The sequence below is a fragment of the Protopterus annectens genome, chromosome 2.part0, assembly GCF_019279795.1.
Source record: "Protopterus annectens isolate FY-2018-M chromosome 2.part0, PAN1.0, whole genome shotgun sequence".
Taxonomy (NCBI): Eukaryota; Metazoa; Chordata; order Ceratodontiformes; family Protopteridae; genus Protopterus; species Protopterus annectens.
In genome coordinates this window covers 1,586,978,431-1,587,122,609 of record NC_056728.1, presented here as the reverse complement: position 1 = coordinate 1,587,122,609, position 144,179 = coordinate 1,586,978,431, and positions in this window count along the sequence as shown.

Sequence of the window (144,179 nt, the reverse complement as noted above, 5' to 3'; positions counted from 1 at the left end):
TTCCTTTCTTTTTAACGGGTAGGTGGGAAAGTGCCATTGTATTATTTTAACTTCATTACCCTTCATTTTTGTCTTAGTTTTTATAGGTGCATGGTCGGAAATAGTTATGACATGTGTAGAAACCCTCTATTAAATGTGTATGTTCCTGTGAAATATAATTTCTGTCTAGTCTAGTACAGTTACTGTACCTCAGGGAATATGTTATTTCTGCCCGAATTCCTACTACTTAATTGAAATCTTCGATACCAAATATTTTCATAAATTTCTACAGAAATCTACCCTCTTTTGTTATATTTTCCCTTCTAGCCCTCCCTGATGCAGCCTTACTTCTGCTAATCAAATTCCAGTCCCCAGATATAAGTAATATTCCATGCTGAAAGCTGATAATTCCTGACAAGATTTTCTTAAGCTCCCTAAGAGCACTTTTTGGTGTGGTATAAGTATATGCTAGTGTAATCCTCCTCATTGCCAATAACCCCTTACTACCACAAATCTACCATTGTTGTCTTTTTTCTATCACTATTGGAGATCCTAAAGCAGATAGTGTAATTACTCCCCTTTTCCTTTCTCCATGATGTTCTACTGAATATACACCCTGAAATCCTTTCTTTGTCAAATTCACATCCTCATTCCTTTCCAAATGTGTCTCCTGCAACAATGTTTTTGCGCTCTGCATTTCGTAATATAATTCAGAACTCTTTCTTTTTTGTCCTATAAAACTATTTACATTCCACAATAATATCAGTAGCATAGCTATTATTATAAAAAGCTATTGTTCCACCTGTTATATATGACAATTTTTTTCTTGCATGCACACACAATTTGGCCGGCTGATATTTTGTACAGTTGTTTCTTCTCATCTCCATTTGAACCTATGTCACATTTTTCAAGAATTTTGCTTTAATGGTTACCCTCAAACAAACAGCTACATTTACAGAACACCCCCATCCCCTGTTAACGTAGAACAAACACACACAGTTATGTACATCTTCAAAAATGAAGTCTAACTCTCCAGATAGGAACAATTGCCCCAAATCGACAGCTGTACCCACAAGCATTACCTAATCTAAAACTAAGGTTACCCATTCTAAAGCACATGCTACACCCTGCTTCCTACTTAGACCAGTTGCTATTTATTCTTTTACTATCTCTATTCCCTTCCCAGATGTGAAAAATAGCTTGTGTGCTTTCAAAAAACATTGACTTTTAGCATCAAGAAAAGGTGCGCTGGCTATCTTTAAATTAAACTAAATTGTACACTGTTCTGTTAAATGCATTAAAGTATTAAGGCTGCTAGGAAGGCTGCTATCTCTTGTTCACTTCTCATAATTTCAAACTTTATTTTTCATTGAAATGCTTGCCATTTTACCTTTAAATGTTGGATTTCCCTCAGCAAAAAATGGTCAGAACTGTCAGAATTAATTGATTGCAGCTGCAGACAGCTTGTCTCCATTAAAAGTATCTTTGTCAATTTCAGTCAGAACACGATTTAGACTTGCCTTCGGCTGCAGACTTCTTGACTCCTATTGAATTTGCTAATGGGAAAAAAAAAGCTAATATCTGTGTTAATGTAAGGAACTTGTCATTTTCATGGCTTTTATTTTGTCTTATTTTTCAAGCTTACTTGTTTATAGCTTAAGCCAAGAGCATTATTACGGATATTCACCTTTGTAAAACTAAAAGAAAATATCTTAATTTATTAATAATATAATCAGTGCACTTTTACACCCCTTCCCTTTCCCAGCAGCTCAAAATTACTGCATACTCACAATAAACCTGTTTTTGTCAACCCTTTCTACTCTTATTATGTAAAGCCAACTGAAAAGGTAATTCTTTAGTTTAGCATATTTAACACATACAGCAGTAATTGAAAAGTTTCCCCTCACATTTAAAATGCCACCAACTACACCCTACATAAAACTGCTTTACCATGTATAACATGCAGTTTATCTCATTACATGTTGTATACAGTTACTAATAAGAACAACATTGTTTTACTTAGAATTTTTCCCCTTTCAGAGTCATTCTAAATGTTAATGACATATTGTGGGGTGTATACTTTACAGTCAACAAAAGTCCAGTCTTTCTCAGCCACTTTTTCTTGCAAAGACATATTTCACAGATGTGGTAGATGATTTATCGTCTCCAACTTATTCACCAAGTTTAGTGTTGCTTGCCTTCTTCCTACTCAACTCCATCTCCCAATACCAGGCTCTCGTTCAAGTCAGAGGTAATCCTGATTCTTCAAGTCAACATCTATGTTTTTTTTTCTATCTCTCAAGCATTTTCCTTTGGAGCATTGGAAATGTTTCACTGGCCAAGTCTTTTTCTATCACCTTTATTATCAGAAGAATTAGAAGCAGAGTACCCTTCAGCTTTCTGGTTCACTTCTTGTTGGATACATTTTTTTTATTTCAGACTTAGCCTGTTCTGCATCCAAAAATATATTCAATCCTTCAGGGAAAAAATATTCTATAGACTGCTTATTAGAGCACCTTGAATCTCAAACCTGCCTCTCAATATTCCCTGATTGCTGGAATAAATTTACTTCTCTCTTATCTGGGGTACACTGTATAATCATTTTTCACAAACACTCTGCTATATTCAGTTTTTCATACTTTTCCCTTCTGCCACAGTTTTGAATGGATCAGCTATTTGTGCAGTTATGATTGCATCTTTATACAGGTCTTGGTTGCTTTCTCATGGTCAGGTTTGGAGCATACACTCAATGTGCCGTTTTAAAGAACAAATCCAGCTGTGGAATACTAGTTCAGTTGCTAATTTATGCTACATCCAGGTTCTCTTGCATACCAGAAAATCTCAGGTATTCCCCTACATGCTCCTTCTTCTAACTACCATTTTTTGAAACAACTCTTGAGAATTCTCATACTAAGCAAGCATTTTCTTCATTTCACTTTTTGATTTCTTCTGATTTCTGTTAATCTGAATAGCTAGTTAAGGATTCTTCTATTTTTCCAGTCTTTTGTTATGTGAGTTGATATACTCCTTCAATGTTTCATTTATTTTAATCACCTCTTGAGTGCAATTGATTTATTTATTTTTGTCTAAATTACTGGAATCCATATCTTGTATCAAAGCTGAAGCTTGAACTGCTTTTTGCTGAACAGCTACAGGGATCTTCACAGGCAGTGCTTTCTTTTGACTTTTTTTCTGGTTGATTTTCTTTTAGGTTCTCTAAAGTTCTTCTTCTTTGCTGGCATCCAGGTAGTGTACTTACTAGCCAGTAACAGAATTTTACTCAAGCTGACATTATTACTGGCTGTTGTTTCTCAGTTTCTATTTGCACCCTGGGAGAGATGAAATTAAGCTGTTGCTCAGTGTGCAACCATGAAGGAAGTCCCAAAGAGAAAAATTGTTGGCCCTATTTTTTGTTTTGAAAATGGAGATGGTTTATAGGTTCATAGGTGAATACTAAGTTAAATGCCCCGAAGAGCCATTTTAAGCCTGGTCAGTAACACCAGGTCATAATCAAGCCCTTTACCTTCTCTCCATGACACAAAGACCTTTATCATTATCCACAGAGAAAAACATATTGGGACGAGCTCCATGCCGTGACATGCTTGAGGTATGTCTGGTATCCAGCCATTCCCCTCAACCCTACACACTGTGTGAGCTTGCTTTCATCTATCTGGCTCTTGAGCAGTCCTCAGCCTCAGTATGGGCATGAGAGAGGGGCCTTAACTTCTGAAATGAGATGCATCCTAGTGTTCTTCCAACTCTTCTGTCTTCAGCAGATCATCTGAAGCATAGGGTGGTTTCAGGGACCAATCCCTAAAGTCATCTGTTTGTGGATCGGGGTACTTGGGGGATGGGAGTCTGTTCCAGGGACCATCTTTCAGGATCCCATAGACCTGTAGACCTTCAAGCAGGGAGGATCCATCTGGTCTTCTCATTCAAACACTGACATCCCTAGGCCTGGAATCTTACAGAGGTTTGTTGTCTGATGGGATTGTGAGTCACCAATACAGGAATCCAGCACTGGTGAATTTGGCTGAAGTTAGCATAATATTCAGTGCATGCATCTCCTGACTTATTCTTATCATTGGCTGGCACTTGATTTAACTCAGGCTGCTGCCTCCTGATGACTAGCACTGATTTGTCAAACACTTGCCCCCACACAAGCTCATGCATTTGTATAATGAGGATCATGACTCTGCCTTGCCGTCTGAGTCTTAGGAGATTTCAGCGAATATTGATGCCACTAGCTAAGAAGTTGAGATCCCTCATCAAAAGCTCTAAAGCCAGCTATGAAGACAGAATTGCGGCAGACACTAAAAACAACCACAAAACCTTCTATAGTTATATCAAGAATCTCCATGGCAATACCCAGGTTTGCTCTGAGTTGCTGAACAATAGCCAACGGATATTGCCAACATACTGGCTGACAGATTCAGTGCCAACTTTACCCCTCTCTCTCCCCCTAAAGGATCAATCACAATACCGGAGAAATGCCAGACACCCAGCATTACTGCAGTACAGGTTAAAACTACATTGTCCAAGGCCAAGAATACAGCTTCCATGGGACCCAACAATATCCCTGGATGAGTTCTGCATGAACTACAAAGTGAACTGACACCACATCTGTGTGCAGTGTTCAGTTACAGCCTCACCTCAGGCTTTGTCCCTACCGAATGGCGCACTGCTACAGTCATCCCTCTCCATAAAGGGGGAGCGACTGCTGACCCTTGGAATTATCGCCCCATTAGCCTGACGAGTCTGATATGTAAGGCTATGGAGCGCATCATAATGGACCTAATCAACAAGGATATAGGGAATCTCCAAACGCTAGACACCACTCAATTTGGTTTTGTGAAAGGTAGATCATGCCTGCTCAAGCCCGGTTGTCTTCTTTGAGTCAGTCACCAGAGCTGTGGATGAGGGCAAGGCAAGTTCATACAGCCTACCTTGATCTGGCCAAGGCCTTTGATACCATTTCCCACTCAAGAATTATTGATAAACTCACCAAACCAGGCATCAACCCCTATATCACTAGGTGGGTTGCCAATTGGCTCACAGCTAGAACCCACAGTGTGAAAGTAGCAGACTCCAAGTCAGACTGTCGACCAGTCACAAGTGGAGTCCCACAGGGATCGGTCCTGGGTCTTCTCCTGTTTGGCATCTACTTCTCATAAGTCCAGACCAACGCAGAGGGACTCTGACTGACCAAGTCCACAGATGACTGCAAGCTGGGAGCCATTATTAACTCCCCAAGTGATGTAGACATCCTACAGAAAGGCCTCACTGAGACCAATGACTGGTGTCGAAACCATGGCCTTAAGCTTAATGCCAAAAAATGCGTCGTCATCCCCTTTGGAGAAAAACTCGGTTTGCACTAATTACCACATTGAATGGAGCCCACTGAACACAGAAGGCATTATAAGAGCTCTGCGGACACAGGTTGACAGCAACCTCTCCTTTGACCACCACATTGCCACTGTGGTCAGAAAGTCCTTCTATGTGGCACATCTCATTACCAAGGGTTTGCATGCAGAAGAAAGAGGTCATCATCTCTCTCTACTCTTCCCTTATTAGGTCAGTCATTGAGTATAATGTCCCTTTGGCATGTACCTCACTAGATACGTGCAACAGCTGGAAAGGCCACAAAAGTACCTCATGTAGAGGATCCTAGGCCTTAAACACATGTCCTACACGGACAGACTCAAAAAACTCCAGCTATTCTCTGTCTCATATTGTCTACTAAGAGGCGATGTCTGCTTGACTTATGAAGTCTTGCTAGAAATGCTACATCTAAAGAAATCCCAGTCCTTCCGCACCACACACAGTGGTCTCACCTTCGATAACCACATCGCCACAACAGTCAAGAAATTCTTTTGTGTGTCACACCTCATCACTAAGGGCTTTTCATCCAGAAAAAAGGAGGTCATTGTCCCACTGTACTCATCCCTCATTAGACCCATTATAGAATACAATGCCCCATTTGGTATGTACCTGTCTAGGCATCTGCAACAACTGGAAAGGCTGCAGAAATACCTCACAAAAAGAATCACAGGCCTAAAACAGATGCCCTATGCTGACAGTCTAAAAAAACTCCACCTGTACTCTGTCGCATATCATCTACTCAGAGGCGATCTCTGCTTAACATACAAGGCCATGTCAAATCCAGAGCTGTTGGACATGCTACCCTTAAAGAAATCCCAATCCATCAGAGACACATGCTCCAGGCATCTAATCCTTGTCATCACAATGAACAAAACATGCTGGAGGGATAGGTTCCTGGCCCAGAGACTCCCCAGGCTCTGGAATAGACTGCCCATACATGTCATGCAGAGCACCTCTTTGGCCCTCTTCAGAAGGAACCTTGATGATTGGATGGGAGATAGGAAATTCACCCCGGGGATCACGTCAGTTTCCCTGCTAGACAGGGGTCCAGGGAAGTAAATACTGTGGGAAGAAATAGCCGGCGAATTGTTATGGCTAGGCTTGTGTAAGCCCTAGGGCCGATAGCCTAGTACCAACCTATGAACACACTCCAGAGACCTCAACCTCATTACCACAATCAACAGAACATGCTGGAGGGACAGGTTCATAACCCAGAGACTGCCCATGCTCTGGAATAGACTTCCCATACATGTCAAGCAGAGCACCTCACTGGCCCTCTTCAAGAGAAATCTTGGTGAGTGGATGGGAAATAGAAAGTTCACCCCAGGGATCACTCTAGTGGTTCTACTTGATAGAGGCACTGGGAACTAACATCAGGTGGCATGATGCCAGGGCAATTCTATGGGCTAGGCTTGTAAAGGCTCCAGGGCCATTAGCCTAGTACACAACTATGAACCTATGCACCTACAGTTTGACAACCTCTCCCTTTTGAATCACCAATGGATTTAACCCCCTTCTTCAGAGAGTAGAAGTGCAAGCTACATGTGTGAGTAAGTGTGTATTTTATATACACACACACACACGGTCTGTGTATGTTTATGTCGGTGTATAAAATTTGTAGGCAACGTATATCTTTTAATGTCTATCAGCTAGCTACAGGAAGTTGCATGTCACATGGTACACTTGCTTTGTAGAGTGTTCATTCTTAAATAAAGAGCCTGTGGAGATTAGATGATATTTACAGTGCTTAATGATCCTTACACTACAGATCACCTAGCAACTATTCTGAGGTCACAGTAGAGCATACAAAGGATTCTTTTCTCACATAAGACTTTGCCTAATGGGCAAGAGCAGACAGGGCTTCTACCTGCTGTCTTACACACAGTAGCAGCCACTCTCATGTTATTAATTTGAATGTGTTCTTTGATTCTATGACTAATTGCAAGACATGACTGAGCAGGAAATACATTTTAGTGCCAGCACAACACAGGGCCTTGCAGTGACCTTTCATGTGCCAGATCCATTTCATTACAGAAGTCTTCTTGTGCCTGGAATCCATAACACCTTTCTCTTGTTTCTCACTTGAAGCTTATAGGCTGTCTGCAATTAATTATTTGCTCATCCTCCTGTCAACTTGCTTTTCAATGTATTTAAACTTTGTCTTGGAAGGCATTGTTATCAGCAGCCATTTAGGCAGTTGTTTGCTGTAATCCTTACTTGGCCTTTCAAAAGGGGTTAGTATTCCTATAGACTAAATGACATTTGTTTCCAAAAGTGGTTTTCAAGTTGTCTCTAATTCAGCCCAGGCATCTTTATGTTGTCTTTCTTGAGATGGAATCCAAAGATGAGAAAGCCTTCCATACCCTTGATTGGTTTTACCTGAAGAAGGTACATGAGATCAGGAAGATGGATTGGCTTTTAGTCTGTTTTACTGAAGTTAAGGAGGGGAGGAGCTATCTATCTTCCTTATTCTAAGGGATTGAAAACTGCATTGTCTATTAGCATTGTGCAGCTAATCTGTCTTGGGGCAGCACCGTCCAAGGAGAGAGGCTACTTCCAGCAGCTGTTATAACTATGTTTCCATTGCAGACATTTGTGACACTTTGTGTTCATTGAATACCTTTTCCAGTCATTATTGTTTCAACTAAGATTCCCAAAATCAAGCCTCCTTTACACTTTAGTACGTCAGGACTCCACGTTCTATTTGATATCATTTTGGGGCTATCAGATTTTTTCTTTCCTGTGTTTTTTTTATTTTACTTGACATTTTTCTCAGTTTTGACCCCTCAAAATGAAATAATAGATATGTGAGTACTTGCCATTTGATTTTCAGTAATACCCCCAGCAGTGGATATCAACTACTGGTTGTTACCTATTGCAGGGGGCACTCTCAAAGGGTATTTGATATAACAAGTTATCATATATGTATTATTTCCTGCCCTTTGTCCCCAGTCTCACCATTTCCCTACCGCTACAGAAGCTCATCTGTAGCACTCTTGCCTTTGGTACAGAAGGCTGTGGGCTGTATTCTCACACAAGATAGTTAGATTATTTGGGTGTGGATTGGCATAATGGTTAAAGTGTTCACCTTAAAGGCACAAGGTACAGGGTTTGATTCTGACCACTCTTTTTGATCCTTTAATTAGGTTTGTAATAGTCTGCAGATAGATTAACTAGAGCTTACCTGTGAACCTATAAATTATACACAAATAAATACAAGTTCTTTTAAAAAAGGAGGTATTTATAAAACTGCTCAGCTGGCATTTCTGCTGTCAAAGTTTCTCCATCACTCATCTCCATGGCTTTATTCTGCCTTTTGATTTTTCCTGAACTGCTTTCTTTCATCTTCAGCTGTTCATAGTGTTTGGTCATACTGAAATGTATATATACTAATATTCATTTCTTGTCATTAATAATATATGTAGCACAGTAGTAGTTTTTATGAATAGCTTTATTGTAAGGTAAAATCCATTAATATTGTGTTTCCTGTGCTGCCTAATTTTCTGCATTATAGCTGATTGCACAAACACACAGCTGGATGCTCAAAAATGGTCCTTCTCTGTCATTTATGTTAGTTACCATGCTTGGTAAATTTTAAAGTTAAACATAAGCAAGCATGCCCATCAAAAATAATTTTAGAAGAAAGTATAAGGAGATTTCTTACCCGACTACAAGCTTTGCTATAATACTAGTATATTTTAAGGTTGCTCAGTTTTATTCAGAAAGGGATTGTAATATCGTTGAATGGAACACATCAGCACCAACCCTTTACAGTTCTGTGCATCCCCAAAGCAGTTAAGTGACACCTGGCAGCACATTATCAGATGTCAGCAATACATTTGCCATATGAGTACACCTTGCTATGAACAGATCTTGTTTATAATTCAGTTCTACACAATCAAGTGATATTCAGTTGTGCGATAATACATAAATGGTTACAATCTCATGATAACAGAGATAAGTTTTTTCAGGGCATTGCCTTTGCCCCAAGGTACAGAAAGTCTAGGGTTGATGATATTCATCCTTGAAACACAGAGGACATAAACTCTTATTTATTTATTTTATTTTACATTTGTTGACTGGGCTAGTCTAGCTGGATACATATCCTTTTTCAGTAGAGGCCCAGGGAGATAAGCTCCAAGTTAAGTAAAATTACATAAAAACAGTAGTTAAAAATACAATAGATAAAAACAAGTCTACAATAGTTAAAATTTCAATACTTAAAAAGCATATTTATATGAATTACTACACGAGAGGATTAATATTTGGATAGAGAAAAGATATAAAAAATAAGATTTATGTTTAAGAAATAAGTATAGAGGCACAGGAAAACTTTATAATTGGCAAAAGTACAGGAGAAAACAAGGGTTCAGAGTTATTGAGTCATATGGGGTAGAAAGAAGAAAGATTGAAGGAAATAGATGAAAGAAGAAAGAACAAACAAAGCACTAGATAGTGTACAGGTGACTTCTGAGGAGTTTAGTTACAAAGAAGTCATAGCAGGGAAGATAGGGGTAGTGCAAGGGGAACTATGGTTCAGTCTGGTTTTGAACAGGGACAGAGCCAGAGTAGTTGCTGGTGTTCTTTTAGGTGTTTCTTGAAGAGAAATGTTGATGAGAGAGATGTGAGTGTAATAGGAAGGTTATTCCAAATTTTGCCCACAATATTGGTAAATAGTGAGTCCCCCGCTTTATTGTTAGATTTGACATTAGAAATTAGTAGTTTGTTTGCAGAGCGAAGTGTTGAAAGATTTTTATAAGGGGTGATCAGGTTAGTGAGGATTGGGAAGTTATTTGGGTGATGAAGAATTTTTGTGTGATAACAAGTTGATAATACAATAGTTGGTTTTGTAGCTCTGACCATCCTAGTTGTTTGAAGTTGTGGCAGTGGGGGGTTCTGAAAGGGTTCCCTGTGGCAAATCTGGCTATGTTGTTATAGCTAGTTTCCAGTTTGTTTATGTTGTATTTTGATAGGTTGGTGTATATAGCAGAAGCATAGAAAAGGGTAGAGATGAGGTGAGTTTGGGCAATAGAGGTTCTCACTCGTGGTGTGAGGTAGGGTCTGAGTCTATACAGGGAGCCTAGTTTTTTATTGACAGTTTGGATGGTGTTATTGATATGGTTGTCATAGCTAAGTTTATTATCTATGGTTATGCCCAGGAGACGTGTGTTAGTATCTGGGGTAATCGTAGTTCCATCGTTGGAGGTAATTGTAAAGTTGATTTCTGGTGATTTTTGGGTGGGAGAGAAAAGCAGTAATTTGTTTTTTTTGGGGATTTAGGAGGAGGCAGTGGTGGGTAAACCATGTTTCTACAGTATTAAATACTGTTTGAGTCAAGGTCTGAAGAGAGGTTGATGACTTAGCTGTACAGATTAAAGTTGAGTCATCGGCGTATTGTATGCAGGTGGCTTTAGGAAAAAGAGTGTTGAGATTATTAGTAAAAATGGAGAATAAAAGAGGGCCTAGAATAGAGCCTTGAGGGACTCCAATGTTTATGGGAATAGGTGAGGAGCGATTGTTGTCCCAGAGTACTGCTTGTTGTCTATTTTCTAGATAGGATGTAAACCAACTTATTGTTTGTGGGTCAAGAGATTGGGCTTTTAGCTCACTGATTAATAAGTCATGGTTAACCATATCAAAGGCTTTTGATAGGTCAATGAATAGTGCAGAAGATAGGGAGTTATTATTTCGATTCCTGTTTATACAGTCAGTGAAGGTTAGCAATGCGGTAGTTGTGCCATGAAAGGGTCTGAAGCCATGCTGGCAGTTGGCCAGTAGATTATTTTGGAGCAGATGTTGAAGTAGTTGGTGGTGAACACATTTTTCCATAATTTTGGCCAGTGGGGAGAGTAGTGCAATTGGTCGGAAATTAGAGATATCAGTGGATTTGCCTCCTTTATGTAATGGGATGATGTGAGAGACTTTCCATATGGATGGGATGTTACTTTCTGTGATTGTTCTGTTAATAAGGATGGATATTGGGTATGCAATGGCTTTGGCTGCTATTTGGAGGTATTCGGGTGGTAAGTGGTCTGCAGAAGGGGTACAGGGTTTGAGCTTTTGAAGAAGTTTGCAGATATAGGATGTTGGTACGGGTTGTATATGGAAGGAGGGCACTGAGCTGCTAGTGTTTTGGAAAGGGGTGAGGGGGGTGTGAGGTAGTGTCTTTGCAAGAGTTATGATAGTTTCTGTGAAGTACTTGTTGAAGGCATCAGCTATTAGTAGGGGATTGTTGTTGGGAATAGAGGAAGGGGCTGGCGTTTTGGCATGTCCTGGTTGGAGAAGTTTATTAATGCCTGACCAGAACTTTTGAGGGTTTTTTGGGTGAGATTGTTGAAGGTGGTGATAAAATTTCTTTTTGTCTAGGATAATGTCTCTTTTCGTTGCATTTCTTAGTTGTTCATATAGTAACTGGTCTGCAGAGCTCTTAGTGGCTCTCCATTTGGCCCATATTCTGTTCCTAAGGAATATTTTTTCTTTGGTTTGATGTTCTACATCTCACATTGCTGCAGTCATAATGGGGTAGGTCCGTCCTCGTCGGCGAATACGAATACCAAAGTATTAGCGTCAGTACCAGTATTAAAGCGCCATGACCGGCGTCATATCCATGGTGGTATAAAGCGCATGACCGACGCCATATCCTCAGTCTTTCTGTGAATAATTGTATTTAAACAGATACATTACCACTCTTTGTATTCCTTGTTTGTGCACCATTAAACATAGGTTATGGAATCTGTAGATCCAGCCGAGGTTTCAGCTGAGTCTCAGGGGCAAGATGTGCCTCTCAGGGAGTCAGGTCAGGCTGAGGGGCCTCTCAGGTTGCTGTACTCCCTTCTTGCCTAAGGTGGTTAGGCCTTCTCCTTCTGTCTCTAAGGGGTCAGGCCTGGTTTGCCTTCCTCTGGTGTCAGTCCTGGTTCTGCAGGTTCTGTACCTAAAAAACACATGCCTAAAATGGCAGAAGATTTGATTTCTTTAATCAGGGGTTCTATGCCCCCTCCAGATGAGACTTCGGCTGAAGACATTCAGGATTTTCCTCCTTATTCTGATTCAGACGCAGAGGATTCCAGTCCTTCTGCTTCTCCTCCAGAGGATTTTTCTTTTTCAGAAACCCTGCATTCTATGAGGGAGCATTTTAAATGGGAAGGTCAGGATTTCTCAGATTCCTTAGGAATTTTGTTTTACCACAAGCTATACCTCCTGTTTTGAATGTTGTTCAGGATGTTTTCTCTGAGGCTTCCTAATCCAGACTTAAACCAGATAGGTATTACAGAGTGCCAGAGGCTCATAAATATCTGTATAAGAGCCCAAGGGCTGACCCAAAAAACTTTAGCCAGGACCTAAGGGGTGTCAGGGGGCTTGTGTAAAAAATCCAGTTCCTATGGATAAAGATTCTAGAGCTTTGGATAGGTGGGGTAAAAGTGTATACCTCTTCCACTCTAGCAATGAGGGCTTTGAATTGCCAGTTTCATATGTTGAAGTACCAGAATTTTCTCCTTACTCAGTTAAGATCTAAGGTAGATGCTTTGGCAGAGGGCATAGAGTGTAAGGAATTACAGGATTTGGTTCATGCCTCTGATCAGGTGGGTAAGCAATCTTTGCAGTGTGGTTAGGATCAGAACTTGTCAGAGCATGTTAAAGCTCAATTTTGGATGCTCCTCTGCAGTCTGAAGTTTTGTTTGGTTCTCCTGTGGAGTCTGTCTTAAAGAAAATGGAAGACAAAGCTAAATCTATGCAGACTGTTAAGGGTGCAGCCCCCTATGTTTAGCAGAAACATCTTCAGCTGCCAGATCCTTCCTGTCTGGCAGCTCCTCTGGGAGGAAAGTTGGCACTCTTCAGGCAAAACTGGCTTTTAGTCACCCAGGACAAATGGGTGTTGGACATTATAGACCGAGCAGCAAAGGGTAGAGGCTCACAAACAGATTTCTTTACTTCTTCAAATGGGGCTATACAGCAGGTCCCTCTGTCAGAGGTTTCTGTACCAAAGAAAGGAAACACTTGGAGGCCAATTTTGGATTTATTTATCCTCAACAAAATTCAAAATGTTGACGTTGCAACAACTTCTGCCTCTGTTGGGCAAAGATCACTGGATGGTAACCTCTGATCTCAAAGAGGCTTAGCTTTATGTTCTTCTTCAGTTGCCAGCCAGATTCATTCCTGCGCGGGGCTGGACTTTTACATTATCAGTTCTCTCTGCATTGCCTTTGGCTTATCTACTGAGGGTGTTCACAAAGGTTCTGGCTCCGTGATAGCCTTCTTAAGGTTGAGAGGAATACAAATTTATCCTTATTTGGATTCTTGCTCAAGACAAAAAAGCTACTTCACCATCTACAGTATGTTATGGCAGTGTTAAGGTGCCTAAGGTATTAAACAAAGTCCAGTCTAGTACCCTCTCAGGAAATGTGGTGTGAGACTGAATACAGCCTCCCAGATGGCTTTGACAAGCAAAGGAATCTTACACTTTACTTCGTCCAGGCTGACTGCAAGGACAGTCCTTCAAGCTTTGGGGTTCATGGCATCTTGTATTCTGGTGCTTCCCAATGCCAAAACATACATGAGGAAGCTACAATGGTATCTCAAAAGTGTATGGACCACTGCCACGATCTGGACACTGTCATTCAGATAATACCTTGCATTCAAAAGGAATTTTTGTGGTGGGCTCAGGAATGTCACCTAAACAAGGACTCTCCTGTGACCGACCCCAGGAGAGTAGTCAGATCTTAACGACAGATGCTCAGAGAAGGCTTGGGGAGCACACCTCAATGGAAAATGGGTTCAAGACACGTGGCCTGCCAGACTTCAACATTTACATATCAACTTGAAGGAGATGTTAGCAGTCCAATTTGCATTGATGGCTTTCAGGATCTACTTCACCCAGGACAAGTGTTGATTCAAACAGACAACACAACTGTCATGTGGTACATCAACAAAACCCATTCATACCCTCTTTGCAGGCAAGCTATGATTTTTGGGAGACTGCTCTCAGTTTGCCTCTCACTTTTCAGCAAGGGTTTCTGCAGGAGCACAGAACTCCTTAGCAGATGTTTTGAGCAGACAGATGGTGGATCCCAGTGGAAGTTGGATCCTCATGTATTCGACAGTTGACAGTGATATGGGGACTCCAGACATAGATCTGTTCGCTTCTCCACTAAATTTCCAGTTGCCAAAGTTTTGCACAAGGATGTTTCATCCAACAGCTTGGAAAGTGGATGCTCTATCATTCAGTTGGAGCAATGCCTTTCCTCCTCTGCCTCTCCTTCCCAAGGTGCTCTTGAAGGTCAGACAAGACAAGCCCTCCATGATTCTAATAGCTCCAGATTGGCCTCGACAGCACTGGTACCCTCTGCTGAGGAGTTTAGCGGGGAGCCTCCTTGGCGCCTTCAATTCCACACCTTTTGTCTCAGGCAGGCAATCATTTCCTCAATGTCAGGATTCAGTCCCTGCATCTAACAGCCTGGCATATTCTGTTCTAGACCCTGGAGGGTCGCAGCTTCCTCAACAAGTTTTAAATGTCATTTTGGAGGCCAGAAGGCCTAGTACAAGGAAAGTTTATGCTGATAAATGGAGGAGATTTTTTATTTGGAGCAAAGCAAAGAGCTTTGATGTTTCCAGGCCTAACTTGACTGTTTCTCTTCAATATCTTACAGAATTATTAGACAAAGGTTTGTCTTTCTCCTCTGTAAAAGTTCATGCTGCAGCCATTTCTGCTCACTATGACTGTGATCCACCATTATTCTCTCATCCTTTGTTCAAGCAATTCCTTAGAGGGGCAAAGAACATAAGACCCGCTCCTACTCCTTCCTGGGATCTCAATTTTGTATTGGAAAAACTTACTTTACCTCCTTTTGAACCTGCAGCTACATCTGAGTTAAAGTTTTTGTCTTGGAAGACTGCTTTTTGTTGGCCATTACGCCTGCTAGAAGGGTATCTGAATTACAGGCTCTAATGGCAGTTGAACCCTTTCTGATTTTTCATAAGGGACAGGGTATCTCGCGGTACTAACCTACTTTTATGCCTAAAGTGGTTTCAAATGTGGCCTTGAACCAATCTATTCATTTGCCTACTTTTATGCTGATCCCCAAAATAAAGGGGAGAAAATTTTGCACACTTTGGATATTCACAGGCAGTTGCGTTATTATTTGAGCAGGACTAAAGGGTTCAGACAGTCTCAACAGTTATTTGTTTCTTTTGCTTTGGGCTTTCGGGGGAAACCTGTTTCAAAACAAACTATTTCTAAGTGGATTGGCCATTGTATTGCTTTTTGTTATTCTCATCATGGTAAGGAGATTCCGGCTGGAATCAGACCTCATTCCACTAGGGCTGCTGCCACTTCTACTGCTTTTTAAGGGTGTAGCTACTAAAGATATTTTGGAAGCAGCTACTTGGAGTTCAGTGCACACCTTTTCTAAACATTACCATCTCCTCTTTATTCCAAATCTAGGGCTGGGTTTGCCACTGCAGTCTTACAGGGCATGTTAGCAGCTCCCAATGCTTTATGATTTTGCCAAACCTCCTTTACCTTTGCTTTGGGATTCTACCCACAGGTTATGACTGCAGCAATGTGAGATGAAGAACATAGTACAGTTTTGTACCTACCATAAATGTAGATGTTCAAGATCCACATTGCTTGTCCCAACATTACCTCCCTCCTTCCCTCTGTAGTTTGGAGTGGTTGTATGGTTTGGGTTGTAAATATTGTTTGTACATGGGTTTTGGAGGTTTTCTGTTTTTGGCTATGGCCTTTCTTTTAGGGCCTTCTGACATCTGGGGCAAGAAAGACTGAGGATATCAGATCTGAGCGACCATGACCGACGCCAGCCTAATACTTTGGTATTGAGGACAGCGGACTACCCACAGGTTATGACTGCAGCAATGTGGATCTTTGAACATCTACATTTATGGTAGGTACAAAACTGTACTTTTTGTGAGCCATGGGGCTGGCTTGCTCCTAACTCGGGAAGAGCGCAGGGGGGCGTGGAGATCTAGGATTTCTAGGAATTTAGTATTAAAGTAGGAAACTGCTTCATCTAGTTTGAGTAGTTTCAGTGGTGACCAGTCACAGGCGTTAAGTTCACTTTGAAAGCATTCTGCTTTAAAGTGCTTCTTTGAGCGATAGGATTTAAAAGTATTATTTTTAGGACTATGAGGCTTTTGCTTTGTTATATAAATTAGAACATGGTCACTAATGTCATCTGGTAGTGTTCCTGTTGTATAGGTTCCAGGATGACCGTTTATAAGGATCCAGTCAAGGATGGTTTCTTTATTATTAGGTTTATGAATTCTAGTGGGGGAGTTCATTATTTGAGAGAAGCCATGAAGATTAATATGGGTGGAAGGATTGGGGGAGTTACAAGTAGTCCAGGTGATATTAAAATCTCCAGGTACAATTGTTTCTTGGGGTAGAAGGGTGGAGAGACTACTAAGAATGTTTTCAAGAGTGTTAATGTTGTTTCCTGGAGGAATATAGGTACAAATAATATAAATGGATTTAGATTTATTAAGTTGGAGTTTGATGGACAGGGTTTCTGCATTATTGATAGAGGGTGGTAACACATTAAAGGTTGAGAGTAATAGTTCAGATTTATATAGTATAGCTACACCTCCACCTTTCTTGGAAGTGCGGTCACATCTAAGGATGCTATATCCAGGTGGGGTTATTTCTAGATCCTGTGTAGAAGGTTTAAGCCAGGTTTCTGTAAGGCAAAGGATATCAAATGCATGTATGTGTAAAAGAGCATGCAATTGACTGAGTTTGTTGTTAATGCTGCGGATATTGAGTTGCGCTATTCTGAGAGAGTTCACTAATTGTATAGGGTTAGAGAAAACCTTAGTAGTTTGTTTTTGTGGGATGTTGTTGATATGTGAATTTGGGCCAGGATTTGGATGGATATCACCATGAGATAGAAGTTTTGTGGGATGTTTTAGTATAGTTCTTATATACTTAGAGTATTTGAGTGAGGTATTCTTACTGTAGATGTAGGTGACATGGGAAGATCTATGAAATCTAGGGAGTAGGTAGATTGATGATGAGGTTATGTTGCTATGAGAGAGAGAGCTTGGGTGTCTGGTAGGTTGAGTTTGATAGTGGGGAGGTATGTTATAAGTTAGGGAGACATGTTTGTAGAAGGTTAGAGCATAGGGTAATGCTAAGAAGATTAGTGTAGAAGTAATAAGAAGATATTTATTCCAGTTTGGATTGTGAAAGAAGATCATTTTAGTTAATAGGGTAGAGAGGTTATGTAGAATGTTTGATAAAGTAAAAACTGTGGGATATGGAATGACAGAATAGATAGGGGGTCACTAAAGGGGGAGGTAGCTGAGGGTATAGAGGTAGAGTCCACTGATTATTGTATTCCTGCAGTATGGAGGGGTTGATTAAGTATAGAGCTTGCAAGGGGAAGGGTAGATAATTGATGGTTTGTGATGATAGGTTGAGGAGTATAGTGGGTGTGGCTAAGGATGTGTAAATGTAGCAGCACTGGGGGTGGGTGGGAATTGGGGGTAGGGTAGGGGAGCCTAGTGAGCCCGTAGGGCGAACGGAGCGGGCTAGAGCAAGTAGAGGCAGAGTGAGCAGAGACAATCAGTGAGCAGCAGAACCCCAGGGAGAGGTAGCGAAGCAGGTAAGTAGCTGCTAGAAGAGCAGATAAGGAGTAGGACAGAGAGGAGGGGGGAACTATGGAGCATTATATTTTATAGTAGGTAGGAGAAGAGGAAAGTACAGCCTAGAGACAGAAGAAGAGGTAGAAGGGGGAGAAGTCAGGCTACTGGGCAAGGGATGAGAGGGGGCAGAAAAAAAAGATCATCTGTGAGCAGAGACTAAGAGAGAATAAGGGGAGTAAGGGCACGACGCCTAGAGTACACTGCCACCTAGTGGGCAGAAAAGAAGTGGTAGCAGGTAGCCAGGTAAAGAATCAGCTGGTGGGAAGGATAAGGTAGGTAGCGAGGGGTAAATCTTTCAGGAGACTAAAATCGGGGGTAGGCGACTGGCTGCTGGTTTTCCTGATCCAGAGGCTAAATTACTTTATAAAGTGTAATTACAATATGAATTAAGCAGATTAGCCTTCAAAATGGGTCAATTGTAAAACATACTTAGTAAGTTCAGTACAGTCAGGTGGGAGCACAGGGCAGCAGAGATAGAGGATGGTCCAGTTAGGCAAGGCTTGAGGTGGTTCAGGGGTCCTTAGGAGCCAGGCAGGTCCCTTAATGCAAGGTTGTAGAGAGATTGCTAGGAAGGAAAAAAGGTAAGAAGAAGGGATATTTAAAAAAAAAAAGTGATACAGCTTCAAAAAGAAGAACCTTAAGTGTACAGATACAGTGAGGGGGTATTTCACAGTTCTACAAGTCTGTAAAAAATGCTAATTATACATTTCTAACTGAATTGCTCTAAGACAAGGTTTAGTACTTCATCCTAGCAACATAACAGAATCTAAAACCTGTTAAAGTATATTAAAGCAAAGTTAACAATTACTAATCTGCAATTGCCTTTAAAAAAAGACAATTCCTCACAGGGGTTGTATTACAAAAGTAAATGTTTGCCAGGGAAGTTCACCAGTTCCGAGGCAGGAAGCAGCTGCTTTGTATGTGGTCTTAATTCCCAGGGAGTATTGGCATACAACAACATATACACTAATTTCTTATTTCACAATTAAAAATATGCCAGGGAAATTCACAAAGTTGTGAGATAGGTAGCAGCTACTTGGTATGCAGGTATTATCTCCCATGGAGCGTTGGCATAAACACACATAGACCCCATAGATGGTATTTAAGGAGTAGTCTTATCTACTACAGCACTGACATAGCTACAGGAGGGAAGACTGTTGGGCTGTTAGAAAGTTGTATCAAGCTTTCCCACATTTAGTGGCCCTTATCTAGAGATGTATGAGTAAAGAATAATTAGAAATACAGGGAAATACAACTAAAAAACACCTACCCCTGCCCTTTTTAATTTAGGAGAAGAGGTTATGCAGTTGGTTTTAAAGAGCTTGTTAGAGCCGGGATGATCGTTTTACGATCTGCGCAATGCCGACCACGTGGGAGGAACCACAGGCGAAGTAGCTGCTAGCATTAAACACCATTCCAGATAAAATGGACACAGAAATGTAATAATTATCACTAACTAAACTGTTAGATTGAGAGCGATATGCCATAAATGCTAAGCGATACAACCGTTAGGAAGCCATAAAAAAAAGGTTACTTTTGCTGCTAGCGGTTCTACATATAAGCTAGTCAGGACACAGAATATACTACCATTTCTTAATTGAAGGCAAGTAACATAGTGAGACAATTGTACGAAGAGTGTGGAAAATCTTGCCCTCACAAAACATTTTATTTGATATTTTAAATCCATGTTGAACACCTTTTCCTTGCACATGACTTTCAGTATATTGGCTTATGGGGCATTGTGCAGGAACCTTTATTCTTTGTCATCATGGTAGAATAGAGAAATGTATTTTATTTCACTGCTGATCACTATGGTATCTGTAGGCCTGCTGGAGAGGGAATTTAGTTTGTCTGACTTCTCTTTCCAGGGTTGGACATAATTTTTTATTTATTTATTTTACATTTGTTGACCGGGTTGGTCTGGCTGAGCCAAAGGCTCATTTTCAGCAGAGACCCGGGGAGAAAAGCTCCTTATTTTTGATATAGTATTACATAAAAACATTTGTTACAGAGTTATTTGAAATTAACATCCAGAGTATAAAGAAACATACATATGCGTAGATTCATAGTAAAAAACATTATAAGGTTTAGTAGACATTTTTAAACAATTTAATTTATACATTTGGTGGATATAAGTTTCATATGTTAAGGTAGGTGATAGTAAGAGACTGAGGGAGGGAGGGGAAAGAAGAGGAGAGTAATGGGGGAGGGAGGGGGGAGTAGAGAGAGGAGAAGTAGATGTTAAAAGATAGGGAATATTCATGGTGGATGACTATAGTGGCAGTACCAGTTTTCCATAAGATATTTTTGCACAGCAGTTTTGAAGTGTTTGGGATGATCAAGTGATCTGATTTCTAGGGATAGTTGGTTCCAAGAAGTTGCAGGGTTATAGTTGTAGAGTAAGCATACCATTTTGGTCTTTGGTTTACGAATCAGTAGTAAGTCTTTGTCAGAGCTATGTAATGGCCTTGCAGGGGTGTATTTTGTTATAATAGTGATAAGGTTGGGGCAGTAGTTAGACTGATATAAGAGAGAATGGATGATCTTAAGTTGATGCATTTTTAAAAGATGGGGGAATTCTAGCCAGTTAAGTTGCTTTAAAGAATCACAATGGTGAGATTTGTAGGGTAGATTGGTAGCGAATCTGGCAACCTTATTGTAGGTGGCTTCTAGTTTGGTGAGAAGAGATGAGTTTAGATTGGTAAGTAGGTGGCAGGTATAAAGGAGAGTGAGTATTAGAAAAGTATAAGAAAGGGTTTGTCTAGCTCTGTCAGTTAAGTATTTCTTGTTTCGATAAAGGTGTCCAAGTTTCTGATGGGTAGTTTTAATACAGCTGGTTACATGTAAATCAAACTTTAGCTGGTCATCTATGGTTACTCCTAGTAATCTAGTGAATGGTTCAGGTTTTATAATGGTATTGTTACTGGATTGTATTACAAATGAGGATTTAAGATTGGTTAGGTTTTTGGGAAGAAAGAGAAGGAGTTTGGTTTTCTTGGGGTTGAGTATTAATTTGTTGTTACTAAGCCATGTCTCTATGGTATTGAAGGAAGCCTGCGTAGTAGAGAATAGGTCTAAAGGATTATGAGCAATGGTGATCACTGTGGAGTCATCAGCATATTGTACAAGTGTTGATTGGGGACAGGAGGTGTGTAATAGATTGGTGAAGATATTGAAAAGTAATGGGCCAAGGATAGAGCCTTGGGGTACAACCATTTGTACGGTAAGAGGAGGGGACAAGGCTGAGAGCCATTTGACTGATTGCTGTTGGTTGGCGAGATAACTGGAGAACCAAGAGATAATAGAAGAGGAGAAATTGAGTTGGGTTAGTTTGTCTAAGAGAAGGGGGTGGGAGACAGTGTCAAAGGTTTTGGAGAGGTCCAGAAAGAGACATGTTACAAGTTTGAGTCCCTAGCAAGAGATATGGTATTGGTGAAGGATATTAAAGCAGTGGTTGTACTATGTTTGGGGCGGAACCCATGCTGTGTTGATGTTAGAAGGTTTTCTGCAAGAAGGTATTGCATAACTTGTGTATACATTTTTCTAAGATTTTTGAGAGGGCAGACAGTATAGCAGTTGGTCTAAAGTTGGTTATATCTGAGGATTTACCCCCTTTGTGAATGGGTAATGTATAGAATTTTTCCATATTGTAGGAACATAAGATTCAGATATGGAGCAGTTTACCAGTATGGATACTGGGTAGGCAAGGGGTTCAGAGGCAATCTGTAGGAAATTTGAGGGGAGGTTATCTGCTTATGGTGAGCAGGACTTTAGTTTGGAGAGTAGAGATTTTATGTAGCTCCTAGAGACTGTTTTGAGGGAAAAGTAGATTGGAGGGTTTGGATGGGGGAGGGGCTTGTGGCTGCTTATGTTATTGTTATTGGGGAGGGAATTAATTATGATGGTAATTGTGTCAATGAAATGAGTATTAAACTTGGAGGCTATTAGTTCAGGGGAGTCTTGTGGGGTAGGGATTAGGAGGGAAGGGGTTTCCAGGGTGTAATATTTGATTAATGGATCTCTAGAATTTTTTGGGATTGGATTTGAGGGTAGAGGGAGGGTTATTATAGAAGTTCTTTTTGTCTTGTTGTACAAGTTTATGAATTTTGTTCCTGAGTTCTTTATAGGTCTGGAGAATGGAGGGGGGTCTTAGTTTTAGACCATAATTTCCAGATTCTATCTCGGTTTTTCATAAGGGTTTGGGTTGTTTTAGATAGCCAGGGGGCTGTTTTGGATTTGACTCTGACTGTGCAGAGAGGAGCATGAGAGTTTAGGATGTCAAGGAAGATGGTGTTGAAAGAGAGGACAGCATCATCGAGGGGGAGGGTCTTTAGATGTGACCAGTTGATTTTAGTGTGTGTGTATAAAAAGGTGTTAGGGCAGAAGGTTTTATGTTTGCGAGTAGTAATATACTTGTGAGGTTTGTTAAAAAGGGGTGAGTATCTAGTTACTGTGACAGGGCAGTGTTCACTGAGAACATTAGGGAGTGTCTGGGGATTATGGTAGTTTTGTGGATGGGAGACTAGGACCTAATCCAGGAGGGAGGTGGAGGTGTGAGATTTAATGATATAGGTAGGAGCAGTGATTAATTGTTTGAACCCGTACAAGTTAATAGTAGATGGTGAATTTGGCATCTGGAGAGAGAGACAGTCAATGTTTACATCACCTAATATGATGGTTTCTTTATTTAAGGTCTGTGATATATAGGATAAGATGTCTTCGAGTATACTAGTGTTATCTCTTGGGGGGATGTAGATGGCTACTATAGTTATGGTGGCAAAGTTGTTGAGTTTGAAGTTTGCTAGTAAGAGTTCGGCTGTTGAAAAGGATGGGAGGGGGCTTTCAAGGCTAGTTAGGGTGAGGAGGTCAGAGTAGAGGATGGCTACACCTCCACCTTTTTTCTTTTGACGATCTTGTCGAAGGATGTTATATCCAGGAGGAATGATTTTGCTGTCTTGAATATGGGGTTTTAACCAGGTCTCTGTTAGGGAGACTATGTCTGGTTTTTCAATAGCTACCCAGGCATGGAAATCGTATGTTTTATTAACAATACTCCTGAGAGTAAAGCCATTGCAGAGTTGATGACAGATGGAGACCTTTCTGGGCATGGTTAGTAGCAAACGTTGGTGATTGAAATTAGCTTGTCAACTCAAGTAGTTATATAGACTTGACTAGATGTACAGGTTTGAGAACACAGCAAAGCTGTTTCAAGACATTGCATGCAGGGAGTGGATTGCTGGCTACCGAGTGATGTAGGAAAAATAAATTCCTTGCCATTACAATAACAACTGAGGAAGGGCCGTGAAATTCAGCTGCAGTTGTCAAGTAGTTTCTTATGCTTTGTTACTGCCTTTGATAAGCTATAGTAGGAATGCTTTGTTGTGCACTTTTAGACTCTGCCACCAGACATGGGATGCTTAGTTTGCTATAAGACATTATAATAAACATTGGTATGGGCTTTGGGATTCCATGAGCTGATTTTCCTTTTAGGTTCATAGGTGTGTACTAGGCTAATGACCCTGGGGTTACTACAAGCCTAGCAATAGGATTACCCTGGTATAGTGCCACTTGACCTTACTTCTCACAGCCTCTGTCGAGTAGAGCCACTGGAGTTATCCCTGGGGTGAATTTTCTGTTTCCCATCCACTCATCAAGATTTCTCTTGAAGAGGGTTAGTGAGGTGCTCTGCTTGACATATATGGGAAGTCTGTTCCATAGCATGGGCATTCTCTGGATTATGAACCTGTCCCTCCAGCATGTTCTGTTAATTGTGGTAATGAGGTTGAGGTCTCTGGAGCGTGTGGTGCGGAGGGACTGGGATTTCTTTAGATGTAGCATTTCTAACAGAGCTAGGTCAGACAAGGCTGTGTAAGTCAATCAGAGATCGCCTCTAAGTAGGCAATATGCGACAGAGAATAGTTGGAGTTTTTTGAGTCTGTCCATATAGGGCAAGTGTTTAAGGCCTAGGATCCTCTTTGTGAGGTACTTTTGCGGCCTCTCCAGTTGTTCCAGGTGCCTAGTGAGGTACATGCCAAATGGGGTATTGTACTTGATGGTTGGCCTAATGAGGGAAGAGTAGAGGGAGACCATGACCTCTTTCTTCCTGGATGCAAAACCCTTAGTAATGAGATGTTCCACACAGAAGGACTTTCTGACCACAGTGGCAATGTGTTGATCAAAAGAGAGGTTGCTGTCAACCTGTGTTCCTAGATTTCTTATAATGCCTTCTGTGTTCAGTGGACTACTGTCAATGTGGTAATTCATGGGAACCAGGTTTTTCCCAAAGGGGATGACGACACATTTTTTGGCATTGAGCTTAAGGCCATGGTTCTGACACCAGTCGTCGGTCTCAGTGAGGCCATTATGTAGGATGTCAACATCACTTGAGAAGTTAATAATAGCTCCCAACTTGCAATCATCTGCAAATTTTGTCAGCCAGAGTCGCTTCGTGTTGGCCTGGACTTCAGAGAAGTAGATACCAAACAGGAGAGGACCCAGAACTGAACCCTGTGGGACTCCACTCATGACTAGTCGGCAGTCTGACTTGGAATCAGCTACTTTCAGACTGTGGGTTCTATCTGTGAGCCAGTTTGCAACCCAACTAGTGATATAGGGGTTGATGCCAAGCTTAGTGACTTTTTCTATGATTCCTGAGTGGGGAATGGTATCAAAAGCCTTGGCCAGATCAAGGTAGGCTGTATGAACCACCTTGCCTTCATCCACAGCTCTGGTGACTGACTCAAAGAAGTCGAGGAAGTTGAGAAGGCTTGATGTATCCTTCACAAAACCAAACTGTGTGGGATCCAGAGTTTGGAGATTCCCTATACCCTTGTTTATTAGGTCCATGATGATTTGTTCCATAGCTTTGCATATCAGACTCGTTAGGCTAATGGGGTGATAGTTCCCAGGGTCTGTAGTCTCTCCTCCTTTATGGAGAGGGATGACTGTAGCAGTGTGCCATTCGGTAGGGACAAAGCCTGAGGTGAGGCTGTGATTGAACAGAGCACACAAGTGAGGTGCCAGTTCACTCTGTAGTTCATGTAGAACACAACCAGGGATATTGTCAGGTCCCATAGAAGCTGTATTCTTGGCCTTGGACAGTGCTGTTTTAACCTGTGCAGCAGTAATACTGGGTGCCTGGCAATCTACTAGTATTGTCATTGGTCCTCTGGGGGGTGTAAAGTTGGTACTGAATCTGTTGGCCAGTATACTGGCAATATCTGTTGGCTCGGCAGTAGCTCAGAGCAAATCTTTTGAAAAGCATTTAAGTTTGTCTGTTGTTGCAGCTAGAATGCAGCAGCTTCATTCAGGCTACCTATGTCATCATTTCTACTTCTACCTTAAATTATTTAATGCTATCTTTGAACTCTTAGCACTGTCTTTACTCACTTGCACTTCATATTAGAGCATAAGATCCATTTATCATTTATTCTTCTGTAACTGTAATCCTGCATCCTAAAAAGCAGCTCAGCTCCTTTAGCCCCTTCTGATTTTAATTCTATTGTCTTCTCAAAAAAAAAAAAAGAAATCTTTATGTATTTATACAACTTTTTATAGCCATTGCTAACATTTAAACACTTCTTTCTACTGACATTTTGTATACAAATCTGTCTTTGTCAAGAATTATGTAATCAGTTGTTTTTGGTTGCACCCTTAGTGTGTTCTCATGAAACAGAATGATGAATTTTGTTTCTAATTACTTCCTGTCCGCCTGTAATTTTAGTATTCTTTTAAACTCTGCTCTTGGTGTGTTTTAAAATGAAGGGACTATATTGTACACTTCCTCCATCATTTATGTAATCGTTCCATAAAATATGGTATTGCTTGACATCTAAAATGATGTCCCAGTGAAGTCACTCCCCACAAAAAAAGTGATGCATCTCTAAAACCAATGCAGGTTTCACATCAAGTGATATGCAACCAGGGGGGGCATTATTCAGGTAACTGTGGAGATGTTTTGTGCCTTTAGATGTGAACAATGAAGGCATTTCAAGTTGAAGCTCTAACTGAACCTGTCACTGGCTAATGTGGACATCCACATCACTGTGAACACCTACTGTGTTCAGTCCATGCATATGAGTGATGTCTGGCTCAAACACCAAGTTTAATGGGTGCAGTGTCATGCACCTGCAAGCACAAGGCAGCCGTCAAACCACAATTGCCCCTCCTCCAAAGATGGCAGAGCTGATGTCAAGTATTTTCTGCTCACTCCTACCTTCATCTGCCAAGCTCTTTTAGTGTCGAAGTCACTATTAAACTCAGAGTTTCTAAGTCATAGTCAGGAGTTAATCACTCTGTTCTACAGAGCTAGGCTAAAACTGTAGTCTTTTCTCTACTGGCAGGTAGACTAACACACACCTACTGTAGCCTTCCCTTACAATCTAATGATGACTGTAGACTTAAAATGCCCAAAAACAAGCTACAGTGCAGTGAATTTTCCCATTCAGTACTAGATCCAATACTGAGGGTTTAATTTTCCTTCCACGCTAAGATGCCATACAAATTGCAGGATTAGCAGAAACAATGACTAGACTTCCTTAAAGATCTATCGATCTTCACAGACCCTGAAATAATCAGATAAATCCTCCACATCTTAACTTAACCCTGTTCTCCTTATAACCTTTCCTTACCCATCTAGACAGCTTAACTTATTTTCATTGGGAATTGTCAGGGTGCATTGTAATGTATAGTATCCAGCTGCATTGTCTAGATCAGTCATACATTGTCTCTTTTATTTGAAATTTGCTTACAACCTTCTTTCATCATATTGCCTACTCTGTCCACTACTTTTTATGACAGAAAAACTTAAAACATGAACTAGGATCCTGTGTTAGATAGCTGATCTCTGTTCCTATTGTAAAATGTAGCAATGGCAACTGTCAACTTTCTGCTTCTGTTGGATATATGGAATGAGTCTAAAAATGGTGCATTGTGATCAGTTCTCTAACCCAGGTAACAAATAAATATATAGTCAAATAAGAGCTAAACCTCAACTGGAAACTGAGAATGTTCTTCGTGTTTCACTGTTGCAGTCATCACACTTGGGTTATCTGCCAGCAGGTAGCCCTCAGTCGGCCCGAATACCAGAGACTTAGTATTTCTGCATCGCTTGCTGTCACTCCAGGACTGATGTCAGGTCGTCAGGGGTATAAAAACAGGCAGCCGATGCCATTACATCAGTCTTTCTTGCCGAGGAGCCTGAAGCGGAAGCAGTTCGCACGAGTGCCGGTCGGCCGCTACCTGAGTTTTCGTTTCCGAAATTGAATCATCCTAAAGTCTTCTAAAGTTAAGTACCCTATTGGGGATCCTTTTTTCTTGCTCTAACTGATGTCAGAAAAAGTTAACAATTGTCTCACCTGTGGAAAGCAAATACCACACCGAGATTTCCATTCTTACTCAGTCACCTGTTTAGGCCCAGACTACGACGTACCTCGCTGTCGGTTTTGTGCTTTGTTCAACGGCCAAACTATTCATCGTCAGGCCCTTATTGTAGCTAAATATTTTTGTTCTTGATCTCCATATTCCGAAATGGCTTCAGTAAGCCAGACCATTACCGATCTTCCAAAAAAATGCAAGGATGAAGACAGAGACAGACCACACAGGTCCAAAACTGCCGATGACACTTCCTATAAGCTAGTCACCAGTTCACCAGTAGTCAGTGAGGCGCTTTTGCAGCCCCTGATGCCCGCTTCAGTGGATTCGCAGGACACTACCGAGACCCGTTCGGAGTCCGGTATGCCGCGAGACTCTTCTTTGACTATGGAACCTGCGGATGTCTCTACCTTGGATGAATCTGGAGCCTCTGTGCAGGCACCGGCTTCTGAGGAAGTTCTTCGCATTACTGATTTTCGACAGAAACTGATGACTTCTTTTGCATCTTCAGTTCTTTCTAAAACCACTGAGTTTCTAAGGCCAAGAGTACGAGCTACGCCTAAAAACCTGACAACCCAAACTCAAGCGTCTGCTTCCTTGCCACAATCTCAAATGCTTAAAATGGCAGAAGACCTGATCATGCTGATTAGGGGAAGCCAGCCTTCCCCTGCTAAAAGAAAGAGAGACCTGTCCCCAGCAGCTTTAACTGACCAAGGGTCCGACGACTTGAAGACATGCCTTTATCTGCCTATGAGGATTCAAATGTAGAGGAATCCATTCCTTCTGCTTCCCCTACAGAGGATTTTTCTTTTGGTGAAACCCTACATACCTTGAGAGAGCATTTCCACTGGAAATGTCAGGATTATCCTTAGTCCAGAAAGAGACTCAGGGAATTTTTAGATTTACCACAGCACAGACCCTTAGCTATCCATCCTGTTCTGGATGTTGTGGATGATGTCTTTATGGAATCCAGTTTAACTCCTGATACTTTACCCCCTGCTCCAAGGAAACCAGACGGGTACTATAGAGTCCCTGACTCTTACAAATTTCTTTTCAAAAATCCTACTGCTGATCCAGAGGTCATCTCCCAAGGACCTAAAGGAATAAAAGCAACTACAGCTAAGAATCCCACCCCTTCAGATAGGGATTCCCGAGCTTTAGACAGATGGGGTAAAAAAGTATACACCTTTGCAACTCTCGCCATTACATCATTGAATTGTCAGTTCCACATGCTGAAATACCAGCAACATACTAAGGAAGTTATTAAGCAAAAATTATCTACCTTTCCTGACTGTGCAGAAAATAAAGAATTACAGGAGCTTATGCATTCTGCAAGCCAAGTCAGCAAACATACCCTGCAATGTGGGTTTGATGCCCCAGAAGCATCTTGCAGGGCAGCAGTCACAGGTTCTGTACTTAGAAGGCATGCTTGGCTTAAGGAGCAGACCTTGCCAGACCATGTCAAATCAAAATTACTGGACGCTCCTTTAAACACGGACAATCTGTTTGGCACCAAAGCAGAAGAGGTTGTAAAAAGATGGAAGAAAAGGCTGTCTGTGCAGACAGTCAAAGATTTTGCAAGTGCAGCCTCCAGGATTCAGTAGGCATTGCCCCTCGAAACATTGGTCCTTTCCAGTCCCCTCAAGGCCATCTCAAACTAGACCCAGGGGAAAGAGACCCTCCCAGATTACAGTCTCTGGGTATGCAGAGATCTAAGCAATGGAGTACCTCCACTTCTAAAACAGGGAGTGTTAAGCCACCCCCTTACAGAAAGAATTCACAATGACTTCTCAGCTCCACTCCTCATCTCTGCCCAATTGCTAATGCCCCTTGAAGGAAAACTTGCCCAACATACAAAAAACTGGACCTCCATCACCAACAATCAGTGGGTCTTCAACATAGTATCCCAGGAGTACAAATTCTATTTCCACACGCTGCCAACCCCAAAATGGTTCCCAGACCTTCCTCCAAACCAGTGGGCAGAGGCACAAAACCAAGTTCAATCCCTGCTCTCCATAAGGGCAATTCAGCCTGTTCCTGCAGAACAGGTTGGCCAAGGTTTTTATTCCAGACTTTTCCTGGTACCCAGAAAAGAGGGCACCTATTGCCCAATCTTAGATCTATCCATTCTAAACACCTTCCTGGTGGTACCAAAATTCAAAATGCTCACCCTACAGCAGCTTCTCCGTATGATGACCAAAGATGCCTGGTTAGCCACCCTAGACCTAAAGGAAACCTATCTGCACATCCCTGTCAGGGACTCATGCAGGAAATATCTACATTTTAGGGCAAGATCTATGTATTATCAGTTCTCTGCACTTCCCTTTGGCTTATCTGCTCCTAGAGTCTTCACAAAATGCCTGGCTCCAGCCATTGCCTATTGCAGACAGAGAAAATTTCAAATTTAACCTTACACGGACAACTGCCTGACTCAGGCAGACAGTCAAGAAAAGGTGTTGCAGCACCTGACATTTATAAAGGACCTACTAACCTCCCTGGGGTACACTATCAACTAAAAGAAATCAAAACTAGTCCCCAGTAAAAAAATTGTATTCCTGGGAGCAAGCTTGGACACAGCATCCCAGATGGCATTCCTTACTCCAGAAAAACAAGCCTATCTGATAGGCTGCTTTGCTCAAATGGCCACCAGAACCCAGCTATCCGCAAGAAAAATCCTGCAGGCTCTAGGGTTCGTCGCCTCCTGCGTTCTACTAATTCCATATGCCAGACTGCATATGAGGAAACTTCAGTGGTACTTAAAAAGCCTTTGGTGCCAATATTCTCAGGACCTGGAAACTATCATACCTTGTCTCAGGACAGAGTTTCTTTGGTGGGCAGCAGCATGCAACCACAACAAGGGACTTTCCTTTACACAACCCCACGCCGCCCAGACCATAACCACCGATGCATCAGACTATGCCTGGGGTGCACATCTGGTCGGCAGATGCATTCAGGGCCACTGGAGCCCAAACCAAATTCATCTGCACATCAACCAAAAAGAGATGCTAGCTGTTCAGCACGCTCTGACAGCTTTCAGATCCCTATCACCAGGGCCCCTTTTAACAAAAACTGATAACACCACAGTGATGTGGTACATCAACAAGCCACTTTTATCCCCTCTGCAGGCTAGCAAGGGTAACCCACTCTTATCCCCTCTGCAGGCTAGCCATGAGCCTGTGGAACACGACCTTGGCTATGGAGATTCACCTGCAAGCTCAATTCCTGCCAGGCAAACAAAACTCTCTGGCAGATGACTTAAGCAGACATTTCCTAGACCCACACAATTGGCAATTAGACCTCAACACCTTCAGCCTCCTAACCCAGAAATGTGGTACCCCGAAGGTGGACCTTTTTGCCTCCCCCTACAATCATCAGCTCAGCAAATTCTGCACCAGGGTACCTCACACAGCAAGGCCTGGAAAGTAGAAGCCCTATCCTTCCAATGGGTAGACCTCTCAGTCTATGCATTTCCCCCCTCTGCCTCTTCTTACAAGAGTACTACTCAAGATAACTCAGGAAGAACCAAAGACAATCCTGATTGCCCCAGACTGGCCACACCAATACTGGTACCCACTACTGCGCAGTCTGTCATCATTGCCACCATGGCACCTACCCCAGATCCCAACCCTCCTCACTCAGCAGGAGGGACAGATCTTGCATCCACAACTGCAGACTCTGAACCTTGCAGCCTGGCTTATTCCTTGAATTCTCCTCCAGTGGCCAGCCTAAGCAATCAGGTGCTGGATGTCATTCATGAAGCCAGAAGACCCAGTACAAGGAAATCCTGTGCTGATAAGTGGAAAAGGTATTGTTCTTGGGTTCACTCTAAAGGAGCGGATACAGTACAGCCCTCCTTACCTCTCATCCTGGATTACCTAGTAGACCTACTCCACAGAGGCCTATCCTTCTCTTCCGTTAAGATCCATGCCTCTGCCATCTCTGCTCATTACAGCACTGAGCCACCACTCTTCTCTCACCCTCTCATCAAACAGTTCTTGAGAGGGGCTAACAACTTAAAGCCACCAAGAAGAGCCCCCACCCCTGCTTGGGACCTTAACTTTGTGCTGGAAAAGCTCACACTACCCCCCTTTGAGCCTGCAGCATCAGCAGAGTTAACATTCCTCTCTTGGAAAACAGCCTTGCTTCTGGCCATCACTTCAGCTAGAATAGTGTCAGAGCTACAAGCACTTATGGCCGTGGAACCCTTCATTATTTTTCATGCTGACAGGGTCTCCCTCAGGACTAACCCTGGTGTCCAGTGTGACTCTCAACCAGTCTATCCATTTGCCCACCTTTTTCCCTAATCCTCAAAATAAGAGGGAAAGGATCCTACACTCTTTAGACATGCACAAACAGCTCAGATTCTACCTTGATAGGAGTAAGCCCTTCAGGAAATCTGACCAGTTACTAGTCAGATTTGCACCAGGGGCAGAGGGCAAGGCCATATCAAAACAGACCATCTCCAAATGGATAGCACACTATCCATTTCTGTTACAAACACGATGGGAAATGCGTTTATATCACGCTATCGAAAGATGAAAATAGCGAACGCTATTTCATCGAACCTACAATATCTAAACCACATAATATCGAACATTTAGAATAGCAAATTTTTTCCTTGGGAAAAAAATTGCTATTCCGAAACACATACACACAGCACAAGCACACCTAAAAAACATCAATCCACACACATACACTTATAATCCTACAACTAACCCTACACTAAACTGTACATACACTACTATCTATCCACTTACCTTAACCCAAACTCTAACCCTAAGGTCCATCACTGTCGTACACTCACTCAACCCGCCCATAACCCTAACTCACCTAACCTGCTCCCTAACCCTAATGACCACACAGTCGCACACTTACCTGAACCTGACCCATAACTTTCCACCACAGTGCTGAAAATAGTGAAGCCACAGAGCCGGCCAACCAAATTCTTTCCCTAGGAAAGAATTTGGTGTTCTGTGGCTTCGCTATTTTTAGTGTTCGTTCAAAACAGGTCAATATTAGAACATTCAAAGTTTTAAAACTTTGATGTTCTGATATAGACCCATGGGAAACCACCCCCTCAGGGGGTCAGAATGCATTCCACCAGGGCAACTTCACCCTCTACAGCTTTTCACATAGGAGTCCCTACCAGGGACATTCTGGAAGCTGCTACTTGGAGCTCTGTTCACAATTTCACCAAGCATTACCACCTGCCTATCTTTTCCAAATCCAGGGCGGGTTTTGCAACAGCAGTCCTGCAGGGCATACTAGCCAGCCTCAACTCTTCTTGACTGCCTCCACCCATTGTTCATTTTGGGAATCAACCCAAGTGTGATGACTGCAACAGTGTAACACGAAGAACATAGTACAGTTTGTGTGTATTCACGGTTGCAGTCCTGGTTTCCCACCCTCCAATCCCCTTGTCTCTCTCTCTCTCTTTCTCTATTTGTCTTACTCACCCCTTACAGGGCTATTGGTATTTACTTTTTACTGGTGGTGTTTTTTTCCACCATAACTTAGCTCCCTATTTGGGGACTCCTGACATTTGGAGCAAGAAAAACTGATGTAATGGTGTCGGCTGCCTGTTTTTATACCCCTGATGACCTGACGTCAGTCCTGGAGTGACAGCAACCGATGCAGTAATACTAAGTCTCTGGTATTCGGGCTGACTGAGGGCTACCTGCTGGCAGATAACCCAAGTGTGATGACTGCAACAGTGAATACACTCGAACATCTAAATTTATGGTAGCCGTGAAGAAGCCCTTTAAGAAGTCAATAAAAACTACACATTGCACCTGTCATTATAATGTTACCTTATCAGTACATGTAGTATATCTCGCTTGTCTTACCAAACGTTTTGAGATCCTCTGTTTTTAGTAAATACTCTTGCATTTATGGCTTTTACTCTGTAACCAAGATAATAGCTATAATAGTTATAATTACTTATTCATTCAGCTTTTGTTTATGGTATACTATTCTAACGTGTCAGCAGTCTTGACACTGTGGGACTGCTCAAACTGTTGTATAAGGCATGTTGATTAGATATTCTTTTTTCTTTGAATAACTCATGGAAAACCTGTTACATATTCTTCCTTGTATTATTTAGCCATTATCTTTATACTGCTTTGATTCAGATATAGATGCACTGTAAATCTTCTGGTTTACTGAATCTTGATGGTTTGCATGCATGATGCACAATTCTACAGTGAATAGCATGGGTCTATATTACAATGTCGAACTCACAGGATTTCGAACGTTGTAATATCGAACCATGAAGTTCGAAACCCAATAATTACGAAAACGGAACAGCAATTTTTTTCCCAAAGAAAAAAAATAGCTGTTCCGTTACAAAAAAAAAAAAAAAAACACACTTTAACTGTGCCCCCCACACCCCCCTTACTTAAATATAGCAACTCTGAGATCGGACCACGGTGGAGGAAATAGCAAAGCCCAGAAAACGGCCCACCGATTTTTTTTCCCTGGGGAAAAAAATTGGTGTGCCGTGGCTTTGCTATTTTTGTTTTTCGGACATTTGGGTTCGATATTACAACATTCGGACTCCTGTGAGTTTGACGTTGTAATAAAGACCCTTGTAAGTTTATCTGCTCTATAAATAGCTGTATAACTTTTACTGTGTGGTTCACTGTTGCAATCATTACTTCAGGGAACTGTGCCACAGGCTAAGATCCAACTTCCAGACAGACTTTCAGATTTTAAGCACCCTTTCCCCATGGATGGGCTGATGTGAACTTTTACCTTAAGTATTTCCATGTACCTGGTAAAAAGGCTGGCTGATAAGAAGGTCTGTGTCTCAGCAAACCTGGCTTTTAGACCCTCTTTTTCTGGATCCAGATCTTTAAGTACCTGGAATATGACCTCAAGCAGCTGTTGAAAAGCTGTGGGGAGTTCAAGACCAGGCCAGGAAGACTGCTTTGCTCCAGTGAGTGTAGGTCTCCAGAGTGAATGTAGGTCTCTAGACTTGTGCTGTGAAATATGGGTATGATGTGATTGCTGCAGCATTCAAGTCTGCTGATAGTGGGTCATTCCTTAGAAGGCACCCTTGTCCCTATCCAAACATGTAAGTACAGTTGCACATTACAGCCATGGATAGAGAGCCACTGTGCGGACTTGAGGCATGCATTGTGTTTAAGAAGTTGGAGTAAAAAAATGACCCTGTGATGCAAAGGGGTAAAAAACCCTTACTGTACCCCAGATGACCCACTTTTGACTAGCATCATGGTTACTGAAGTTGGGGGGTGGGGTTCTACATGGAGAAAGATGGAAGTGATTGGCCAGCATCACCTCTCCTAGTGTTAAGAGCCTGGCAATCTCTCTGCTGCAAGAGAAGTACCACTTGGTCAAGAGGTTGTGCATGCATAGAAGTGTACATGTACCTTCCAAAGGCAGCAAATGTGGAGCTTAGACTGGTGGGGTATAGGGGACACTCCACTGTCAGCAGTATGAGGCTGCCTGGTGTCCTCTCCACAATGGCCACAGATGTAAGTTGGACTGAGCCCAAGGGAGGTTAAAGCAGGTTCTGTAGTCCAGTAAACCAGGTGAACAAGGATAAGAGCTGGTAGCAGGTAATGGCCAGATTTGAGGAAGACGAGTAAAAAAAAAACAGAAGTTGGAGGACAAGAGGAAGGCTGTGGACCCTGTCAAACATATGTTCCATTCTCCACTTCCTAATGCCATGGGAACTTCTCAAAATAAGCTCCTGAAGACAAGGTAAAGGGAAACAACCAAATGATCGAGAGACTTTGCAGAAAATAATGTGACAGTAAGATAACAGAGAAGGACAGGGTAACCAGGGAGCAGCTGTTACTACAGCAGCCTCCTCTCTCTCACTCTCTTTCCCCCAAAACTCCATCACAACCCACCTTCACGTCTACCCCCTCCTCCACCCATGCCTTGCCCTCAGATAGACTAATCAGTAACATGCCTTCAATTACAGCAGACCATAACCTTGGGCCAGTGGTCCTGAGTATCTCATAGAATCTCAAAACAGGGTATTCTACACATACTTCCAGAAGCATCTGCTCAAGCCCATTCTAATAGAAATATTAGACTATGGAGTCCTGTAAAGGATACCCCCAAAAGCAAGTGACCAAGGTTTTGTATTCTAGACAGTGTCTTGTTCCAAGAAAGCAAAGTCAGTGGGCACCCATTCTAGACCTGACAGATTAATCATGTTCTTGAAATTACCTTAAGAAAAATGCTGACCCTTCAACCACTGCTTCCTATGCTAAGCCCCAGGCTTTATTGGTTACTTTAGTCTTTAGAGATGCTTACCTACAAACAGGCAATGCCCGGGTCAAGGACGAGATCTGTATTTTAGTCTGTCCTTAAGTCAAATTTGTGTGCAAGTCGAAACACGTACATATGTTTGTTATTAAATGTCACGTAGTCAAATGCTTGCCTTATTGTAGTATTTATTTTACTTTTTTTGCATAGAAAACACTTTAGAAACACTTTCAAATAAAAAAATCTTAAACATAATACTATATACTGTAGTAATGACAATAATAACAATACTGCAAGTACAGTGTAGTAACACAACAGCAACTATGTTCACACACTGCAGTACAGTAATATACGTACTTTAAAAACATTAAAGAAACCGTTCTTAAAACAGTTCAAAAGGGAAAAAAGAAAAAGGATAACAATTGCTGTAAAGGTTAACATTCATTTGTGAATTAACATTATGATAACTTTATTCATTGAATGATGCAGAAGATGATGGACTTGTTGGAGAGAGTAGGCAGTCAGGGTTTGATTCTGCTGCTGGAGAGAGGTTGTTTACTTCTGGAGTCAATTTATTGAAGTAGGCATCAAGGGAGGTTTGTACAGAGCTTTTCTTTTTCTCATCATAAATGGCCTTATAGCAGTGAGACAGAAGGATTCATCTAATTCTTTTATCGAAAACCTTTTTGATTTTGGAGGTTCTAGGTGCCTGTTTTCTTCCTCAGTTGCTATTGTCTGCTCCAGTTTCATAAGGTCTTCATTGGTCAGTTCTTTGCCATGGGAATCAAGTAACTCCGACATCCATGTCAGTGATGTCTAACTGCAGTTAATTACCAATATCAACTACAGCTTGCTTGGCTTCAACAATGTCATAATCTGTAGAAGCCTGTAAAGCAGATGCAAATTGTGGGCATAATTTGTTCCGCACTCCTTTCGTATTTGACTGCTTCACTCCATCCCAAGAATATGCAATGTTTTTGATGGTATCATAGATGTAATAATTCTTCCAGAGCTCCCTTAAGGTCATTGCATTATGTTGGGTAGCCCTGACTAATCAATAGGCCTTAAATGAGGCTATTACTCCCTGATCCAGTGGCTGAAATAGTGATGTGGTGTTGGGGGGTAAAAATACGACCTTTACATTGGTGTCTAAGTCATCTAAACTGTTTGGGTGTCCAGGTGCATTGTCAAGTAGAACCAGAATTTTGATAGGAATGTTTTTGGCCAAGCAATACCTTTGAACAGCAAGAACAAAATGGTTCAAGAACTAATCTTCAAAGACGGCAGTTGTAACCCAAGCCTTTGCATTTGCCTTCCAAATAACAGGAAGAGATGCCTTAATGACATGCTGTAGTGCCCTTGGATTTAAGGAGTGATACACAAACAAGAGCTCCAAATTAAAATCACCGTAAGCGTTACCCCCAAACAATAACGTTCACCTATATTTTGCTGTCATATGCCCTGCTGCACTTTTTTCTTTTTTGAAATGTAGGTCCTTTTAGGCATTTTCTTCCAAAATAAACCAGTCTCAAATACATCAAATATTTGTTTTAGCAAATAACCTCCCTCTTCAATAATTTTTTTCAACATTTTATGAAAATCCCTTGCACCCCTTACATCTGCACTTGCTGCTTCACCTTGAGTTTTAATGTTATGTAAATTAGCCCTCATTTTAAAGTGATGGAACCAGACCCTACTTGCTAAAAACTGTTCGTCACACCCACCTGCACTTGCAGATTGAGCAGCTTTTAAATGCTTGAAAAGTATTGAGACTTTTCTTGTACTAATGAAAGGCTAATGGGGATATTCCTCTGATTTTGGTCTTCGATCCAAATTAGCAATAGTCTTTCCATCTCAAGAATTAAACCACTGCATTGCTTTGTAATAATCATAGCTTTCATCAGGGCATGGTCTTTCACGATTCATTATTCTTGCTTTGTCTTTTAAAATTGTTCTGATCGTTGACCGGCTATATCCTAATACCTTTCCAATGGCAGATGGTGCTTCAACTCTCTCACATCTCTTTATTATGTCCACTTTATTTTCCAGAGTGATTGCTTTCCTTTTCTTGGGCCCATCACCAACACATGCATCGCACTTGCGTTTTGGAGGCATGTGTCGTGAAATCACCAACCCGGAAGTTTACAAAAGTGTCTGGTAGCAGTATAGTAGAGTACTAAAGTTGAGCTACACAGGATACACGTACAGTACAGTACTGGAGTCTGCAGCCAGACACTTCTCAGGTCTGATTGGTCGATACTTCCACTGTGTACATCTAATTAGCATTTCAATTCAGCTGATATAGAGCAGTGTTTTTCATACATTCCCTTGCTTTATACGAATAGTACATAAAAGGGCAATATAGTACAGTACAGTAGAACGTTAAAAAAAAAAATGTTAAGCTTACCTCTTTTTAAGCCTCACTTCACATTTCTGTACTACAGGCATCACCCACAAATGTTTTCCACTCTTTCCTGAACTTTCAGACCTCTGCCAGACCTCCTACTGTCACCTAGACCCTAGTGAGTTGCAATATTATTTGCCCATTCTACTGTACAGTACAGTAACTGCTTCAGTACCGTGTACTGTACAAGCCAGCAGTCTTGACCAATCAGATCGCCAACACAGCAATCTCTTAACCAGTCGGATCTCTTGTTCTCCAGGAATACGGAAGTAAATGCTCTAACAAGATGTGCGAGCAGCTTCACAAACGGGGAGAAGGAAAGTACAACAGAATTCTTTATTTTAAGGTAAGATTTTTGCAGCTTTACAGATTTTTATTTATTTCCATGTTATTTCTGAAATTGTAACAGCCCGCTCATATCTGTGGTTGTCCACATGTCGGATGTCTGTAACCCAGGAACTACCTGTACTCCAATTGCCAGAAGTCACATACAGTAGTTAAGGTTTGAGGCAGGGGGCCCACATTATCTCCTTGCCCTTTGATTTAGCTACTACACCAATAGTATTAACCAAATGCGTGACCCTAGCATGTTGTAGAACCAGATTTGTTGGAGGCCACAGTTTGAATACTGAATTCTGTGAGGAATAACTTTCTTTTGTGACAGAGTCCATAGAACTTGTCAGTAGAAGTGCATTGCTTTATCTGTTCCCTTACAGGTCAGTAATCTATCTGTATAGGACTACTGGTCTCCACATAAAAGGCCCCTTCACAAAGAAAGTAAGAGCAGTTGCAAGAACTCTAGAGAAAAGCCAGGAAAGTTTGCAGTCAGGCTGTCTTTAGATCACTGAGGACTATACCTCAGTGATGTAGTATATTAATTAGCTGAAATGGACACGGTTCTACTAGCTTTGCAGGGAAACAGTGCTAATCCAGCTATGGGAATCCATTTTAACTTGGTTCTGGAGGCAACTGCTTTTACAGAGGATCAGAATCTGCAGTAGATTCCATTAGTAGATAGATGTTATTGGCTCATAAATGACAAATGAATCTTATTTGCAAGTGTTCAAGTTTTTTTTCCCTACCTCATCACACAGATGCTTAAAAACTGGGTGCTTTCTCATTCCTTGGAATCATGAATTAATATAGCAGCCCCCCCCAGTATTTATTTATTCCAAAAGTTCTTCTGAAAGCAAAACTAAGCAAGGTGCTTCTGAGTTTAGTAGCTCTGTTTTGTCCAAGATAAGCATGGTTTTCTCTGCTCATGAGCAGAACATATCAACCTCTTCAGCTTTCTCTGGACATGGCATTGTTGACAGCAAAGAATTTTTTTATCCTGCTTTGAAGATGTCGGCCTCTTAGTTTGGAGGATAGGGTGTTTATTCTTAACAACATGATCAGCAGCAGCAGCCTCCCTTTTCTACATGAAGGCAAAACACCATACCTAACACGCTAGTAATAGGAGACTCTATAGTAAGGCACACGGATGTTCCACTCACCAGGCTGAACAAGGAGAAGGTTATTGTCAGCTGCCTGTCGGGTGCTCGGATCCGCCACATAACACAAGCACTTAGGTCACTCCAGAACAAGTACAAGTATAACGCTGTCATTGTACATGTTGGTGTGAATGATCTAAGACGTACCTCCCTGGACTACATGAAAAGAGACATTGAGGAGCTCTCTGATCATGTAGCCCAAGCTGGTATGACCCTGACCTTGAGTAGCATACTACCTTCACCTAGAATGATACCACAATACAAAGACAAAATGAGCAATTTCAACAATTGGCTAAGCTTCTGGTGTCATTCTAAGGGGATCCAGTGTCTGTCTGCCTGGGATGACTTGATAGACAAGCCTCGCTGTTTTGCCAGAGATGGGTTGCACCTGTCACACCTAGGTTTTCGAATACTGGCCAAGGCTCTTGCCCTCCCCATAGTGCCTTTTTTAGGCAAGGCTCAAAGGACAAACCAACCACCGTAACCAGTACAGGTAACCAAAAACTAAGGGTAATGCTACTCAACGCCAGAAGTCTCAACCTGAAAATGCACACACTCGAGCCTCTCCTCAGCATGGAGAAATTCAATGTTTGTGCAGTGACGGAAACCTGGTTCAAGGCTCAAGAGAGCACCACAGCACTGCCAGGTTACAATTCATATCATGCCTTCTGGCCTCAGTTTCCGGATCGCAGTACAAAGGGCGGAGGTGTATCCATATTCATCAAGGATACCCATATCTCCAGGTTATTAGCACAGCATGATGCCCCAGAGATCATCCATGCGCAACTATCAGCAGGCAAAACCACATTTCAAGTCGTAGCCGGTTATAGATCACCCACCATGTCCCAAGATGCTCACTCTGCATTCCTTGAGACATTGGAAAATATAAAGGTCCTACCCGACACCATAATCTTGGGTGATTTCAACTACCCTGGCATAGACTGGGTGAACTACCAATGTTCCAACTCCTATGCTCAGCGATTCATAGAATTTATAAATTCAAATGCCCTTGAACAACTAGTATGTTCCCCCACTAGAGGGGACAACATATTGGATTTAATCATCACAAATATGGGCGCCCACTGTACCACACCCGTTATCACTCCCTCCTTGGTCAGATCCGACCACAAACTGATAACCCTGGACATCCTCACCCCTCCACCTCCCCCAGTCAAAAAAAACATAGTCAAAAACCTTTCCAAAGCAAACTTCAAACTACTTGCATCCGAAGTGGAAAGCTTCACTATTCCCTTGCAGAAGGATAATGATATCCAGGATGCGGAATCCTACACCAAGGCACTCTATATGCATCTTCAGGATTGCATGGACCATGCTGTCCCAAAAAAAAACAAGACTCCTTCCTCAAGCAAGAAGAAACCAGTCTGGTGGACCACAGCCATAAGCAAACTTTACAATAAAAGGAGGAGACTTATACAAAAAAAGGCCAAATCTCAAGTAGAAAAATCATCCCTGATCAGCATTAGTAAGAAATTGAGGGCCCTCATCAAGTCAACTAAAGCTAATTTTGAAAAGAAAGTTGCCAAGGATGCCAAGGATAACCATAAGGCCTTCTGTGGCTATGTCAAAAACCTAAATGGCAACGCTGAGGTCTGTTCTGAGCTAGTACAAAATGGAACAAAATACACTGACCCTTCTGACATTGCCAACATCTTGGCAGACAGGTTCAGTGCAAATTTCTCCCCCCCCTCACCACCTACAGGGCCTATTACCATTCCAGGGGATTGTGTAAGTCCAATTATTACTGATACATTGGTTAACAAGGCTCTATCTAAAGCTAAAAACACTGCCTCCATGGGACCAGATGGTGTCCCAGGCTGTCTCATACGCGAGCTCCAAAAGGAATTAACCCCGCATCTTAATACCCTGTTCAGTCTCAACCTCTCCACAGGATATGTGCCCAGAGAATGGCGCACGGCAACGGTGGTCCCGCTACACAAGGGTGGGGCCACAGCTGACACTGGGAACTACCGACCAATAAGCCTGACCAGTCTGATCTGTAAGGCTATGGAGTGAATCATTATGGAACTCATAAATGGAGAGATTGGGAACCTCCAGTCGCTGGACCCCACACAGTTCGGCTTCGTCAAGGGCAGATCATGCCTCCTGAACCTGGTGGATTTCTTTGAGACAGTTACCCAGGCTATAGATAAGGGAAAGGAGGTACACATGGCTTACCTTGACCTTGCTAAAGCATTTAACACCATTCCCCATTCGGGTATTATTGATAAGCTCACCAGCCTGGGCATAAACCCTTACGTCACAAGATGGATCGCAAACTGGCTCTCAGACAGATCCCATAAAGTAAGAGTAGTGGGATCTATGTCCGAATCCAGACCAGTAACGAGTGGTGTGCCTCAGGGCTCTGTCCTGGGGCCCCTCCTGTTTGGCATATACTTCTCAGAAGTACAGGCAAGCATGGAAGGGCTGTGGCTGATTAAGTTTGCAGACGACTGCAGACTGGGTGCTATAATGGAGTCTCCGGCCGACATGGAGATCCTCCAGAAGGGCTTAAATGAGACTGCTGCATGGTGTCAAAGCCATGGTCTCAAGCTAAATGCAAAAAAATGTGTAGTAATCCCCTTTGGAAAAAACAGAGTACCCGCAAACTACAACATAGGATGTAATCCCCTGAAATCTGAAGAAGAAATAAGGAATCTAGGGACCCAAGTAGATAGCCAGCTTCCCTTTGATAACCATGTTGCCAGAGTGGTTAGAAAATCCTTCTTTGTGACCCATCTGATCATGAAAGGGTTTGCATCAAGATCTAAGGATGTAATGGTGCCCCTCTACTCTACTCGACTAGTATTGGATATAGGAGTGAAATAAATGAGTTGAAACAAAAACTTTTGGATAGATCATACAGACTGGAAGAAATAGATGCAGGCTTACAGGATATAGATATTATGAGAGAAAATGTAGCATACCCATATTTTGCGGATAGAAGGAATTTTAGGGATATGGATACTGAAATTGCTGCAAACCATATGGTGAATGAAGTAAAGGTATCCATATACCATACACAAGATGTAAAAGGCATAAAAGATGCATATAGGAAGTATTGGGATATATTAACCACAGATTCTAGTATATCAGATATAGCAGGCAGTTACCCTAAGTTTCTATATAAAAATAAATGTGGTCCTAACAGGGTGGGAAATGAAAATCAATACATTAAAGCTGGAACAACTAAACCATGTAATAAATGCAGATACTGTTCATTGATTAATGAAACAGATATATTTATACATCCCACCACACAACAATGTTATACATTTCCTATACAAGCTACATGTAATACGACCCACGTGGTCTATCTTGCGACATGTACAAGCTGTTCTGCATTTTACATGGGCAAGACAGATCGGAGATTGAGGGACCGAATGAGAGAACATGTATATAATATAAGAATAAAATCTTGCAATAATGCACTCTCTAAACATGTACATGAAACATCTACAGAACACATGTTAAAGTTTATGGTTATTCAAATTAATAATGTTACCGTTAGACGTGGGGATATATCAAATAAAATGGAACAGAATGAGATGAAATGAATAATTAGATTTAGAGCTGATCAGCCGCCTGGGCTAAATGATAGAGTCCCTATCAAACCAGTGTTAAAGGCTAGGAAGTTGTGACAACTGGAAGTATTTATTTATTTGAAAATGGATAATGTTTACTGTGGTTTTACTGGTTGCTATAGCTACTAGATGCTCATACATATATTTTATACTTATGTGCGTTCATATACATTCTGTTTTTAGAAATGTTTTATATACAATTATATATGTGAAATGAAATATATACAAATGGAATTTAGGATTTTTTACATATACATATATATACATTTTTTGTATATGTTTTTTATATAAGTATTTATATATACACATTTTTATATATTTATTTTTAAAACCTTCAGGGATAAGAATAAAATAATAATAACTTTTATATGTTTTATTTAGGTGTTTATAGCGCTTAATATATTCATGTATAAGATAGATACATTATAGAAATGTGTATGAATGTATTAATTGAATTAATTGATATATACAGGATGTGACATCAAAATGAGGGGGAGTAGAATATGTATATAAAGAGCTCGCACTTGTTGAATGTTATTGGCCTGAGGAAGCCTACGGGTGAAAGCGCTAGCCTATTTTATTCATGTTAATAAAGCCATCGTGATTATTTGAAACTGCTTGATTATGTGTATTTGTACTGTGGATTAAGCATCTGGATCATTTTGGTGAAGTGAAACTTTGGTTTGGTGAAGCAAACTATCCGTGGACACTTATACTTTTGAAGTGAAAAGTGTTATAGTATTGAGCTGAAAAGCGTTTGGTATATCAGTTCTTCAGAGATGATATTACAATCTACTGATATACATACATCTATGCAAGAACTTGCTGCCTGCTCCAGCACACTCCCGATTTTTGTTTTTGGTTTCTTATATCAGAATTACCCAGGGAGTGGCTTTCACGGTGTGGTGGTAATATTTTTATTAATTTATATTTTTGTTGTTTTCTACCACACTGTGATTATGGCAGAATCATCTATAATTCCTATCGAACTGCCTTATAAACCGGAAGCCCAGCAAACCAACAAAACAAGATTTGAAAATGCAGTAACTGGAGAGATCAATCCCTTATTAACATATGATGTCATTTCCGATGCCGCGGGTGATGGCGCGACCGAAGCGGACTACAAAGGATTATCTACACTTTTGAACCAAATGGAACTTGACTTTGTAAAATTGAAACGACTTCAACTGCAGCGACAGCACTTTGAAGTCTGTATACACCGGAAGATCGTTCCAAGGGGTCTACGCATATTAAAAATGCCGACAACAGGTACTCTATATCCAGACCTACTATATATGTGGCAACAAATTAACTTAGAAACAAGCATTAGATATATGGAGCTGTTGAATGTTTATTTCTTACCACAAGAAGTAGCTCTGAGAGAGCGGGTGAAAGAGCAACAATTATATTTATATAAGTTGTATCCCAGTCACGTGTTAGACAATTTAATTGAAAAATTGCTGGATAATGTTTATCTATATGAAAAGAAGTTATTGGAACAGAAGGAGAACAAAATTTAAAGAGATACTCAAGACTTTAAAAAAGGCCATGTCTTCACTTGGCCGAGAGCCAGTAATGATAATGGCCAGAGAAATGGGAAAGAGACTGAGAAGGCTAATATGTCTGATAAATTGACTGATATTACAACTAAAAGTGCACCTGAATGCAGTATTCACTGTAATGACATAGTTAGTAAGAATGTGGAAATAGCACAGTCAAATAAGAATAAGAGGGTAGTGGTCACAACAGCAATGGTATATAACCATAATGAAGATGAAATTTCCTTGTTGTCATAGGATGTTATAGAAAACAATGATGGTGAAATTGTAAAAGAAAATGATTTGAGTACCCACATAGATGACATAGGTGAAGGTATTATTGAAACATCTACCAAGAGTAAGACCACTAATAGCCCCCATGACATCACTAGAACCAGTAGTTATAATCACAAAGCCCCTTACCCTATTGTGGATCATTGGAGGGTAGGGGGGGGGGGAGACCGATCCACAAGCAGGGGGCGACAGGAAAAGAGAGCAGCGGACCTACAGCATGTAGGTCCAACGCTGAAGAAGATGTGGCAAGGGACCAAAAATCTTTAATATGGAATATATCAGATAGACAGCTATCAAGTGAGGAGTGTTACATCTTGGAGAAAGGACTTGCATTTATTCCATCTAGTAAGAGTGATATCACAGAGAACATAGTAGATTTAAAAATGTTCACGCGTAGTTTACAACTCAAACTAGATTTTGGAAAGATAACATCAGATAGGCATCCGTTTAGAAAACCTAGTACATATACACCTACTTTACATCCACTGATTGATGCATTTTCCAAACCAGTAGAACAGGAATTATATGAACATGAGAAAAGAAATAAGAATAAAAAGTGGTATGGAAATTTAAAACCTAAGCAAAGAGAAGCACTTAGAACCCTAAGGAATGATCCTAGTATAATGATTAGACCAGCCGATAAGGGCGGACCAATAGTTGTAATGGATATGAAGAAATACATTACAAGTATGAGTGATATGTTTAATAATGAACAATTTTATAGGAAGATTAATTCAAATGAAGTAGATAAAGTTATAGAACGGGTAATGATGATATTAGATGGATTATACAAACAAGGTAAGATAAATGAGGAACTATATAGATATTTTTCAGTTGAAAATCCAACTATCCCCTGTATACAAGGAGTTCCCAAAATTCATAAACACCCTACGAGAACCCCCCCATGCGACCAATAGTGGCGGGTAGAGGATGGGTAATGGAAGCCATCTCCCTGTATTTAGAGTCTCTTCTGAGACCAGTAGTCGACAAACGCACTCCTATATTGAGGGACAAGAAACAGTCCTTGGTGATGTTATATGATGAAACTTCAAAAACTCATGAAAATGAAAGTAATTGGTTGGTTACGTTAGATGTTCAGTCCCTCTTCACTATGATACCCAATAAAGAGGGAATAGAATGCATTCGCAGATGCTTGTACAGGGATAAGACTTATACACATGCTCATATTGAAGTAATGTGTGATTTGATGGAAATAGTTCTATATAATAATGTTTTTACATTTAATGGCCAGGCATATATACAAAAAGATGGCGTAGCTATGGGCACTTCTTGTGCCAATAGCTACGCCAATCTGGTAATGGCAGATTGGGAAGAGAAATGTCTATTTGAAATGATAGAATGTAAAGAGAAAGTTCAATTCTATACACGATTCGTGGATGATCTCGTCCTTATTTGGAAAACTGAACAGATAGAACTTTATGACTTTCTAGAAAAGGTAAATTCAATTACACAATACTTAAAGTTTACGATGGCAGCATCTAGAGAAATAATATCTTATCTAGATGTATATGTGGAGAGGTTATCTAATGGGCTCCTTAATACGGGTGTATATAGAAAGAATTGCTATAGGAACTCATTTTTACATAGAACTAGTATGCACCCGAAATTTATTTTCACAAATATAGTTAAAGGTCAAGCAATGAGGGCCTCACGATTGAACTCAACTAGTATTGGATATAGGAGTGAAATAAATGAGTTGAAACAAAAACTTTTGGATAGATCATACAGACCGGAAGAAATAGATGCAGGCTTACAGGATATAGATATTATGAGAGAAAATGTAGCATACCCATATTTTGCGGATAGAAGGAATTTTAGGGATATGGATACTGAAATTGCTGCAAACCATATGGTGAATGAAGTAAAGGTATCCATGTACCATACACAAGATGTAAAAGGCATAAAAGATGCATATAGGAAGTATTGGGATATATTAACCACAGATTCTAGTATATCAGATATAGCAGGCAGTTACCCTAAGTTTCTATATAAAAATAAATTGAGCTTATACAGGATGTTATGTGGCCCTAACAGGGTGGGAAATGAAAATCAATACATTAAAGCTGGAACAACTAAACCATGTAATAAATGCAGATACTGTTCATTGATTAATGAAACAGCTATATTTATACATCCCACCACACAACAATGTTATACATTTCCTATACAAGCTACATGTAATACGACCCACGTGGTCTATCTTGCGACATGTACAACCTGTTCTGCATTTTACGTGGGCAAGACAGATCGGAGATTGAGGGACCAAATGAGAGAACATGTATATAATATAAGAATAAAATCTTGCAATAATGCACTCTCTAAACATGTACATGAAACATCTACAGAACACGTTTATGTTTATGGTTATTCAAATTAATAATGTTACCGTTAGACATGGGGCTATATCAAATAAAACAGAACAGAATGAGATGAAATGGATAATTAGATTTAGAGCTGATCAGCTGCCTGGGCTAAATGATAAGAGTCCCTATCAAACCAGTGTTAAAGGCTAGGAAGTTGTGACAACTGGAAGTATTTATTTATTTGAAAATGGATAATGTTTACTGTGGTTTTACTGGTTGCTATAGATACTAGATGCTCATACATATATTTTATACTTATGTGCGTTCATATACATTCTGTTTTTAGAAATGTTTCATATACAATTATGTATATGAAATGAAATATATACAAATGGAATTCAGGATTTTTTACATATACATATATATACATTTTTTGTATATGTTTTTTATATAAGTATTTATATATACACATTTTTATATATTCATTTTTATATATTTATTTTTAAAACCTTCAGGGATAAGAATAAAATAATAACAACTTTTATATGTTTTATTTAGGTGTTTATAATGCTTAATATATTCATGTATAAGATAGCTACATTATAGAAATGTGTATGAATGTATTAATTGAATTAATTGATATATACAGGATGTGACATCAAAATGAGGGGGAGTAGAATATGTATATAAAGAGCTCGCACTTGTTGAATGTTATTGGCCTGAGGAAGCCTATGGGTGAAAGCGCTAGCCTATTTTATTCATGTTAATAAAGCCATCGTGATTATTTGAAACTGCTTGGTTATGTGTATTTGTACTGTGGATTAAGCATCTGGATCGTTTTGGTGAAGTGAAACTTTGGTTTGGTGAAGCAAACTATCCGTGGACACTTATACTTTTGAAGTGAAAAGTGTTATAGTATTGAGCTGAAAAGCGTTTGGTATATCAGTTCTTCAGAGACGATATTACAATCTACTGATATACATACATCTATGCAAGAACTTGCTGCCTGCTCCAGCACACTCCTGATTTTTGTTTTTGGTTACAGTTAATTTATAGTTTGAGTTCCATTTTCTAGTAATTGTTTTTTTGGCATCCACTGGAATTAAACTTAACAAGGCCTATGTCTAGGCAGTTCAGATCCTGTGTCCCAGCCTAAAATAATTATTTCCTTTGTTATACCCATTTGCTTGCCTAGTATTTCTGACAGAATAGAGAATTTTAAAATCTGCCAACTCATTACACTCCCAAAATAAATGTTAGTTATCTTTTTCTTCCCCATCACACCTCCAACATCTGCCATCTTCCTGAGGAAAAATTCTTTGATATCTGTTTGGGGTATAAAAATACCTATGCAAAAAATCCTAAACTGTATGGACTTTGTTGCATACTTGAGAGACATACGTATGTTCTCCCATTGTTCCCTTGTAAATTGTTTAACCTTCTCTGATTGATTCTTAAAGTTATTGTACAGTATCTTATATACCCTACTAATTATCCTTTTTTAACAGCAGCTCCTGTTGTCCCTACTAATTATCCTTTTTTAACAGCAGTTTCCACTCTGAGTTCAGCTGAAAACTAAAAGCAGAGCAGGTGTTTCACTTAAGATTCCATTATACATACTCTGATATCAATTCCTGGTAGGGAAGGCAGTCTGTAGCATGCAGTTCAAATGTCTTCTTGGCCTCATCCCATTCTATTACCTTTACTCGCTCTAGTAATTTGCTCACAATACCTTCATTCCTTTGCCAGTTTTCTCCAGTAAATTCCAGCCGCCTTTCGCCTGTTCTCTGTTCCACTACTTGCGGTCATCCCTTTTGGCAAATTGTCCATTCTCCATTCTTATATTGACTTCGTTCTTAGAATGCCATGTGCTGCTTTATGAATATAATATTCTGTATGGCCGTTATTATTCTCATTAATGTTATTCATCCAAAATTCCACTCACTCCTTATTTCTTGAATGTCCTTCCTACTTCATCATCATCATTTCCACTTTGAATTATATAAGAACCTTGATTATGTAGCTCTTAAATAGCCTTCATATCAGGTAATCCCAAACCACCTTGTTTTATTGAAGGGATCAACGTATCACACTTAATTATTGCCCTCTTCTTACTCTCAGAAAAATTCCTTCTTCCTTATTACTTTGTGAATCCCCCCTCAACTTCATCATTATCCCTTTCCACTCTGAATTGTAACTTTCTGCTTTTGTTATGCATATGAAACTTAACTGTGTAGCTGTAAAATATCACTTCAAATTAAGTAATTGTAAACCATCTTGTTCTATTGGAAGGACCAACTTATCCCACTTGACTCTTGCTCTATTCCCCTCCCAGATAAATTCCTTCAACTCTGAAATTTATGCCCACAACTTCTCTTCTGGTTGATAAAAGTATGCCTGACCTATACATTAAACTAAAGGGACTAAAAACATTTTCACTGCTTGTATCTTAATATCCATATCCACAAACAAGAGCTTTCAGTTTCTCACGTTTTATATTGGGTATTGTTTAATCTCTACCCACATATCCTTAGCTGGCACAGCAGAAACCTTTTTTAATCCTCACTTCTATATACTTCATCTTTTTATGTCATCATAAATATTGGTGTTTGCTGAACCAATTCATGTGTGGATAACTTATGGCTTTACCTTTTATCTTCATTAATTTTGTATACCGAAGAGACTTGAACTGAGTTCCTATTACTTTGTCGAATTCCTGAAACTTCGAAGCTGAGACCATCAAACTCAGATGTTCAATGTTCCAGGAATTTGAACATAAAAAAAAATTAAAAACCCTAACAGGTATCTAACTATTGCAAGAAGAAGATTTCCCTTTACCGCACTGTAGTGCGATCTCGGAGTTGGTATATTTAAAGAGCAGGGGGTGTGGGGGGTGTAGGGGGGCTTGCAATAGTTTATTTTTGTTTTGTTTCTTTTTTTTTTTTACATTATCAAAGTTCTGCAACTTCGAACATAAGATTTTGACCTTATGGTGTTCAAAGTTGCAGAACTTTGATAAAGTAATAGGAACCCCTTGAACTTGTCTCAAAATGTTCCACAACACTGACATATCCTTTTCTAGATTTATCAGGTACAAAATAATATCATTTGCAAATAAAGACAACTATTCTAAATTACCATGCCAAATTATATCCTTAATAGTGCCTCTAAATATAAAGAAAATAACAAAGGGGAAAGAGGACACTATTTCCTGGTTCCTCTGTGCTGAAAAAAAAATCAAAGAGGAACCCTCCCATTTTAATTCTTGCCTCAAATACTTCATATATCCTCTTAATTAACCTGATTATTGTAAAAGGCGATGTAAATGCTTCCATTGCCCTACTCATAAAATCCCAGCTTACTCTGTCATATGCTTTCTCTGCATCAAGACCCACCAGCACCAGTGATGTTTTCTTAGACTCTGTTTCCTTCTTGTTCTGTTAATTTTTTTTCAGATGTTTGCCTCCACTCCAGAAAATCACATTAAGCCATATCTTACAATATTGGCAACACTTTATAATCATGGTTTAAAATTTAAATGGGTCTATATAAAAGCTGGGTCTGACAAGTCTTTACCGTCTTTAGCTGTTACAGCCACCATAGCTTTCTTCCAAAATGTTAATGCTTCCCTGACTTTTAAAATATGTTTGTCACTTTCTTCCTTCCTGACTCCTAAACTTCCACAAGAATACCATCTGTTCCTGGAGACTCCTATAGAGTGATTATACATCATTGTCTTTTGTCTGATCTCCTCCTGTCTTAACTTTTAATTGTTGAGGCTCATTTACCTCTAACCTTGGCATAATTAAGTCTTCCATAAATACTTACATCTGTGCTCTTTCTTGATTTCCACATTTCTCTGCTTTATACAAATTCTCATAAAATTTTGGAAATATATCTAATACATGTACAGGAACTGTAGTTATTTTTTTCTTTTGTATAGGCTTCTCAAGTTTGATGACAATATTTTCCACTTTCTGCTGCCTAAGTCATTGTGCTAAATGTTTTTGAGTTTTGGAGTTATTATCAAAAACTAGTTACATAGCAGCAGTCTTTCTAAACTCATGCATATTATCCAGTTACTCCCTTATTTTCCCTAGCACTCTGCAGATATGCCTTTTCATGTTCTGTGAGATTCTCCATATTCTGCAGTACATTAATCTTTGTCAACCTCTCTAAATAATTGTATTACTTCTTGACCATATCTTTTACTGGGTCTTTTATTTCTACCATTTTTAAACTCCATTTTCATTTTATCCCACTCACGATCTATAACTTCTGAAGAAATGTCTGTCTTCCATAATACCTCTTGAATCATTTCCATCACCGATTCCTTAAAATTCCTGTCTTTTTAACAGGTAGGTGGGAAAGTGCCACTGTCTCATTTTTATTTCATTACCTTAAATTTTAACTTAGCTTTTATTAGTGCATAATATGAAATAGTTACTGGATGTGTGTCGAAGCTTTCAGTTAAATGTGCATGATCCTGTGAAGTATAATTTCTGTCTAATCTAGCCCAGTTGTCATACCTAGGGGATTAATATGTAAATTCTCACAAAGTTCCTACTACTGAATTTACATCTTTTATGCCAAATATTTTCTTACATTTCTTCAGTAATCTACCCTCTTTTTTTATATTTCCCTTCTAGGACCTCCAGATAAATCCTCGTTATTGCAAATCAAGTTCCACCCTCCACCTCTAAGTAGTATTCCCTGCTGAAAGCTGATTGTTTCCTCCCAAAATTTTCTTAAGCGCCATAATACCAGTTTTTAATAAAATATAAGTACATGCTAACGTAACCTTCTTTCCTTCTAATAGCCTCTTAGTAATACAAATCTCTACAGTTATTATCTTTTTTCCTTTCCTGTCACTGTTGGAACTCCTATAGCAATTAGTATAATTATTCCCATTTTCTCCTGCAGCCTTGCTATTTGCACTCTGCATTTATTAATATAACTGAGTTACTGTTTCCTTTTTATCTATACACGTAAGGCTGTTTACATTCCAAAGTAATGTTAATAGTGCAACTATTATGATAAGAAATTATTGTTCCCACTTATTATACATGACAATTTTTTGAATGTGTATTTCCAACTTATGTGTTAGATGCACCCACTAATCTTTGTCAGGTTAATCTTTTAGGTTCTAGGCTATCTGCCCAAAGGCATTTATAAGCCTAGCTGGAATGTGTTGGCTTTTGCCACCCCCTTAGATTAGTTCCCTGTGCCTTTGTCCAGCAGAGCCACTGAAGTGATCCCCGGAGTAAACTTTCTGTTTCCCATCCACTCATCAAGGTTTCTGTTGGAGTGCTAGTGAGGAGCTCTTCCCTCCAGCACGTCCTATTTATTGTTGTGGTGAGGTTTAGATCCCTAGAGCGTGAGGCTCAAGGGGATATGATTTTCTTTAGGTGGAGCATGTCCATCAATTCTGGGTTGGACATGGCCTTGTATGTCAGGCAGAGATCACCTCTGAGTAGGTGGTATGAAACCGAGTACAGCTGGAGTTTCTTCAGTCGAGTTGCATAGGGCATCTGATGTGAGGCCAGTGATCCTCTTAGTGAGGTACTTCTGTGGTCTTTCCAGCTGTGCAGGTGTCTTGTAAGGTACATCCCAAATGGGACGTTGTACTCTATGATAGGTCTGATGAGTGATGCGTAGAGGGGACACAATGACCTCTTTTGATCTGGATGCAAACCCTTTTGTGATTAGGTGGGCCACATAGAAGGATTTTCTAACCACTTTGGCAATGTGATTATCAAAGGAGAGATTACTATCTACTTGGAACCACCAGATCCCTTATTACGTCTTCCGTATTTAGGGGGCTACCACCTATGTGGTAGTTTGTGGGTACTTTGTTTTTTCCAAAGGGGATGACTATGCACTTTTTGGCATTTAGCTTGAGGCCATGATTTCGACACCAGGCATCTGTCTCAGTGAGACCATTTTGGAGGATGTCTGTGTCAGCCGGAGAGACTGTTATAGCCCCTAGTTTGCAGTCGTCTGCGAACTTGGTCAGCCATCATCCTCCTGTGCTTGCCTGTACCTCTGAAAAGTATATGCCGAACAGGAGGGGTCCGAGTACTGAACCCTGGGGAACACCACTTGTAACCAGTTTAGAGTCAGACCTAGCTCCCGCAACTCTTACCATGTGGGTTCTGTCCGTGAGCCAGTTGGCAACCCATCTCGTGACATAGGGGTTTATGTTCAGGCTGGTGAGCTTGTCTATAATACCAGAATGGGGAATGGTGTCGAAGGCCTTTGTGAGGTCTAGGTAGGCTGTGTGGACCACCTTTCCCTCATCTATAGCCTTGGTAACTGTCTCAAAGAAGTCCACCAGGTTTAGGAGGCATGATCTGCCCTTAAAGCCGAACTGGGTAGGGTCCAGTGTTTGGAGGTTCCCAATGTCTCTGTTAATGAGATCCATGATGATGCGCTGCATAGCCTTGCAGACCAAGCTAGTCAGGCTTATAGGGCGATAGTTCCTGGGGTCTGTTGTGGCACCACCTTTGTGGAGTGGAATAACCATTGTTGTGCACCACTCTATGGGCATGTAGCCTGTGGAGAGGCTGAGTTTGAGCAGTGTGTTTAGGTGAGGGGTTAGTTCATCTTTGAGCTCATGTAGCACGCAGCCTGGGATACCATCCGGTCCCATTGATGCTGTGATTTGGCTTTGGAGAGGGCTGTTTTAACCTGAGTGTCTGTGATTTCAGGGGCACTACATTCTTCTAGTATGGTTATGGGCCCTTTTGGGGGTGATGGGGGGGGTGAAGTTTGCACTAAACTTGTCTGTCAGGATGTTGGCGATATCAGTCGATTCAGTGTATTTTGTGCCATTCTGCACTAACTGTGAGCAGATCTGAGAATTACCCCTTAGATTCTTGACATAGCTAAAGAATGCCTTGTGGTTATCTTTGGAGTCCTTGGCAATTTTTCTTTCGGAGCTAGCCTTGGATGATTTTATGAGGGATCGTAGTTTCTTGCTGATACTGATCAGGGATGTCTTCCCTTCTTGGGATTTTACTCTTTTCTGTACTAGTTTCCTCCTTCTATTGTATAGCTTGTTTATGGCAGGGGTCCACCAGACTGGTTTCCTTTTCTTGGAGGAGTGAGTCTTGGTTTTGCTTGGGATAGCACGATCCATGCATTCTTGTAGGTGCCTGTAGAGTACATTACTAAAGGATTTTGCAGCTTGGGCAGCGTTATCCTTTAGCATGGGGGATTTGAAACTTTCCACCTCGGTCTTAAGTAACGTGAAGTTTGCTTTTGAAAAGTTTTTCACAGTGGTTTCTTTGACCGGGGATGGGAGTGGAATGTGGATATCCAGAGTGATTAGTTTATGGTCAGATCTAACCAGCGAGGGGTTGACCTCCAGTGTGGAACACCTGTCGCCCATGTTGGTGATGACCAGGTCCAGTATGTTGTCACCTCTGGTGAGGGTGTTGACCAGTTGATCCAGGACGTTTGAGTTTATAAATTCTAGGAAATGTTGGGCAAGGGAGTTAGTACTTGAGTAGTTCTCCCAGTTAATGTTTGAGTAATTGAAATCACCCAGTATCAGGGTGTTTGGTAGGACCTTTATGTTTCCCAGTGTAAATGCGGAATGGGGGTCCTGGGACATGGTGGGTGATCTGTAGCAAGCTACAATTTGAATTGCAGTTCTGCCTGTTGTTAGTTACACGTGGATAATCTCTGAAGCATCGTGCTGTGCCACTAACCTGGAGATGAGGGTATCCTTGATGAATATGGATACGCCCCCCACCTTTTGTATTCGGGCCCATGTTTTGTGGCCGAAATGTGTGGTATGAGTTGTAGCCTGGTAGTGCTGGGGTGCTCTATGGAGCCTTAAACCAGGTTTCTGTTACTGCACATATATTGATTTTCTCCATACTGAGGAGTGCCTCGAGTGCGTGCATTTTGAGGTTTAGACTTATGGCATTGAGTAGCATTACCCTTGTTTTTTTGTTACTTGTGCTATTTACAGCGGTGGGTTTGTCTTTTGAGCCTTGCCTAAAAAAGGCACTATGGGGGTGGCTAGAACTTTGGCCAGTATTCAAAAGCCTAAAGGTGACAGGTACAAGCCGTCTCTAGTGAAGCAGCGTGGCTTGTCGAGCATGTCATGCCAGACTGACAGACACTGGATCCCCTTTGAATGACACCAGAAGCTTAGCCCATTGTTGAAATTGATATTTTTTTCTTTATACCATGTTATCATTCTTGGTGAGGGCAGGATGCTACTCAGGGTCAGGGTCATACCGGCCTGAGCTACGTGATCAGAGAGCTCTTCCATGTCTGTTTTCATGTAGTCCAGGGAGGTATGGCTCAGGTCATTCACACCAACATGGACAGAGACAGAGTCGTATTTGTACTTGTTCAGGAGTGATCTGAGTGCTTGTGTTATGTGGCGGATCTTGGCACCCGACAGGGAGCTAACAGTAACCTTCTCCTTGTTCAGCCTAGTGAGTGGGACGTCAGTGTGCCTGACTATAGAGGCACCTATTACTAGTGTGTTGGATATGTTATTTTGCCTTAATGGCTGTGATTGCATGGCACACTGGTTTTGTGAAGTATTTGTTTCATGGTTTGTGTTGGGGGGGGTGGAGGTTGCTTGGATGTCTGCTTTGGAGATCTCTGTTGCTTTTGCAGATTTTTATTTAGAACCCCGAGTATGTTTTTGTGTATTTATGTGTGTTTTTTGCCAGAGCTGGTTTTATAGGTCTGTGTGACACTGGCGGTGTGATGCAAGTTTCATAGGTTTATGTGACACTGGTGGTGTGATGCAGGTAATTCCCTTCTCCTCTTGACTGTCTGGTCCAGTCTTGGGTTGAGATAGCTTTGCCTCCAGTTTGGCTGTATAATTGCATCTCTCGCATGTATTAGTGTTTGGTGGTAGGAGGAGAAGGTTGTCTGTGTACACAAGGCAGTTGTAACATTGCCTCAAAATGCCCAGATTCACCTGTTGGAATGGAGAGTACAGCTGAACTGCCCTTTGGACATCTGGATAGGTACAGTGAGCTGTTTTACTGATTGGCTGCTAAGGTCGTATAAAGAGCCTTGTCCTTCTGTACAGTACGGGGGGGGTCTCGTGCTAAGTTTATTAGTGCTTGCTAAGAGTTTTGAGCAAGTGCCCTGCTGAGAAATTAATGGTTTGAGTGCTGACGTTGAAAGTTTGTCTAGTTCCAAGGGAAAAATTAAAGATGAGACTTTGTGGAGCCAGGAATAGTTGTACCGTAGCTAACCGGCACTGCCTGGCGTGCAAAACCTCGCTAATGCAGGTTTTATAGCAGGGAAATGAGAGAGAGAGAAATTAGCCCAGAATGGCCAGTAAACTAATAATTTCTATCCAGTTGTTTCTTGTCATCTCCATTTGAACCTATAACACATTTTTAAGACTTTCTGTTTTAATGAAAACCCCCAAAAGGAAGCAAAATACATTTTCTTAAGACCCCCAAAACCTATCAACTTAGAACAAAACCACACAACTATGCACATCTTCAAAAATGAAGTTTAACTCTCTAGCTAGGAACACCTACCCCAAATTAACAGCTGCACCCAGGCATTACCTAACCTAAAATTAAGGTTACTCCTGCTAAAACACGTGTTCCCTCTTAAATAGCTTGGTGTCTTTTGTTTTCATATCTCTGTTCTCTTCCAGGATGGGAAAAACAGCTTGTTTGCTTTCAGAAAACATTGACTTTTAGCCATAAGTAAAAGTATACTGGCTGCCTTTAAATAAAACCAAGTTATACACTTCTACTAAATTAAAGTATTAAGGCTGCAAGGGAAGCTGCTGTCTCTTATTCACTTCTAATAATTTAACTTTATTTTTCACTGAACTTTTTGCCCTTGTACCTTTAAATTTAGCATTGGTTTGAGCAAAGAATGCTCAGAACACTCAAGATTAATTGCTTGCATCTGCAGACAGCTCATCTCCATCGAAACTTAGTAATGAGAGGGGTGAAAACCAGTCAGCTGTTTCACTCAGCACAGAAAAGAATGTACAGCTGCTTTCAGCTACAAACTTCTTGACGTTTACTGAAGCTAATGCAGAAAAACAAGCTAATATCATTACATATGCAAGAAACTTAGCACTTCTCATTACCTTCATCATTTTGTTTTATTTATCAAGCCTACTTACTTACAAAAACACTTGTTTATAGATTAAGCCAAGAGCATTAATCCAGACATTCATCTTTGGAAAAATAAGAAAATAAAATCTGAACTCTACATATAATATAATCAGTGCACTCTTACACCCCACCCTAGCATCCAAGATCACATCATATTGACTTAAATTTGCTTTTGTCCAGCCTTTCTTTTGTTACATTGTAAAGTGTATATTTCTGACATCTTAAAAGTACTTGTTTACATTAACATCTTTATCACATAAAGCAGTTACTGAAAAGACTCCTCCACCTCAACATTTCAAACATCCTTGAGTACATACTACATAAAACTGCTTTGCTATATAACATGCAGTTTTTATCATGGTATGTTATACAAATACTATTATAAATAGTTTTTTTTTACTTGGCTGCATTTTTTTTTCTTTTTTGTGTCCTTGTAAACATGAATGATCTAAAGTGGGTATATGCTTTACAATCCACCTGCAAATTTAGCAAAGTCAGCTAAAATCCAATCTTTTTCAGACACTTTTTTTGCAAAGCCTTATTTCATAAATGTGGTTTATGCTTTATAGTCTCACACCTATTCACTAATTTCACTGTTGTTGATCTTCTTCTTGTTCATCTCAGTCTCTCAGTGCCAGACTCTGGTTAAGTCCAAGGATTTTCTGATTCTTCTAGTCAGCTGCTGTGCTTCTTTCTGTCTTTCAATCATTTTCCTTTGGAATACTGGAAAATATTTCACTGTCAGTCTCTCCATGAGCTTTATTGTAAGATGAATGCAAAGCAGTGTCTCTTTTTTTTCACTCACTTTTTGTTAGATTAACTTTTCTATTACTTCATTAGCCTATTCTGCATCAAACAAATGTCTTTGATTCTTCAGGAAAAATATATTCTGAAGAGAGCTGGATACAGCAGCTTGTATCTCACACCTGCCTTTTGCTATTCCCTGATTACTGGGATAAATTTGCTTCTCTTCTGCATAGTGTACTGTTAATAATCATTTTTACCAAACACTCTGCTGTCTCCAAATGTTCATCGTGCATACAGCTGCAGTAATCACAGATGGGTTTTCAGCCGTCAGGCGGTCCCTCGGTCGGCCGAATTCCAAAGTCTTGGTCCGGCGTCGGTTGTCGTCGCTTACTCTTCTGACGTCAGGAAGGCCAGAGTATATAGGACACAGCCGACGCCATGTTCTTCTGTCTTTTTTGCCGCGCGGTGCCCGAAGCAGAAGCAGTTCGCAAGTGCCGGTCGGCCAGCTCCTGAATTACGAAAATAATTGGAACCAAAGTCTTCATTAAAGCTAAGTACCCCGTTGGGGAAACTTTTCTTGCCTCAGACCGATGTCAGAAAAAGTTAATAATTGTATTTCTTGTGGGAAGCAAATACCGCATAAGGATTTCCATTCCCTTTGCATACCTTGTTTGGGGCCAGACCACGACGTCTCGGGCTGTCGCTTTTGCGCTACCTTCAATAAACGCACGATCAAGCGTCGGGCGGAGTTCGCCCAACACTACTTTGGTAAAGCTTTTGACTATAAAATGTCGTCGGACACTCCGACTACCGTTTTGACCAAAAAACGCAAGGAAAAGGACTGACACGCGAGGCCCGCGGTCCCCGCCGACACCATGCCAAAACAGGCTACACATGGTCCGGTTCTCAGCGAGATGCCTTTGCAGTCCCTGACTACCGACGACACTCCTTTGGCGGTGTCCCCTGTACTCGAGACCGCTGGGTCCTCGGCCCTTTCCCAGACTACAACCGAAGCCCCTGCTAATGTCGAGCCTACTAATGTGGACAGGTCCGCCTCCACCCATGGTGTATTTAGGCCCTCATCTTCTTTTTCTATTAAGGCCTTCACTAAATCCAAAGCAGCTAGGCACCCCACGAGGCCTGTTGCACAGGGCCCATCCCCTGGACCCATGCCTAAGAAACAGATGCTTAAGATGGCTGAGGATCTAATTACTCTTATCAGAGGTTCTCAGCCCCCTCCTGACAAGAGACCCAGAGTGGAGGAAGAATCTCCCTCTTCTGATCAGGGATCCATTTTGTCAGAACATTCTGATGCAGAGGAACACTCTTACTCCCCCTTTGAGGATTCGGATGCAGAACAATCCATTCCTTCTGTATCCCCTCCTGAGGATTTTTCTTTTGGGGAAACCTTGCACACCTTGAGGGAACACTTCCATTGGGAAGGCCAAGATTTTTCAGATTCCAAGAAAAGACTTAGGGAATTTCTTTGGTTACCTCAGCACAGACCTCTGGCTATACCCCCTGTTTTGGAGGTACTGGATGATGTCTATTCGGAGGCTTGCCTTAACCCTGATTCTCTGCCTCCTGCACCTGTAAAACCTGATAGGTATTACAGAGTACCCAGTTCTCACCAATTTCTCTACAACGGCCATAATGCTGACCCTGAAACCATTTCACAAGGCCCCAAGGGATTAAAGGCCTCCGCTGCCAAGAATCCACTTCCTGCAGAAAGGGAATCCAGATCTCTAGAAAGGTGGGGTAAAAAGGTATATACCTCGGCCACCCTTGCCATGAGGGCCTTAAACTGTCAGTTTCATATGATCAAATATCAACAGTACCTGTTATCACAATTAAGGAACAAAATGTCTCAACCTGAACAACCAGATTTAAAAGAGTTACAGGATATGATGCATAGTGCGGAGCAAGTGGGTAAACACACCTTACAATGTGGTTATGATGCCCTAGAGGCTTCCAGTAGAGCGGCTGCTACAGGATCAGTCATTCGCAGACATGCCTGGCTTAGGGAACAAAGTTTGCCTGATCATGTGAAAGCTAAACTTCTTGATGCTCCTTTACAGAAGGATGTACTATTTGGTATTAATGCTGAGGAGATACTACGGAAAATGGAAGAAAAAGCCAAATCTATGCAAACTGTCAAAGCTTTCTTACAGGTCCAGCCACCACGTTTTTAGCAGAAATTGTCCTTCAAAAACTGGTCCTTTCCAGCCACTGACAAGCCCCAAAGAGGTAGATACAGACGCACAAGGGGCAGAGGGCAATCACAAGGATCATATAGAGGCAGACAATGGCAATCTCCAGCACCAAGAGGTGGTGAAGACAGTGCACAACAATACAGGAAGCAAACCCAATGACTCCCTCATTTCCATGCCAAGCAAGTCTCAGCTGGCAGCACCTTTGGGAGGGAAACTAGCATTATTTGCAAGCAATTGGCATATTGTCACAACAGACAAATGGATACTGGACATTATAAACAGAGGCTACAAATTTCAATTTCACACTCTTCCAAAAATGAGAGGCATGCCAAACCTGCCACAAAATCAAAGGGCAGAGGCACAACTGCACATTTCAAAGCTCCTAAACATGAGAGCTATACAAAAGGTTCCTACGCACCAACAAGGTCAAGGTTTTTATTCAAGACTCTTTCTGGTACCAAGAAAAGGAACCGACTGGAGACCCATTCTGGACTTATCCATCCTAAACACATTTCTACTCGTACCAAAATTCAAGATGCTCACATTACAGCAACTTCTTCCCATGCTGGGCAAGGAGTTTTGGCTGGTAACATTGGACCTCAAGGAGGCATACCTGCATGTCCCAATCAGACAAAGCTGCAGAAGATACCTCAGATTTCTTGCAGGTTCAATCCACTATCAATTCTCTGCATTGCCCTTTGGCTTATCTACTGCCCCAGAGTATTCACAAAGTGCCTGGCATCAGTGATTGCCTATTGCAGACTTCAAGGGATACAAATTTACCCTTATCTGGACGACTGCCTGATCCAAGCGGACAGCAAACACATACTACTGGAACATCTGGCATATGTGACACGGTTACTGCTTTCTCTGGGATACACCATCAACAAGGAGAAATCAAGGCTAACACCATCTCAGAAAATAACCTTCCTGGGTGCCAGCTTGGACACAAACACCCAGATGGCATATCTTACGCCAGAAAAACAAGGGCAACTATCTCAGTACTGCAAGGAAAATCCTGCAGGCTCTGGGATTCATGGCATCTTGCATTCTTCTAATCCCATGTGCAAAGCTGCATATGAGGAAACTTCAATGGTACCTAAAAAATCTATGGTCTCAACACAGTCACAGTTTGGAAGCCATTATAACAATAGTTCCATGTCTGCAAAAAGAATTTCTATGGTGGGCCCAAGCATGTCAAGTGAACACAGGCCTTCCACTCTGCAAGCCTCAAGCAAAACAAGTCATAACCACAGACGCCTCAGATTACGCCTGGGGGGGCGCACATGAAGGACAGGTGCATTCAGGGCAGATGGTCCCAAAAGGAAAAGCACCTTCACATCAATCAAAAAGAAATGCTAGCAGTAATAAATGCAATTACAGCTTTCAAGGACTTCCTGCATCCAGGACAATTACTGATAAGTACAGACAACACCACAGTAATGTGGTACATAAACAAACAAGGAGGAACACATTCATACCCCTTGTGCAACTAGCCATGACTCTTTGGAACTTGGCTCTGGAAAGACAAATCGAACTTCAAGCACAGTACTTGCCAGGACTGGAAAACACACTGGCAGACACTCTAAGCAGGAATATGACAGATCCACACGAATGGAAGTTACATCCTCAGGTGTTTACAGAGATGATCCAAGCGTGGGGGAGGCCAGACATAGATCTTTTTGCCTCCCACAGGAACCACCAATTGAAAAAGTTTTGTTCAAGGACCTTCCATCCAAAGGCCTGGAAAGTGGACGCCCTTTCATTCAGTTGGACAGCATGGACAGTTTATGCATTCCCACCTCTGCCTCTTCTGCCCAAGGTGCTTTTGAAAGCAAGAACAGACAAACCAAGGATGATACTGATTGCTCCAGATTGGCCAAGGCAACACTGGTATCCACTCCTGAGGAGCCTAACACATACTCCTCCCTGGTCCCTGCCTCTAATACCTCTTCTGCTGACTCAGAACAGCTACAAAACCCTTCACAGTCAGCTGAAAACACTCAAACTCGCTGCATGGAAAATTCCTTAACACCACAGCAGACCCTACTCTCCAAGGAGGTGCAGGATGTCATTTTGGAGGCCAGAAGACCATCTACTAGAAAAGCTTACTCCGCAAAATGGAAGCGGTTTTGCTGTTGGAATGAGAAAAGAGGCCAGGACCCTAGAAAATTGAGCTTGCCTCAGGTTTTACAGTACCTAGCTGAACTGCTGAACAGTGGACTTTCATTTTCTTCCATTAAAATACATGCCTCAGCCATTTCTGCAGAATTCAACACGGATCCTCCTTTATTCTCTCACCCTCTCCTACGGCAGTTCCTCAGAGGGGCTAAGAATATAAGACCTCCAAGGAAGCAACCAATACCAGCCTGGGACCTTAATTACATACTAGAAAAATTAACATTGCCTCCCTTTGCACCTGCTGCCTCAACAGATCTGCAGTATTTGTCCTGGAAAACAGCTTTCCTTCTGGCCATCACTTCAGCTCGTAGGGTTTCTGAACTACAGGCCCTCATGGTGGTGCAGCCCTTCCTCATCTTCCATCAGGACAGGGTTTCCCTTCGTACTAACCCATCTTTTATGCCAAAAGTGGTATCCAGGGTAGCCTTAAACCAAGCCATACACCTACCTACCTTTTATCCTAACCCTCAAAACAAAGGGGAGAGGCTGCTTCACTCTTTAGACATCCATAGGCAGCTACGTTACTATTTGGACAGAACAAAGTCCTTCAGGAAATCAGAACAACTTTTTGTGTCCTATGCCGTAGGGGCTCAAGGGAAACCAGTTACCAAACAGACCATTTCCAAGTGGATTGGCCACTGCATACGGTTTTGTTATTCCTATCATGGGAAATCTGTCCCTACTGGTATCAGATCTCACTCCACCAGGGCCACAGCCACCTCTACAGCCTTCCTCAGAGGTGTTCCTACTAAGGATATTTTGGAGGCAGCCACTTGGAGTTCTGTACATACCTTCACAAAACACTACCACCTGCCCTTATATTCCAGAACAAGAGCAGGCTTTGTCACTGCTGTTTTGCAGGGCATTCTGGCTCAACCCAGTTCCTCATAGTACCTACCACCCTATGCATAGCTTTGGGACTCTACCCATCTGTGATTACTGCAGCTGTATGCACAATGAACATAGTACAGTTTTGTACCTACCATAAATGTAGATGTTCGAGTGCTAATACAGCTGCAGTACAGGTTTCCCTCCCTCCTTCCCCACTTGGTAAGGGCATGGGGCCTACCGACCTCTTCATACCACCTGACTGGGTTATCCTGCTATGTTTTATTTGCTTGCTTACACTGATTTTGCATTACTTTGCATTGCTTGCATATGTGGATAAGCTTTATTTATGTATTGCCTCCCTTTTGGGGGCACCTGACATCTGGGGCAAGAAAGACTGAAGAACGTAGCGTCGGCTGTGTCTTATATACTCTGGCCTTCCTGACGTCAGAAGAGTAAGCGACGACAACCGACGCCGGACCAAGACTTTGGAATTCGGCCAACCGAGGGACCGCCTGACGGCTGAAAACCCATCTGTGATTACTGCAGCTGTATTAGCACTCGAACATCTACATTTATGGTAGGTACAAAACTGTACTTTTTTAATACTTTTCACTTTTTCCACAGTTTTGTCAGGATCAATCCAGCCAGCATTTTCTTCATTTAATTTTCTGATTTTTGCAGTTTTATCAGCTCGTGTGAATAGCTAGTTAAAGCTTCTTTCTTTTTTACAGCCTTTTATTTGAGTTGATATACTCCTTAAATATTTTAATCACCTTTGAGTACATTTGATTTTTTTTCTCTAAATTACTGGAAGCCATCTCTTGTACCAAAGCTGAAGCTGCAGGATTATTTTCAGTCAAGGTTTTCTCTTCACCTTTTCTAGTTTATTTTCTTTCAGGTTCTTTAAATTTCTTTTTTGCTGGAATCCAAACAGTATGCATAGTAACCAGTAACTGAATTTTACTCAAGCTGGCAGAATTGCTAGCTCTTATATACTAGTTTCTTTTTTTCACACTAAGAGAGTTGACATTAAACTGTTAATCAGTGTGCAGCCATCTTGGAAGTCCTCTAAGTCGGATGTTCTCCTTTTCATTAGTTCCTCAACTGATGGTCCATTCTTCTACATCCTTTAACCGCTCCAGTCAACATCACATAGGCAAGCAAAAGATATCTCCTTTGGTGGATTCATTCAAATGAACTCTTAGAAGGTCACCCATTGGTTCTCCCCCTGCCCACTGCCACTGTGGCCATGGACACCTCCCAACTGGGATGAGGGGGGCATTTCTTACAGTCCAAGGTGTGTGGTCCCCCAAAAAGAGGCCAAGATTCGTATCAATGTCTTAGAAATAAGAGCAGTTCTCCAAATGCTGCAGGCTTTTCAAGGTGCTGTCCTATCCAGAACATTTACCATTCAGACGTATAATACGGCAGTAGTCTGGTACATCAGTAAACAGGGAGAAACCAGGTCTTATTCACATTGTCGAGAAGCAGTGAGAGTGTGGCAGTGGATAATCTGTTCAGGTCGCTTTCTAACAGCAATGCACATTCTGAGGAAATCCAAAGTGATTGTGGACAAACTAAGCAGGCCCTTTCTGATGCCTCATAAGTTGTCTGTCAGTGTTAAAGTGGTGTAGAGAATTTTCTTATTCATGTCTCCCCTCAACAAGTACAGCAGAATTTTTGCTCTTATCCCTCTAATGGGGGAGTCACCAAAAGATGGTCTAGTCCGTGATTGGCCCTCCAGTCTCCTTTATGCTTACCCACTATGACCTCTCATTCCCAGATTTCTACAGAAAACATCCAGGTTGAAGAGCACACTTATTCTCATTGCCCCCTTTTGGCTTTGTCAGGTCTCTTTACCCTTTCTCTGGCCTCACCTTCTTCATCCTCCCTGGATACTGGATCCAACTCCAGACCTCTATTCTCATCCAATAGGTATGACTTATCTGGACTGTACAGGCTTCAAACTGACTGCATAGTTTCTCTAATTCCACTAATTGTTAGATAGTCCAGGATCTCCACCCTGGTCCATCATATCTTGTTATCTTTTCGCAAAGCTTCTACTAGAATGATTTACAAAAGTAAATAGAAGAAATTTGTTTTCTAAGCCCTTAATAAGGACCCAGATCCTTTTTCAGCACTTGTGCCATCTGTTCTCGGATTTGTGGCTTCAATTTTCAGTGAAGTAGATAGTTTTTCAGCTGTTAAAATTCAATTGGCTGCCATTTCTAATTTTCACCTGGGCAAAAATAACTGTACCTTGGCTCCTTTTAAACTTTGTAAAGCATTTCTCAAAGGAGCCTTTTTACTTACACCCCTGTTTAAGGATCCTACTCCTTTTTGGGCTTAACTATTATGCTTCATGCCCTAATCCGCACTCCCTTTGAAACTCAGCCACAGCAGATATAAAATTTCTATCTTGGAAAACCATTTTTCTGATCACTATTACATCAGCTAGATGAGTATCTGAACTCCAGGCCCTTTCTTCTAAAGCTCCTTAGCTGGTTTTCCACAAAGACCAACCCATCTTTTTTTGCCTCAGATAGCTTCTGAGTCCAACCTAAACCAAGTCATAAATCTACCAGTTCTCTTTCCAAACTTTTAAAATAAGGTAGAGCATATGCTCCATTGTCACTTTATCTCCATAGAACCAAAGACTTCAGAAAAAGCGACCGTTTGTTTGTTTCCATCTCTCCTAACAGATTTGGCAAACCAATTTCCAAAGTTGCATTGTCCAATCTCCTTTGTGGTAAAAAAAAAAAAAAAAAAAAAAGGTTTATCCTTGCTTAAGACTCCTAGATCTCAATCCACAAGGTCTATGGCAGTCTCCTCTGCTTTTTGGTCAAGGGTTTCCTTAAAAAACATTTGTGCAGCTGCAACTTGGACTAATTCTCACACCTTTATTGTTCATTACAGATTAGATTTTCTTTGCAGGAATAGAGCAGCCTTTGGTTCTGCAGTACTCTGGAATATCCGCCCAAGTTTCAGTAGCTGTGGAGTCTGTCCCATCATTTGAGGAATGAATGCAAAAGACAATATCAGATAAAAAAAATCTATGTATTCACCATAATGTTACATCTGTATTGTCCATTTTCATTTTTTGTCAACTTCCCGCCCACCTGTCCCTATCCTTTGCTTCTGGAAAGATGTAGGAGTTTTACAGGAACCTCTGTTTCTTGTTTGAGCTCCAGCTTACCTTTTCCTTTCTGCTTTTTTAAATTCCACAATAGGTTGTCAATTTATATATATATAGGAACAGCAAACTCAGTCTAAGCTATGTTAGGTTGGGTGGGCATTGTGGGTAAAGGGAGGAGCTTGACAGTTTCGGATCTGAAGATCTGGTAGAAGAGGCCGAGCTGAACCTCGGATCCAAACCCATCAGCTGAGGAAGAATGAAAATGGACAACACAGATGGAATATTATGTTAGTACATAACTTTTTTTATTTTACGAGAAAAGATGGTGGATTACACTTAAAAATAATGGCAATAATTAGAATTTTGCCAAATTCTGGGCTGTTTGTAAGTTCCTGTGTTTCCCAGACCTTTCTAAGATGGAGGGAAGCTTCTCTGTTCATCAGTGAGAGTGGTGAGCTGTGGAACAGTGTATCTGTTGCTGGAGGAGTGGTTTCAGCCCAGAAACTGTAGTTTTATTGGCAATTTTGGGCTATTTCGATCCCTTTCAGCTTTCTGTTTAAAAACCCATGGTAACGTGGTTTTGCGCATCGCGCAGCATTGTTTAACTAGGGTTAAACTATTCCCGGCGCCATAAAGTCTGCTCTTCAATTTTTCCCTTAGAACTAACCAGTTCTTTAGTTTTAGTACTTGAATCTGCTTCTTCGAGCTGAGCTGTTGCTCAGAACTTGTTGTAAGCACTAAATAGCTACAAATTACTACAGCACTCAACCTTCCTCATTACCTAGAGGAAAACAGTTTTTGTACTTACTTTTCTCACTGGTCTAGAGAGAATAGTTTTTTTTATTCAGACATGTCCAAGGGTCAGCTCTCGGTGTTTTCTCCTGTCTATGTGATGAATCTTGGCATCTTAGGGCAGTGTAGCAATTGCCTCATGTACACAGACAACACTCTCCTCCTACCACCCAACACTACAACCTGTGAGAGATGCACTTATCTAGCCAAACTGGAGGGAAAGATCTCTCCAACCAGGACTGAACTCGTCAGTCAAGAGGAGAAGGTTAATACTTGCACCACACCACAGTCATCACATAGTCTCACTAAACCTACACCACCAAAACCCACACATAGAAACACAAAAACATTTGCGGAGGCTCTCGATAATCTGGCCAAGCAGCAGAGACCTCCAAGACAGAAACACAGGCAACCTCCACCCCACAACACAACCCAAAAGACACATAACCAACAGACTCAGTGTGCCACTCAGCCGCAGCCCATAAGGCAAAACAATGTACCCAACACATTAGTCATAGGTGACTCTACAGTCAGGCACACTGATGTTCCACTCACCAGGTGACTCTATAGTCAGGCACACTGATGTTCCACTCACCAGACTAAACAAGGAGAAGGTTACTGTTAGCTGCCTGTCGGGTGCCAGGATCCACCACATAACCCACGCACTCAGGTCACTCCACAACAAGTACAAATATGACTCTGTTATTGTCCATGTTGGTGTGAATGACCTGAGACGTACTTCCCTGGACTACATGAAAAGAAACATGGAAGAGCTCTCCGATCTTATAATCAAGGCAGATGTGACCCTAGCCCTGAGTAGCATCCTACCTTGGCCCAAAATTATATTGCAGTACAAAGACAAAATGATTGACTTCAACATTTGGCTAAGCTTCTGGTGTCATTCTAAGGGGATCCAGTATCTGTCTGCCTGGGACGATATGGTCGACTGGCTAAGGCTGTTGCCATCTTCATAGTGCTTTTTTTTAGGCAAGGTTCAAATGAACTCACCACCGTAACAGGTACAGGCAAGCAAAAACTGAGGGTAATGCTACTCAACGCTGGAAGTCTAATCCTCAAAATGCACTCACTCGAGGCACTCCTTAAAATGGAGAACATCGATATCTGTACAGTGACTGAAACCTGGCTCAAGGCTCCAGAGAGCACCCCTGCATTACCAGGCTATAACTCATACCATACCATTCGGCCATCTAACCTGGAATGGAACACCAAAAGTGGAGGTGTCTCCATATTCATTAAGGATATCCACACCTCCAGGCTAGTTGCCCAACATAATGCATTTGAAATTATCCAAGTGCAACTAACTCTGGGCAAAACTGCAGTCCAAATTGTAGCTTACTACAGATCCCTCACCATGCCCCAGGATTCCCACTCCTCTTTTCTTGATATACTGGAAAATATTAGGGCTCAACCAAACACCCTAATAATGGGTGATTTCAGCTACCCCACCATTAAATGGGAAAACTACTCATGTACCAACTCCTTCACTTGACACTTTCTTAGAATTCATAAATTCCAATGCCCTGGATCAACTTATCCACACCCCCACCAGGGGCAACAATATCCTAGATCTAGTCATTACCAACATGAGTGACCGGTGTTCCACACCTGAAGTCAACTCCTCGTTGGTCAGATCCGACCATAAGCTAATCACCATAGATATCCACATCCCGCCCCCACTCCCCATTAAGGAAACCACTATAAAAAATTTCTCTAAAGCTAACTTCATGCTTCTTAAGACAGAAGGGGCAAACTTCACGACACATGCAGATGAACAATACAGTTATGACTGCTGAATCCTACACAAACGCACTTTATAAGAATTTACACGATTGCATGGATTGTGCTATCCCCAACTGAATCAAGAGGCTATCCTCCAAAAAAGGAAGCCAATCTGGTGGTCCCCTGCTATAAACAAGCTCTACAACAGAAGGAAGAAACTGTTGAAAAGAGAGTAAAATCCCATGAGTAGAGGAGCTCCCTGGTCAGCCTCAGTAAGAAACTGAGATCCCTCATAAGATCCTCCAAAGCCAGCTATGAAAACAAGATTGCCACTGATTCCAAGGACAATCACAAAGCATTAGGTTCATAGGTTCATACTAGGCTATCTGCCCGAGGGCATTTATAAGCCTAGCCCATAGTTTTGTGGCTTACGCCACCCCTTTAGTTTGGAGAAACTATGCCCATTATTTTGATGTGCCTCTGTCGAGCAGTGACACTGAGGTAACCCCTGGGGTGTATCTGCGATCTCCCATCCATTGGTCAAGATTCCTCTTGAACAAGGCCAGCGAGGTGCTCTGCCTCACATAAACCGGGATTTTGTTCCACAGCATAGGGAGTCTTTGGGTGATGAATCTATCCCTCCAGCACGTCCTATTAATAACCGTGTCGAGGTTTAAGTCTCCGCCTTGTGGCTCTGAGGGATCTAGATTTTTGAGATGAAGCATGTTCATCAAATCTGGGTTTGACATGGCCTTGTATGTCAGGCATAGGTCACCTCTGAGCAAGCGGTAAGCAACTGAATATAACTGGAGTTCTTTCAGTCGGGCAGCATAAGACAGATTTTGAGACCCTTTATCCTTTTGGTGAGGAACTTTTGTGGCCTCTCCAGCTGCTGCAAGTGTCGGGTCAGATACATTCCGAATGGGGCATTGTACTCGATCATTGGCCTGATGAGTGATGAGTATAGGGAGACTATGACTTCCCTTGATCTAGATGTGAATCCCTTCATGATAAGGTGGGCAATGTAGAAGGTCTTCCTAACTACTTTAGCAATATGAGTGTCGAATGAAAGGCTACTGTCAACCTGGGTTCCCAGGTCCCTAATAACTTCTTCTGTGTTCAGGGATTGCCACCTATATGGTAGCTAGGGGTAACCTTATTTTTCCCGAAGGGTATGACTATGCATTTCTTGGCATTTAACTTTAGGCCATGGCTCTGGCACCAGTTATCCGTTTCTGTGAGACCCTTCTGAAGGATATCTGTGTCGGATGTGTTTTCAACTACGGCCCAGTTTGCAGTCATCTGCAAACTTTGTCAGCCATAACCCTCCTGTGTTTGCTTGTACTTCAGAAAAGTAGATGCCAAACAAGAGTGGGCCCAGGACTGAGCCCTGTGGGACACCACTTGTGACAGGCTTTGAGTCTGACATGGCGCCAGCAACTCTGACCCTGTGGGTTCTGTCACTCAGCCAGTTTGCAACCCATCTTGTAATGTATGGGTTTACATTTAAGTTGATGAGTTTTTCAATGATACCTGAGTGAGGTATTGTATCAAAAGCCTTCGCCAGGTCTAGGTAGGCTGTATGGACTGCCATTCCTCTCAATGGCCTTGGTGACTGTTTCAAAAGTCAACCAAGTTTAGAAGGCATGATCTGCCTTTGACAAAGCCAAACTGGGTTGGATCCAAAGTCTGCAAGTTCCCTATGTCTTTATTTATGAGATCCAGTATGATCCTCTCCATGGCTTTGCAGATAAGGCTTGTCAAGCTAATGGGACGGTAATTTCCAGGGTCGGTGGAGGCACCGCCTTTGTGGAGTGGGACCACAGTCGCTGCGCCACTCCTGGAGTGATCCGGAGGTGAGACTAAGATTAAACAGCTGTCCTAACTGTGAGTTTAATTCCTCGTTGAGTTCATGGAGCACACAGCCGGGGACACCATCAGGTCCCATGGATGCTGTGTTCTTTGCCTTGGAGAGAGCAATTCTCACCTGGGCGTTAGAGATGTTTGTGGGGCTACAATCATTTGGTATAGATATCTCTCCTTTGGGAGAAGTTTGCACTGAACCTTTCAGCCAGTATGTTGGCAATGTCTGTAGGATCAGTAATCTTCACATCATTTTGAACTAATTCTGAGCATATCTGGGAGTTTCCTCCTAGGTTTGTGACATAGCTAAAGAATGCCTTATGGTTGTCTTTAGAGTCCTTAGCTATCTTTTTCTCAAAATTAGCTTTGGATGATTTTATGAGAGCTCTTAGCTTTTTACTTATAGTGATCAGCGGTGTCTTACCTTTTAAGGATTTTGCTCTATCTTGTAGTAGCTTTCTCCTTTTGTTGTAGAGTTTGTTTATGGCTGGGGTCCACCAGACTGGACGCTTGCCTTTGGTACAAAGAGTCTTTGTTTTGCTTGGGATTGCCTGATCCATGCAGCCCTGCAGGTGCTGGTAGAAGGCATTTGTAAGTGATTCAGCGGTTTGAGTAATGTTAACCGCCGCTCAGGGGCCTTAAAGGAGACCACACTAGTCTTTAGAAGTGTGAAGTCGGCCGAGAAGTTCTTTACTGTGGTCTATTTCATTTCGGTGGGGGGATGAGGACCTCCAGCGAGATTAGTTTGTGATCAGATCTCACCAGTGAGGGTATACTTCGGCGTTGAACATTGTGCTCCCATGTTCGTGATGATGAGATCAAGTATGTTTTCTCCTCTTGTGGGGATGGTGACTAGTTGTTCCATGGCATTTGAGTTTATGAATTCCAGGAACTTTTGGGCTAGAGTGTTTGGGCTTGAGTAGTGTTCCCAGTCTATATTAGGGTAGTTGAAGTCACCTAGTATGATGGTGTTCGGAGATACATTTATCCCCTCCAGTGTTTTTAGGAAGGCCATATGAGGTTCCTGAGTTTGCGAGGGTGGCCTGTAACATGCTACAAATTGCAGAGCAGTCTTGCCTATGGTTAATTGCACCTGGATGGTTTCCGATGCATCGTGCGATGCCACCAATCTTGAAGTGTGGGTGTCCTTGATGAATATGGATACCCCTCCTCCTTTCTTGGTATTGTCCAGGTTTTGGGGCCGGAACGCATGATATGAGGTAAAACCTGATAGTGCTGGGGTGCTCTCAGGAGCCTTGAACCAGGTTTCTGTCACAGCACAGACATCGATGTTCTCCATACTGAGAAGGGCCTCGAGTGCGTGCATCTTGAGGTTGAGACTTCTGGCATTGAGCAGCATTACCCTTAGTTTTTTCTTTGTTTTGTTCTAGGGTGGTAGGTTTAGAATTTGAGCCTTGCCTAAAAAGGCACTATGGGGTGGCAGGAGCCTTTGCCAAAATCCGAATCCCAGGGTGACAAGTGCAAGCCGTCCCTTGAAGCAGCGTGGCTTGTCCAGCATGTCATCCCAGGCAGACAGACATTGGATCCCCTTTGAATGACACCAGAGTTTAAGCCAATTGTTAAAGCTGATCATCTTATCTCTGTATTGTGGCATCATTCTTGGTGAAGGTAGGATACTGCTCAAGGTCAGGGTCATACCTGCTTGGGCTACATAATCAGAGAGCTCCTCTATGTCTCTTTTCATGTAGTCCAAGGAGGTACGCCTCAGGTCGTTAACACCAGCGTGGACAATGATTGAGTCGTACTTGTACCTGCTGTTGAGAGACCTGAGTGCATGCATTATGTGGCGGATTCTAGCACCCGACAGACAGCTTACTGTGACCTTCTCCTTACTCAGTCTGGTGAGCGGGACGTCAGTGTGTCTGACTATGGAGTCACCAATGACTAGTGTGTCTGGCATTGTGTTTGGCCTTAAGGGCTGTGACTGCTTGACACTCTGACTGTGTGGTCTATGTGTTGCAGGTGTTGTGTTCTGAGGTGGTAGTTGTTTGGGTGTCTGTGCTTTGGTGGCCTCTGCTGTTTTGGTAGATTTTTGATCAGAGCCTCCGAGTATGTCTTTGTGTGCTTATGTGTATGATTTGAGGTTGTGATGGTATTATGTGAGACTGGGTCTATAGTGTGTGTGGTTACCTTCTCCTCCTGTCTGGTCATGCCAGTCATATGTTGAGAGAGCTCAGCCTCCAGTTTGGCCGTATAGTTGCATCTCTCGCATGTATTTGTGTTTTGTGGGAGGAGGAGAGGGTTGTCTGTGTACATGAGGCAATTGTAACATTGCCTCAATATTCCCAGGTTCACCAGCTGAGCAGGAGAGGACATTAGCAACTGATCCCTCGACATGCTAGAAGGAATAGACAGAAAAACTTAAGAAAAGGTTCTGGGGGATGTGGGTGACCGAGAAATGGGGTTTGCTTTTTTGGGGTACTTTCTATAACAAGAGTGCTGTATCGAGGTGATAAGTACTGTAGGAACAAGTGCTTCGCTATACAGATAGAGAATAGTCTACTTGCGAGTCAAGTAGAGATAACTTATAGTTGTAGGATACACTAAATAGGACAGTAGTATACTTTGAGGAAGGTAGTTTTAAGGGAAAATTTGAAGAGTGGACTTTAGGTAGCCCTAATAGTTTAAATCTGATTAACCGGCACTGCCCTAGTGTGCAACGGTAGCAGCTTCGCGCTAACGCGTGCTTTATAGCAGGGGGCTGGAAAAAACAGGAAATGACCCAAAATGGCCGACAAATTACTAGTTGCTGCTTCTAACCACTCCTCTGAGGACAAACAAGCAGCTCAGTATTCCCCACTCCCACTGGTGAGTAAAGAAACTACCTCTGGCCACACAAGAAAATGGAGGAACACAGAAACCAAATACAAAGCCCAGGGATCAGCAAAATCTGATCACTGGAACAACTAGCTAGGAAAGTTTAGGAAAGGAGAAATATATTTTTTTTTTTTTTTTTGCAAACAGACAGAAAAAATGCAGTAAATGCTTTGTTTTCGACTAAATTGCTATCAAAGGCTGGTACACTTGAGTGTATTAGCCTGTTTGTTACTTTTAAGCAATACTTTAGCCCACAAGTGCAATCAACAATATAAGTTCACAAAAACAGGAAAATAAGGTAATAAAACAGTAATATAGGCACAAACAGTAGTCGAAAAGCTCAAAAGATCGAAAAATGCAAACTAAAAAGTTTAAAAATACTTATGATCAAGAAAGTTGCTTTTTCTGCTCTCTGCTGGCTTAGGAACTCTGCAGGGGACCACGAGGAGCTATGCCTAGTTCTCTAATGCCAGAAAAGCCTGCCAAAGCGTGCTTTATAGCAGGGGCTGGAAAAACAGGAAATGACCCAAAATGGCCGACGAATTACTAGTTGCTGCTTCTAACCACTCCTCTGAGGACAAACAAGCAGCTCAGTACTCCCCACTCCCACTGGTGAGTAAAGAAACTACCTCTGGCCACACAAGAAAATGGAGGAACACAGAAACCAAATACAAAGCCCAGGGATCAGCAAAATCTGATCACTGGAACAACTAGCTAGGAAAGTTTAGGAAAGGAGAAATATTTTTGTTTTTTTTGTTTTTTTTGCAAACAGACAGAAAAAATGCAGTAAATGCTTTGTTTTCGACTAAATTGCTATCAAAGGCTGGTACACTTGAGTGTATTAGCCTGTTTGTTACTTTTAAGCAATACTTTAGCCCACAAGTGCAATCAACAATATAAGCTCACAAAAACAGGAAAATAAGGTAATAAAACAGTAATATAGGCACAAAACAGTAGTCGAAAAGCTCAAAAGATCGAAAAATGCAAACTAAAAAGTTTAAAAAATACTTATGATCAAGAAAGTTGCTTTTTCTGCTCTCTGCTGGCTTAGGAACTCTGCAGGGGACCACGAGGAGCTATGCCTAGTTCTCTTATAAAGCTATGTCAGGAATCTCAATGGAAACATCCAGATCTGCTCTGAGTTAAAGCACAATGGCACAAAAATCACAGAACCAACTGATATTGCCAACATCCTGGCAGATAGGTTCAGTGCTAACTTTATCCCCCCCCCTCACCCCCTAAAGGGCCCATATCTATACCAGAAGAATGCTGAGCCCCTGCAATCACAACTGCACAGGTAAAAACTGCACTCTCCAAAGCCAAGAACACAGCATCCATGGGACCAGACAACATCCCAGGCTGCATTCTACACGAACGTTCGAACGAACTGGCCCCAGCTAAGCACCATGTTTAATCATAGCCTCATGTCAGGCTTTGTACCCAATGAATGGTGCACAGCAACAGTTATACCACTCCACAAAGGGGGAGCCATCACTGATCCCTGGAACTATCACCCTATTAGCCTGATGAGCCTGGTCTGCAAGACCATGGAATGTATCATCATGGAACTCATAAACAAAGACTTTGGCAACTTCCAAACTCTGGATCCCACCCAGTTTGGGTTTGTGAAATGAGAATCATGTCTCCTGAACCTGATTGACTTCTTTGAAACAGTCACAAAAGCCGTAGACGAGGGTAAGACAGTTCACACAGTCTTTCTTGACCTTGCCAAGGCTTTCAACACCAAGACACAAACCAAGCGAAAACGTTAAACTAGATAATCCAAACAAATGCAGCAGGCTCGAAGTTAATCCACTAAGAAGACACTTTATTAAGTTACCGCCTTCGTTTTACTCCATTGAGTAAAATGTCTTCAGACAACAGAAAATGGAGTTAACCCCATAAATAAATTAATCAATTAAAGTTTTAAAATGCACCCAACAAATAAAATCATAAAGTCATATTAAATGCAGCAATATTCCTACAAACTGCTGTACACGAAAAATTCATCTAAATGCTTACTATAAACAGTGTAATATGTATATTATGAAGCACTGATGATAAAATATGAAAAATGAATTAACATAATTAAAATAAGAGGACATAGATGTAAAAATCCCCTCAGAAACAACCAGATCATTAAAAATATATACTTAAAGTATATAAATATATTAAAAAGTTGTACATTATAAGTATATACTATAAATACACATGAAATTCTAAAAATGACCAGGGAACAACAACCATAAACTTTCTTGTAAAATGCCACGCAGGCATACCTAAAAACCACAAAAACTGTTATAAAAATTACACAGTGGTTTCTATAAAATACTGTATGAATCAGATATGTGCCCTAAAATTGATCTAGAAAATACACAAATTACATAAAAAAATCATAAAAATTATAAAAATCATTTACCTTATCAACACTAGAGGTCACGCTGTACCCAAATGATCCAAAATGCTGGTAAATCTATCTCTGCAGACTCCTATATTTTAAAACAGAGGAAAGGGAACAAAGATCATTCAGGCCTGGAGGGCTATAAGCATTAAATCTTAGTTGCCAAATTAGCTCACGGATTTCCAATAGTAAGTTAAAAGGACCTCCTCTAGGGTCGTGTTGTACCTGATCTATGATTTGAAAACCAAAACTATGTTGTGGGTACTCATGTATGTGTTTCGCCAATGCGTTCTCAACCTTGGATCTTTTGATGCTGTATACATGCTCGTAGACCCTGTCCCTGAGTCTCCGATCAGTCTTCCCAATATAGAAACAGGAGCAGAGTCTACATGCAGCCAAATACACCACACCCTTGGACAAGCAATTGAATCTCCGGTTAATAGAATACATCTTGTCCCTAATAGTGAACGTTTGTCCCATACGTTTGTACTTAAAATATGGGCAACTCTCACATTTAAACATGCCCACAGTTCTAGTGTAAGTTGGTTTCACTCATTTCAATAGGTTCTTGAGATTGGCACCCCTTCTAAATGTTCTAAAAGGTGAAAGGGCAGTTGGTAAGGGCAGCTAGGATTGTGTCGGACGAGTTGGAGTTCCATTCAGAGTGCCAAGTACTTGATGATATGTTCCTGAACAGGGGGTATCCTTCATATTTATTTGACAACTTAGTATGTGAGATCAGTAAGAAAAGAGTTAATGGTTATTTCCGTCCGATTTTTGCTCCAAAACCCCAGTTGGTAGATACACAAGCTTTAAATAATGAATCCATTCAGGCTGATGAAGCTGACCTTTTCAGGATAACTTTTATTTTTACTTATAGTCTTGATGCATCCATTATTAAGAGGATTATTTTCAAGAATTGGAACTTATTAAGGTCGGACAAGGGATTTGACCTCCATAGTGGATCTTACCCCTCGGATCACGTTTAGAAGGGGTGCCAATCTCAAGAACCTGTTGAAAAGAGTGAAACCAACTTACACTAGAACTGTGGGTATGTTTAAATGTGAGAGTTGCCCATATTGTAAGTACATACATACGGGACAAACTTTCACTATTAGGGACAAAAAGTATTCTATTAACCAGAGATTTAATTGCTTGTCCAAGGGTGTGGTGTATTTGGCTGCTTGTAGACTCTGCCCCTGTTTCTATACTGGGAAGACTGATCGGAGACTTGGGGCAGGGTCTACGAGCATGTATACAGCATCAAAAGATCCAAGGTTGAGAACGCATTGGCGAAACACATAGATGAGTACCCACAACATAGTTTTGGTTTTCAAATCATAGATCAGGTACAACACGACCCTAGAGGAGGTCCTTTTAACTTACTATTGGAAATCCGTGAGCTAATTTGGCAACTAAGAGTTAATGCTTATAGCCCTCCAGGCCTGAATGATCTTTGTTCCCTATCCTGTGTTTTAAAATATAGGAGTCTGCAGAGATAGGTTTACAAGCATTTTGGATCATTCAGGTATAGAGTGACCTCTAGTGTTGATAAGGTAAATGATTTTTATAATTTTTACGATTTTTTTATGTAATTTGTGTATTTTCTAGATCAATTTTAGGGCAAATATCTGATCACATTATTTTCCACATTATTATTCTTTTAAAGAATATATTCATACAGTATTTTATAGAAACCACTGTGTAATTTTTATAACAGATTTTGTGGTTTTAGGTATGCCTGTGTGGCATTTTACAAGAAAGTTTATGGTTGTTGTTCCCTGGTCATTTTTAGAATTTCATGTGTATTTATACTTATAATGTACAACTTTTTAATATATTTGTATACTTTAAGTATATATTTTAATGATCTCCTGGTTGTTTTTGTTTTTGAGAGGATTTTTACATCTATGTCCTCTTATTTTAATTATGTTAATTCATTTTGGTCTATATTTATTTGGAACAGCTTTTTCATATTTTATCATCAGTGCTCCATAATATAGCAATAACCCACGTCTGGGTGTGGGTAATGCGGGATTTAACCACGGTTAAACAAAGACAACAGTGGTTAAATCCCGCATTACCCACACCCAGAAGTGGGTTATTGCTATTATACAATGACATTATTTAAGAAAAGAAATAATTACTTTTCTTAAATAATGGCATTGTATAATGCCTCTTTGCTGCCCTTCCGCAGCTGTCTGGTGTTCCGCGGCAGTTCTGATGTACTGCGCATGCCTACGCAGTACATCAGAGCTGTGGGCAAAAGCAACGGAGAACGCAAGATCTCCTTTGCTTTTTACTGTCTCGCTATGTTAAATGGGTTTAACATAGCGAGACAGCTTTAAAATAAGCAACGGAGATCTCCGTTGCTTATTTTAAAGCTGTTCCCCCAATGTTAAACCCATTTAACATAGCGAGACAGGTTTAAAAAAAAAAAGCAACGGAGATCGCAAGATCTCCGTTGCTTTTTACACACTGTGTCGCTATGTTAAAGGAGTTTAACATAGTGAGACAGCTTTAAAAACAACGGAGATCTGCGTTGCTTTTTTTAAACCTGTGTCGCTATGTTAAACTCTTTTAACATAGCGAGACAGTGTTTTATACTAACGGAAAAAGTCCGGGCGACCGGACCTTTTTCCGTTAGTATATTGAGGGATTTACAACGGGCATGCTGGTTGGGCTGGCCAATCAGCGTGCACGTTTTAGAGGAAGAATTGTATAATATACATTTTACACTGTTTATAGTAAGCATTTAGATGAATTATTCTTGTAGAGCAGTTTGTAGGAATATTGAAGCATGTAATATGACTTTATGATTTTATTTGTTGATTAATTTATTCGAGGGAGTGCTTCCTATTTATGGGGTTAACTCCATTTTCTGTTGTCTGAAGAAGTTTTACTCAGTGGAGTAAAACAAAAGCGCTAACTTAATAAAGTGTGTTCTTAGTGGATTAACTTTGAGCCTGCTGCAATTGTAAAGCTTTCAACACCATCCCCCATTCTGGAATTATAGATAAACTCACTAAACTGGTATAAATTCATACATCACAAGATGGGTCGCCAGCTGGCTCACTGACAGAACCCACACTGTAAAAGTTGCAGACTCCAAATCTGACTTCAACTAGTGACAAGTGGAGTACAACAGGGTTCAGTCCTGAGTCCTCTCCTGTTTGGTATCTACTCTGAAGTACAGGCTTACACAGATGGCCTCTGGCTGATGAAGTTCACAGACAACTGCAAATTAGGTGCCATAGTTGAGAACCCAAACGACGTGGACATACTACAGAAGGGCCTCACTGAGATAGATGGCTGGTGTCAGAGCCATGGCCTCAAGCTCAACACCAAAAAATGCATTGTCATCCCCTTTGGAAAAAACTCTGTACCATGAACTACCACATAGGTGGCAGTCCACTTAATGCCGAAGCTGTGTTAAGAGACCTTTGGACTCAGGTGGACAGTAGTCTCTACTCTCTATGCGTTGGAATAAGTTTGGCTGCTATTCTGAATTGGATGTGTTGTTTAAAACGTCTTTAAGGTTAACATACAAGAAAGGAAGGAACCTGAAGGAACTTATGGAAAGTAATCACAAACCAGTCCCTAGAAAAAGACTAGGCACATACAAGTGTGGTTCTTGTGCCCATTGTCCATATATTTTAAATCAGGAATGTGTGTTCATTCTGGACAGGGGTTACATGGTCAAGGGCGACAGCTTTTCCAACTGCTGCAGTGAGGGTGTGATTTATTTAGCTCTGTGTAAACAGAGTGCAGCATTTTATGTTGGAAAAACTACACGTAAACTAAAAAGAAGACTTTATGAGCACCTTAATGCTATTAGAACACTGGACAACAACAATGCACTTTACAAACACACTCTATCATGTACATGGGCCAAATGGGGCTTTTTTGTTCTTGAGAAGGTTGATCAGGATGTGAGGGGGGTGGAGCCCTTGGGAGACCAGGATTGAGGTAAGAGAGTTATACTGGCAACTCCTATTAGAGGCAAACAGGACACTGGGGCTTAATGAATATGTATCCATTGCCCCTATACTTAGAATGAGGGCTGCAAAATTGTAACTATGGGTGGGTTTCTTATCACCTTATGGCAATGCTGCAATGGATTTTAATTAATGTATTTTGATTTTACTGTATAGTATGTATTATTTTGCCTTTTGTATTTTATGTATTTAAACAAGTGTGATTTCATGAACAGAAGCATATAGATAATATTTACATTTTCATATTCTTACATTTGAAAGAATTTTACAATGAAATTATATATATATATATATATATATATATATATATATATATATATATATATATATATTTATACTTAATCAGTGTACTAATGTAATTTTATATACACATTTACATAGATTAATACATTAGGAATTCATATTTGTATAGGAATTTTAAAAGTCTTAGTCACTTTGAGGTTGGATTTACAGTGTTTTAAACTGTTTTTTTAATTAAGTATGTTATTAACCCATTAAACAATTAATTAATAAATTTTAAGGGATTTTGGGAGTATGTAAGGAGAATAACAGCTTGTGATTCACTTGTACATCTGATGGTCTTGTTTGACGAAAATGCTTTGTGTGGGGAGTGTTGCGTTTATGTGACTGAATAAACGGCTGTTCCTTTCGAACTATCACCTTTACTGGTATTTTGTCAGCCTCTGGTGTTGCCTGTTACTGTGTTTTAATGTGTAAATATACATACAACAGTGTATTATATCAAGACAATGTCATGCAAAACTAATATTTTTTTAAACCAAAGGTTGTTTCTGTTTTCCTTGGACAAGTCATTTCGGCTGCCGCTGTTTTATCCTAAGTAATTCAATGTTGCAGAAAGTTTACTGCACATTTTTTCAGTCAGCTGAGGTACTGTTCTAGAAGTCATGCTTTCAAAAAACCCTGTCAGCTCATTTTATCTCTTTTATTTTGAAAGAAGAGAAATGCTTACTTTTTACTAAGTAAACAATACCAAAGTGGTGAACTTTTGTTATGGCACATCCAGCAAATCATTTCAAGGCCTTTTTGGGCTCATTCTACAAGACCTGCAGCTTGTTTTGCTTCAGGTTTTATGAATGCTTGTACTTAAAACATTAGGAGCTGCAACCTGGACTACTGACCATACTTTCAGTAAATGCTGGAAGCAGAAAGCTCAAGTCTATGCAGGAGGACAAGTTTTGGCTCAGCTGTACCACAAAGAATTATTGGACTGTTTACCACCCAAGAATTACTTTCCTAAAGCTTTGCTGCAGTAAGATAATATATTTGTATACCAATACATGACAAAGGAATGGTTATAGTGCTGCAGTTGGGAAAATTGCCTTCCCTTCATCCTCCTTTTGTTTCTTAAGATAATTGTGTAGCTAACTTTTCTTAGAATAGAAATGCTAAAAGCATATGCCAGTGTTAGTTTTATGAGAGCCTCACATGACTACCATGTCAACATGAGATTAACACTATCCATTGCAGATGAACAAGAAAGCTGTTAAAAAAATGACAAGACCAGCATAGCTTCATCCGTGAGCAAACAAAACTGTTATGATTTATTGCTACAGTGACCTGTGTGAGTATGTGTTGTTACAATAAGTACCTCACACAAATAATTATTTATTATGAAGATAGGTAAGCCTGATATGACAACTTGAATCTTGCATGTTTAATGAGACTTTGCAGAATTTTGTTAAGAACTTATAAATGCTGATGTTTTGTAGCAGAAAAGTAAATCTTTTTTCATCTAAGAATACAGAGTGAAGGGATCTGTTTGTAATGAGTCTAATTAAGCTGTTGATGGCTAGTTTAATTAAAAAAAAAGTTAGCAGAAGCGAATCAGTTGTCTCTCTTTTGAAGTGATCGATTTTTTTAAGGGAGGGATAGACCTCATTCCACACCTCCCATGTGAGGGAACTTTGTCCTGCTCACTCATATAGTTAATATAGTGAATTCGAAGGTCGACTGCTGCTCAGTTTATGGACAGAACCCTGACCAAGGTGACCACCTTCCAGGAATGTGAATTTTGGACAAGTGCTTTTATTCAGTCATTTAAAATCTGGCTGTTGTGCAGCTATAGAAATACATTGTGTAATGTATGCCACGTGTCCATGATTTGGAAAGAGTATTATTTGTTTTATTTTTGCTTTTTACTTATGGATCTTGGTGTAGACAGTTCCTTGGGTCATTCTTATCTGGTCACCAAAAGAATGAATAAAGAATGTTACCCTTTCACTTCCCTCTTTACAGTCACCCCCCCCCCCGACACACACACACACACACACACACACACTATATCAGTGATAATAACACTATGCATCACTGTCTGTGTAAAAAAGTTGTGTTCATTCAACAAATTTGTTTATCGGATGGATAAACTAAATAGTGAAGGAGCGATGTAAAAGTATGCTTTTAAAAAAACAGTCTGAATACTTATTCTCTCATTTCTCGGTTTCTGAATAAAATAATTCAAAGGTCAACGTTGTTGGGGAATTATGGTCTTTCCAGTGTCTAATAGCTATCCATTTGTAGAACATCTCTCTGGTGATTCATTATTTCTCACTATTAGTCAGCACCCAAGTATCATGGCTGATGTAACTAATAGTGCAGTTAGGACAGTGTGTGTGAATAAAGACTGTTTAAAGACTGTTTACTAAGTGGTTGAATCTGTAGTTCTCATTTCTCATTGCATCTTGTGTAGTAGTATATGAACTGTTTTTTTTTTTTTAGTGACTTATTCAAACTGCTGTGCTGCATTTCAGGTTGTTAACCTCCTTCAGATTCCAGTGATAGCCTGCTAGTTGCCTTATTCTTATGTCTGGTCTTCATTGTGGTGTAATTCTAGTGCTGCAAACTGTACCAATGAATTATAAATTGCAATTTGTCCAGAGCAGGCTGTTGTAATCCATGCCTGATGGCAATTTGTATGTTACCATTTCACAGTCTATGTTACCTACTCCTCTGATGAGATCATTTACTAAAAACACATACAGTGTAAAATGCTGAATTTCTTGTTGAATTGTGTAACTGTCAAAGAATCTTTTAATTTCAGAAAATAAAACATCTTTCATAAACGAAAAACTCTGGATCCCTTTGTTCCATTAAGCCCGTGGTTTGTTTTGTATGTAAAGTAAAATAAAATTTTAAAATTTAACTAAAGGTTTTGTGGTTGTATACTATTCCCATGCCTGAAAATAGATTTTAATGCCTTTAATTCTTCTTCTGGCTACCTATAAATATTCTACCCTCTTATCATATAAAAAAGAAATTCATGTATCTTTTATGACTGTTGAGGGCCTGTGAAGCAGATTATCTCTGAGGGGATGTGGAAAGAAGGCTCCAAATTGCTTCTGAGCCTGGCAGGCTGTTGCTTACTTCCTCTTTTTTCTTCCTTTCATAATCCTCCACTTATAGCTCCCTTGTTCCCAAGGAAGAAAACTGGCACTTAGTGGTCATTTGGGAACATTCATTAAAAGAAAGGAATGAAGTAATTGTTAACAGGCAGTTTCTGCACTCTAGTCTAGAAGACAGCCATCTTGTGTTCTTGGGCACTGGACACTGGAAACAGAATACAGTGTAGCCTTTTCTATGTTATGATTGTTTATAGTTTAATATTTACGTTTTTATAAAGACTATAGAGGTATAGATAGAATGATTTGCTTTGATCTCTTGCAGGTTGCAAATAGCTTTTTTTTGACATGCAGGCCTTTTTAGAAAGCTAATGCCTGTTAATACAGGTCTGACTGGTGAAGCCTGTACTCAATGTTATGCTATGATCTTCTGAGGCGAAATTTGATGCTGTGGGTATGGTATTTGCTACTGTGGGTCCCTTTGTTGGTTTTGCTTGTTTAGTTATGTGACTGTGACATCTACCATTTCCTGCTTTGACACACTGTTTCTGTTTTGTGCTTCACCCCAGGGTTGTGGTAAGCCATTGTCTCACCACAATCATTTAAACACTATGATAAGTCTGTCTGGTAACAGTTATAGATTATAAACCCTGTTGTTTGTGATGGCAGCAAGAGATGATGTCACTGTTTTCTGTTTTTAAAATTAGAAGCAGTTATTGCAAAAATAAGTTTTTATGAAGCCATGGAAGTTTTATTGGGAAGGAGTTAGAAACTCATTATTTATGTAGCGCTTTATGAGACCTTTTTTTGCCCCGTCTTAGAAATGCTTTGTGATGCTGTAGAAAGGGTTTTTAGTTTAAACAATGCATTTTCTGATATGTATACCTCTGCCTTCATTTGTGGGATTTTCCTTGCCAGTTGCCATCATTGTGGAATGTGCTGGCATCAAAGAGTAAGCTACCTTTAGTGGGTTGAAAACCTTGGCTGCTAGTTAATTTAAAGGCTTCTGGATTGGTCCAGACATATCCCAATTTATCTACTGTAGTACATTCCCTTTGACAAGTCCCCAAATTAGTCACAGTATTATTCTCTAAAGTTCTAGCAATATTCTGTCCTCTTGTTATGGTCAGTCCCTGTTGTCCTGCTTAACCTATCTTAGTCCCTGACCCTCATTTTGCAATTTTTGTAAATATGTACATATAGATATCCAACATTTTTTAACATAATAGAAATATAAGTACTTAAAAACCTGTCTTTTCTCATCAGAGTTCTGCAGGTTTCTAAATCTTCCAAATATTTGATAGCTTTCATCACTAGAAAATTTTAAACAACTATGTGAGACATCCTTGAGCCTTTTGAGCATGTTTATTAAAACAGTTTCCTTTCATTAATCCACAAGAGCTGTTTGACATATTTATTTATTGTCCCCCTGAATTGTCATTGTTGCAGTTTTGTCTTTGAGTGTTTGATAGTATTGTAATGTTAACTGATAGCTTTGTTGGAACTGGAACTCCTCTGGGCCACAGATATATTTGGCTTCTTATCTTTCCCAATTAACAAAATAAAACTTTGTACCTTCAGTGTCCCCACATAACGTCTGTGTGTGGGTATGTGTATTTACATGTGTGTGTATGTGGTTGCGATACAGTCTGTTGACAACACAGCTTGTTAACATCAGGCATGGTTTGGATAAGATGTGGAATGCATGGATTATTGAATGTCACAGCTGACTTGGGTTTAGTTGGTTATAACACTGTAATGCAACTGTCAAGTTAGTATCTATGAAGTAGAGGGGGAATGGAGACCTTCCTACATAATTGCTGTTATTTTATTCTCTTAGTTTGTGGGTGTATCTGTGGTTTCACGTGTAAGATATCAGGAAGCTGGTATCTTGTTTTACCTTGTAGTGCATTTTGCAGACTTCTTGATAACAGACTAGTGTAAGTAGACTTTTTATGTGTATTTGTGTGTGAGACTATGGTAGCTCTAGTTGGAGGTTAGGTGTAGCAGTAGCATATGGTGCGTGCGTGCAATATTTTGTGTCTGCGTGATCAGCTACATTTTAATAGGCTGTATTTCATGGATAGTTTTCTTTTGTCTATTATATTATGTACTTTAAACGTGTGTGTGTGTGTGTATATATATATATATATATATATAAAATTATATGTGTGTGTGTGTGTGTGTGTGTATATGTATATATATATATCTGTGGATATAGGACACTCCATCGGACATACACTAAGCTGACATCTGACTAGTTGACAGATGTGTGAAATCAACAGACCCTGGGTATGGGACTATCCCATTTGCCCAGGGATTGTGCAATCTCAGAATTAGTATATATAATTATCAGGGAGTGTGGGAGGTACAGGTGGCTTGCCCCCCTGAAAAAAACATTTGCTGTTTGTTTAGTCTGCTTTGGAGTAATCCATGGAGTATTTATTTATTTTACATTTGGTTACCAGGATAGTCCGACAGTACACAGGTCCTTTTTCAGCAGAGGCCCAGGGAGAAAAGCTCCACAAGCATCAATTAACAGAAGACATTTCCAAAAACCAATAAATGATCAATAGGCAACATTTAACAATTTACATATACAAATAAAATAGATATCCAACAAGTTGGGAGTTTGCAGTAATAAGTTGGTCATAGATTAGCTGTTATATACAAGTATGTACATGTTCAGAGAAGAGATATAATGTTTATGTATGGTAGTATAGAGAGGGCAGGAGGTTGAAGATGGAAGTCCGGAGAGTGAGAAGGTAGGTAGAGAGGTACATTTAGATGAGCCAGGACTTGGTTACATAGCCAAGTATTATTTAGGTAAGACTTTAGGGCTTTTTTAAAATGTGAAGAAGAGGATAGAGAAAGGATGGTAGTGGGCAGTGAGTTCCATTTTTTAGCTATATAGTTTGAGTAAAGGAAATCTCCTGCTGAGTTATTGCTATTTGTTACTTAGAAGAGAAGTTTGTTATTGGAGTGTAGTACTCTATTACTGGAGTAGGGATGATGGAAATGTTGTAGTGTGGGTAATTTATCTGGGTAGTAAACAATGTTATGGGCAACTAAAAGTTGATTATAGAGGAGGTGTTGTGGAAGTTCAAGCCAATTTAGTTGTGTTAGGGCTAAGCATTAGTGTGTTCTGGATAGAGAATCCTTGGGCAAACTTAGCAATTCTGTTATAACAAGCTTCTAGTTTTGTTATATCAACTTTTCTTAGGTTAATAAACAGGGGGAAGCATAGAGAAGCGTAGAAGTGAGGTGAGTTTGTGCTATTCACTCCAGTGGAGCTCAGGAAGTTTGCACTGTAACTTCCAATGGGCGGAGCCTAAGCCTTTTGACAGAAACAGATTATGTCCTCACATTTCCAGCAAATGTTTATATATCTGGAACCGTAGTTGTTATGAAAGAAGTATAAATGGCAAACCCTTCAGCACAAACTATTTGTGGTAGTATTCTTTAGGTTCTAGATCTTAAACTGAATGTTATAAGTTCCAGTAAACATAGTAACTATTACATTTGTAATATTTTGTAAACAACTTACAGTATCTCAGCAACCTCTCAAGTTACACACATACCGATAGAGCCATACCTCTCAACCATACCGAATTCCTAGGTAAATACCAGTTTTGAGAGCAAAATATTGGGGGGGGGGGCACGAATTTCTGAGTGGCCCCTTTAATTTCCCAGGGTTTGTATTTTTTTTTTTTTTTTGGAACTGCTGCTGATGTCATTGCACGCAGGGCATATGTGATGATGTCAGCATGAGGCAGACAGCAAGCCAGCCATTACTAAATTTAAATTTACTGGTCCTCGGATTTGGCAGTGTGCAAGTTCACACAGGCACTGCAGTCTGCGCTTCTTTCTTCTCCTGGCTCCAGCTGAGGTAAGGCAAAGAAGAAAAAAAAAAAGACGGTGTTGTTTTGTTATTAATTCTTAAGAATGAAAACTTTAGTGTACTGTGTGGCTGCTGCTATTGCATTTGGATTTTGGAATGGGGAAAGGTCCTTTATTTACGTTATTAAGGCTCCGAATGTAAGAAAGTGCTTCCTACACAGAGTATGTGTCAAATACTACTAAAATGTATGCAGCTGGACTTAGTACCCGAAGCAAATCATTGTTATTTTTAGTTTGTTTGCCAAAAGGGTAAGTGAATTGGCCCTTCTCAGACCCTTTCATCCACAACCCAAGTCAGTGACAAGAAAACTGAACTAAATTTCGGACCGTGGATCTCTAAGGCAGAGATCGTACCACTGACTTGTTGTACTGTCCATTATAACAGGATAATTTATCTGATTTCTTACTTTTGTTAATGGTAACTGACTGTAAAGTGCAAGCCGAGGCCACACTATAGAGATGTATTGCAGAATTTTTATCAGTTAAGTGCGGTCCAGCTCTGCAAGTAGTAGTGCACTTCTCTTTCTCAAGTATTGTACAAGGTGCATTTGACAAAAGTGTGAGGAGTGATGACTCAAGTGCATTTTGAATGTCTCTTATTTATGTTAAGAAGGGCTCTGGCTCTGCAAGTAGTGTACTTCTCTTGCTCAATGGTCTTTTCTTTTTATTTATGTACGGGGGATTTAGGGAACAATAGTGCTAGATGTTCTTCGTGTTTCATTGTTGCAGTCCTCACATATGGGTTATCCGGCTCCCAGTAGCCCTCAGTCGGCCCGAATACCAGAGTCCTTGGTATATGACGTCGGCTGCCGTCTGTTGTAAAACTGATGTCAGAACGTCAGGTATAAAGGGAGGCTGCCAACGCCATTTCCTCAGTCTTTCTTGCTGCGGAGCCCGAAGCAGATGCAATTCGCACTAGTGCCGGTCGGCCCTTTACCTTTTTTTTGCTTTCCGACTACCAAGTTGAAGACGCCTTCAGATAAGTACCCCATTGGGGATCCTCTTTTCTTGCTTTAACGAATGTCAGATAAAGTTAATAACTGTCTTGCCTGTGGAAAACAGATTCCGCACCGTGATTTCCATTCCTATTGTATAACTTGTTTGGGCCTTGAGCACGACGTCCCTAACTGCGATCTCTGTGCTTCCTTTAACCCTCGTACCATTCATCATAGAGCTAAGATTTTGTATAAGCATTTCGGAGTCTGGCTAAGTTCATCAGTATGGCATCTTCTGGTGTCCTGACTTCGGATATACCTAGGAAACCCAAAGACAAGGACCGCGACAGGCCTAGGGTTAAATCTGCTGATGAAGCACTGGTGAAATTGGCCGTCAGCACAGCGATAGTCATTGAGGCGCTTTCGCAGCCCCTGCAGTCTGTAGATTTTCAGCCGCAGGCCTTTGCCGAGACCTTTACGGAGTCCTCCATGCCGCAGGCTGCTATTTTGTCTTCAGACCCTCTGCCTGTCGCCACCTCAGATGGGTCCGGAGCCGCTTTGCAGACACTGACTTCTGATGCCTCTTCTTTTCGACATTAGACCAGAAGGAGACTGACTACCTTAGCTCAGACTTCTGCAGTTGATAGACCTCCGAGTCCCTCCAGATTGCTAGTAAACCTTCCAGCCGCAAACCTACTCACAAGCAGGCGTCAGCCTCTCCTCCTGTGCCTCAGTCCCAGTTGGTAAAGATGGCTGGTGATATTCTTTCCTTGATTAGAGACTCTCACCCCCCCCCCACCCACCCACCAAGAGGGTTAGGGAATTATCTCCTGATGTTTTGTCTGTCTCAGATTCTGAGATTTCCAGTATGTCTGCTGGTGAAGTAGGAAATTCTCAACTTTTTTCTGGCTTTGAGGATTCTGATGCTGAGGACTGTATCCCTTCTGCCTCCCCTCCAGAAGATTTTTCCTTTGGGGATACTTTGAATACTCTTAGGGAGCACTTTAAATGGGAATGTCAGGATTTTCCTCAGTCTAAGAAAAGAATCAGGGAATTTTTGGATTTGCCACAGCATAAGCCTCTGGCTATACCTCCAGTTTTGGAAGTTGTGGATGATGTTTTCATGGAAAACTCTTTAACTCCTAATTGTGTTCCTCCTGCCCTCAGAAAACCTGACAGGTATTATAGGGTTCCTGATTCTCATCAGTTCCTTTTTAAAAACCATACTGCTGATCCTGAGATTATTTTTCAAGGCCCCAAGGGTGTTAAGGCTACTATTGCTAAAAACCCTGTGCCTTCTGATGAGTCTAGGGCCTTGGACAGGTGGGGTAAAAAAGTTTATACCTCTGCAACTCTTGCCATTAGTTCCGTGAATTGTCTTTTTCACATGCTTAAGTATCAGCAGCAAACTTTGGAGGCTGTTATGGCTAAACTTGGGGATATTCCTTCCATGTCGGAGAACAAAAATTTATAAGACTTACTGAATTCTGCCACTTTAGTTAATAAGCATTCACTTCATTGTGGTTTTGACACTTTGGAGGCTTCCTGCAAAGCAGCAGCCACCGGTTCCATTATTAGAAGGCATGCTTGGCTCAGGGAGTAGCCTCTTTCTGAACCTGTTAAATCTAAATTGCTGGATGTTCCTTTGCACAAAGACAATCTTTTTGGTAATAAGGCTGAGGAGGTACTGAAGAAGTTGGAGGATAAGGCGAAATCTATGCAAGCTGTAAAAGATTTCCTTCAGGTTCAGACTCCTCGGTTTAGTAGGCATTATCCTTCCAATAATTGATTTTTCACTGATCCTAGCAAGCAGGGTCTCTCTAGGCCTAGAGGTTTCAGATCTTCCAGAGGGCAGGCTTCTGCCCCTCAAAGGGCTAAACAATGGCATTCTTCTTCTGCTAAATCAGGGAGTTCTAAGCCAGCTTTCCAAAGCAAACATTCTCAATGACTCAGGCCTTCTTGTGCCTACCTCTGCGGGCCCTGGGTTTCCTTTGGGGGGAAGGTTAGCCAGGTTCACAGCGGTATGGCCTACCATCACAGATGACAAATGGGGGCTCAGTATAGTAAACCAAGGTTACAAGTTTTATTTTCACACCTTCCCTGTTCTGCAAGGGTACCCAGACATACCCAGAACTCTCAGGGCAGAGGTAGAAATTCAGATTTCTTCTCTACTGACTTTGGGGACTAATAGAGACAGTTCCTGCAAATCAGGCAGGCATAGGTTTTTATTCAAGACTTTTTCTGGTACCCAAGAAAGGGGGCACCTGGTGCTCTATTCTAGATTTGTCTATTCTAAACACTTTTCTGATGATTCCCAAATTCAAGATGCTCACCCTTCAACATTTACAGTCAATGCTGGGCAAGAATTCATGGCTGGTAACTTTGGATCTCAAGGAGGCTTATTCTGCTAAGGGAAAGTTGCAGGCAGTTCCTTCGCTTCAGGGCTGGGGAGCAACTCTGCGCTGCCCTTTGGCTTATCTACTGCTCCCAGAGTTTTTACCAAGTGCCTGGTTCCAGACATTACTTTTTGCAAGCAGAGAAACATTCAAATTTATCCTTACCTGGACGACTGTCTCATTCAAGCAAACTCCCCAGAACAACTAGAAAAAGATTTGGATTTCATGAAGAACATTCTCACCTCTTTGTGTTACACACTCAATGAAAAGAAGTCAAAATTGGTTCCTACAAGGGAGATTGTTTTCCTGGGAGCAAGTCTGAATACAGCCACCCAGATGGTATTCCTCCCTCAACAGAAGCAAGAAGATCTTTCGGCTTACTTCATGAATTTGGCAAGCATGACCCAGCTCTCTGCAAGGCAATTCCTGCAAGCAATGGGGTTCATGGCTTCATGTATTTTGATGATCCCATATGCAAGGCTGCATATGATAAAACTTCAGTGGTACCTCAAGAATCTTTGGTGTCAACACACACAGGACTTAGACTTGATTCTTCCCCTAATTCCCTGTCTACAAATGGAGTTCCTCTGGTGGGCGACAGCCTGTTCTCAGAACAAGCGTCTGCCTTTCCGCCCACCACCTGCCAGCCAGACTCTCACCACAGATGCCTCAGATGTTGCATGGGGGGCTCATCTGGAAGGCAGGGGCATACAGGGGACTAGGAGCACCCAGCAGATTCATCTGCACATAAACTTAAAAGAATTGATGGCAGTGCAGCAGGCCTTGCTGGCTTTCAAGGACCTACTGTACCCTGGGACTCTGCTGATCAGGACAGACAATACCACAGTCATGTGGTACAGCAACAAGCAGGGGGGACTCACTCTTACCCCTTGTGCAGACAAAGCATGAGACTATGGTCCATAGCAGCATCCATGGGCTTCCATCTAATATCCCAGTATCTTCCAGGGAAGCTAAATTCCTTGGTGGATCAATTGAGCAGACATGTTCTGGATCCTCACGAATGGCAACTGAACAAGGTCATTTTCCATCACATCACTCAGCATTGGGGCACCACACAAGTGGATCTTTTCTCCTCTCACACCAGTCATCTCCTTCCAACCTTCTGCACCAGGGAGTTTCACAACAAAGCTTGGAAGGTGGACGCGTTGTCCTTCCCATGGACACATCTCTCAGTTTATGCATTCCCTCCTCTGCCTCTTCTTCCCAGAGTGCTGCTAAAGATAAGGGACGGAAAACCAAAGGCTATTCTGATAGCACCAGATTGACCCAGGCAGCATTGGTATCGCCTCCTTCAGAGCCTTTCCCAGGCTCAGCCTTGGCATCTTCCCCTAGTACCAGATCTGTTGGTTCAGGAAGGGGGAAAGTTCCTTCATCCTCATCTTCAAACTCTGCATTTAACTGCCTGGCTAATACTTTAAATATTTCCCAACAGGTGGTTGAAGTTCTTCATGAGGCCAGGAGGCCTAGCACCAGAAAATCTTATGCAGATAAATGGAAGAGATTTTGCTCTTGGATGCTGTCTAAAGGAGAAGACTCTTCTCATCCTTGATTACCTAGCAGAATTACTTAATGGTGGACTTTCCTTTTCTTCAATCAAAATTCATGCTTCAGCAATTTCGGCTCATTGTTTTTTTGAGCAACCCATTTTTTCTCACCCCTTGATGAAGCAGTTCCTGAGGGGAGCTAGCAATCTTAGACCTCCCAGAAGAGCTCCTACTCCTGCTTGGAATCTTAATTTTGTCTTGGAAAAACTTACTGTGCCTCCCTTTGAACCAGCTGCCTCTGCAGATTTGAAGTTTCTATCCTGGAAGACTGCTTGTCTTTTGGCTATTACTTCAGCTAGAAGGGTATCGGAGCAGCAAGTCTTAATGGCAGTAGAACCTTTCATTATTTTTCATTCAGATCGGGTTTCTTTGAGAACTAATCCCTCCTATATGCCTAAGGTAGTTTCCACTTTAACCCTTAACCAGTCTATTCACCTGCCTACATTTTTCAACAATCCCCAGAATAAAGGGGAAAGGATTCTGCACTCTCTTGATGTGCATAGACAGCTGAGATTTTACTTAGGACTAAATCCTTTCAAAAATCTGAACAGTTGTTGGTTAGTTTTACTCCTGGGGCTCAGGGTAAAGCTATTTCAAAACATACCATCTCCAAATGGATTGTTCATTGTATTCACTTTTGTTACCTGCAGAATGGGAAGGTTCCCCCTCAGGCTATTAGGACCCATTCTACTAGAACAGCCTGTACCTCTGCAGCTTTTCTGAGAGGTATGCCTACTAAGGACATTCTAGAAGCAGCTACTTGGTCTTCTGTCCTACTTTCACAAAGCATTACAGTCTACCTTTGTTTTCTAAATTCAGGGCTGGTTTTGCCGGGCCTTCTTACCAACCCTTAATCTGTGATCCTTCCTCCCCCCTTTGTATTTTTCCTGGGCTTTGGGAATCAACCCATATGTGAGGACTGCAACAGTGAAACACGAAGAACAATAGTACATTTGTGTACACTTACCATAAATGTAGATGTTCAAGTGTATTCAGTGTTGCAGTCCTGGTTTCCCACCCTCCATTCTCCCTTTTTTCCTAAGGCACAGACTGCATATTTTTATTTTTTATATGACATGTGTCCAGGGTGCTACCTTCCAGGGTTAGCCTTCTTTTGGGGGCTCATGACAGTTAAGGCAAGAAAAACTGAGGAAATGGCGTCGGCTGCCTCCCTTTATACCTGACATTTTGACATCAGTTTTACAACCGACGGCAGCTGATATCATATACCAATGACTCTGGTATTCGGGCCAACTCAGGGCTACAGGGAGCCGGATAATCCATATGTGAGGACTGCAACAGTGAATACACTTGAACATCTACATTTATGGTAAGTGTACACAACTGTACTTTCCTTATGTCTCTCGGCACTGACAGCATTCTCGCTCAAGTATTGTACAAGGTTAGGAGCGTTTTATAGCAAGTAGTGTATTTCTCTCACTCAGTTCTTGGGAACGGTAGTGCTAGTTCCTTCTGTATGATGGCTAATAAAATAGGAAACTGAGTTGAGAGTGCATTTTTTTACCCAGCCTATTAAGTGAATTGTGAACATTTAGTTGCGTCTCTGAACGATCTCTTGCCAACTTAACTTTTCAGTCATTGTTGTTGTGTAAAACAAGTCTACTGTGTCCTGGTGGTTCAGAGTCATACTGGCCAAGGGGTTTTTTTTGGTATTTGTTTTTCATGGCAGGCTTGTTAATTGTAATTGTTTCTTGATTGATTTGTTTGTATTAATGTTCAGTAATAAGAGATACACAAGTGTAACTGAATCCTGCATTTGGGTGTATGTATGCACTCTGCAAAACATAGCTGGAAATGTGTCACTAGCAGAGCTAAAACTGTTAAACCTGTCCAACATTCTGCATGTTGCTCCATCTACCAAGGTCCATTGTTTTATCCTTCTGAAGCTAAATACATTCAAGTGGGGGTTCTGTTTTCCATCTGAATGTCTCTCAAGAAAGAGTGAATTCAGTGAAATGCAAACAAATATAATACATTTTGTTTATTTATTTTATTTTACATTTGTTGACGTGGCTAGTCTAACTGGTATATGTCCATTTTCAGTAGTGGCCCGGGGAGATTAGCTCCAATAACACAATTATAAAAATGTTGATACAGTACAACTTTTTAACAGATGATAATAGTTCAATACCTTACTATTTAACAAACTTAACACATAACATTAAAAATATACATTAGAATGATGTTCCTATATACATTAGCTTAATTTACAAGATCATGCTCTCTTTGGTTATCAAGGAAACTGGACTGTAGAGTGTTACTGTGTCCTGTAAGAGGTTAGGGTACTGCCTTGGACAAGCTCAAATGTGTTGAACTATATGTGTGTTCCTATAGTTTAGAATTGTTAAGTATTTATAAAGTGTGTGCGTTTTACACACACACAGTGGGAATTTATCTGTTTGTTTTATTGTATATGATTTTGTTTTTGGGCATATTTTCTTACCTTTTGTTTTCTGCGTTGTTTGCACCTATTTATGAAGTTGTAAAGTGAAAATGATGTATCATATCATGATGTCCTTCAAGGATGCATCTGCAGTCCTTACAAATGGGTTGTCCTGTCATCAGGCAGCCCTTCGGTCGGCCGGATTCCAAAGTCTGGGTCTGGCCTCGGCTGGTGTCGCACTTCACCCGACGTCATAGCTGCAGTTTTTCGGGTATAAAGGCATCAGCCGACGCCATCTTCCTCCGTCTTTCTTGCCGCGTGGCGCCCGAAGCAGAAGCTGTTCGCAAGTGCCAGTCGGTCAGAACCAGAGATTACTACCGAATACTACTACCGAAGACTTCTAAAAAGCTAAGTACCCCGTTGGGGACTCTTTCTTGCCTCAGCCGATGTCAGAAAAAGTGAATAACTGTTTAACTTGTGGGAAACAAATACCTCATAAAGATTTCCACTCTTACTGCTTACCTTGTCTAGGCCCAGACCACGGCGCCGCAGCTTGTCTAGCCTGTGCTTCTTTAACCGCGGACGCTTAGGCGTCGGTCGGAATTTGCTGAGGAGTTTTTCGGCTCGATTTTGCTTATATTATGCCGCCGGATCCTCCGACCGCAAATATCTAAAAACGCAAGGAAAAGGACCAACACTCGCGGTCCGCGGTTTCGGCCGAAACCGCGGTTAAGCCAACCGCGAGTGTCTCGGTTTCGACTGAAACCGAGCAAGCGGTTCTTCCTTCAGCCGAAAACTTACCTTCTACCGAGGCCTCTTCCAACCTCGTGGAATCGGCTTCTGAAATCCCACCTGCTGTTGCAGTTTCTCAGGAATTATCAGACACTATTCCCTTGGATATTTCAACCCCTGCACGTGGAGCTGCTAGGCCACCTGCAGCCATGTCCATTAAGGCCTTTGCCAGGGCTAAAGCTACTAAATCTGTGCCTGCTAAGACCCCCTCTCACAGGCCTAGCTCTAGTTCACAAATGCTTAGTTTAGCAGAGGATCTCATTTCTTTAATCTGAGGATCCCAACCTCAACCAGACAGGGCCTCTCACCCACCTCCAGAGAAGAGGCCTAGAGCAGAGCCCTCTGAGCCAGTGTCTACAGATGATTCCTCTGATGATTCAAATGATACAGACCCTCCAGAGGCTCCTTACTCCCCTTATGAAGACTCTGATGCTGAAGAGTCCATCCCTTCTGCCTCTCCGCCTGAGGAATTTTCTTTTGGGGAAACCTTGCATGCTATGAGGGAACAATTTCAGTGGCAGGGCCAGGATTTTTCAGATTCCAGAAAAAGGCTTAGAACTTTTCTGCATTTACCACAACATAAGCCTTTAGCCATACCTCCAGTTCTTTCTGTTGTAGATGATGCATTTAATGATGCTTGTACTGCTCTTGAGTCTCTACCTCCGGCCCCTGCTAAGCCCGATAGATACTACAGGGTCCCGGACACACATTACCACTTGTATAAGGCTCCTTTTGCAGATCCAGAGACTATTTCCCAAGGACCTAAGGCTGTAGCAGCTACCTCTGCCAAAAACCCCCTCCCCTCTGAAAGGGAATCCAGATCCTTAGAGAGATGGGGTAAAAAAGTTTACACTTCTGCTACTCTTTCAGCTAGGGCCTTAAACTGTCAATTTCACATGCTACAGTATCAAGAATTTATGCTAGACCAGTTAACCAAAAAACTGTCCTCGGATGAAACAGTAGACAAAAAATATGTGCAGGAAATGGTACATAACATTCAACAAGTCAGTAACCATTCCTTAAAATGCGGCTATGATGCACTGGAGGCTTCCTTTAGATCAGCCATGACTGGCACAGTTATCAGAAGGCATGCATGGTTAAAAGAACAGGCCTTACCAGACCATGTCAAATCAAAACTATTAGATGCTCCTATGGATAAGATCAATTTGTTTGGCTCTCCTGCACAACAAGTGCTGAAGAAGATGGAAGAGAAGGCAAAATCTGTCCAAACAGTAAAAGATTTCTTACAGGTCCAACCTCCGAGGTTTAGCAGGAATTGGCCCTCCAAGAATTGGTCCTTTCCAGACTCCTCCAGAACTCAGAGAGGCAGGAATAGGCGTTCAAGAGGCAGAAGCCAATCCAGGGGTGCCTACAGGGGACGCCAGTGGCAGGGCAACAACCAGCGAGGCACAGCCACAGACACAGCCACCACCGCAACTACAGGTCAATCACAGTGACTTGGCTCTGGCACCGCCTACCAGGGAACAACTAGAAGCACCCTTAGGCGGGAAGCTAGCCTTATTTTCAACAAACTGGCATTACATCACAAGAGACAAGTGGATTTTGCAGACAATAGACCAAGGTTACAGGTTTCACTTCCATACTCTACCAGGGAAGAGAGGAATGCCAACCCTACCTCCAAATCAAAAGGCAGAAGCTCTAAAACAAATATCTCAATTATTAAGGATGAGAGCTGTAGAAAAGGTACCATCTATGGAGCAAGGAAAGGGATTTTACTCCAGACTCTTCCTGGTACCAAGAAAAAAGAGCAAATGGAGACCTATTCTCGACCTGTCCGCTTTAAACACATTGCTCATTGTTCCAAAATTCAAAATGCTGACTCTACAGCAGCTTCTTCCCATGCTGGGCAAGGAGTCTTGGCTGGTAACTCTAGATCTCAAGGAGGCATACCTGCACGTCCCCATACGACCAAATTGCAGAAGATACCTCAGATTTCTTGCAGGATCAGAGCATTATCAATTCTCAGCATTGCCCTTTGGCTTATCTACTGCGCCCAGAGTGTTCACGAAATGCCTGGCATCAGTAATTGCTCATTGCAGGCTTCAGGGAATCCAAATCTACCCTTACCTGGACGACTGCCTGATACAAGCGGACAACAAAAACAAGCTAGCAGAAGACTTGCAAAGGATCATTTACCTACTACACGCCCTGGGATATACAGTCAATATAAAAAAGTCAAGGCTGATACCATCCCAAAGGATAACCTTTTTGGGTGCAGAGCTAGACACATCAAAACAAATGGCATTCCTAACAGTAGAAAAACAGAAGCAACTACCTCTCTACTTTTTGGCATTAACAAAACAGGACCATCTAACAGCAAGAAAAGTCCTGCAAGCCTTGGGCTTCATGGCATCCTGCATAATATTGGTTCCACATGCCAGACTGCATATGAGAAAGTTACAGTGGTACCTAAGGAATTTATGGTCTCAACACAAGCACAGCCTAGAAACTCAAATTCCAATAATTCCATGCCTGAAACAAGAATTCCTATGGTGGGCTCAGGCCTGTCAGGCAAACACAGGATTGCCCTTCCACAACACTCAGCCAAGCCAAACCATCACGACGGACGCCTCAGACCTCGGTTGGGGGGCCCACATGCTGGACAAGTGCATTCAAGGTTTATGGACTCCAGACCAGCTGCACCTACACATAAACCTAAAGGAAATGCTGGCAGTAAAACTGGCAATTCAGACATTCAGACCATTTCTCCGATGAGGGCAATTGATGATAAGGACAGACAACACCACAGTTATGTGGTACATCAACAAACAGGGAGGCACACATTCGTACCCTCTATGCCGGATGGCACTGGACCTCTGGAATGTGGCCCTGAGCTACAACATTCAGTTACAAGCAATTTTTGTACCAGGAAAAGAAAACATTCTAGCAGACAGATTAAGCAGGACTACCACGGATGCCCACGAATGGATGCTGCATCCGGACATCTTCAAAACCATTACAAGAAAATGGGAACTCCCAGAAATAGACTTATTTGCATCCCCACACAATCACCAGCTACAGAAATTCTGCACAAGGACGTACCACCCACTTGCTTGGAAGGTGGACTCCCTGTCTTTCAGCTGGAAAAACCTGGCAGCATATGCATTCCCACCACTTCCTTTGATGCACAAGGTGTTATTGAAGATCAAAGAGGACCGTCCAAGGATCATTCTGATAGCTCCAGACTGGCCAAGACAACATTGGTACCCATTACTGAGGAGCATGTCTCGGGAACAAATGTGGCCCTTACCCCTGGTTCCATTGCTGTTAACACAGAACAACTACAACATCCTGCATCCAAACCTGAAAACACTGCAGCTGACTGCCTGGAACATTGCATAAGGCCAATTAACCCAAATTTATCCCAAAGGGTTAAAGACATTATCCTGGAGGCTCGCAGACCCTCAACAAGGAAAAATTATTCGGCAAAATGGAAAAGATACCTTATTTGGAGTACTACAGAAGGAGAAGATGTGTCACTGGTAAACATAGCCAACATCCTGGAATACTTGGCAGAGCTCTTTCACAAAGGCCTGTCCTATTCTTCCATTAAGATTCATGCATCAGCTATTTCAGCAGAATACGACTTGGATCCTCCAGTCTTCTCACATCCTCTACTCAGGCAGTTTCTGAGAGGAATTAAAAATGTAAAACCTCCTAGGAAACCACCATTACCAGCATGGGACTTGAACTTTGTGCTAGAAAAATTGACACTCCCTCCTTTCGAACCAGCAGCAACAGCAGAATTACAATACTTATCATGGAAAACTGCTTTCCTACTGGCAATCACTTCAGCAAGAAGGGTATCTGAGCTACAGGCATTAATGGCAGTACAACCCTTCCTGATCTTCCATCAAGATAGAGTGTCCATGAGAACAAATCCTACTTTTATGCCTAAGGTGGTCTCCAGAGTATCTTTAAATCAGGCTATCCACCTACCTACATTCTTCCCCAACCCACAGAGCAGGGGAGAAAGACTGTTGCATACCTTGGATGTACATAGACAATTACGCTACTACCTGGACAGGACCAAGGGCAATAGAAAAACTGACCAGCTTCTGGTAGCATATGCAACAGGAATGGAAGGAAAAGCAATTTCAAAACAGACTATTTCCAAGTGGATAGGAAATTGTATCAGATTTTGTTACTCCTACCATGGAAAGAAAACTCCAGAAAACATCAGGCCTCACTCTACAAGGGCTACAGCCACTACCACAGCTTTCCTACGAGGAGTGGCTACCAAGGACATTTTAGAGGCTGCTACTTGGAGCTCCGTGCATACATTTGCCAAGCATTATAATTTACCTTTATACTCTAGATCCCGAGCAGGTTTTGCCACTGCTGTTTTGCAAGGGATCTTAACTACACCATAACTTCCTTTTTCCTCCTCCCCCAGTTTGGCTATGGTATTCTACCCATTTGTAAGGACTGCAGATGCATCCTTGAAGGACATAGTACAGTTTTGTACCTACCATAAATGTAGATGTCCGATAGGAATGCATCTGCAGTCAGGATTACCCACCCACCTTTCCCCTCTGTGGTACTCCTAGGGTATTTGCCCATTTTATAGCTAGCTGGGGGAATCTATTATGGTGTATTTGTTTGTATATATGTACATACATGCTTATTTTTTGTGTTTGCTCTCTACTATTTGGAATCATTGGCATTTATCCAAATTTAGCCTTTCTAGAGGGCACCTGGCATCTGGGGCAAGAAACACTGAGGAAGATGGCGTCGGCTGATGCCTTTATACCCGAAAAACTGCAGCTATGACGTCGGGTGAAGTGCGACACCAGCCGAGGCCAGACCCAGACTTTGGAATCCGGCCGACCGAAGGGCTGCCTGATGACAGGACAACCCATTTGTAAGGACTGCAGATGCATTCCTATCGGACATCTACATTTATGGTAGGTACAAAACTGTACTTTACCGCACCTGGAGAGAAGTGCCCCTCCAGCAAGTGTCTTCCTTGTTGTTCATAGGTTCATAGGTAGGTACTAGGCTATCTGCCCGAAGGCATTTATAAGCCTAGCCGGAATGTGTTGGCTTTCGTCGCCCCCTTAGATCACATAGTTCCCTGTGCCTCTGTCCAGCAGAGCCATTGAAGTAATCCCTGGGTTAAACTTTCTGTTTCCCATCCACTCGTCAAGGTTTCTCTTGAAGAGGGTTAGCGAGGAGCTCTGCCTAATGTAGATTGGAATCTTGTTCCAGAGCATGGGAAGTCTCTGGGACAGGAATCTATCCCTCCAGCATGTCCTATTTATTGTTGTGGTGAGGTTTAGATCCCTGGAGCGTGTGGCTCGAGGGGATACGGTTTTCTTTAGGTGGAGCATGTCCATCATTTCTGGGTTGGACATGGCCTTGTATGTCAGGCAGAGATCACCTCTGAGTAGGCGGTATGCAACCGAGTACAGCTGGAGTTTCTTCAGTCGAGCTGCATAGGGCATCTGCTTGAGGTCAGTGATCCTCTTGGCAAGGTAATTCTGTGGTCTTTCCAGTTGTTGCAGGTGTCTTGTAAGGCACATCCCAAATGGGGCATTGTGCTCTATGATGGGTCTGATGAGTGATGCATAGAGGGGCCCAATGACCTCTTTTGATCTGGATGCAAATCCTTTTTGTGATTAGGTGGGCCACATAGAAGGATTTTCTAACCACTTCAGCAATGTGATTATCAAAGGAGAGGTTACTATCTACTTGTGTCCCCAGATCCCTTATTACGTCTTCCATATTTAGGGGGCTGCCACCTATGTGGTAGTTTGTGGGTACTTTGTTTTTTCCAAAGGGGATGACTGTGTACTTTTTGGCATTTAGTTTGAGGCCATGGTTTTGACACCAGGTATCTGTCTCAGTGAGACCCTTTTGGAGGATGTCTGTGTCAACCGGATAGTCAATTGTACCCCTAGTTTGCAGTCGTCTGTGAACTTGGTCAGCCATAGTCCTCCTGTGCTTGCCTCTACCTCTGAGAAGTATATGCCGAACAGGAGGGGTCCTAGGACTGAGTCCTGGGGAACGCCACTTGTAACCAGTTTAGAGTCAGACCTAGCCCCTGCAACTCTTACCATGTGGGTTCTGTCCGTGAGCCAGTTGGCAGCCCATTTCGTGACATAGCGGTTTATGTTCAGGCTGATGAGCTTGTCTGTAATACCTGAGTGGGGAATGGTGTTGAAGGCCTTTGCAAGGTCTAGGTAGGCTGTGTGGACCACCTTTCCCTCGACTATAGCCTTGGTAACTGTCTCAAAGAAGTCCACCAGGTTTAGGAGGCATGATCTGCACTTAACAAAGCCGAACTGGGTAGGGTCCAGTGTTTGGAGGTTTCCAATGTCTCTGTTAATGAGATCCATGATGATGCGCTCCATAGCTTTGCAGACCAAGCTAGTCAGGCTTATAGGGCGATAGTTCCCGGGGTCCGTTGTGGCTCCACCTTTGTGGAGTGGAATAACCGTTGCTGTGCCCCACTCTGTGGGCACGTAGCCTGCGGAGAGGCTGAATTTAAACAGTGTGTTTAGGTGAGGGGTTAGTTCATCTTTGAGGTCATGTAGGATGCAGCCTGGGACACCGTCTGGTCCCATTGATGCTGTGTTTTTGGCTTTGGAGAGGGCTGTTTTAACCTAGGTGTCTGTGATTTCAGGGGCACTGCATTCTTTTGGTATAGTTATGGGCCCTTTTGGGGGTGAGAGGGGGGTGAAGTTTGCACTGAACCTGTCTGCCAGGATGTTGGCTATATCAGTTGGTTCAGTGTATTTTGTGCCATTCTGCACTAACTCCGAGCAGATCTGACACTTCCCCTTAGATTCTTGACATAGTTAAAGAATGCCTTGTGGTTATCTTTGGAGTCCATGGCAATTTTTCTTTCAAAGCTAGCCTTGGATGATTTTATGAGAGAACGTAGTTTCTTGCTGAAACTGATCAGAGATGTCATCCCTTCTTGGGATTTTACTCTTTTCTGTACTAGTTTCCTCCTTCTATTGTATAGCTTGTTTTGGCAGGGGTCCACCAGACTGGTTTCCTTTTCTTGGAGGAGTGAGTCTTGGTTTTGTTTGGGATAGCACGATCCATGCATTCTTGTAGGTGCCCGTAGAGTGCATAAGTAAAGGAATTTGCAGCTTGGACAGCGTTATCCTTTAGCATGGGGGCTTTGAAACGTGAAGTTTGCTTTAGAAAAGTTTTTCACGGTGGTTTCTTTGACCAGGGTGGTGGCGGAATGTGGATATCCAGAGTGATTAGTTTATAGTCAAATCTAACCAGCGAGGGGTTGACCTCTGGTGTGGAACACCAGTCGCCCATGTTGGTGATGACCAGGTCCAATATGTTGTCACCTCTGGTGGGGGTGTTGACCAGTTGATCCAGGGCGTTTGAGTTTATAAATTCTAGGAAATGTTGGGCAAGGGAGTTTGTACTTGAGTAGTTCTTCTAGTTAATGTTTGGGTAATTGAAACCACCCAATATCAGGGTGTTTGGTAGGACCTTTATGTTTCCCAGTGTTTCCAGGAATGTGGAGTAGGGATCCTGGGACATGGTGGGTGATCTGTAGCAAGCTATAATTTGAATGGCAGTTTTGCCCATTGTTATTTGCACGTGAATGATCTCTGAAGCATCGTGCTGTGCCACTAACCTGGAGGTGTGGATATCCTTGATGAATATGGATACTCCCCTGCTTTTTGTATTTCGGTCTGGGTTTTGTGGCCGAAATGTTTGGTATGAGTTGTAGCCTGGTAGTACTGGGGTGCTCTCTGGAGCCTTAAACTAGGTTTCTGTTACTGTACATATATCGATTTTCTCCGTACTGAGGAGTGCCTCAAGTGCGTGCATTTTGAGGTTTAGACTTCTGGCATTGAATAGCATTACCCTCAGTTTTTTGTTACTTCTGCTATTTACGGCGGTGGGTTTGTCTTTTGAGCCTTGCCTAAAAAAGGCACTATGGGGGTGGCAAGAGCCTTGGCCAGTATTCGAAAGCTTAAGGGTGACAGGTGCAAGCCGTCTCTAGCAAAGCAGCGTGGCTTGTCGAGCATGTCATCCCTGGCTGACAGACACTGGATCCCCTTTGAATGACACTAGAAGCTTAGCCAATTGTTGAAATTGATAATTTTTTTTCTCTATACTGTGGTATCATTCTTGGTGAGGGCAGGATGCTACTCAGGGTCAGGGTCACACTGGCCTGGGCTTCGTGATCAGAGAGCTCCTCCATGTCTCTCTTCATGTATTCCAGGGAGGTACAGCTCAGATCATTCACACCAACATGGAAAATGACAGAGTCATGTTTGTACTTGTTCTGGAGTGATCTGAGTGCTTGTGTTATGTGGTGGATCCTGGCACCCGACAGGCAGCTAACAGTAACTTTCTCCTTGTTCATCCTAGTGAGTGGGACGTCAGTGTGCCTGACTATAGACTGACCTATTACTAGTGTGTTGGGTATGTCATTTTGCCTTAAGGGTTGTGCTTGTGTGGCACACTGGTTTTGTGAAGTATGTGTTTCATGGTTTGTGTTGGGGGGGTGGAGGTTACTTGGATGTCTGCTTTGGAGGTCTCTGTTGCTTCTGCAGATTTTTATTTAGAGCCTCCAAGTATGTTTTCTTGTATTTATGTGTGTTTTTTGCCTGTGCTGGTTTCATAGGTCTATGTGAGACTGGTGGTGTGATGCAAGTAATTCCCTTCTCCTCTTGACTGCCTGGTCCAGTCTTGGGTTGAGAGAGCTTAGCTTCCAGTTTGGCTGTATAATTGCATCTCTCGCATGTATTAGTGTTTGGTGGAAGGAGGAGAGGGTTGTCTGTGTACATGAGGCAATTGTAACATAGCCTCAAAATGCACAGATTCACCAGTTGGACTGGAGAGTACACCTGAAACTGCCCTTTGGACATGCCTGGATAAGTACAGTGAACTGTTTTACTGATTGGCTGGTAAGGTCGAATAGAGAGCCTTGTCCTTCTCTACAGTATAAGGAGGGGGTCTAGTGCTAAGGTTTATTAGTGCTTGCTATGAGTTTTGAGCAAATGCTGGTATGAGAAGTGAATGGTTTGAGTGCTTAAGTTGAAAGTTTGTCTAGTTCCAAAGAAAAAATTGAAGAGTAGACTTTGTGGAGCCGGGAATAGTTGTACGCTAGCTAACCAGTGCTGCCCAGCGAGCAAAACCACGCAAATGCGGTTTTTATATCAGGGAAATGAGAGAGAGAGAAATTATCCCAAAATGGCTTTATCACTCCAAAGTCTCTCTTTTGTCTCTGCTGCTGAGCTGTATACTAGCACAAAACCCTTGCAAATGCGGGTTTTATAGCAGGGAAATGAAAGAGATAGAAATTAGCCCCAAATGGCCAATAAACTACTAATTTCTGGGCTGAAACCACTCCTCCAGGGACAGATAGGCTGCTCAAAGCTCCCTCTCTCACAGTGAACAAAGAAACTTCATTCTATCCAAGTAAGGTATGGGCAAACACAGAAACTTGTAACACAGCCCTGAATTAAGCACTAACATGAAAACTGGACTATACTAGCTTAAGAAAGGCGGGAAAACAAGTAATTTTTTTTTTTGTTTTTTTTGTTTTTTTTTCCAGAAATTAAAGCAGATACAATCAAAAAACACTTTAAATGCACAGAAATGGCCATCACACTTGAGTGTGTAGCCCTACAACAGTTAAAGAGGTAATTTAAACACAAAAATGACTTTGTTAAAGTCCAGGCAGTAAAATAAGTACAATATGTAGCTGAAACAAGCTTTTTAAATCACAGAAACTCTAGAAAATCGGTGTTTTAGGTGGAATTAGCTAAAGGCAGCAAGAAAATGCAGAAAAATGATACTTAATCACTCCAAAGTCTCTCTTTAGTCTCTCTGCTGCTGTAGAACTCTGCAGGGCACCAAGCAGGAGCTTGCTGAGCTGTACACTAGCAAATAAAAACCTTGCAAATGCAGGTTTTATAGCAGAGAAATGAAACAGATAGAAATTAGCCCAAATGGCCAATAAACTACTAATTTCTGGGCTGAAACCACTCCCCCAGGGACAGATAGGCTGCTCAAAGCTGCCTCTCTCACAGTGAACAGAGAAACTTCCTTCTATCCAAGTAAGGTATGGGCAAACACATAAACTTGTAACACAGCCCTGAGTTCAGCACTAACCTGAAAACTGGACTATACTAGCTTAGAAAGGTGGGAAAACAAGTATATATATATATATATATATATATATATCTTTTGTTTTTTTTCAGAAAATAAAGCAGATACAATCAAAAAACACTTTAAATGCACAGAAATGGCTATCACACTTGAATGTGTAGCCTACAACAGTTAAACAGGTAACTTAAACATAAAAACAACTTTGTTAAGGTACAGGCAGTAAAATAAGTACAATGTGTAGCTGAAAGAAGCTTTTTAAATGACAGAAGCTCTAGAAAATCGGCGTTTTAGGTGGAATTAGCTAAAGGCAACAAGAAAATGCAGAAAAATGATAATCACTCCAAAGTCTCTCTTTTGTCTCTCTGCTGCTGTAGAACTCTGCAGGGCACCAGGCAGGAGCTTTGCTGAGCTGTATACTAGCACAAAAACCTTGCAAATGTGTGTTTTATAGCAGGGAAATGAAAGAGATAGAAATTAGCCTAAAATGGACAATAAACTATTAATTTCTGGGCTGAAACCACTCCTCCAGGGACAGATAGGCTGCTCAAAGCTCCCTCTCTCAAAGTGAACAAAGAAACTTCCTTCTATCCAAGTAAGGTATGGGCAATCACAGAAACTTGTAACACAGCCCTGAATTCAGCACTAATCTGAAAACTGGACTATACTAGCTTAGAAAGGCGGGAAAACAATTTTTTTCTTCAGAAAATAAAGCAGATGCAATCAAAAAAACACTTTAAATGCACAGAAATGGCTATCACACTTGAGTGTGTAGCCTGCAACAGTTAAACAGGTAATTTAAACACAAAAATGACTTTGTTAAAGTGCAAGCAGTAAAATAAGTACAATATGTAGCTGAAACAAGCTGTTTAAATCACAGAAACTCTAGAAAATTGGCGTTTTAGGTGGAATTAGCAAAAGGCAGCAATAAAATGCAGAAAAATGATAATCACTCCAAGGTCTCTCTTTTGTCTCTCTGCTGCTGTAGAACTCTGCAGGGCACCAGGCAGGAGCTTGTTGTGTAGAGAGCATACTTGTACACTGCATTGCATTCTGCTATTGGTCCATGAAGTTTTTCTTTGGCAGATGTAGTCAGAAGCCTTTCTGTTACCCAGCATTGAGGTGCAGAGGGATAATAACTTCCTCACTGCACCCAGACAGCCTGAGCTCAACTAGCAGCATGGGCAGGGAAGGATAGGAATGAATGTCCATTGCCGGCTTTCCCTTCCTTGGTGTGGGTGGCAGTTTGGCTCCCCACATTGGTGATACTTGCATGAATATAGGTATATTGCCACAGCATGAACTGTCTAGTCAGCTTATGCTCAAGCAGTGTACCACTTGACCAGCAGGTTGCACCTTCTCATGCAGCTGTAGTAAAGCTCCCAGGGGTGCCATGGGAGTGGAGATAAGACAGTCCACGGAATCTGCAGGCTGACTTGTTCCTTAACTGAGCCTGTGCACCACAAAAAAGGCCTTTCTCTTAAAGGTGTCAGTACTCCTGTTGCTTGCTTTCAGATTGTTTTTCTGGCTGTTTGTTGACATCATGGCCATATAGTTGCCAACTGGAGTTGTAGTCTGATTGTGCAGTTGAGGGGAGGGAGATAGGGAACCTTTTGGAAGGGATTGTTTCATTTCCTTATGCTTGTTCTCTTCCACAAGACTTATTTTTGATTTTATCCAAGTGCAAACACACTTCTGATGTCCCCTCAAGCTGAATATTTGTCTGTTTGTAATATAATATGTATTTCTTTCTTTCTACAGTGCAGGGAAGGGGAATCATAGTAGTATCACTTGATTGGAAATTGTACAGAGACCTGTATACTTGGTATGTGTCAGTGTCTGGGGCCATATTTTGGTTGTCTGTTCTTCAGTTTGTGTTTAAATGTGGTATCCCACAATTCCATTGGAATAGGTGGGGTTACATAATTATGTATTCACATTTTATGTTAATCAGCGTACAGATTTGTACATATTTTTCATGGGCCTTATTCAGATTTTTGATGTTTTCAAGTTGAGAGGTATGGTTAGAGCTGAGAGCTTTCATATGAGGCTGCGGACTCCTGTCTGAGTTATGCAGTTGTTGAGATATTTAGAAAAATGTGAAAATTATATCTATAAAAATTAATATCATAAAAACAACAGTTACTAACTTTTTACCTGCACTAGACAGAGGTCAAGTATTAATGCAATTGAGTTTGCCATTATGTAAGCTTTAAGAAGAAATCTTGTAAAACCTTGTACATAGTATGGCTTTGGAATTATTGATGCAAATATGAACAAGTAATATTTGATGCCTAGAGGCGTCAGTAGGGGTTAACTGCAAATGCACCTGTTTTGAACAGTACACCTAGTTTTTTGTGCACTTTTTTATGGTCAGGGAGATATGGACATCAAATTTCAAATGTCAGTCAATCTCAACCCCTAGTTGTTAACCCCTTATTAATACATTATTTAGTTTTTTTATGGGGTAATACACAGTTCACACTAGACCATTTGCAGACACAGCCCGGTTGAAGACATGGAGTAATCACAGAAGGTACACAGTCCAGTAGACATTTGAAACAATGGGCAGGTATTAACAGAGGAGAAAATGAATGTGGATTAATTTGGTGGTACATCGGTTAGTGTTGCTGCCTCACAGCAAGAGGTTTTCCGGTTCGATACTTGGCAGGGGTGCCTTCTGTGCAGAGTCTGCATATCCTCCCTGTGGTCGCATGGGTTTCCTCTGGGTGCTCTGGTTTCCTCCCACATCCCAAAGACATGCTCTAGGTGGATTGGATACTCTAAATTGGCCCTAGGTGTGAGTGCGTGCGTGCATGTTTGTGCCTTCTGTGGAAGGTTGGGCGCCGGGCTGGCAACTCGACACCGTAAAAAATCTCCACTGCCAATCACGAGTGGACAGGTGATCCGCTGTGGAGACCCCTAACTGGGAAAAGCCGAAAGAAGAAGAAGGTAAGCACAGGTGAGAACAGAGGGAAGAAAGTAATGTAGGTGAGGAAGGTGTTAAGTGATATTTCCAGTGGAAACGTACTTGAAGTCAGAGTTTTAATGAAGGTGTCTTTTGGCTTGTGCTTTGAAAAGTAGGGAAAGAGGAGATTTATTTTAGGTCTAAGGGGGTTTGGGATCAAGAATGGAGGAGTGGTTGGTACTCTTTGGTCTGGGGATCTTGAGTGAGTGAGTCAGTTGGGAGAAGTTGCGGATGTCAGTGTTTTTTTTTTTTTTTTCTGAGTTTGGCAGTAAGAGGCTGGAAGGTACCTGTTTGAGGTAGTATAGATGACTGGCAGCCATCTGGCTTTAGTGAGGGGGTGCCATAGAGTTCCTGATGGGGAAGGTTAGAAATGCATTGGTAGGTTTTGTTTTTTAATGGATTGTAGGGTGGTGTGCCCGTATTAAAATTGAGCAAGTAGGACTACTTTGCCTGTTGCAGCTGTATCTGTTCTGGAGTTAGAGGGATTTTTTCCAGGACCAGAATAAAAGAGAGTTGATTTTTTTCCAGGTGCTTTCAATGTGGTTATGGAAATTAAATGCCTGGTCCAGCTGTTCAGGTATTTAAAGGATGTGGTTGTTTCTATTGGAGTGCCATTGGTATCTGTGATGTTGAGATTTTTAGGAGTGTTTTCAACTTTTACGATGTTCGAAATATCATACTTTTTGTTTTGGAAGGGTTTAAAAGTAGGTTATGGTTGTTTAGCCAATAATTATGGGAATGGAGGTCAGATGTGAAGCTGGGTTAAAATAGTTGAATATGGGAGAGTGCACTGAAGGATAACCACATCTTCAGCATAAAGAGTGATAGGAAGGTAAGGGAGTTTGTTAATAAAGACTGAAAACACCAAGTATGGATTGGGCATTCCAGACATAAGGGGTGGTGGAGGTGATAGGGATGAACCAGTTTTGATTCTGAAATACCTGTTTGTTAATAAATCTTAGAACCAGGTGACAGTGTTGGAGCTAACTCTGATTTCTTGAAGGGAGTGAAGTAGAAGGAAGTGGTCAGTAAGATAAAAAGCTTTGATAAGGTCAATGAAAAGTGCTCCTGAAAGGTTTCCTTTATCCATGTTGAGAAGGATCTGTAAGTGAACATAATGAGGTCACTATTTTCTGGCCAACCCGATGCCCATGCTTTTTAAGAGTGAGGAGATGATGCTGTTGGATATTAATGGACAGTTGGTTATAGATTATTTTTTTCAAATATTTTCCCAAGTGTAGGGCAGATGGAGATAAGGTAGAAGTTGGGGGACATTCTCTGGCAGAGGAGGTCTGGGAAGAGGTTTGACAAATGCAGTTTTACATATGTCTTGCATTATAGTCTAAGTTTGACAGAGGTTATAAATGTGAAGAAGATGTGTGTTTGGGAAATCTTTGCAGAATGAAGTGAATCAGGTGAGTAGGCTGTTTACACTACAGGGTACATCCGGGATTATTTTTTTCTAGGAAGTACTCAAGGTCTTTGTAAATGATTTTCTTAAAGTTGAAGGGAGGATAAAAGGTGGGGCCTGGATGAGTTGGGAGTAGAGTTGGCTGAATTCCTTGAAAAAGTCAGAGGTCAAGAGTTGGCCTTGAAAGGGTACTGGAAAAGGTATACATTAATACTGCAGCCAGTTAGAGGAATTAATGCCTGGGCAAAAGGTGCCTGTGCAAACAAAAAGACATGAACAAAAGACACATGAACAGATGCACTCAAACACTTGCCTTACAAGTTTTTAACTACAGTGACTTAAAGAAAAACATATATAAATTTGTATGCCATTTTTAATAGACCTCATTGTTTTTGTTTTGTATATTTGTTCATCACAGACCGTTTAAATTTGTACAGAACTGGCAGTGAGATGATGTATTTGAATTATGAAATCTAACATTTATTTTCGGAAAGATTTACATTCATGGTGTTCTGGGATGTACCTGTTTCTGTGTAAATTTTATTTGGATTTGACATACAGAGTCCCAGCTACAGGCAGTAAGTGTTTCCAGTTTCTTTATGACTGACAGCCTTATGGTTTAGGGGATGGAATTTAGCTAAGAATTAATTTGTTTTGTGGTTTAGCTAAAAATATATACAGGAGTATGTGCATATATGAAATTACTGGCCTTCTCACTAGTCCCTCTGTGCCTTACTAGTCTTGTCAGCAGTACATCACTTTTCCGTTATCCAACATTATTAGTACTCCTGTTGTTAGTCAGCTTTCCCAGGGATTACATCAAAAAATGATTTCATCTGAAATGACTGTGAGAAGGAGAAGAGGATATTTTTGATGCTATTTTCCTGGTATCCGTTAAATCATCTGTCTCTAATTTTATTCAGAATTCTTGACATTTCACATGGATTTTTCAGGATGAATGGAGTTCATTATAAATTGTATTCTGCACCATTATTCATTTGAGGAACAACCCATATATGTCAAACCATAATCCACACCAGGTTAAAGGGGCTTGCTTACCTCAGGAGCTCCCAGTTCTCTTCCACTGTGTGTACTGTCCTGAGTTCTTTCTACTGGCATCTCCCAGAAAGTAGTGATGCTTGGTGCAAAGAACAGGAGGACAGTGAAGGCATCACCATGTGCATGTGGAAGTTAAATAACATTTCAGGATTATTACTACTGTTGTTGTCTTCACTAGTTATTCTGCTGCATTTTTCCCAGCTGTAAATAGTACTTTTAAATCCATTCACTCTTCCTAGATTTTTACTTCAAAACTTGAGGCCTTACTTAGCACACACTACCTTACAGAGGTGGAGCCGAGTGTCAGCCAAGGATAGGAACATTGCTCATAGAAACATAAGAAGGACAGCACTGAAGGATGCTGACTGCAAGGCAAAGAGTTTGAAGTGAATGAGCAAGTGTCCTTCAGAAAACAAAAGCATCCAAGCTTCTAGCACATAAATAACACCCACGTCAAAACTGATGTGGTTATTAGGGACTTGGTCACCATATATTCATGCTGATTAACAAAATCCTTTAAACCTAGCCCAGCTGATTTCCAAAGATTCATCTTCTAGGCCCAGAGATATTACCATTCCTCTCTCTTCTCCTTCCTTGTTATGTTCATAATAGAATATAATACTCCCTTTCACATGTACCTTTCCAGATTCGTAATTAGTCTTGAAAGAGCCAAACATTTCCTTGGTAAAAATGAAACATTGAGTTCTGTGCTCTGTGTAGAATACCTTAAAGGTCTGTTTCCCTCTCTCGTCTGTCTTGAGCTTACTCCTTCAGTGTGACCTTTGCCCTGCCTACAAGTCCTCAAATGACCTGCTCTGCATGATCTCTTGTTATGTGTGAAACTTAACACCATGAATGTTCATGCAAGAGAACTAAATCAGCATTGCAACATAAACAAAATCTGCTGGTGGGTTAGATAATTTAATGAAAGAATACTTTTCATCAGTAACCCTGTACCCCTCATATTCATCAGAGTAGCTCTTTAACCTTCTTCAGACTGAACATAGATGAATAGTTGGGTAACCGTAAATACTTTAGTTTTGGCCTTTATTCCATTATGAAAAAAGATAACAAGTAGTGGAACTGCACTGGCAAGGTAACATTATCTGGCCAATCAACTTCGTAGTAATAGCATATGAACCTGTGAAACTAGACCAAAGTCTGAGACATCCATGTGTTAGATGATAGACACAGGCATCCTGTCTGAATCCTCATTTTGGGTGGTTCTGCCTCACAGTCATTAAAGTCTAGCTTCTGTAATGCACTTGAAGCTAATGGCAAGCTGCCAACTACCTTATCTCTTGGGAGTAAATTCTGTCACTCTTGATTCAACTGTGGGCTCATCTGCTGTTGTGACTAGCATGGGTGTCAGTTCCCTGCAACCAATTTGGGGTGTTACTCTTGTTTCCAAGAGTTTTTTGTGGCAGTTACCGTTATTCAGGTTCATTACTGACTTATGCGTTATTAATTAGGATCTCCCCTCGAGTGTTAGTCCCCATATGTCCTGTTATGGGATCTGTATTCATCCCACCACTGCAAATCAAACTGGAGAATACTGCCTTATCCTACTGGATACTGCCTAAATATATTTTACAATTTGTCTGGCTAAATAAATTTTGTTGCCACCACACTGTTCTTGTTGGCACAGGCCTCACCCCTGTTGGTCTAGCTAGTGCAAACCATCTACTTACATCACAGTAGTCAATCTGCTGCATTTTTTTTTCTATCCCTGTACCCCAAATGATGGCAGTACAGAGCTCTTCCAGCCATAGGAGTTGTACCTTAGCAGTGTTTGAATTTTCCCTAACAGCAAAGACATAGAGATCAGAACTCCTGGCATCTTGAAAGTAAGAGAGAGGATGAGTTTTCTTGTTACATGCCATTTCGGTGTATGGCTAAACATTGCATATACTTTTGTTAAAGCTAATTCTGTAAAAAAATAATTAGTTTGCTACTTCAGCATCTGCAACTAAAAAGTAATGCATCCCCATACATACAAACAGCTACATTTCTAAATATACTAACTTAGTATTGGGAGTAAAGAACTGTTTTCCTTGATCTCACTCTTTTTAATTAGAAAGGTTTCAGTGAAACACACAAGCTTCAACAGAAGAGTCTTATCGCCAATTCTTGCTTCACCAGAACTTTGCTCGACAAGCAGCACGATTCATTGTCCATTTGCCTCATCAAGGTCTTTCTGTGGCTTTTAGAGTGATGTACAGAATCCATGGACTGGCCTTCCAGGCCATGTTCTTCACCTCTAAATTGGCTGAATTGGTACCTGGTGCAGAAAATGGTGAACAATTGAGTTGTCTCCACAGAACGCATACTGCATAATGTTATATTTCAAGCTTCGAGGCATTCTGAATTTTGTCCATCATTTAGAAAACAGACATATTATAAGCCCAATAGAGAGGTTATGGAATTTTCATGTCTTTGACAAAGTCTAGCTTATTATCCAGGTATTGCTAGTGACTGTCTGGGAGTACTTCCTTGGTACTCTACCCTGCCAAGTGTTTGTTTCACAAAGCTCACTTCCAGATCACTTTGGTCATGCAAGTTCTGGATAACATCATCCAAGTTCCAGGCTTAAATGAAAAGCAGGAGGTTGCCATACTGTTGATGACGATCATTGACATTGATATGTGCATGACAGCTTGTCATTTGCACTTTATTGTGGATGCAGTAGACAGATCTGCATCTACAGAAGTCTGTGTGAGGCATTTTGCCTGCTTATAGATTTTAAACTTCCAAGCAGGCTACTTTGGGTAGTGCCTTGCTGGAGCAGTTTCTTTTTGGTATGTCTACCTAAGATCATGTAAGAACCATAGAAGAGAGGCAATGCTGTCTCCAGATTAGAGGACCTCTACAACCTCAGTTATTCAAGAATCACATCTGCAGAGACCTCTTGAAAAAGGAAGCCTTAGCAGTTTCATAAGAGAGGAGCTAGAGAAAACCATCATTTCCCTTTAAGACCCACCAACTAATTTTTCACAGAGGCCTGCATGCTCACAATTTTTTTGGCATTCCTGAATTCATAGGTAAGCACTAAGCTAGCTGCCTTGTGTACCATTTTAAGTGTGATGAATTTCCATTTCATAGGTGAGAATCAAACCTTGTACTTTGCACCTGTGAGGTAAACACCTTAACCATTATACCAACCTCCAAGAGGCCTCAGGAGTAGGCAGGTGGGAGAAGGTATGATTTGTTTGCACATACCATAGATTCCTTCACTAATGACATAAGCATAAGAGACTTCATAGAGGTAGAAGGCCAGCCACCAAAAAAAGTGAAGTTTTCAGACCACTCTTGGATTTCAGTCTTGCAAATGATTTCATATTTAGGATGATCACAAATTCAGCCAGTTAATCACATTTATTTAACAGGCTTAAGCCATGTAATGGCATATGGAACTGGCTGTTTCACTGCAACACTCCAGCTGAAAAAAAAATTGTAAGAAAATTGTACAGTTGACTTTTCCATTTCGAGAGCTTTAAACTTAATGCATACTGCTGTACAAGCACTGAATTCCAATTTCTGTTAAAAAAAAAAAAAAAAAAAAAAAAAAGTCTACTTACTCAGCTGAGATGTTTCCTGCAATAGTAGAAAACAAAAGCATGGTTGGAGACTTCTTCTTCTTCTTTCGGCTTTTCCCAGTCAGGGGTCGCCACAACGGATCACCTGTCCGCTCATGATTAGCAGTGGAGTTTTACGGTGTCGAGTTGCCAGCCCGGTGCCCAACCTTCCACAGAAGGCACACACACGCATGCAGTCACGCCTAGGGCCAATTTAGAGTGTCCAATCCACTTACAGCATGTCTTTGGGATGTGGGAGGAAACCGGAGCACCCGGAGGAAACCCAAGCGACCACAAGGAGGACATGCAGACTCTGCACAGAAGGCACCCCAGCCAAGGATCGAACCGGAGAGACTCTTGCTGTGAGGTAGCAACCCTAACTGCTGCAACACCGCGGCCACCCAAAACCATGGTTGGAGACTAAATGCTAAAAAATCCATAATCATAGCCTTTGGTAAATCAGATATTCCTGCAAATTATAATATTGATAGAACATCACTAAAAATCGACCCAATGGTGAGACCTAGGAACACAGATAGAGGATACTTAAAATGTTGGAAGAGGCCCCAGAGGCTTCTTACCAAAAAAAAAAAATGTAAAATGTAAGACGTGTTATGCAGACCGACTAAAGGCCCTGTCTCTCTACCCCATTTAATATCATTTATTGAGCGATAAATTATGCCTGACCTACCAGGCATTCTCTGATCCAGCCCTGATGAAAATATTACATATTTGCAAGAAGAATTATACAAGGGCTACGCATTCCATGGACCTGAACTGTGTTTGTGACTCCCAACAGAACTTGCTGGAGAGGCAGATTTATATCCCAAAACCTATCTCGTTTGTGAAATAAACTTCTCTTCTTTGTAAAACAAAGCCTGTCCCTCACTCTCTCCAAAAATAATTTGGCTTAATGGATGGGGAACTGTAAATTCACTCCATGTCCTTTATGGACAGAGGCCGTCTAGAAAATGACTCCGTTCTCCAAAACTCAAAGATCCACTACCCTGTCCCATATCCGGGGAATGTATTTATAATACTGTCATATCCTGGGTATTATTGGCTAGGCTTGTAAAGGCTGTTGTGCCATTAGCCTAGTAATCACCTATGAACCTATGAAAAACCTTATGAACAAACCTAAATATAATCAAAAAAGTGAGAAAGAAAAAAAAAATCAGTGGAGCTCAGTGATATTTACTCTAAATTGTGAGTGAAGCAAATACTCATTAATAGGTGTTCCTGTATTTTGAGAGTGGCAGAAATTTCTCTTCAGAAGAGACTGGCTTGGTTGCTAGATAAAGCAGAGAGATATTGTTTCTTACTGGCAAAAGGCTGTCTTTAGGTGACTGGTACCTGAGGAAGCTTAAATGAAAGTGAAAAAGTGGATGGACTTACTACCATAGAGGTACTAGTGTGAGTGAAAAGGGTTTTTAATTGTTTCTTTTTTGTTTTTTTTTATTAAATGTCTTCTATGTAATCTCTCACATTCCTGTATTGGATGCTGCTGCTGCCAGACAGAGTATAGACAGTATGGCAATATGTATGTTTTCATTTGTACATTAAATGGTGTGTGTGTGTGTTGCCCTGTATGCCTCTGACAGCAACATGCTGAAATATATTACTGTGGCTGTGTATGTGGTTATTCATTCATTTCATCATACTCTTACTTCTAATGTGCACATATTCAGTAACATGGCTGAATTTGATGTTGGTGTATATGTGTCTTGTGTGTTTCAGTGGGGTGCATTGTATGGGTCTGATAGCAACAGGCTGAGTTATATTACTGTGGCCATTATTTATGTATTTATTCATTTAATCACAAATATGTTGAGCACATCTGTGCTTATGTTTATGTGTGTAGTAGCTTGATTGTATGTCTCTGATAGCAGCAAGCTCAAATAAAATATTGCTGTAGTCATTAGTATACATTGACTTGATCATAGCCAGACATGTGAGGTGTACACAGTCAATAAAGTGGCGGTGTGTCTGAATATGCATATGTATGCACTGTATGAGACTGATAGTCATGTGCTGACTTATATTACTGTGGCAATTTATGTATTTATTTGATCTGAGTTGTATGCAGTCATACAAGTTGCTGTAATTAGTGGGCACATCTATGTGTTTGCATGGAGGGGTTGCAACTGTTTGAACACATGCCTCCGGCAACAGTGAGCTGAAATACATGGCCATTAAATGTGTATTTGTTTGATTATGGTCACATATCTGAGGTGTACACAGTCAAAGTTGGTGCAGTTGATGGGCACATCTGCCTGTGTGTGTGTGTGTAGGGGGTTGAAATAAATTACAGTGGCCAATTATTTTCTTTATTACGGTCTGGTATCTGAGGTGTATGCAGTCAACAAAGTAGCGAGGTACAGGGCTATTTGTGGATAGAAATGACTTGATTGAGCCCACTGTCATTTGCTTAAGTTGAGCAGTCATTATTTTGGTTTTGCAAGACTAATGTGTATTTGTGTGAAGCAAGTTGGACTACTTTACTGTAGCTACTGTTTGCATGAGACAGCTACTTTATTTATTTATTATTAATTTGTCTTTGTTAACCAGGAAAAATCTTACTGGGTAAAACCCATTTTCAGTGGAGACCTGGGGAGAAAGCTCCATATTTAAGTTATACATGATGTGCATTTATAGTTGCAGTGTAAAACATCTATACATAAGCACATTTACATGATTTTTAAAATATTTTTCAAAACTTCTTACATGAACATAGCATTGCTTATGTGAACATAGCAACAAGTTGAAATTGCTGTGGCCCTTATTTTTATCACAAAGACAGTTGAGGTATATGCAGTCATAGTGGCTATAATTGGAACCAAGGGGCTCTGTGGATGAAAGTGACTGATGCAGTTGCCATCTTCTCAGGTTCATCTGTTATTTTGGATTTGTTGGGCTGATGTGCATTTATGTGAAGCAATCTGGAATACTTTATTTGGCTACTGATTGTGTAAAACAAAGTTGAAATACAATACTGTGACCATCTTTGTTTCACAGTCAGACATCTGAAGTGTGCACGAATAAGTGGCTATAATCATTGAATATAGAGGGCTGTCTGTGGATGAAAATCACTGTGTGATTTTGTATTGAATTGTGTTGTAGTGTGTGTAAAAGTAACATGTTGGCCATCATTTATTTCATTGTACTTCATAGTAATCAGTATTGTTCACAATAAGTGTCTTTGGTGGCCTCAGCGGGGTGGGAGTGATGGCAACTGGTCAGTGCACAATGTCTTGGTGAGTAGTTTTGCTATCCCACAACACTTGGGTCTCTGGTTGAGTTATTGGCTATGATTCCTTCTGTGTGGAGTCTACATTTCCACCCTGTCTCTTTGTGGATTTTATCTAATTGCTCTGGGTTCCTCCCTCAGTCTTATAGCTGTAGATTTTGTCAGAGGCTTAGTTGGAGAATGCATCCTTAACCTAACAAATCAAGTAGTTTAAAACCATCCTTGCTCAGAGATGTGCACAGATAGTTGCTGCAGGTGTTTTGGGAGTTTGTAACACTGTGATCATTATTTCTTTACATTTCCTCACAGTCAAATTTCAGGTGCTTGCACAGAAAATTACTATAGCTTTTCTATGGGCATTGTCTTGTCTAGAAACAAGAAGTTGCATACTGTCTCAAGCTGTAACTGGCACAAGATTGTAATCCTTGAAATGTTTGAAAAGAAATAACTCTACTTTTGTTTGTAGGCAACTTCAAAATGCTAGGGTGGAAACTCTAATTAAGGAGGATAACTTGGAGTCCATATATTTATTTAGATGAGTGGTAGTGTATCTGTAATGTAGTAGGAATCAATTTAATGTAGTTACTGATAAAACAAGAATCTTAAGTTGATATCTGTAGGACACTTGTAACCACTGATATCTACACAGCACATATAGCATAGAAGTTCTGACGGGTTCCTTTTAATGCACATGCTGCAGTATTTGTCAGTGCATGTGGGAGACCCAGATATCCATCATCTAGTCTCGGTAACTGGACATTGCTGTGTTCCAGGAGTGAAGTAACCAGTGAATGAATAGCTGTGCAAGGGTCATATGATGGAATCAAGTAAAAAAAAAAGACTTAACAAACACTGATCATTGTGCCGTTAATATTGTCAAGGATCTTGCCTTTATTTTGAACTCGGCTAACAGACTTATACCCCATAAACAATGAGTGAAATGCTAGGAGCTGTGGAGAGTGTAAAGGTTGTATGAATGATTATCACCTCAATTTTGCCAGCATTGAGTGTCAGTCATTGATTCCTTATATACTTAAGGATGACATCTGGGCTTTCTTGCAGGTTTACCAGTGTATAGTATGTTACATTTATTTCATGACTAACTATTCCCATTCCCAAGGAACCCTCACTGTGTCTCTCTCTTTTGGGCAGTCTGTCTGTGAATGGGAAGTTGTGGAACTATAAATTTACTCTGTTCGTGATTGGAAGCAATATATTAAAAATGCTTAAAAAGTTGCAATATACCATACTATACATCTGCATATTACAGCTGAAAAAGACTCAAAAGTTAGTATGATGATTGAGTTTGAGAAGAAGAGAGTGAAAGCATATTGCATTGATGAGAAATAAACCTGTGATACTGTGGTTATAAATGTAGGAATTTGTCCATCATATGTTCATCAGTAGATGCTACATATGAGAGTATTGGTGCGTATGTTATTGGGTTAAAGAAAAGAACTAAAAAACATGAGTTTGGATAGTTACATGACCCATTAGTACAAGGTAAAATGCTGTGTGGCATTTGCAGTGTTCAAATTAAAGGCTGTTTGCTTTTGAAACAAGTTTAACATTGCATTAAAGAATTGATGTCTGTGGAGTGATGAAATAATTTTAATCTCCCTTGAAGTAGTTCAAAGAGGAGTTAGGTTTTATAAAATTTCTTGTAATACAGAAATTAAGGAAACACAACAGTATAAAACTGAGTAGTGAAAGTTAAAAGAATTATAAAAAGTACAATAAATATGCCTGTAATAAGTTTTCCAAGTGTTGTGTTTATACATATGACAAAAGCAGATGTCTTACAGGTAATAATTTCTGTAGAGCTTGTAGCAGGAGAATTAATTTTGCTAAAGAGGGTAAAATGAGAGAAAATAATTTACAGCTGAAAAATTATGTGGTGAACCAAAGTCATGAAAAATTAATATTTTTTGTCACACTAACATTTTAAGTGTTAGTATGAAAGAATATAGCATACAAAATTTAAATCAGAAAGGTCAATCAGAAATAAATCCATAAGGTACTCATTGTTCCCCTCCATAAAGGTGGCTTTTAGCATCATTTTTACAATTACCACCCCGATGATTTTCTTGTCTACCATATGTAAAGTCTTTAAAACATACTCATTCACAACTTCTCCAGGAATTAAAAACTCTGTCTTATTTGAAACTGAAGACATATTTTCAGACATAACTGTGGTGCAGATATTGTTTTGCTTGATGCTGTTCAAAGCTTACAGTCACTTTCTTAGATTATTTGAGCTCATTTCAGTTATTTTGATTCTCGGCTGGAGTGCGGGGAGTGCCTTCTGTGTGGAGTCTGCATGTCCTCCCCACAGTTGGGTGGGCATTAGAAAGACATGCGTAAATGGGCGTGCCTTCGTTGAAGGTTGAACGTCGAGCTGTCACCTCGGAGTTCATGAAAATCTACTGCCAATCATTAGCGGACCGGAGTTCCGCTGTGGTGACCCCTAACCAGGAAAAGCCGAAAGACAACAACAACAACAATTAAAGGTGGAGGTTGTTCACTTTGTATTCACATTGGAGTAAGATCATAGTTGTTGGATGGTAGTGTTTTACTGGAAAATGGACAAACAACATACCCATTAAGTGTGTCTTGTTTTAATTTTAATTATTATTATTTCCTTTTATTGGCTGTTCCCAAATTAATTGTCTTTCTTTCTCACAGAACCTTTCTCGCTTGCTTCTACATCTTCTGACACCAGGCCTTCTTTATGTAGTCTTTATTTCAGTACTTACTTTCTCTGTCTCACTTTCTTTCTGAATACATACTTTTTTCAACTTTACAAACACTTCACTTTGTTCATATTCATTGTGTACGGCTCTCATTCCCATTTATAAGCACAGTTCATGAACATTTAATTCATTTACTTCAGTTTTCCAGCATTGTCATTCTCACTGCTTTCATCTTGTTGTGATTGTTCCTCCTCATTCAGAATTTTAGTGCAGTCAAATCAGAAATGGGCATTTGCTTTACATCTTTTGGAAAACATCACACACCTTTCATTGAAGTACTCCTGCATCTCATTGTTCACATCTCTTTTTTATGTACTATCCCACTGCATACTTGTGTGATAAAGCTGCTTTCTGTTTTACCTGCTCCATCTCTCTTTTCTGTTTTAAGAAATCTGCTTGGTCAGGTGTTTTTGCTCTGTGTGAGAGATAGACAATTAAATTATCTAATAGGCTCCTCTTTTTCTACATTGCTGTTGATATCCTGAATTATTTATTTGCCTTTCCTTGTGCTTATATGGAAAAAAGTGCATTTTGTCTTTTCAGCTGATTTACTTGCTCTGAATTCACTATCAAATAGTGTATTTTTATACTTGCGCTTTTACATCAAGAGGTCAGTAGATTTTCCATCTAGTGCACTGAGAGATAGCCTGGTCTGTTTAGGTTGGAGAAACACTTGAGGTTTATGCATGTAATTGTATTGCCTGGAGAGCTTATTAATCAACTTATCTTGTTTTAGTGCCTTTATAAATTCTATACAGTTGAGTGGCTCTTGGCTCATTTATACAAAGCTTTTTTATTGAGTAATCACACTTTTATAAGTTGTTTAAAGTACACTGCTGTATCTGTATCTTTGTTTTTGGTAGCATTTCACTCCAGACACTCCTTCATTGTGCTTTTACATTAGGATGACTGGGATTATTCATCTAGTGGCAGTAGGTGATTACCTGGTCTGTCTGAGCTGGGAAGCACACAAAAGGGCTCAAAGCATTCTTTTGAACTTCTCTTATATACCCTGACTGTACTTTAGCTGTTTAAAAAATGTACTGTCTGCTGCTTTAAATATTTAATTACACTGGAATACATTTTATCTGTTAGTTGTAGGTAGTTTGTGTGATTTTGTTGCACTTGAGCTCCAAACCAGCTATTCTGCATTAAGAAGGTGTTTGTCTGCACCCTTGTGGTAGAAGTGTGCTGATCTAACCTGTCTGAGATGAGGATTGCTGGTGGAAGGCTTATTGTGTGCTTTCCTGATTGATAGTTAGCTTAAAACTGGTTTCTCTTTGCTAGTATTTAAAACTCCCCTTTGTATGGTGCTGCAATTTGTGCAGTGGCAGTTAGTGGAGCCCTGTATAGATGCAAAAGCCTACAAGCTCAGTTTTTTCCTAAACAGCTGTCAGTGAAACCCTTTCAATCTTTTCTGCTGCTCTAGGAGCAACTCAGTTGTGCACTGAGTAGTGTTGCCTTATTGTTCAACCTTAGACTACACAAAGTATAGGTCCCTCTTGTAGTCCTGGCGCTACCAGCACAATCTTGTCAAATTAACCCATTCCCTTGCTTAATAAAACATACAGTAAGAGCCTGCTATCATGGAAGAGCAGTTTTCCATCATCTCTCTGGCCAGCCTGGTAGACATGGGCATCCTGAGGCAATGTAGCAGTTGTCTCATGTATACTGATGGCAACCACTTACTCCTGAAACAAACAAATTCTTTATGTAAGAGATGTAGTTACACCATGAATTTTGGAGGCAAGACTCTCACATAAGGACAAATTGAATGCCAAACAGGTTGTCAACGCACACACACTTCCCATATTAAATAAGGACATGGCTCATAAACCCACATATGTAGAGGTACACAGTAGTAACTTTCAAAAGATCAGAGGCCTCCCAATTGGAAACAATTTACACACATAATGCAAAAAACAACCACACACACACACACACACACACACACACACACACACACACACACACACACACACACACACACACCAGTGTCTCAACAAACAAGTGCATAAGGCATAACATCACAAAACCTAATGTACTGGTCAAAGGTGACTCCATTGTGAGAAACACAAATGTTCCCCTCACCAGGCTGAATAAGGAGTGGGTTATAGTTTGCTGCCTGTCAGGTGCCAGGATCCGACAAGTCACTCAACCACAAGTACCAGTATGACTGTCATAATCCATGTGTGGGTGAATGACCTGAACCATACCTATATGAAGAGAGACATGACTGAGCTCTCAAATTGTGCATCACAGGCAGCTATAAGCGTAGTCTTAAGCAGCATTCTGTTTTTTCCAAGGATGATGGCACAATACAAACCAAAAACAATTGACTTTAACAGTTGGCTTAGCTTCTGTTGTCAGTCCAGAGGAATCCAATATCTGTCAGTCTGGGAAGACCTGGTCAACAGGCCATGCTGCTTTGTCAGAGGTGGTCTACACCTGTCTCCTCTAGGCTTTTGGATACTAGCAAAGGCATTAGCCACTCCTGTTGTGCCTTTTTTCAGCATTGTCAAAATAACCAACCTCCCAACATAACAAAAATCCTCCCTAGATAAACTCAAGGTACTGCTGCTTAATGCTAGGAGTCTAAACAAGAAACTGCCCGCCCTGGAAGCAGTCCTCACTTTGGAAGATGCTGACATCTGTGCTGTCACTGAAACATGGACAAAGGCGCGGATAGCACCCCAGCCGTGCAGGGCTACAATGCCTTCCATACATTCAGACACAAACTGAGTGTGAAAGAACCAAAGAAAGAGGTGTATCCATCTCCATTAAGGATAAGTACACCTTGAGACTGGTCAAACACCATGTCCAACTAACTATAGGCAAAGCCCATCACCACATCATAGCTAGCTGTAGGTCCCCCAGCATGAAACAGGAAAAGCATACCATGTACCTGGACTTACTGGAGTCACTTGCCATGCAGCCCAATACCTTAATCATGGGTGATTTTAATTATCCTACCATCAACTGGGAAACATACATAGGTTCATAGGTAGGTACTAGGCTATCGGCCCAAGGGCGTACGTAAGCCTAGCCAGCAAGGTACCATAGCTTACGCCACCCAAGAAAGTTATTTTCCTGTGCCACTGTCCAGCAGAGACACAGAAGTGATCCCTGGGGTGTATTTCCTATTTCCCATCCACTCATCAAGATTTTTCTTGAAGAGTGCTAATGAAGAACTTTGCTTGACATAGATGAGTAGCTTGTTCCAGAGTGTAGGAAGTCTCTGGGACAAGAATCTATCCCTCCAGCATGTCCTGTTTATTGTGGTGACAAGGTTGAGGTCCCTAGAGTGTGTAGCATGGAGGGATTGGGATTTTTTTAGCTGTAGCATGTCCAACAGCTCTGGGTTTCACATAGCTTTATATGTAAGGCAGAGATCACCTCGGAGTAGGCAATATGCTATGGAGTAAAGCTGGAGTTTTTGAGGTGGTCAGTGTAGGGCATTTGTTTGAGGCCAGTAATCCTCTTTGTGAGGTACTTCTGTGGCCTTTCCAGCTGCTGCAGATGTCTTGTGAGGTACATTCCAAAAGGGGCATTGTACTCTAGAATGGGTCTAATGAGTGACGAGTAGAGGGGAACAATGACCTCTTTTTTTCCTGGATGAGAACCCTTTTATGATGAGGTGTGCCACGTAGAAGGACTTCCTGACTATTGTGGCGATGTGACTGTCAAAGGAGAGACTACTGTCCACCTGGGTCCCAAGAGTATCACGCATTCGGTGTTAAGTAGATTGTTGGCTATGTGGTAGTTCATGGGTACAGAGTTTTTACCAAAGGGGATGACACTGCACTTTTTGGCATTGAGCTTGAGGCCATGGCTCTGACACCAGGCATCTGTCTCAGTGAGGCCCTTCTGTAGGATGTCCACATCATTTGGGAACTTGACTATGGCTCCTAGTTTGCAGTCATCTGCGAACTTCGTCAGCCAGAGGCCTTCTGTGTTAACCTGTACTTCAGAGAAGTAGATACCAAACAGGAGAGGTCCCAGGACAGAACCCTGTGGCACTCCACTTGTCACTGCCTTGAGGTCAGATTTGGAGTCTGCAACTTTTACAGTGTGGGTTGTGTCAGTGAGCCAGTTGGCAACCCATCTTGTGACGTAGGAATTTATACCTAGTTTAGTGAGTTTAGCTATAATTCCAGAATGGGGGATGGTGTCGAAAGCCTTGGTGAGGTCAAGATAGGCTGTGTGAACCACCTTACCCTCATCCATGGCTTTGGTGACTGCCTCAAAGAAGTCGATCAGATTCAGGAGGCATGATCTGCCTTTCACAAACCCGAACTGGGTGGGATCCAGAGTTTGGAGGTTGCCAATGTCTTTGTTTAAGAGTTCCATGATGATACGTTCCACAGCCTTGCAGACCAGGCTCGTCATCAGGCTAATAGGTCGATAGTTCCCGGGATCAGTGGTGGCTCCCCCTTTGTGGAGTGGGATAACTGTTGCTGTGCACCATTCAGTGGGCATAAAGCCTGATGCGAGGCTATTATTGAACAAGGTGCTTAAGTGGGGAGCCAGTTCGTTCTGAAGTTCGTGTAACACGCAGCCTGGGATGTTGTCCGGTCCCATGGATGCTGTGTTTTTGGGTTTAGAGAGTGCAGCTTTTACCTGTGTAGGTGTGATTACAGGGACTCTGCATTCTTCCTGTATAGATATGGGCCCTTTAGGGGGGTAAAGTTAGCACTGAACCGATCTGCCAGGATGTTTGCAATATCAGTTGGTTCTGTAATTTTCGTGCCTTTGTGCTGTAACTCAGAGCAGATCTGGGTGTTGCCATCTAGATTCTTGACATAGCTATAGAATGCTTTGTGGTTGTCCTTGGATTTAGTGGCGATTTTGTTTTCGTAGCTAGCTTTGGAGGATCTTGTAAGGGATCTCAGCTTCTTACTGAGGCTGACCAGGGAGCTCCTCCACTCATGGGATTTTACTCTCTTTTGCAACAGTTTCTTCCTTCTGTTGTACAGTTTGTTTATGGCAGGGGACCACCAGATTGGCTTCCTTTTTTTGGAGGATAGCGTATTGGTTCTGTTTGGGATAGCATGATCCATGCACTCGTGTAAGTGCTTATAGAGTGCATTTGTGTCGGATTCAGCAGTTGTAACTGTATTGTCCATCTGCATGGGTGTCATGAAGTTCATCACTTCTGTCTTAAGAAGCATGAAGTTGGCTTTGGAGTAATTTTTTACTGTGGTTTCCTTAATGGAGGGTGGGAGTTGGATGTGGATATCAAGGGTGATAAGCTTATGGTCGGATCGGACCAACGAGGCGTTGACTTCAGGTGTGGAACACCGGTCACTCATGTTGGTAATGACTAGGTCTAGGATATTGTTGCCCCTGGTGAGGGTGTGGATAAGTTGATGTAGGGCATTGGAGTTTATGAATTCCAGAAAGCGTTGAGCTAAGGAGTTGGTACACGAGTAGTTTTCCCAGTTAATGGAGGGGTAGTTGAAGTTGCCCATTATTAGGGTGTTTGGTTGAACCCTAATATTTTCCAGTACATCAAGAAAAGAGGAGTGGGAATCCTGGGGCATGGTGGGTGATCTGTAGCAAGCTACAATTTGGATTGTAGTTTTGCCCAGAGTTAGTTACACTTGGATAACCTCGGATGCATTATGCTGAGCAACTAGCCTGGAGGTGTGGATATCCTTAATGAATATGGACACACCTCCTCCTTTGGTGTTTCGGTCCAGGTTACATGGCCGAAAAGTGTGGTATGAGTTATAGCCTGGTAGTGCAGGGGTGCTGTCTGGAGCCTTGAACCAGGTCTCAGTCACTGCACAGATATCGATGTTCTCCATTTTAAGGAGTGCTGGTTCAGAGGTTCTTGGACTTTGTCAATGCGAACACTTTGGAACAGCTAGTCAGCACAATCACAAGAGGTTCAAATGTCCTGGACACAGTATTCACTAACATGGGAGAGCACTGCACCACCCCCCGTGTTATGTCCTCCCTGGTAAGATCAGTCTGTAAGTCAGTCTTGTTCGATGTAATTATAAGAACAGATACCCCATCAAGTTCAAAAATGCTTAAGAATTCTTCAAAAAGAAATTACCTCCTGCTAAGGGGTGGTATAAGAAGTTTCAAAGTCCCTCAAATGCAGAAAACATGGACTATTCTGCAGAGGTGTACACCAATGCCTTGTATAACCAGTTAAGCAGCTGTACAGAATCAGCTGTACCTGACCAGATTAAAACCAGGTCTTGTGGTAAAAAGAAGCCAACCTGGTGGGCCAGTAGTGTAAACAGGCTGTACAACAAGAAAAAGAAACTAACTTCCAAGAACAAGAGAGAACTGGCTCAGCAGAGGAAAAAATCCCTCTCTAGCTTAAACAAATTGGAGATCTTGTCAAGTCCTTCAAGGCTAATTATGAAGCAAAAATAGCCTCCCTAGCTAAGGATGATCGCAAGGCATTATTTAACTACATCCAAAATCTAAAAGGAAATACCCAGCTGTGTGCTGAACTGGTTGTGGATGGTGCCACCCACACTTAACCGGATGTTCTAGCCAACCTGCTAACTGACAGATTAGGAGCAAACTTCATACCCCTGTGGCCTCCAGTCATCCCCCAAAGTATACCTGCCACCATTCCTCTGTCTATTATCTGAAGAGAACAGGTCATCTCGGTGCTGTTCAAGGCCAAATACATGGCATCAATGGGACCAGACAACATCCCATGTTGCCTTTTAAGCAACGTAAAACATGACCTAGCATACACACTTGGATCCGTGTTTAACTACAAGTCTGCAGTGGAATGGTGGACAGCAAAAGTAATCTCTCTGCACAAAGGGAGACCATCAACCGACCTTGGGAATTATGGGACCACAAGTGTGACTAGCTTCATCTGCAAGGCCAGGAAAGAATCATTATGGACCTTATTAACAAGCACACAGGTAATTTCCAAACTCTGGACCCAAACCAGTTTGGATTCATTAAAGGTATATCTTGCCTGTTAATCAAGGTTGACTTCTTTGACAAAGCCCCTAGATGAGGGAAGGACAGTGCATGCTACCTATGTTGACCTAGCCAAGGCATTTGACACAGTCCCCCACTCAGGTATTGTAGAGAAACTCTCCCAATTGGGAATTAACTCCTACATTAACTGCTTAACTGGTTATACAAGGCATTAGTGTACAAGGCCAGCTTTGAGAGAAAAATTGCACAAGACACTAAAGATAGTCATAAGGCTTTCTTTAGTTATGTTAGAAACCTGGGTGGCAACTCCCAGATATGCTCAGAGTTAGTCCATAATGACAAAAAATACACTGAACCCACAAACATTGCCAACATCCTGGCAGACAGGTTCAGTGCAAACGTCTCCCCCCTCCCCAAAAAGGGACAAATATCTATTCCAGCAGAGTGTTGCCTCCCTGACATCTCAGATGCCCAGGTGAGAGCTGCCCTCTCCAAAGCAAAAAACACAGCATCAGTGGGACCAAACGGTGTTCCAGGCTGCATGCTACATGAACTCCAAGAAGAGCTGAACCCACACATAAGGCTGTTGTTCAATCTCAGCCTTACTACAGGATATGTACCCAAAGAATGGCGTACAGCAACAGTGGTCCCACTCCACAAAGGAGGTGCTTCTGCGGACCCTGGAAACTACTGCCCCATAAGCCTGACTAGCCTGGTCTGCAAAGCTATGGAGAGGATCATTATGGAACTCATAAACAAAGACATTGGGGACCTACAGACACTGGATCCTACCCAATTCGGCTTTGTTAAGGGCAGATCCTGCCTCTTGAACCTGGTCGACTTCTTTGTAACAGTCACCAAGGCCATTAGTGAGGGTAAGGTAGTTCACACAGCCTACCTGGACCTCGCAAAAGCCTTTGACACAATACCCCACTCAGGCATCATAGACAAGCTCTCCAGCTTGAATATAAACCCCTATGTCATAAGATGGGTTGCAAACTGGCTCAAGGACAGAACCCACATGGTCAGAATTGCTGGAGCCATGTCAGACTCTAAACCAGTCACAAGTGGCATCCCACAGGGCTCAGTCCTGGGACCTCTCTTATTCGGTATATATTTTTCTGAGGTACAGGCTAACACGGGAGGACTGTGGCTGACCAAGTTCGCAGATGACTGCAAACTGGGCGCCATAATTGACTCTCCAGCTGACACAAGCATCCTCCAAAAGGGTCTCATAGAAACGGATAACTGGTGCCAGAGCCATGGCCTTAAACTAAACGCCAAAAAGTGTATAGTCATACCCTTTGGGAAAAACAAAGTGTCCACAAATTACCACATAGGTGGTAATCCATTAAGTACGCAAGACGTAATTAGGGACCTAGGGACTCAAGTTGATAGTAACCTCTCCTTTGATAATCACATTGCCAAAGTGGTTAGAAAGACCTTCTATATAGCCCACCTTATCATAAAAGGATTCGCATCTAGATCAAGGGAGGTCATTGTGCCCCTTTACTCTTCCCTCATCCGGCCCATAATTGAGTGCAATGCCCCATTTGGGATGTACCTTACCCGACACCTGCAGCAACTAGAAAGACCCCAAAAGTACCTCACAAAGAGGATCAAGGGACTCAAACAGATGCCATATGCTGCTCGGCTAAAGAAACTCCAGCTCTACTCAGTTGCATACTACCTACTCAGAGGCGATCTATGCCTGACGTACAAAGCCATGTCCAACCTGGAATTAATGGACATGCTCCATCTCAGAAAATCCAAATCCCTTAGAGCTACACGATCGAAAGAATTGAACCTCAGCACAGAAATAAATAGGACATGCTGGAGGGACAAATTTTATAAACCAGAGGCTCCCCTCACTCTGGAATAGAATCCCAGTCCATGTTACTCAGAGCCCCTCACTGACTCTCTTCAAGAGGAATCTTGACAAGTGGATGGGAGATCGTAGGTTTATCCCTGGGGTCACTTCTGTGTCACTGCTAGACAGAGGCACAGTAAACTAACCTTAAAAAGGGCACAGTAAACTCATTCCAAGTGGTGGCGAAAGCCAAACACACTCTGGCTAGGCTTATAAATGCCCTAGGGCAGATAGCCTAATATGAACCTATGAACATTACCAGATGGGTAGCGAACTGGCTCACAGGACACATACTGTCAGTGGGCAACTTCTCCTCTAGCAAAAGACCAGTCACCAGTGCGTACCACGTGGTTCTGTTCTGGGCCCCTTACTGTTCAGAATTTATTTTTCAGAAGCCCTGGCAAACTTGTACATCCCGTGGCCAATCAAGTTCACTGACGATTACAAATTGGGAGCAATCATTGAGTCCCACCCCCCCATCAATGATAATATACTGCAGACAGGGTTAAGACAGACACATGATTGGTGCCAAAGCCACAGATTCAAACTAAATGCAAAAAAATGCATGATTATTCCCTTTGGGAAAACTGACATCCCTGCTAATTACATTATAGACAGCAGCCCTTAAGTGTAATCCTAGTGGTACATGATCTGGGTACTCAGGTTGATAACAATCTGTACTTTGACCACCATGTATCCACAGTAGCAAGGAAATCCTTCTATATGACACATCATATAAGTAAAGGCATCACATCTAGGTCTAAGGATGTTATAATTCCATTATACTCTGCCTCAATTATACCAATAATTGAGTACAGTGGTCCCTTTTGCATGTACCTCTCTAGACACCAGCAACAATTGGAGAAGCCTTAGAAGTTTCTCACAATAAATTACAGGGTACACAAAACCTTATACAGAAAGACTGAAAGCCCTGTCACTGTATTCTGTCTCCTACATGTTGCTAATTGGTGATCTGTGCCTGGCTTACAGGGCAGTCTCTGACCCAGCCCTGATCGAAATGCTACAGATTCATAAATCATACTGCGGGATGGTCACTTGCTCCAGGGATCTTAACCTAGCATCTGACATGAACAGATCAAGCTGGAGAGATAGCTACATCTACCAGAGATTGCCACTTGTCTAGGACAAGCTTTCAGTTCACATGAAATGGAGACCCTCCCTGACCCTTTTCAAATGCAACCTAGATTAATGTATGAGAGACCTTGGATTCACTCCTGGGGTGGTACCCATGTCCCTCCTGGACAGAGAAAGTTGGTATGAACTACCATAGACCCTTACCTCTGCAAACTTCACTCACCTAACCACCAACAATTGGGGCAATTCGGGATAAATATGGCTAACAAATATTAACACTTTTGTTGCTAATGACCAAATCAAGCTTTTTAGTTGTGTATTAAAAACACATTTGACAGATGCACATTATCATTACTTTCAAATTGTATATTCACCTAAGCTTCCCACCCGGCAGTCTGTATTCCCCTGGTGTCCAGGTTTAATGTTTAACTAAAGAAAACTGTTTCATATTATTTCTCTAAATAATTCTTCAAGATTTCCTTTGCTGTTATATTTTCTCCAAATCTAATATTCAGCTTATTGTATTTCTATAAAGTAAAATTCTGAATAATATGGCTTCCTTTCTGAAATGCAAGACCTGATAGTGAGAGTCCCAGCAGTATGAAATTTAAAGCAGAGCCAATTTTAACAAACTCAGTAAATGTAAGAAACTTGATGCCACACTTTTATAAGTGTTTTTGCAGGGGAGCTTTGCCCCCCCCCCATCCCTACTTTTTATGCCTGTCAATTTGTGAGATAGCTGTTCTTTGGCATAGGAAAGTATTCTTGAGGCACTGCATTGTAATAATTAGTGTATTATTCCCCATTATTTTTCTTTAGTTTTCAGTGTTCTGTAGGTCAGAATTACTGTCTTTGGTTTTTCGGTGAGCACCCAAATAATGAATCTGTTTTACACTATTAACTTTTTAAAAAGTCGAGTTGCACATGATCAGATTTATGTGATCAACTATTTAAAAAGTTGAAAGTTCACAAAATAGCACAAACATAATTTTTGCAGGGGGAAGCCCCCTGCATATATACTAACTCCGAGATAGTACTATAGTGGGGAAAAGGGCACTTTCCCCGATTCCTAACTGTACCACAGTCACAGTACAATTCATTTAAATGTTTAAACCGTCGATCAAATGGTTTCTACCATGTGAAATGGATTTTTATAAAGTTGATGATGTAAAATAGAGCCCCTGAACAAATACAATCACACAAGGGTTTACTTTTTCTTTTGTCATAATATATTGGTAAAAACATCTCTACAAACAGCATTATTAGGTGTCATTTCCTCATTTGGATAATTGACCTTTTATCTTGAATTGCAATGTGTTTCATATTTCAGTTTTTCAATGCCTTCATATTTGGTGCTTACCAGCACTCACCTTATAGCTGGAAAGTCTTGCTTTTCCATTCTATCAGCTTTGCTTGTACTACCAGCGCTGCATAAATCTTGCAGTATATTCTTTCTGATTAGCCATCTTTTTTTTCCTAGGTTCTTTTCCCCCTCTGCAATGCTGATCATTAAGATTCCCTTATTAGAATCAAACACACTCAATTCATACAGATGTGGAATCTTCCCTCAGATCCCATAGGGTAAGAGACATCTGGAGGGGCTGTTTCATTCCCGAAATGAGAGTATTTGTGCATGAATAGCCCTATCTTCTCCCCTTGCTTGTTGAGGTGGGCACCAATATCACTTGCATGGACTTCCTGTGCCCTTTTATCAGCTTGTCTTATAGTCCCTGCATATGGCCATCAAGGGCTAACATTACTGGCTTGGTTGCCATGTCTGTGTCATCCCTGCGTCAGCTCCATGGAACATTGACTCTGTCCATGCCATCCAGTCAGAGATCATGTCAAGCTGCAGGGCAGGACAGAGTGAGACCTACCCCACTCTCCCAGGATGATTGCACCATCAGACCCTGAACTGCTAATTGAATTCATGTTGCCTGGATTGTAATCAGTGTTGTTTCCCTGTACATCCCCAGTACGGCTGTTTCTTCCTGATAGGACATCCTTCTCAGACAGCACCCCATCACACACTGTACAACACTGGCTGATGCAGCTCTGTCTCTCTCTCTGCCTCATTCTGCCATCATTTACAGCACAGAAACACTTGAATGTTTTTTTACTTATGTATCAGAACACCTTGGTATGTCAAGAGGATCAATTGTTTCCATATCCTCTGCCAAGAACCTTTTTAGGGTTGCATTTTTTTTTTCATTTTGAAAAGTGTTTCAGTTGACAAACTGTTTTCTTTTAATACTGTAACTAAGTCACAATCACTGTCTCACAGTCACTTATTTTTGGATCTTCTGATGTTCCGTTATCATCTGACTCAGCATTTTCCATGAACACTGCACCACCTGCCTTATTGCCAACAAGGCCAGCAAACCATACTCAGAGTATGGGAAATTTCCCCAGTGGCCTGACAAATTTCCTCTAGTCATTGTGAATCTACCCTGAAAAATATGCCATGCCTTAATGGATAACCAATAAATAAGGCTGAGAGTTTGTAAATTCCATGTCTATTGCACTTCTTCAAAATTTTCAGTTGTTGAAATTCACTTGGTTGAGACCATATGATCGACAATTCAAAATGTTGAAAAACAGCCACAGAAAACAAACAGCATTGCACGCAGATCATAGCACAATGGGAAATGGGGAATGTTCCCTTTTCCCCACTGTAGTACATTCTCTAAGTTAGTATATATAATTATCAGAGGGTGTTTGGGTGCAGTGGAGCTAAATAAGTGAAACAATTCAACAAGGTTATGTAATGGAATTTGTGTAGAAACTTCTAAGGGCATTTGGCTCCAGAGACTCCTTATGATTAGGAGTATGAAACCCTTCATTTCTCAATCAGCAGTTTGTAAAGAAATAGTTGAAATGATTAATTTTTTTCAAAGAAGTCATTGATTTTTTCCAGACTGTTTCTGGCTCCACAAAGACAATACTATGTATCCAGTTCTAGACCTAGAAGTTTTTATTACGAGTTTTTGTCGCTATGCCTGATAACCATCAAGTCTCCTTCCTATAACTTGACTAAAACCCATTTGTTTTCCTTATACTTGCTGTTCCCAGAACAGGGTGTAGTGCCAAGTCTCGTCATGAGCCTGATTTGTGCTGGCAATGAGAGCATAGGATGTGGTCGACCCTTGTCACTTAGGGGAACATTCTGCCCTCTCCTTAAGACTGCATGCTGCCATGCACCCCTCAGTGTGGATTATCATATACACAGTTGTTTCTTGTTTTAAAAAATCTTTATTAAATTATCAGTTATGACATAGGCAATCATACATTTTTATAAATGAAAACAAACCATATTAGCATAATCTTAGTTGTAAGCATTATACATCACAAACCATACTGACATAATTTTAGTTGCAGACATTATACATCACTTATAGTGTACCCAATCACTGTCACTCAGATATTACATAGCTCATTTAAATCCTGCCTTCTTTTAAATTGCATTCCTCAGCTGTATATATCGTTCCCACATTTCCATTTACATCACTTATAGTGTACCCAATCACTGTCACTCAGATATTACATAGCTCATTTAAATCCTGCCTTCTTTTAAATTGCATTCCTCAGCTGTATATATCGTTCCCACATTTCCATTTTATTTCTTTGCAATTTGCTCCTACCCTTTTTTAAAGATCCCAATTCCAGTTGTTCTGTCTCGGTTACTATATTCACTGCTTTGAGTACAGTTGGTTTACACTTTGATTTCCATTTTCTAGTGACTACTTTTTTGGCAGCCACCTTAGACTCAGCAAGGCCTTACTATGTCTAGGCAATTCTGATTCTGCATCATAGCTCTGAAAAATGATTTCCCATACCCCAGTTTGCTCACCCAGTATGTCTGGTAGAGTAGTCTGCAGGGAATCTTTAAAGAATGCCAGCTCATTACACTCCCAGAAAATATGCTCCCAGTTACCTCTTTCTTTCCCATCATACCTCCAGCATTTGCTGTCTACCTGACGAAAAGTTCTCTGGAGTCTACTTGGGGTATAAAAATACCTATGTAAACATTTCCAAGCAAAATTCATAAATCTTCTAGATTTTGTTGCATATTTGGGAGACATACATCTATCCCAAACTGTTTATTTGTGAATTGCTTACCTAGTCTCTCTTTCCAATCTCCACTGATTCTTATAGTTATGCAATATGTTATACACTGTACTAATTGTTCCTTTTTTAACAGTAGCTTCTGTTCTACATTCCACTAAAAACTCTCCCAGTTCTGGTCTTTCATTTAGGACCCCCCTATTCCTTTCTCTTTGTCTGCACTCTGATATCAGTCCTTGACAAGAGAAGGCAGTCTCGAACCAGCAGTCCAAATAAATTCTTGGTGTCTTCCCATTCTATTACCTTTCTCTGTCTAGTTATTTGCTTCCAATACCTTGGTTCCTTTGCCAGTTTTCTCCAATAAATTCCCCTCTTGCCTGCTGTCCATATCACTAATTGCAGTCATCCCTATTGGCAGAATCTCCTGTCTTCATTCCCCTTTTGGTTTAGTTCTTGGAATACTTTCTGCTACTTTTTGAATGTAATATTCTATCTGATTATTGTTGTTGTTCTTAAAGATCTGCATCCAAAATCCCAGTCTCTCCTTGTTTCTTGAGCTTCTTCCATTTCATCATTATCCATTTCCACTTTGAATTATAGGTTTTTGTTTGTGCTATATATAGGAGTCTTAACTGTGTAGTTCTGAAATATCCCTTCCAATTGGGTAATCCCTGCTTTGTTCTCTGGGAAGAATCAGCTTATCCACTTGACTCATGCCATCTTCCCCTCTCAGATAAAATCCTTCAGCTATTTATTAATTGCTATCCACAACTTCCCCTCTGGTTGATAACTATATGCCTGACCTGTGTATAAGGCTGAAGGGACTAAAAACATTTCAACTGTTTGTATCTTACTATCCATAGCCATGTAACAGAGTTCCAATTGCTCAGTTTTTATATTATCTTTTGTTTAGTCTCTTCCCACATGTCCTTAGTTGCCACACTGGAATAATTTTTAATCCATACCCCTAAGTACTTCTTCTTATCATGTCCCCATAAATACGAATATTGCTGAACCAAATCGTGTGTGGGTACATAATGTACAGCTGTTGCATTTGTTTTAGCTTCATTAATTTTGTATCCCAAAAAGATTTGAAACTATTTCAAAATATCCCACAGCACTGAAATGTGTTTTCTAGTGTTATCAGGTGTAAAATATCATCTGCAAACAGAGCCAGCTTTTCTCGACTACCATATCAATTATATCTTTGAATTTCTGAGTTCCTTATTTTCTTTGCCAGTGGTCCTAAATATAATGCAAATAACAAAAGGGAAAGAGGACGACCCTGCCTGGTTCCTCTCCTCAAGCAGAAATTGTCAGAGAGGCACCCACCAACTTTAATTTTCACCTCCAATTGCTCATATATCCTCCTAATCAACCTTCTAATTTTATCAGGGAATGCAAATGCTTCCATTGTCCTGTTCATAAAGTCCCAGCTTACTCTGTCAAATGCTTTCTCTACATGAAGACCCACCTTCAACAGTGGTATTTTCTTAGATTCTGCTTCCCTCTGGATCATCAGTATTCTGTTAATGTTGCCATCACTTTTGCCATTCTTTTAGCCATTATAGACATAAACACTTTATAATCATGGTTTAGTATTGACATGGGCCTGCATGAAGCTGGATCTAATGAGTCTTTACCCTCTTTTGGTATTACAGCGACCAACACTTTCTTCCAAGGTGTCGATACTTCTCCTCTTAAAATACTGTTAAATAAAACCTTCCGGATCTTTATCTGTTTTTTATTCCTAGCTTCCAAACTTCCACAGGAATATCATCTGTTCCTGTGGACTTTCCTGTGGATTGGTTATTCATCACCATCTCTATCTCCTTTCCTCTTTCCCTGTTAGTAATTGAGCCTCATCTGCCTGTACCCTTGACATATTTAATTCTTCCATAAACACTACCATTTGTACATTTTCTTGATTTCCATATTTCTCTCCTTTATACAGGCTTTCACATAATTTCTGAAATATTTTTAAAACCTCTACAGGATCTCTTGTTTTCTTCATCGTTGTAAGCTTCCTAAGCTTGGCAACAGCTATTTCTACTTTCTGTTGCCTGAGTCATTATGCTGAGAGTTTTTGTGCTTTTGAGTTATCAAAAAACAGTTGCTTAACAGCAATCTTTCTAAATTTATGCATATTGTTGAGGCAATGCCTTATTTTCTGTTTAGCATTCTTCAGTTGCATCTCTTCTTGTTTTGTGAGATTCCCCCTATTCTGCAATACTTTAACATTTGTCACTCTGTCTAAATAATTCCTGTTACTTCTTAATCATATTTTCCTTTCTTTTATTTCCACCCTATTTTTGAACTCCACTTTAATTTTATCCCACTCCCTAGCTATATTTTCAGAAGAAATGTATATGTTCTCAAAAAGCTCCTGTATAATTTCCTCTACCCATTCCTTAAATTCCTCTCTTTTCAGCAGATAGGAAGGTAAAGAGCAAGTGTCTCATTTCTATTTCATTATCCTTTGTTTTTATTTTAGTTATTGGCGCATGATCTGAAATAGTTATTATATGTTCCTGTGAAATGTAAATTCTGCATGGCCTAGGCCAGTTTTTGTATCTTGGGGAGTAATATGCAAATTCACTCCGAACTCCTAGTACTGAATTCACATCTTCCATGCCAAATATTTCCATATTTTGTTTCAAACATCTATCCTCCTTTGTTATATTTTCCCATCTTGACCCCTCAGAGACATCTTCACTGCTGCAAATCAAACTCCAGCCCTTAGTACTACAAATCTGCCATTATAATCTTTTTTATCCTCTTCTATCAGTATTGGATCCCCTGTTGCAATTAATATAAGTACTCCTCTTTCCCTGTGTCCCAGGTATTCCATTGAATAATTATCCTGAAAACATTACTTATCAAATTCACATGTTCAGTTCTTTCTGTGTGTGTCTCTTGTAGAACAGCTATCTGCACTCTACATTTTTAGTATAGTTCACTATTCTTTGTTTTTTGTATTTCTCTGTGAGACCATTGGCATTTAAGACATTACAGAAAGCTTCATTGTGTTAAAAAGTGATTTCCCCCCCACCTTTTACGTGTAACAGCTTTTTTTGTTAACTGTCTAGTTCTGGATTTTATGTTACATACATACACTGTTTGGCAGGTTGATCTTTTATACAATTGTTTCTTTTCATATGCATTTAAGCCTATGTCACCTCTTACTAAACTTTTTGTTGTATTGAAAGCCCCCACCAAAAAACAAAGAAACAAACACACCCCAGTACCTGTTAACTTAATACTAACACACAACACGATAAACTAACACACAACACTATAAACATCTTCAGATAGGAGCAAGTGTCCCATACTGACAGCCATAATGACAGATTTGAGTTAACCTAAAAGAAAGGTTATCCAAGCTCAGACGGATGGTGCAGTCTGTGCTTCTACTAAGTGCTGTCTGGTTTTGTCTTATCTATAAAACTCTGTGAGCGGGGAAAACACTTGAATCCTTTCAGAAAGCATCATCTCCTAGGCTAGACATTTCTCTTGATCAGATTGTCTCCATGGAGACATGAGGACCAGATGCAGGGTTGCTACTAAGCACAAATTTACTTGCTAGCAAAATCTTTATAATATTTAATGGTCTTTTTCTATTTGCTTTCATTTTCTTAAAACGTATTGCTAGATCAAGCCAAGAGCCTTAATCTAGTCATTCCCCTATGTGAGTTTTCTTTTGTCGTACTCTTTTGACCCGACTTATTTTTTTTTTTATATTGCAATGCCTATATTTCTTAAAACTGAACAAGGAGAAAGAGAGCAGAAAGGGAGAAAAACAGGAGCACCTGTTTACATTAGTATCCCCATTACACTTAAAGTACTTTATAGCATGCAGAGAAAATCATGCAGTATAGAAATATTACTGTTAAGAAAAGCTGTTTTACTTAGTTAACTTTCTCCCACCTCTTCTCCTCTCCTAAGTATTTTTTCAAAGATTAATGACATGAAGTAGGTCATATGCTTTAATGTCTCCTACAAGTTTAAGAAAGTCCAAAAAAGTCCAATATTTCCAGATTTTCTTGTTCTGTCATGTTTCACAAATATAATTATTTCTTTGCAGCCCCATATTTGTCAATTTCCAAGTTACTGTTTTTATTCCTGTTCATCTCCATCTCTCAAATCTTGTCTGTGCTTCATTTCCAATGTATTCTTGATTCTTCTAGTCAACTGTTGAGTTTTTCCCTTCTATCAACCATTTTCCATTGAAACATTGGAAAAGATCTCAATGGCCCAGTCTCTCTGTGGTCTTTATTACCAAAATAATAAGACACAGCATATCCTTCTGTTTAGCAGCTCACTTTCTGTTGGGCAAACTTTTGTATTTCATCCTCGGCATATACTGCATCAAAAAATGATTTTGTCCCTTCAGGAAAGAATATTTTGAAGATAGTTGAGTATAGCAGTTTGAATCTCATGTCTGCTTCTTGACATTCCCTGATTAGTGGAATAAATTTACTCCTATTCTGCCTGGTTTACAGTGAGTAATCATTCTCCACAAACACTCTGCTGCCTCACTCTTTTAGTTCTTTGTCCTTCTGCCACAGTTTTGTCAGAATCATCTCCTTTTCTGTTAGGATTGCATCTTTACTATTAAAGGCCTAGGTTGCTTTCTCATAGCCAGAGAGACAACATACCCTTTCAGTTAACAACTCCTGCAATGGAATACTAGTCCAGTTGCTTATTTGTGCTTTCATAAAATTAATACAGTCTGTTCCTTCCAGTTTCTCTGGTACAGCAGAAAATCTCAGGTTTTCTCAACATGCTCTGTCCTCTAATTCTGTTATTTTTTGAAACCTCTCTTCTTGAGAAATCTCATATTCAGCCACCATTTTCTTCATTTTACCAATGATTTTTTGCAGTTTTATCACCTCATCTGAATATCTGTTTAAAGCTTCTTCCATTTTTTTCAGCCTTTTGCTAATTTATTTGATGTACTCCATCAGTGTTTTCTTTCTTTTAATCAGGTCTATGTGCAGTTATCTTATACTTTCTTCTAGGTTACTGGAAGTCATGTATGGAGCTTGCACTGGTTTTTGCTGAACAGCTGCAGTATTCTTCACAGTCAGTGTTTTTTCCTCACCTTTTGTAGCTGATCTTCTTTCAGATCCTCTGTATTTCTTTTTCCTGGCATCCAGGCAATGCACAAAATAGCCAGTTACTGAAATTTACCCAGAAATATAAGTCTACTGGCTTTCTCTGCTGAGTTTCTGTTTGCACACTGGGAGAGCTAGAATTAAGCTGTTGCTCAATGTGCAGCCATCTTGTAAGACCCTATCATGTACACGGTTTATTGTCAATCACCAACCCCATTGCCATACATTGTTTCATTGCCAGTATTCCAAATGATTGTGAAATTGAATAGGATGGCTATGGTGTACCACCTGTTTTGTATGATAGACGTGCCAATCCTTCCCACACCAGCACCAACAGGCATCCACAGCACTAAATGAACTGTAGTCACCTGGGTTGTAGTCAGGGTATTATCTCTTTGTGCTAGTGAAGCTGTCTAGATTTATCAGCCTGGAACAGATTTTTAATTGCAAAGTAATTTGGGGTGGTGACTGGGGATTCTCTGTCTTTCAGGGAACATTATTCTTACATAATACCTTGTCGTGGAGGATACCTGTGTTTGTAGTCCAGTGAGACCTTCTCGCAGAAAATACAACAGGTTTCAGATAGCTCATTATTATTTCCAGTTTTCAGCTTTGCCATTTGAGTTAGCATTAACAGCCAGCATATTTACAAAATTGTTTAGCTTTTGTATTGTACATTTTAGGCTATGACTATATTCTTCCATCTGAATGAATGTTTACATCGGTTCAGTTCCATTGTTTCAATCTCAGGAAATAACCGTGAACTACAAGAAATCTCTAATTTCCTAAGCATCACTTGGTTTTCTAGAGGCGTTCATAAATTGAGTGGTAATGAAAGTCTTTCGAGCTCGGGGCATATGAGTAGTGATTTAGTCAGTCCTGATATAATTCTGTTAGCAAAACTGCTGTCAGGACAGTTTTGGAAGCTGTGAGGTATGTATCAATTTGCATTCTTCTAGTATCTCAGGTAAGACTTCATATTAGAAAAATCCTGGCCTCTGAGAAACAGTTTACAGAGCTGCTGGATAAGGTGATTCCTATCCCACAATATATGAAGAATGATTTCCTCTGCTGGGCAGGTATGGAAAATTGCCCATAGGAATAGGATCACTTCTGCCATCAGAAGTTCAGATCATAACAGGAACAAAGGTACTGGGAGCAAGTAATTAGAGAGGGAAAGGTAACAGAATGGAAATAGGCCAAGAATTTATTTGGACTGCAGGCTAGAGATAGTGTTCCCTGTCAAGGACTGATACCAGAGTATAGGCAAAGAGAAAGAAATCTTGGCATCCTCAGCGAAAGACAAGCTCTGGTAGAGTTTATAATAGAATCTAGAAAATAAGCTGTTATCTGCTGTTAAAAAAAGAATAATTAGTAGAACATGCAAAATATTACATGATTACTATAGGAGTCAATCAGAGGTGGTTAGAAAGGATTGGGAAGAGAGACTGGATAAGCAATTCACAAAGAAACAATGGGGGACATGTATATGTCTGTTGTGTATTTTTTCTAGCTAGTTTCACTGTGTGTGAGGTATTAACTGGAAATTGTCCACTCTTATTAAGCATCTGTTGGGTTGTTTGTTTGATAACTTGTTGCAGTTAAACTCTTTTTTTCTAGTGGCTCCTTTAGCTGTTTAAAACTTTCATTTAAAGGCTCACTGCTGCTTTTCAGCTGTGAGTAACATTTCTGCAGTTTGTTTCCCGCACTCCCTCCCTGTTGGTATAGTGTTTTTATAGTTGGTGGCTTTGCAGTTGCCCGCCCCTAGTGTAAATTTGATCTGGGACCCTCCTCCCAGTCTAGTGTCATTACCTCATTCTACCCAGTACAGGGAGAGCATTTGAGAAGGCCAATCAGCTTAGTTTCTGCTACTCCTTTCTCTCTTTCCTTTCTCTCTTTCCAAAAAAAATAAATAAATAATTTATCTGCTTTTACTGTATTTGTGTTTTTTCCTACTTTATTTTGCTTTTGCATCATCTTAAAAGTACTCAATTGTATTTATTACTGCTTTGTGTAACTCATTGTAAGCCTTTTAGTTTAAGCACCTGGGCTTCAGACCAGTTTTACATTAGGAAGGTTTGTGGCCTGCACTGTGATGGCAGGACAGGTAGCTTACATCCTTCTAAGTTGGGAACTGCTGATTGAGAGCTCAGTGTCTGTTATTCTAAAAGTGTATTAGTTCTGGTTTAAGCACTTGGGCTTCAGGCCAGTTATTTTACATTAAGAAGGATTGCGGTCTGCACTCTTGTGGGAGGAGAGGCTGGACTCTGCCCTTCTGAGCAGGGAATTTCTGGTTAGAGGCTTATAGTGCCTGCATATTGTAACTGTTTCTTACTGAAATTGGTACACCTTGTTTGCTGTAGCATAGACTAAATCCAGGCCTGCTGAATCTAGCTTTATTTGTATGCTTGTTGTTTATTTCCCTGAAACGCTAATTCCACCTAAAACGCGGCCTTTTAGCACTTCTGTGGATCCCTAGTGATATCTGCATTGCTTACTGTACTTATTTCCTTGTTTCACTTGAAAGAAAGTTACTGTTTGTCGTTTTTGCATTTAAGTTACCTGTAACACATTGCATTTAAGTTACCTGGCACTTGCTCACTAAAGCAATTATATAAGACAGCTCTAAAAAATTAAAAGCACTACACCCTCACAAACTCCCTTGAGTACCTTGTTCCCCATTGGCCCTTTTTTTCAATTATAAAGGAATTCCCAATACTATTCTAGCATGTCCAAAGGTCAGTTGTCAATCTCCTCTCCGGTCCAGCTGGTGAATCTGGGAATCTTGAGGCAATGTTACAACTGCCTCATGTACACAGACAACCCTCTCCTCCTCCCAACAAATTCCAACACATGTGAGAGATGCAACCATATAGCCAAACTGGAGGCTAAGCTCTCTCAACTCAGTACTGGCGTAACCAGTCAGGAGGAGAAGGAAACCACACTCACTACAATTCCAGTCTCACATAGACCTACCACGACAACAAACCAAACACATAAACACATAAACACACAAAAACATACTCGGAGGCTCTAAATAAAAATCTGCCTATGCAGCAGAGACCTCCAAAGCAGACACCCAAGCAACCGCTACCCCAAAACAAAACACGTGCAACACATAGCTCACAAAGCCAGTGTGCCGAACAGTCACAGCCCTTAAGGCTAAACAACACCCCTGATACACTTGTAATAGGTGACTCTATCGTCAGGCACACTGACGTCCCGCTCACCAGGCTGAACAAGGAGAAGGTCACGGTGAGCTGCCTGTCGGGCGCTAGGATCCGCCACATAACACAAGCACTCAGGTCACTCCAAGGCAAGTACAAATATGACTCCGTCATTGTCCATGCTGGTGTGAATGACCTGAGACGTACCTCCCTGGACTACATGAAAAGAGACATAGAGGAGCTCTCTGAGCATGTAGCCCGGCCGGTATGACCCTGACCTTGAGTAGCATCTTACCCTCACCAAGAATGATGCCACAATATGAAGACAAGATGATCAATTTCAACAATTGGCTTAAGTGTTGGTGTCATTCAAAGGGGATCCAATGCCTGTCAGCCTGGGATGACATGCTCGACAAGCCACGATGCTTCGCTAGGGACGGCTTGCACCTGTCACCCCTGGGCTTTCGGATATTGGCAAAGGCTCTTGCTACCCCCATAGTGCCTTTTAGGCAAGGCTCAAAAGACAAACCCACCTCCATAGGTATCACAAGGGATAAGAAACTAAGAGTAATGCTACTCAACGCCAGAAGTCTAAACCTCAAGATGCACGACTCGAAACTCTCCTTAGCATGGAGAACATCGATATCTGAGCAGTAACAGAAACCTGGTTCAAGGCTCCCCAGAGCACCCCAGCACTACCAGGTTATACCTCATACCATGCTTTTCAGCCCCAAAACTTGGACCGAACCACAAAAGGAGGGAGTATCAATATTCATCAAAGATACCCACACCTCCAGGTTGGTGGCACAGCACGAAGCATCAGAGACTATCCATGTGCAACTAACTGTGGGTAAAACTGCCTTCCAGTTTATAGCCTGCTACAGACCACCCTCCCAAACACAGGAACCCCACTTGGCCTTCCTGAGAATACTGGAAAATATGAAGGTCTCTCCAAACACCATTATATTGGGCGACTTCAACTACCCAAACATAGACTGGGAGCATTACTCTAGCTCCAACACCCTAGCCCAAAGGTTCCTAGAATTTATAAACTCAAATGCTATGGAACAACTTGTTACCACTCCCACAAGAGGGAAAACATACTGGACCTGATCATCACCAACATGGGGACACTATGCTCCAGACCAGAAGTGTATCCCTCACTGGTAAGATCAGACCATAAACTAATCTCACTGGATATTCACATCCTGACCCCACCCCCTGCCCAGAAAACCACAGTGAAAAACTTCTCTAAAGCAAATTTCACACGCCTCAAAACCGAGGCGAAATCCTTCAAAGCCCCCGGGC